We start from the raw sequence: 110,464 nt of genomic DNA on the forward strand, positions 1-110,464 counted from the left end.
GATACCCGGCTTATCACGGAGACAGTTGAGCAGGATGGCATGGTTGACCGTGTCAAAGGCAGAAGAGAAATCGAGTAGGATGAGGACCCAAAAGGGATGTTAGAGTCATGGTTGGACAGCAGGTCTTCACAGGTGTTCAGGAGAGCAGTTTCCATGCTTCTGACAGCTCTGAAGCCAGGCTGATGGTCATGGAGACAACCAACAGAGTCGATGTGAAGATTAAGCTGGGAGATGGTCAGCTTTTCCAAGAGTTTGCCCTGGAAAGGAGTGATAGAAACCTGCGAAGTTAGCCGGGCCGGAGGGGTCGGCTGTGGAATTTTTGAGAAGAGGGTGCACAAGAGAATGCTTCAGAGTGGAGGGGAAGATTCCACAGGTGATGGAATGGTTACAGAAGTCGGCCAGATTCAGAGCAAGGGTGTCAATGTGGTCCTTGATGGTTTTGGACGAACAGGGAAGAACCTGTTTTGACTGGAATCACACAATCTCCTGGGCTTGCGCCAATCTGGTTTCCAACCAAGCCACGGCACTGAATCGGCCTTACTGGACCTAAAGATTCAACAGGATGATATCAAAGATGCCAAGAAGCAAGCCCTCCTCTTGTTACTGGGCCTGTCTGCAGCCTTCGACCATGTATACATATTGAATAAATCAAAAAGGCAGCCTATGATCGAGCCAGCCAGGAGTCAACCTGGAATTAGTCAAATGTGTTATCCATTGCGCCACTGGACCGCTGCTACAGCGTGAGCAGGGGTCAGCACTTTTGTAACGAAACAGAAGTTTCCTGCTTGAGACACAGTGAGAAACGTACTTCTCATTTTTACAAGGAGAGGTAGAAAAAAACGCTAAAAGCCCACAATGAGCAGGTGAGCGAGCGTGTGCCATCATGAGAAACTTAGTTCTCATTTTTCCCAGAGGAGAGGTAGAAAAAACGCACTAACTACGAACAAACAATGTGCTTTTGTGTGCCATGCGTGACAAGGCTCCTTTTTAAATACTTTCTAGAACAAAAAGGCAGCATGCGAACGAGCCAGCCAGGAGTCGAACCTGGAATCTTCTGCTCCGTAGGCAGACGCGTTATCCATTGCGCCACTGGCCCTCTGCTGCACTTACTCTTGGAATCAGCACTTTTGTTACGACGCAGAGGCTCATCATGCGGATTGAGCCATCATGAGCAACTTAGTTCTCATTTTTATAAGGAGAGGTGGTTGAAAACACGCCTGCGAACTGACAATGAGCAGGCGTGTGCCATGTGTTAGAGACATCATGAGAAATAACGTAGTTCCCATTTTTTCTCCCGAGTAGAGGTAGAAACACGCTGCAACAGTGACTACAAACACACAATGAGCTTTCGAGTGCCTTGCGTGAGAAGGCTCATTTTTAAATACAGAACAAAAAGGCAGCATTTGAACGAGCCAGCCAGGAGTCGAACCTGGAATCTTCTGCTCCGTAGGCAGACGCGTTATCCATTGCGCCACTGGCCCGCTGCTGCACTGTGTGCTGCATTCAGCACTTTTGTTACGAACCAGAGGCTCAGGTCGGGCTGCCTGAGACATCACGAGAAACTTTGTTCTCATTTTTACAGCGAGAGGTAGGAAAAACGCTACCAACACACAATAAGCAGGCGTGTGACATGTGTTAAAGAAGGCTCATTTTTAAATACTTTATTGAAAACAATACATACAAACATCTGACAAAGAACGCATTTGGCATCAGATACTGCCCGGATTGCAACTCTCTGCACGTATTTTCTGGCGAGTTTTACGGACCAAGCATCTCATTTATTGTACGATAGCACTCACATTTTCATGCGCAAATAACAGATTTAGACTGTTTTCACTTTTTAGTATTGTACCATTTTATGTGCTCGGTGCTCTTCAGTGTTAAATCCGCGGGAGAGGATGATCTGTACCCAGATCAACCCCAAAAGTGCCATACAGATATGAAACAGATAAGGCCTGAGTGATAGGCGTGCCAAGGAGTACTCGACGTGCATGCCACAGAAACGCGAAACATGCAACAAGTGAGAGACATAAAATGGGGTTTTTCACTTTAAGAAAATAACATATAATATATTGAATACAATTTTTTGTTTACTTCTTAAAAGGTGTTTTATTGAGCTGTAGCCTTCCTCTTAGAGAGCAGGACTAAGAAGCCCAGCTGGAGCATTTCAGCACATTTTTATTTCCTTTTGGCGATCGCTGTGTCAGGGTGTTGGGTTGGGGCTCCAAGATTGCCGAACACCAGGCGAGCAGTCTATCATGGGGAACAGTTTAGTATACAACACCGGTGCGATGAAGGCACATGGCCTACTCTGCATTTTAAGCACCACCTATAAGCCGAAACCGTTGCATTGAAGTACAGGTAGGAGGGAGATGACATGTGAAGAGGGACACACGACTTGTTTTTTTTTGGGTTATTTATTTGTTAAATATTGTTGGTTGTTTATCGTCTAATTGACTGCCTTGGGCCATGCTTACCTCTTTGGCCATTCCCACCCACTCCTTGCCCCACCCACCCAAAACTCAACCCCTGGTATCTATGTTGTTTCTAAGCAGTCTGCTGTGAGTTAATGGCTTAATTGCCGCTGTAAATGGCTACCGGTATAATAACAAAAATCTTACCCAATTCTACCTGACCTTAACTCACTACCCCACCCCCTCTATTCCCACCTCTCCCCTCTCACCCAATCTACCCTTATCCCCACCCTACTCTACCACCACTGACTATACCCCAAACCACTCTACACCTACCCCACTCTTCGCTACCCACAATATCCCACCCCACTGTACACCTACCCTACCCACTGCCCCACCCCACTGTACCCCTATCCATCAAACCACTGTAGACTGGCAAGGTGACACGAGGTCCTTTGATCCCAATAGATTTCGCCCAGCCTTTCCATATCTTCAGATCACTACCGAGTTAAGGTACGTGTTTGTTGAGTCTTCAACTTACCCCAGACCTACGCTAGTTGTTCAAGATCAGACAGGCAGTCAAAGTGAACAGGCACGCCTTTGACAGTGTCTCTTCGGATGTAGGTAGATGCACAAAGTATTCTATTCTGAGGTCCATGCATTCTGCCATGTAAGCGCCAAACAGCCCTTTCACGGGAAGACCCTTCAAAAAGTAAAGACTCCGCTTTCTGTATGTTGGCATGTAGCACGTAGCCCATCTTGGCAGATAGCGTACATCACATTGCATCTAGTGGTGGCCCCATGTTGTGATTCTTCACTTGCCAAATCATAGCAGTGCTAAAAGGTCATGGCCAAGAGGCCTCAGCGGCAGGGGATCTGCGTCCAGTGCAAATTGGCACATGCCAAAACGTCCTGAACAATGGAGAAGGCAAAGAAGTTTCATTAGTGGTTTAATGGGAGGATAAATCGTGTTCCAGATGTTGGGGACATCCCTCAGACCTGTTAAGGGCCTCCATCACACCACTGAGGAATTATCCTTGTTTGTTACTGTTTGCAATGAATGATTGAAGGAGTTGCGTATCTTCAGATCTATAGATTCCTGCTATGATATGACATGATATTGTATTTGAATCGTACTCATACATGCGTGTTTCAGAGCGTGACGAGGCAAGGGAGGGGAAGAAGGAAGGCAAAACAGCGATCTTCCTAGGCCCAGTGACATTGAGAATGCTCAAGTGCAGGGGAGAGGGAGGGAGGAAAGTGCAAGGAGAGGGGCGAGGTGGAACGTGCCGAGGAAGGGATAAAAACAACAACAACTGGTAGCGCAGCCAGCAGGGTGGCAAGTGCGAGGTTTAAAGCGCAGACAAGGGGTGTCTGATAAGTGCAGGTAAGGGCACTGTAGGGTTACAGATACAGACCCAAGTGCAAGGATTGCGTGCAAGGGTTGCCAGGAGGCAGTGCAGGTGTGCGGCTGGGTGGGCAGGGACCTTGGCCCGAAATCAGAGGGTAGCCAGGTGCACGGAGCCGAAGCAGACAGATCAGCAGGGGAGCAGAAGAGCAAAGGCAGAAGCAAAGAGGAAGGTCTTGAGGTGCTTCCGGAACCAGAGATGGTTCTCCTCAAGTTTCAGTGTGGCAGGCAGGCTGTTCCAGAGGGAGGCCTCAGCTGAGGAAAGAGATCTACCCCCAACTCGTTGCTTGGAGAAGCGACCGGCCCTGAGGGAGTTGGAGGTGGAGGAGAAAAGAGCTCGAGTGGGAAGGTATTTACGGAGGGAGAGTTGAAGGTATTTTGGACCCAGGCCCCAGTAAGCCTTGTGGACAATGCAGAGGGACTTGAATTTAACCCTTGCAGCCACTGGGAGCAATGAAAAGATTTCAGGGCTGGAGAGATACGATCCCTGGGCTTCAGACCAAGGAAACGTCTTGCAGTCCTGTTCTGGATGAGTTGCAGAGGACAGAGAGAAGAAGCAGGCAGATTTAGAAAGAGGCTGTTGCAGTAGTCTAGCCTAGAGAGAATCAGAGCTCTAGATACAGTAAGCTTCTGGGGGAAGGAGAGGAAAGGAACAATACCTCTGCAAATGTACAGTTGGTAGTTTGACTTCTTAGAGATGTCAGAGATGTGAGAAGAAAAGGAGAGTGTGGAGTCGAAGATCACCCCAAGGTTCTTAGCCTCAAAGGTGGGAGCAGGAAGAGGGCCAAGGGAGGCCGGCCAGAGAGTGGCAGGAAAGGAGGGTGCAGGTGTGCCGATGAGGAGAATCTCTGCCTAAATGGGATTAAGGCAGAGATCATTGGCGGCAGACCAGTCCTGGATGGCAGACAGACGGTCAGAGATGAGGGAGGGAAGCCTGAAAACAAGCAGAGTGTCATCCGCATAGCACTGAAAGTTGAAGCAGAGAGCTGCAATGCGGTGGGAAATGGGTGCCAGGTATTGGTTGAACAGCCAGGGAGAGAGGTTAGACCCGTGGGGAACACCACAAGTAGAGAATGAGATGGCGAAAAGGAAGGACCCAAGTTGGACCTGGGAGGGCCGATCAGAGTGGAAAGAGGTCATCCAGGCCAGGGCCTGATCAGTGATACCCGGCTTATCACGGAGACAGTTGAGCAGGATGGCATGGTTGACCGTGTCAAAGGCAGAAGAGAAATCGAGTAGGATGAGGACCCAAAAGGGATGTTAGAGTCATGGTTGGACAGCAGGTCTTCACAGGTGTTCAGGAGAGCAGTTTCCATGCTTCTGACAGCTCTGAAGCCAGGCTGATGGTCATGGAGACAACCAACAGAGTCGGTGTGAAGATTAAGCTGGGAGATGGTCAGCTTTTCCAAGAGTTTGCCCTGGAAAGGAGTGATAGAAACCTGCGAAGTTAGCCGGGCCGGAGGGGTCGGCTGTGGAATTTTTGAGAAGAGGGTGCACAAGAGAATGCTTCAGAGTGGAGGGGAAGATTCCACAGGTGATGGAATGGTTACAGAAGTCGGCCAGATTCAGAGCAAGGGTGTCAATGTGGTCCTTGATGGTTTTGGACGAACAGGGAAGAACCTGTTTTGACTGGAATCACACAATCTCCTGGGCTTGCGCCAATCTGGTTTCCAACCAAGCCACGGCACTGAATCGGCCTTACTGGACCTAAAGATTCAACAGGATGATATCAAAGATGCCAAGAAGCAAGCCCTCCTCTTGTTACTGGGCCTGTCTGCAGCCTTCGACCATGTATACATATTGAATAAATCAAAAAGGCAGCCTATGATCGAGCCAGCCAGGAGTCAACCTGGAATTAGTCAAATGTGTTATCCATTGCGCCACTGGACCGCTGCTACAGCGTGAGCAGGAGTCAGCACTTTTGTAACGAAACAGAAGTTTCCTGCTTGAGACACAGTGAGAAACGTACTTCTCATTTTTACAAGGAGAGGTAGAAAAAAACGCTACAAGCCCACAATGAGCAGGTGAGCGAGCGTGTGCCATCATGAGAAACTTAGTTCTCATTTTTCCCAGAGGAGAGGTAGAAAAAACGCACTAACTACGAACAAACAATGTGCTTTTGTGTGCCATGCGTGACAAGGCTCATTTTTAAATACTTTCTAGAACAAAAAGGCAGCATGCGAACGAGCCAGCCAGGAGTCGAACCTGCAGACGCGTTATCCATTGCGCCACTGGCCCTCTGCTGCAGTGACTCTTGGAATCAGCACTTTTGTTACGACGCAGAGGCTCATCATGCGGATTGAGCCATCATGAGCAACTTAGTTCTCATTTTTATAAGGAGAGGTGGTTGAAAACACGCCTACGAACTGACAATGAGCAGGCGTGTGCCATGTGTTAGAGACATCATGAGAAATAACGCAGTTCCCATTTTTTCTCCCGAGTAGAGGTAGAAACACGCTGCAACAGTGACTACAAACACACAATGAGCTTTCGAGTGCCTTGCGTGAGAAGGCTCATTTTTAAATACAGAACAAAAAGGCAGCATTTGAACGAGCCAGCCAGGAGTCGAACCTGGAATCTTCTGCTCCGTAGGCAGACGCGTTATCCATTGCGCCACTGGCCCGCTGCTGCACTGTGAGCTGCATTCAGCACTTTTGTTACGAACCAGAGGCTCAGGTCGGGCTGCCTGCGACGTCACGAGAAACTTTGTTTTCATTTTTACAGGGAGAGGTAGGAAAACGCTACCAGCACACAATAAGCAGGCGTGTGACATGTGTTAAAGAAGGCTCATTTTTAAATACTTTATTGAAAACAATACATACAAACATCTGACAAAGAACGCATTTGGCATCAGATACTGCCCGTATTGCAACTCTCTGCACGTATTTTCTGGCGAGTTCTACGGACCAAGCATCTCATTTATTGTACGATAGCACTCACATTTTCATGCGCAAATAACAGATTTAGACTGTTTTCACTTTTTAGTATTGTACCATTTTATGTGCTCGGTGCTCTTCAGTGTTAAATCCGCAGAGAGGATGATCTGTACCCAGATCAACCCCAAAAGTGCCATACAGATATGAAACAGATAAGGCCTGAGTGATAGGCGTGCCAAGGAGTACTCGACGTGCATGCCACAGAAACGCGAAACATGCAACAAGTGAGAGACATAAAATGGGGTTTTTCACTTTAAGAAAATAACATATAATATATTGAATACAATTTTTTGTTTACTTCTTAAAAGGTGTTTTATTGAGCTGTAGCCTTCCTCTTAGAGAGCAGGACTAAGAAGCCCGGCTGGAGCATTTCAGCACATTTTTATTTCCTTTTGGCGATCGCTGTGTCAGGGTGTTGGGTTGGGGCTCCAAGATTGCCGAACACCAGGCAAGCAGTCTATCATGGGGAACAGTTTAGTATACAACACCGGTGCGATGAAGGCACATGGCCTACTCTGCATTTTAAGCACCACCTATAAGCCGAAACCGTTGCATTGAAGTACAGGTAGGAGGGAGATGACATGTGAAGAGGGACACACGACTTGTTTTTTTTTGGGTTATTTATTTGTTAAATATTGTTGGTTGTTTATCGTCTAATTGACTGCCTTGGGCCATGCTTACCTCTTTGGCCATTCCCACCCACTCCTTGCCCCACCCACCCAAAACTCAACCCCTGGTATCTATGTTGTTTCTAAGCAGTCTGCTGTGAGTTAATGGCTTAATTGCCGCTGTAAATGGCTACCGGTATAATAACAAAAATCTTACCCAATTCTACCTGTCCTTAACTCCCTACCCCACCCCCTCTATTCCCACCTCTCCCCTCTCACCCAATCTACCCTTATCCCCACCCTACTCTACCACCACTGACTATACCCCAAACCACTCTACACCTACCCCACTCTTCGCTACCCACAATATCCCACACCACTGTACACCTACCCTACCCACTGCCCCACCCCACTGTACCCCTATCCATCAAACCACTGTAGACTGGCAAGGTGACACGAGGTCCTTTGATCCCAATAGATTTCGCCCAGCCTTTCCATATCTTCAGATCACTACCGAGTTAAGGTACGTGTTTGTTGAGTCTTCAACTTACCCCAGACCTACGCTAGTTGTTCAAGATCAGACAGGCAGTCAAAGTGAACAGGCACGCCTTTGACAGTGTCTCTTCGGATGTAGGTAGATGCACAAAGTATTCTATTCTGAGGTCCATGCATTCTGCCATGTAAGCGCCAAACAGCCCTTTCACGGGAAGACCCTTCAAAAAGTAAAGACTCCGCTTTCTGTATGTTGGCATGTAGCACGTAGCCCATCTTGGCAGATAGCGTACATCACATTGCATCTAGTGGTGGCCCCATGTTGTGATTCTTCACTTGCCAAATCATAGCAGTGCTAAAAGGTCATGGCCAAGAGGCCTCAGCGGCAGGGGATCTGCGTCCAGTGCAAATTGGCACATGCCAAAACGTCCTGAACAATGGAGAAGGCAAAGAAGTTTCATTAGTGGTGTAATGGGAGGATAAATCGTGTTCCAGATGTTGGGGACATCCCTCAGACCTGTTAAGGGCCTCCATCACACCACTGAGGAATCATCCTTGTTTGTTACTGTTTGCAATGAATGATTGAAGGAGTTGCGTATCTTCAGATCTATAGATTCCTGCTATGATATGACATGATATTGTATTTGAATCGTACTCATACACGCGTGTTTCAGAGCGTGACGAGGCAAGGGAGGGGAAGAAGGGAGGACAAAACAGCGATCTTCCTAGGCCCAGTGACATTGAGAATGCTCAAGTGCAGGGGAGAGGGAGGGAGGAAAGTGCAAGGAGAGGGGCGAGGTGGAACGTGCCGAGGAAGGGATAAAAACAACAACAACTGGTAGCGCAGCCAGCAGGGTGGCAAGTGCGAGGTTTAAAGCGCAGACAAGGGGTGTCTGATAAGTGCAGGTAAGGGCACTGTAGGGTTACAGATATAGACCCAAGTGCAAGGATTGCGTGCAAGGGTTGCCAGGAGGCAGTGCAGGTGTGCGGCTGGGTGGGCAGGGACCTTGGCCCGAAATCAGAGGGTAGCCAGGTGCACGGAGCCGAAGCAGACAGATCAGCAGGGGAGCGGAAGAGCAAAGGCAGAAGCAAAGAGGAAGGTCTTGAGGTGCTTCCGGAACCAGAGATGGTTCTCCTCAAGTTTCAGTGTGGCAGGCAGGCTGTTCCAGAGGGAGGCCCCAGCTGAGGAAAGAGATCTACCCCCAACTCGTTGCTTGGAGAAGCGACCGGCCCTGAGGGAGTTGGAGGTGGAGGAGAAAAGAGCTCGAGTGGGAAGGTATTTACGGAGGGAGAGTTGAAGGTATTTTGGACCCAGGCCCCAGTAAGCCTTGTGGACAATGCAGAGGGACTTGAATTTAACCCTTGCAGCCACTGGGAGCAATGAAAAGATTTCAGGGCTGGAGAGATACGATCCCTGGGCTTCAGACCAAGGAAACGTCTTGCAGTCCTGTTCTGGATGAGTTGCAGAGGACAGAGAGAAGAAGCAGGCAGATTTAGAAAGAGGCTGTTGCAGTAGTCTAGCCTAGAGAGAATCAGAGCTCTAGATACAGTAAGCTTCTGGGGGAAGGAGAGGAAAGGAACAATACCTCTGCAAATGTACAGTTGGTAGTTTGACTTCTTAGAGATGTCAGAGATGTGAGAAGAAAAGGAGAGTGTGGAGTCGAAGATGACCCCAAGGTTCTTAGCCTCAAAGGTGGGAGCAGGAAGAGGGCCAAGGGAGGCCGGCCAGAGAGTGGCAGGAAAGGAGGGTGCAGGTGTGCCGATGAGGAGAATCTCTGCCTAAATGGGATTAAGGCAGAGATCATTGGCGGCAGACCAGTCCTGGATGGCAGACAGACGGTCAGAGATGAGGGAGGGAAGCCTGAAAACAAGCAGAGTGTCATCCGCATAGCACTGAAAGTTGAAGCAGAGAGCTGCAATGCGGTGGGCAATGGGTGCCAGGTATTGGTTGAACAGCCAGGGAGAGAGGTTAGACCCGTGGGGAACACCACAAGTAGAGAATGAGATGGCGAAAAGGAAGGACCCAAGTTGGACCTGGGAGGGCCGATCAGAGTGGAAAGAGGTCATCCAGGCCAGGGCCTGATCAGTGATACCCGGCTTATCACGGAGACAGTTGAGCAGGATGGCATGGTTGACCGTGTCAAAGGCAGAAGAGAAATCGAGTAGGATGAGGACCCAAAAGGGATGTTAGAGTCATGGTTGGACAGCAGGTCTTCACAGGTGTTCAGGAGAGCAGTTTCCATGCTTCTGACAGCTCTGAAGCCAGGCTGATGGTCATGGAGACAACCAACAGAGTCGGTGTGAAGATTAAGCTGGGAGATGGTCAGCTTTTCCAAGAGTTTGCCCTGGAAAGGAGTGATAGAAACCTGCGAAGTTAGCCGGGCCGGAGGGGTCGGCTGTGGAATTTTTGAGAAGAGGGTGCACAAGAGAATGCTTCAGAGTGGAGGGGAAGATTCCACAGGTGATGGAATGGTTACAGAAGTCGGCCAGATTCAGAGAAAGGGTGTCAATGTGGTCCTTGATGGTTTTGGACGAACAGGGAAGAACCTGTTTTGACTGGAATCACACAATCTCCTGGGCTTGCGCCAATCTGGTTTCCAACCAAGCCACGGCACTGAATCGGCCTTACTGGACCTAAAGATTCAACAGGATGATATCAAAGATGCCAAGAAGCAAGCCCTCCTCTTGTTACTGGGCCTGTCTGCAGCCTTCGACCATGTATACATATTGAATAAATCAAAAAGGCAGCCTATGATCGAGCCAGCCAGGAGTCAACCTGGAATTAGTCAAATGTGTTATCCATTGCGCCACTGGACCGCTGCTACAGCGTGAGCAGGAGTCAGCACTTTTGTAACGAAATAGAAGTTTCCTGCTTGAGACACAGTGAGAAACGTACTTCTCATTTTTACAAGGAGAGGTAGAAAAAAACGCTACAAGCCCACAATGAGCAGGTGAGCGAGCGTGTGCCATCATGAGAAACTTAGTTCTCATTTTTCCCAGAGGAGAGGTAGAAAAAACGCACTAACTACGAACAAACAATGTGCTTTTGTGTGCCATGCGTGACAAGGCTCATTTTTAAATACTTTCTAGAACAAAAAGGCAGCATGCGAACGAGCCAGCCAGGAGTCGAACCTGGAATCTTCTGCTCCGTAGGCAGACGCGTTATCCATTGCGCCACTGGCCCTCTGCTGCAGTGACTCTTGGAATCAGCACTTTTGTTACGACGCAGAGGCTCATCATGCGGATTGAGCCATCATGAGCAACTTAGTTCTCATTTTTATAAGGAGAGGTGGTTGAAAACACGCCTACGAACTGACAATGAGCAGGCGTGTGCCATGTGTTAGAGACATCATGAGAAATAACGTAGTTCCCATTTTTTCTCCCGAGTAGAGGTAGAAACACGCTGCAACAGTGACTAAAAACACACAATGAGCTTTCGAGTGCCTTGCGTGAGAAGGCTCATTTTTAAATACAGAACAAAAAGGCAGCATTTGAACGAGCCAGCCAGGAGTCGAACCTGGAATCTTCTGCTCCGTAGGCAGACGCGTTATCCATTGCGCCACTGGCCCGCTGCTGCACTGTGTGCTGCATTCAGCACTTTTGTTACGAACCAGAGGCTCAGGTCGGGCTGCCTGAGACATCACGAGAAACTTTGTTCTCATTTTTACAGCGAGAGGTAGGAAAAACGCTACCAACACACAATAAGCAGGCGTGTGACATGTGTTAAAGAAGGCTCATTTTTAAATACTTTATTGAAAACAATACATACAAACATCTGACAAAGAACGCATTTGGCATCAGATACTGCCCGGATTGCAACTGTCTGCACGTATTTTCTGGCGAGTTTTACGGACCAAGCATCTCATTTATTGTACTATAGCACTCACATTTTCATGCGCAAATAACAGATTTAGACTGTTTTCACTTTTTAGTATTGTACCATTTTATGTGCTCGGTGCTCTTCAGTGTTAAATCCGCGGGAGAGGATGATCTGTACCCAGATCAACCCCAAAAGTGCCATACAGATATGAAACAGATAAGGCCTGAGTGATAGGCGTGCCAAGGAGTACTCGACGTGCATGCCACAGAAACGCGAAACATGCAACAAGTGAGAGACATAAAATGGGGTTTTTCACTTTAAGAAAATAACATATAATATATTGAATACAATTTTTTGTTTACTTCTTAAAAGGTGTTTTATTGAGCTGCAGCCTTCCTCTTAGAGAGCAGGACTAAGAAGCCCGGCTGGAGCATTTCAGCACATTTTTATTTCCTTTTGGCGATCGCTGTGTCAGGGTGTTGGGTTGGGACTCCAAGATTGCCGAACACCAGGCGAGCAGTCTATCATGGGGAACAGTTTAGTATACAACACCGGTGCGATGAAGGCACATGGCCTACTGTGCATTTTAAGCACCACCTATAAGCCGAAACCGTTGCATTGAAGTACAGGTAGGAGGGAGATGACATGTGAAGAGGGACACATGACTTGTTTTTTTTTGGGTTATTTATTTGTTAAATATTGTTGGTTGTTTATCGTCTAATTGACTGCCTTGGGCCATGCTTACCTCTTTGGCCATTCCCACCCACTCCTTGCCCCTCCCACCCAAAACTCAACCCCTGGTATCTATGTTGTTTCTAAGCAGTCTGCTGTGAGTTAATGGCTTAATTGCCGCTGTAAATGGCTACCGGTATAATAACAAAAATCTTACCCAATTCTACCTGTCCTTAACTCACTACCCCACCCCCTCTATTCCCACCTCTCCCCTCTCACCCAATCTACCCTTATCCCCACCCTACTCTACCACCACTGACTATACCCCAAACCACTCTACACCTAGCCCACTCTTCGCTACCCACAATATCCCACACCACTGTACACCTACCCTACCCACTGCCCCACCCCACTGTACCCCTATCCATCAAACCACTGTAGACTGGCAAGGTGACACGAGGTCCTTTGATCCCAATAGATTTCGCCCAGCCTTTCCATATCTTCAGATCACTACCGAGTTAAGGTACGTGTTTGTTGAGTCTTCAACTTACCCCAGACCTACGCTAGTTGTTCAAGATCAGACAGGCAGTCAAAGTGAACAGGCACGCCTTTGACAGTGTCTCTTCGGATGTAGGTAGATGCACAAAGTATTCTATTCTGAGGTCCATGCATTCTGCCATGTAAGCGCCAAACAGCCCTTTCACGGGAAGACCCTTCAAAAAGTAAAGACTCCGCTTTCTGTATGTTGGCATGTAGCACGTAGCCCATCTTGGCAGATAGCGTACATCACATTGCATCTAGTGGTGGCCCCATGTTGTGATTCTTCACTTGCCAAATCATAGCAGTGCTAAAAGGTCATGGCCAAGAGGCCTCAGCGGCAGGGGATCTGCGTCCAGTGCAAATTGGCACATGCCAAAACGTCCTGAACAATGGAGAAGGCAAAGAAGTTTCATTAGTGGTGTAATGGGAGGATAAATCGTGTTCCAGATGTTGGGGACATCCCTCAGACCTGTTAAGGGCCTCCATCACACCACTGAGGAATCATCCTTGTTTGTTACTGTTTGCAATGAATGATTGAAGGAGTTGCGTATCTTCAGATCTATAGATTCCTGCTATGATATGACATGATATTGTATTTGAATCGTACTCATACACGCGTGTTTCAGAGCGTGACGAGGCAAGGGAGGGGAAGAAGGGAGGACAAAACAGCGATCTTCCTAGGCCCAGTGACATTGAGAATGCTCAAGTGCAGGGGAGAGGGAGGGAGGAAAGTGCAAGGAGAGGGGCGAGGTGGAACGTGCCGAGGAAGGGATAAAAACAACAACAACTGGTAGCGCAGCCAGCAGGGTGGCAAGTGCGAGGTTTAAAGCGCAGACAAGGGGTGTCTGATAAGTGCAGGTAAGGGCACTGTAGGGTTACAGATACAGACCCAAGTGCAAGGATTGCGTGCAAGGGTTGCCAGGAGGCAGTGCAGGTGTGCGGCTGGGTGGGCAGGGACCTTGGTTCGAAATCAGAGGGTAGCCAGGTGCACGGAGCCGAAGCAGACAGATCAGCAGGGGAGCGGAAGAGCAAAGGCAGAAGCAAAGAGGAAGGTCTTGAGGTGCTTCCGGAACCAGAGATGGTTCTCCTCAAGTTTCAGTGTGGCAGGCAGGCTGTTCCAGAGGGAGGCCCCAGCTGAGGAAAGAGATCTACCCCCAACTCGTTGCTTGGAGAAGCGACCGGCCCTGAGGGAGTTGGAGGTGGAGGAGAAAAGAGCTCGAGTGGGAAGGTATTTACGGAGGGAGAGTTGAAGGTATTTTGGACCCAGGCCCCAGTAAGCCTTGTGGACAATGCAGAGGGACTTGAATTTAACCCTTGCAGCCACTGGGAGCAATGAAAAGATTTCAGGGCTGGAGAGATACGATCCCTGGGCTTCAGACCAAGGAAACGTCTTGCAGTCCTGTTCTGGATGAGTTGCAGAGGACAGAGAGAAGAAGCAGGCAGATTTAGAAAGAGGCTGTTGCAGTAGTCTAGCCTAGAGAGAATCAGAGCTCTAGATACAGTAAGCTTCTGGGGGAAGGAGAGGAAAGGAACAATACCTCTGCAAATGTACAGTTGGTAGTTTGACTTCTTAGAGATGTCAGAGATGTGAGAAGAAAAGGAGAGTGTGGAGTCGAAGATGACCCCAAGGTTCTTAGCCTCAAAGGTGGGAGCAGGAAGAGGGCCAAGGGAGGCCGGCCAGAGAGTGGCAGGAAAGGAGGGTGCAGGTGTGCCGATGAGGAGAATCTCTGCCTAAATGGGATTAAGGCAGAGATCATTGGCGGCAGACCAGTCCTGGATGGCAGACAGACGGTCAGAGATGAGGGAGGGAAGCCTGAAAACAAGCAGAGTGTCATCCGCATAGCACTGAAAGTTGAAGCAGAGAGCTGCAATGCGGTGGGCAATGGGTGCCAGGTATTGGTTGAACAGCCAGGGAGAGAGGTTAGACCCGTGGGGAACACCACAAGTAGAGAATGAGATGGCGAAAAGGAAGGACCCAAGTTGGACCTGGGAGGGCCGATCAGAGTGGAAAGAGGTCATCCAGGCCAGGGCCTGATCAGTGATACCCGGCTTATCACGGAGACAGTTGAGCAGGATGGCATGGTTGACCGTGTCAAAGGCAGAAGAGAAATCGAGTAGGATGAGGACCCAAAAGGGATGTTAGAGTCATGGTTGGACAGCAGGTCTTCACAGGTGTTCAGGAGAGCAGTTTCCATGCTTCTGACAGCTCTGAAGCCAGGCTGATGGTCATGGAGACAACCAACAGAGTCGGTGTGAAGATTAAGCTGGGAGATGGTCAGCTTTTCCAAGAGTTTGCCCTGGAAAGGAGTGATAGAAACCTGCGAAGTTAGCCGGGCCGGAGGGGTCGGCTGTGGAATTTTTGAGAAGAGGGTGCACAAGAGAATGCTTCAGAGTGGAGGGGAAGATTCCACAGGTGATGGAATGGTTACAGAAGTCGGCCAGATTCAGAGCAAGGGTGTCAATGTGGTCCTTGATGGTTTTGGACGAACAGGGAAGAACCTGTTTTGACTGGAATCACACAATCTCCTGGGCTTGCGCCAATCTGGTTTCCAACCAAGCCACGGCACTGAATCGGCCTTACTGGACCTAAAGATTCAACAGGATGATATCAAAGATGCCAAGAAGCAAGCCCTCCTCTTGTTACTGGGCCTGTCTGCAGCCTTCGACCATGTATACATATTGAATAAATCAAAAAGGCAGCCTATGATCGAGCCAGCCAGGAGTCAACCTGGAATTAGTCAAATGTGTTATCCATTGCGCCACTGGACCGCTGCTACAGCGTGAGCAGGAGTCAGCACTTTTGTAACGAAATAGAAGTTTCCTGCTTGAGACACAGTGAGAAACGTACTTCTCATTTTTACAAGGAGAGGTAGAAAAAAACGCTACAAGCCCACAATGAGCAGGTGAGCGAGCGTGTGCCATCATGAGAAACTTAGTTCTCATTTTTCCCAGAGGAGAGGTAGAAAAAACGCACTAACTACGAACAAACAATGTGCTTTTGTGTGCCATGCGTGACAAGGCTCATTTTTAAATACTTTCTAGAACAAAAAGGCAGCATGCGAACGAGCCAGCCAGGAGTCGAACCTGGAATCTTCTGCTCCGTAGGCAGACGCGTTATCCATTGCGCCACTGGCCCTCTGCTGCAGTGACTCTTGGAATCAGCACTTTTGTTACGACGCAGAGGCTCATCATGCGGATTGAGCCATCATGAGCAACTTAGTTCTCATTTTTATAAGGAGAGGTGGTTGAAAACACGCCTACGAACTGACAATGAGCAGGCGTGTGCCATGTGTTAGAGACATCATGAGAAATAACGTAGTTCCCATTTTTTCTCCCGAGTAGAGGTAGAAACACGCTGCAACAGTGACTAAAAACACACAATGAGCTTTCGAGTGCCTTGCGTGAGAAGGCTCATTTTTAAATACAGAACAAAAAGGCAGCATTTGAACGAGCCAGCCAGGAGTCGAACCTGGAATCTTCTGCTCCGTAGGCAGACGCGTTATCCATTGCGCCACTGGCCCGCTGCTGCACTGTGTGCTGCATTCAGCACTTTTGTTACGAACCAGAGGCTCAGGTCGGGCTGCCTGAGACATCACGAGAAACTTTGTTCTCATTTTTACAGCGAGAGGTAGGAAAAACGCTACCAACACACAATAAGCAGGCGTGTGACATGTGTTAAAGAAGGCTCATTTTTAAATACTTTATTGAAAACAATACATACAAACATCTGACAAAGAACGCATTTGGCATCAGATACTGCCCGGATTGCAACTGTCTGCACGTATTTTCTGGCGAGTTTTACGGACCAAGCATCTCATTTATTGTACTATAGCACTCACATTTTCATGCGCAAATAACAGATTTAGACTGTTTTCACTTTTTAGTATTGTACCATTTTATGTGCTCGGTGCTCTTCAGTGTTAAATCCGCGGGAGAGGATGATCTGTACCCAGATCAACCCCAAAAGTGCCATACAGATATGAAACAGATAAGGCCTGAGTGATAGGCGTGCCAAGGAGTACTCGACGTGCATGCCACAGAAACGCGAAACATGCAACAAGTGAGAGACATAAAATGGGGTTTTTCACTTTAAGAAAATAACATATAATATATTGAATACAATTTTTTGTTTACTTCTTAAAAGGTGTTTTATTGAGCTGCAGCCTTCCTCTTAGAGAGCAGGACTAAGAAGCCCGGCTGGAGCATTTCAGCACATTTTTATTTCCTTTTGGCGATCGCTGTGTCAGGGTGTTGGGTTGGGACTCCAAGATTGCCGAACACCAGGCGAGCAGTCTATCATGGGGAACAGTTTAGTATACAACACCGGTGCGATGAAGGCACATGGCCTACTGTGCATTTTAAGCACCACCTATAAGCCGAAACCGTTGCATTGAAGTACAGGTAGGAGGGAGATGACATGTGAAGAGGGACACATGACTTGTTTTTTTTTGGGTTATTTATTTGTTAAATATTGTTGGTTGTTTATCGTCTAATTGACTGCCTTGGGCCATGCTTACCTCTTTGGCCATTCCCACCCACTCCTTGCCCCTCCCACCCAAAACTCAACCCCTGGTATCTATGTTGTTTCTAAGCAGTCTGCTGTGAGTTAATGGCTTAATTGCCGCTGTAAATGGCTACCGGTATAATAACAAAAATCTTACCCAATTCTACCTGTCCTTAACTCACTACCCCACCCCCTCTATTCCCACCTCTCCCCTCTCACCCAATCTACCCTTATCCCCACCCTACTCTACCACCACTGACTATACCCCAAACCACTCTACACCTAGCCCACTCTTCGCTACCCACAATATCCCACACCACTGTACACCTACCCTACCCACTGCCCCACCCCACTGTACCCCTATCCATCAAACCACTGTAGACTGGCAAGGTGACACGAGGTCCTTTGATCCCAATAGATTTCGCCCAGCCTTTCCATATCTTCAGATCACTACCGAGTTAAGGTACGTGTTTGTTGAGTCTTCAACTTACCCCAGACCTACGCTAGTTGTTCAAGATCAGACAGGCAGTCAAAGTGAACAGGCACGCCTTTGACAGTGTCTCTTCGGATGTAGGTAGATGCACAAAGTATTCTATTCTGAGGTCCATGCATTCTGCCATGTAAGCGCCAAACAGCCCTTTCACGGGAAGACCCTTCAAAAAGTAAAGACTCCGCTTTCTGTATGTTGGCATGTAGCACGTAGCCCATCTTGGCAGATAGCGTACATCACATTGCATCTAGTGGTGGCCCCATGTTGTGATTCTTCACTTGCCAAATCATAGCAGTGCTAAAAGGTCATGGCCAAGAGGCCTCAGCGGCAGGGGATCTGCGTCCAGTGCAAATTGGCACATGCCAAAACGTCCTGAACAATGGAGAAGGCAAAGAAGTTTCATTAGTGGTGTAATGGGAGGATAAATCGTGTTCCAGATGTTGGGGACATCCCTCAGACCTGTTAAGGGCCTCCATCACACCACTGAGGAATCATCCTTGTTTGTTACTGTTTGCAATGAATGATTGAAGGAGTTGCGTATCTTCAGATCTATAGATTCCTGCTATGATATGACATGATATTGTATTTGAATCGTACTCATACACGCGTGTTTCAGAGCGTGACGAGGCAAGGGAGGGGAAGAAGGGAGGACAAAACAGCGATCTTCCTAGGCCCAGTGACATTGAGAATGCTCAAGTGCAGGGGAGAGGGAGGGAGGAAAGTGCAAGGAGAGGGGCGAGGTGGAACGTGCCGAGGAAGGGATAAAAACAACAACAACTGGTAGCGCAGCCAGCAGGGTGGCAAGTGCGAGGTTTAAAGCGCAGACAAGGGGTGTCTGATAAGTGCAGGTAAGGGCACTGTAGGGTTACAGATACAGACCCAAGTGCAAGGATTGCGTGCAAGGGTTGCCAGGAGGCAGTGCAGGTGTGCGGCTGGGTGGGCAGGGACCTTGGCCCGAAATCAGAGGGTAGCCAGGTGCACGGAGCCGAAGCAGACAGATCAGCAGGGGAGCGGAAGAGCAAAGGCAGAAGCAAAGAGGAAGGTCTTGAGGTGCTTCCGGAACCAGAGATGGTTCTCCTCAAGTTTCAGTGTGGCAGGCAGGCTGTTCCAGAGGGAGGCCCCAGCTGAGGAAAGAGATCTACCCCCAACTCGTTGCTTGGAGAAGCGACCGGCCCTGAGGGAGTTGGAGGTGGAGGAGAAAAGAGCTCGAGTGGGAAGGTATTTACGGAGGGAGAGTTGAAGGTATTTTGGACCCAGGCCCCAGTAAGCCTTGTGGACAATGCAGAGGGACTTGAATTTAACCCTTGCAGCCACTGGGAGCAATGAAAAGATTTCAGGGCTGGAGAGATACGATCCCTGGGCTTCAGACCAAGGAAACGTCTTGCAGTCCTGTTCTGGATGAGTTGCAGAGGACAGAGAGAAGAAGCAGGCAGATTTAGAAAGAGGCTGTTGCAGTAGTCTAGCCTAGAGAGAATCAGAGCTCTAGATACAGTAAGCTTCTGGGGGAAGGAGAGGAAAGGAACAATACCTCTGCAAATGTACAGTTGGTAGTTTGACTTCTTAGAGATGTCAGAGATGTGAGAAGAAAAGGAGAGTGTGGAGTCGAAGATGACCCCAAGGTTCTTAGCCTCAAAGGTGGGAGCAGGAAGAGGGCCAAGGGAGGCCGGCCAGAGAGTGGCAGGAAAGGAGGGTGCAGGTGTGCCGATGAGGAGAATCTCTGCCTAAATGGGATTAAGGCAGAGATCATTGGCGGCAGACCAGTCCTGGATGGCAGACAGACGGTCAGAGATGAGGGAGGGAAGCCTGAAAACAAGCAGAGTGTCATCCGCATAGCACTGAAAGTTGAAGCAGAGAGCTGCAATGCGGTGGGCAATGGGTGCCAGGTATTGGTTGAACAGCCAGGGAGAGAGGTTAGACCCGTGGGGAACACCACAAGTAGAGAATGAGATGGCGAAAAGGAAGGACCCAAGTTGGACCTGGGAGGGCCGATCAGAGTGGAAAGAGGTCATCCAGGCCAGGGCCTGATCAGTGATACCCGGCTTATCACGGAGACAGTTGAGCAGGATGGCATGGTTGACCGTGTCAAAGGCAGAAGAGAAATCGAGTAGGATGAGGACCCAAAAGGGATGTTAGAGTCATGGTTGGACAGCAGGTCTTCACAGGTGTTCAGGAGAGCAGTTTCCATGCTTCTGACAGCTCTGAAGCCAGGCTGATGGTCATGGAGACAACCAACAGAGTCGGTGTGAAGATTAAGCTGGGAGATGGTCAGCTTTTCCAAGAGTTTGCCCTGGAAAGGAGTGATAGAAACCTGCGAAGTTAGCCGGGCCGGAGGGGTCGGCTGTGGAATTTTTGAGAAGAGGGTGCACAAGAGAATGCTTCAGAGTGGAGGGGAAGATTCCACAGGTGATGGAATGGTTACAGAAGTCGGCCAGATTCAGAGCAAGGGTGTCAATGTGGTCCTTGATGGTTTTGGACGAACAGGGAAGAACCTGTTTTGACTGGAATCACACAATCTCCTGGGCTTGCGCCAATCTGGTTTCCAACCAAGCCACGGCACTGAATCGGCCTTACTGGACCTAAAGATTCAACAGGATGATATCAAAGATGCCAAGAAGCAAGCCCTCCTCTTGTTACTGGGCCTGTCTGCAGCCTTCGACCATGTATACATATTGAATAAATCAAAAAGGCAGCCTATGATCGAGCCAGCCAGGAGTCAACCTGGAATTAGTCAAATGTGTTATCCATTGCGCCACTGGACCGCTGCTACAGCGTGAGCAGGAGTCAGCACTTTTGTAACGAAATAGAAGTTTCCTGCTTGAGACACAGTGAGAAACGTACTTCTCATTTTTACAAGGAGAGGTAGAAAAAAACGCTACAAGCCCACAATGAGCAGGTGAGCGAGCGTGTGCCATCATGAGAAACTTAGTTCTCATTTTTCCCAGAGGAGAGGTAGAAAAAACGCACTAACTACGAACAAACAATGTGCTTTTGTGTGCCATGCGTGACAAGGCTCATTTTTAAATACTTTCTAGAACAAAAAGGCAGCATGCGAACGAGCCAGCCAGGAGTCGAACCTGGAATCTTCTGCTCCGTAGGCAGACGCGTTATCCATTGCGCCACTGGCCCTCTGCTGCAGTGACTCTTGGAATCAGCACTTTTGTTACGACGCAGAGGCTCATCATGCGGATTGAGCCATCATGAGCAACTTAGTTCTCATTTTTATAAGGAGAGGTGGTTGAAAACACGCCTACGAACTGACAATGAGCAGGCGTGTGCCATGTGTTAGAGACATCATGAGAAATAACGTAGTTCCCATTTTTTCTCCCGAGTAGAGGTAGAAACACGCTGCAACAGTGACTAAAAACACACAATGAGCTTTCGAGTGCCTTGCGTGAGAAGGCTCATTTTTAAATACAGAACAAAAAGGCAGCATTTGAACGAGCCAGCCAGGAGTCGAACCTGGAATCTTCTGCTCCGTAGGCAGACGCGTTATCCATTGCGCCACTGGCCCGCTGCTGCACTGTGTGCTGCATTCAGCACTTTTGTTACGAACCAGAGGCTCAGGTCGGGCTGCCTGAGACATCACGAGAAACTTTGTTCTCATTTTTACAGCGAGAGGTAGGAAAAACGCTACCAACACACAATAAGCAGGCGTGTGACATGTGTTAAAGAAGGCTCATTTTTAAATACTTTATTGAAAACAATACATACAAACATCTGACAAAGAACGCATTTGGCATCAGATACTGCCCGGATTGCAACTGTCTGCACGTATTTTCTGGCGAGTTTTACGGACCAAGCATCTCATTTATTGTACTATAGCACTCACATTTTCATGCGCAAATAACAGATTTAGACTGTTTTCACTTTTTAGTATTGTACCATTTTATGTGCTCGGTGCTCTTCAGTGTTAAATCCGCGGGAGAGGATGATCTGTACCCAGATCAACCCCAAAAGTGCCATACAGATATGAAACAGATAAGGCCTGAGTGATAGGCGTGCCAAGGAGTACTCGACGTGCATGCCACAGAAACGCGAAACATGCAACAAGTGAGAGACATAAAATGGGGTTTTTCACTTTAAGAAAATAACATATAATATATTGAATACAATTTTTTGTTTACTTCTTAAAAGGTGTTTTATTGAGCTGCAGCCTTCCTCTTAGAGAGCAGGACTAAGAAGCCCGGCTGGAGCATTTCAGCACATTTTTATTTCCTTTTGGCGATCGCTGTGTCAGGGTGTTGGGTTGGGACTCCAAGATTGCCGAACACCAGGCGAGCAGTCTATCATGGGGAACAGTTTAGTATACAACACCGGTGCGATGAAGGCACATGGCCTACTGTGCATTTTAAGCACCACCTATAAGCCGAAACCGTTGCATTGAAGTACAGGTAGGAGGGAGATGACATGTGAAGAGGGACACATGACTTGTTTTTTTTTGGGTTATTTATTTGTTAAATATTGTTGGTTGTTTATCGTCTAATTGACTGCCTTGGGCCATGCTTACCTCTTTGGCCATTCCCACCCACTCCTTGCCCCTCCCACCCAAAACTCAACCCCTGGTATCTATGTTGTTTCTAAGCAGTCTGCTGTGAGTTAATGGCTTAATTGCCGCTGTAAATGGCTACCGGTATAATAACAAAAATCTTACCCAATTCTACCTGTCCTTAACTCACTACCCCACCCCCTCTATTCCCACCTCTCCCCTCTCACCCAATCTACCCTTATCCCCACCCTACTCTACCACCACTGACTATACCCCAAACCACTCTACACCTAGCCCACTCTTCGCTACCCACAATATCCCACACCACTGTACACCTACCCTACCCACTGCCCCACCCCACTGTACCCCTATCCATCAAACCACTGTAGACTGGCAAGGTGACACGAGGTCCTTTGATCCCAATAGATTTCGCCCAGCCTTTCCATATCTTCAGATCACTACCGAGTTAAGGTACGTGTTTGTTGAGTCTTCAACTTACCCCAGACCTACGCTAGTTGTTCAAGATCAGACAGGCAGTCAAAGTGAACAGGCACGCCTTTGACAGTGTCTCTTCGGATGTAGGTAGATGCACAAAGTATTCTATTCTGAGGTCCATGCATTCTGCCATGTAAGCGCCAAACAGCCCTTTCACGGGAAGACCCTTCAAAAAGTAAAGACTCCGCTTTCTGTATGTTGGCATGTAGCACGTAGCCCATCTTGGCAGATAGCGTACATCACATTGCATCTAGTGGTGGCCCCATGTTGTGATTCTTCACTTGCCAAATCATAGCAGTGCTAAAAGGTCATGGCCAAGAGGCCTCAGCGGCAGGGGATCTGCGTCCAGTGCAAATTGGCACATGCCAAAACGTCCTGAACAATGGAGAAGGCAAAGAAGTTTCATTAGTGGTGTAATGGGAGGATAAATCGTGTTCCAGATGTTGGGGACATCCCTCAGACCTGTTAAGGGCCTCCATCACACCACTGAGGAATCATCCTTGTTTGTTACTGTTTGCAATGAATGATTGAAGGAGTTGCGTATCTTCAGATCTATAGATTCCTGCTATGATATGACATGATATTGTATTTGAATCGTACTCATACACGCGTGTTTCAGAGCGTGACGAGGCAAGGGAGGGGAAGAAGGGAGGACAAAACAGCGATCTTCCTAGGCCCAGTGACATTGAGAATGCTCAAGTGCAGGGGAGAGGGAGGGAGGAAAGTGCAAGGAGAGGGGCGAGGTGGAACGTGCCGAGGAAGGGATAAAAACAACAACAACTGGTAGCGCAGCCAGCAGGGTGGCAAGTGCGAGGTTTAAAGCGCAGACAAGGGGTGTCTGATAAGTGCAGGTAAGGGCACTGTAGGGTTACAGATACAGACCCAAGTGCAAGGATTGCGTGCAAGGGTTGCCAGGAGGCAGTGCAGGTGTGCGGCTGGGTGGGCAGGGACCTTGGCCCGAAATCAGAGGGTAGCCAGGTGCACGGAGCCGAAGCAGACAGATCAGCAGGGGAGCGGAAGACCAAAGGCAGAAGCAAAGAGGAAGGTCTTGAGGTGCTTCCGGAACCAGAGATGGTTCTCCTCAAGTTTCAGTGTGGCAGGCAGGCTGTTCCAGAGGGAGGCCCCAGCTGAGGAAAGAGATCTACCCCCAACTCGTTGCTTGGAGAAGCGACCGGCCCTGAGGGAGTTGGAGCTGGAGGAGAAAAGAGCTCGAGTGGGAAGGTATTTACGGAGGGAGAGTTGAAGGTATTTTGGACCCAGGCCCCAGTAAGCCTTGTGGACAATGCAGAGGGACTTGAATTTAACCCTTGCAGCCACTGGGAGCAATGAAAAGATTTCAGGGCTGGAGAGATACGATCCCTGGGCTTCAGACCAAGGAAACGTCTTGCAGTCCTGTTCTGGATGAGTTGCAGAGGACAGAGAGAAGAAGCAGGCAGATTTAGAAAGAGGCTGTTGCAGTAGTCTAGCCTAGAGAGAATCAGAGCTCTAGATACAGTAAGCTTCTGGGGGAAGGAGAGGAAAGGAACAATACCTCTGCAAATGTACAGTTGGTAGTTTGACTTCTTAGAGATGTCAGAGATGTGAGAAGAAAAGGAGAGTGTGGAGTCGAAGATGACCCCAAGGTTCTTAGCCTCAAAGGTGGGAGCAGGAAGAGGGCCAAGGGAGGCCGGCCAGAGAGTGGCAGGAAAGGAGGGTGCAGGTGTGCCGATGAGGAGAATCTCTGCCTAAATGGGATTAAGGCAGAGATCATTGGCGGCAGACCAGTCCTGGATGGCAGACAGACGGTCAGAGATGAGGGAGGGAAGCCTGAAAACAAGCAGAGTGTCATCCGCATAGCACTGAAAGTTGAAGCAGAGAGCTGCAATGCGGTGGGCAATGGGTGCCAGGTATTGGTTGAACAGCCAGGGAGAGAGGTTAGACCCGTGGGGAACACCACAAGTAGAGAATGAGATGGCGAAAAGGAAGGACCCAAGTTGGACCTGGGAGGGCCGATCAGAGTGGAAAGAGGTCATCCAGGCCAGGGCCTGATCAGTGATACCCGGCTTATCACGGAGACAGTTGAGCAGGATGGCATGGTTGACCGTGTCAAAGGCAGAAGAGAAATCGAGTAGGATGAGGACCCAAAAGGGATGTTAGAGTCATGGTTGGACAGCAGGTCTTCACAGGTGTTCAGGAGAGCAGTTTCCATGCTTCTGACAGCTCTGAAGCCAGGCTGATGGTCATGGAGACAACCAACAGAGTCGGTGTGAAGATTAAGCTGGGAGATGGTCAGCTTTTCCAAGAGTTTGCCCTGGAAAGGAGTGATAGAAACCTGCGAAGTTAGCCGGGCCGGAGGGGTCGGCTGTGGAATTTTTGAGAAGAGGGTGCACAAGAGAATGCTTCAGAGTGGAGGGGAAGATTCCACAGGTGATGGAATGGTTACAGAAGTCGGCCAGATTCAGAGCAAGGGTGTCAATGTGGTCCTTGATGGTTTTGGACGAACAGGGAAGAACCTGTTTTGACTGGAATCACACAATCTCCTGGGCTTGCGCCAATCTGGTTTCCAACCAAGCCACGGCACTGAATCGGCCTTACTGGACCTAAAGATTCAACAGGATGATATCAAAGATGCCAAGAAGCAAGCCCTCCTCTTGTTACTGGGCCTGTCTGCAGCCTTCGACCATGTATACATATTGAATAAATCAAAAAGGCAGCCTATGATCGAGCCAGCCAGGAGTCAACCTGGAATTAGTCAAATGTGTTATCCATTGCGCCACTGGACCGCTGCTACAGCGTGAGCAGGAGTCAGCACTTTTGTAACGAAATAGAAGTTTCCTGCTTGAGACACAGTGAGAAACGTACTTCTCATTTTTACAAGGAGAGGTAGAAAAAAACGCTACAAGCCCACAATGAGCAGGTGAGCGAGCGTGTGCCATCATGAGAAACTTAGTTCTCATTTTTCCCAGAGGAGAGGTAGAAAAAACGCACTAACTACGAACAAACAATGTGCTTTTGTGTGCCATGCGTGACAAGGCTCATTTTTAAATACTTTCTAGAACAAAAAGGCAGCATGCGAACGAGCCAGCCAGGAGTCGAACCTGGAATCTTCTGCTCCGTAGGCAGACGCGTTATCCATTGCGCCACTGGCCCTCTGCTGCAGTGACTCTTGGAATCAGCACTTTTGTTACGACGCAGAGGCTCATCATGCGGATTGAGCCATCATGAGCAACTTAGTTCTCATTTTTATAAGGAGAGGTGGTTGAAAACACGCCTACGAACTGACAATGAGCAGGCGTGTGCCATGTGTTAGAGACATCATGAGAAATAACGTAGTTCCCATTTTTTCTCCCGAGTAGAGGTAGAAACACGCTGCAACAGTGACTAAAAACACACAATGAGCTTTCGAGTGCCTTGCGTGAGAAGGCTCATTTTTAAATACAGAACAAAAAGGCAGCATTTGAACGAGCCAGCCAGGAGTCGAACCTGGAATCTTCTGCTCCGTAGGCAGACGCGTTATCCATTGCGCCACTGGCCCGCTGCTGCACTGTGTGCTGCATTCAGCACTTTTGTTACGAACCAGAGGCTCAGGTCGGGCTGCCTGAGACATCACGAGAAACTTTGTTCTCATTTTTACAGCGAGAGGTAGGAAAAACGCTACCAACACACAATAAGCAGGCGTGTGACATGTGTTAAAGAAGGCTCATTTTTAAATACTTTATTGAAAACAATACATACAAACATCTGACAAAGAACGCATTTGGCATCAGATACTGCCCGGATTGCAACTGTCTGCACGTATTTTCTGGCGAGTTTTACGGACCAAGCATCTCATTTATTGTACTATAGCACTCACATTTTCATGCGCAAATAACAGATTTAGACTGTTTTCACTTTTTAGTATTGTACCATTTTATGTGCTCGGTGCTCTTCAGTGTTAAATCCGCGGGAGAGGATGATCTGTACCCAGATCAACCCCAAAAGTGCCATACAGATATGAAACAGATAAGGCCTGAGTGATAGGCGTGCCAAGGAGTACTCGACGTGCATGCCACAGAAACGCGAAACATGCAACAAGTGAGAGACATAAAATGGGGTTTTTCACTTTAAGAAAATAACATATAATATATTGAATACAATTTTTTGTTTACTTCTTAAAAGGTGTTTTATTGAGCTGCAGCCTTCCTCTTAGAGAGCAGGACTAAGAAGCCCGGCTGGAGCATTTCAGCACATTTTTATTTCCTTTTGGCGATCGCTGTGTCAGGGTGTTGGGTTCGGGCTCCAAGATTGCCGAACACCAGGCGAGCAGTCTATCATGGGGAACAGTTTAGTATACAACACCGGTGCGATGAAGGCACATGGCCTACTGTGCATTTTAAGCACCACCTATAAGCCGAAACCGTTGCATTGAAGTACAGGTAGGAGGGAGATGACATGTGAAGAGGGACACATGACTTGTTTTTTTTTGGGTTATTTATTTGTTAAATATTGTTGGTTGTTTATCGTCTAATTGACTGCCTTGGGCCATGCTTACCTCTTTGGCCATTCCCACCCACTCCTTGCCCCTCCCACCCAAAACTCAACCCCTGGTATCTATGTTGTTTCTAAGCAGTCTGCTGTGAGTTAATGGCTTAATTGCCGCTGTAAATGGCTACCGGTATAATAACAAAAATCTTACCCAATTCTACCTGTCCTTAACTCACTACCCCACCCCCTCTATTCCCACCTCTCCCCTCTCACCCAATCTACCCTTATCCCCACCCTACTCTACCACCACTGACTATACCCCAAACCACTCTACACCTACCCCACTCTTCGCTACCCACAATATCCCACACCACTGTACACCTACCCTACCCACTACCCCACCCCACTGTACCCCTATCCATCAAACCACTGTAGACTGGCAAGGTGACACGAGGTCCTTTGATCCCAATAGATTTCGCCCAGCCTTTCCATATCTTCAGATCACTACCGAGTTAAGGTACGTGTTTGTTGAGTCTTCAACTTACCCCAGACCTACGCTAGTTGTTCAAGATCAGACAGGCAGTCAAAGTGAACAGGCACGCCTTTGACAGTGTCTCTTCGGATGTAGGTAGATGCACAAAGTATTCTATTCTGAGGTCCATGCATTCTGCCATGTAAGCGCCAAACAGCCCTTTCACGGGAAGACCCTTCAAAAAGTAAAGACTCCGCTTTCTGTATGTTGGCATGTAGCACGTAGCCCATCTTGGCAGATAGCGTACATCACATTGCATCTAGTGGTGGCCCCATGTTGTGATTCTTCACTTGCCAAATCATAGCAGTGCTAAAAGGTCATGGCCAAGAGGCCTCAGCGGCAGGGGATCTGCGTCCAGTGCAAATTGGCACATGCCAAAACGTCCTGAACAATGGAGAAGGCAAAGAAGTTTCATTAGTGGTGTAATGGGAGGATAAATCGTGTTCCAGATGTTGGGGACATCCCTCAGACCTGTTAAGGGCCTCCATCACACCACTGAGGAATCATCCTTGTTTGTTACTGTTTGCAATGAATGATTGAAGGAGTTGCGTATCTTCAGATCTATAGATTCCTGCTATGATATGACATGATATTGTATTTGAATTGTACTCATACACGCGTGTTTCAGAGCGTGACGAGGCAAGGGAGGGGAAGAAGGGAGGACAAAACAGCGATCTTCCTAGGCCCAGTGACATTGAGAATGCTCAAGTGCAGGGGAGAGGGAGGGAGGAAAGTACAAGGAGAGGGGCGAGGTGGAACGTGCCGAGGAAGGGATAAAAACAACAACAACTGGTAGCGCAGCCAGCAGGGTGGCAAGTGCGAGGTTTAAAGCGCAGACAAGGGGTGTCTGATAAGTGCAGGTAAGGGCACTGTAGGGTTACAGATACAGACCCAAGTGCAAGGATTGCGTGCAAGGGTTGCCAGGAGGCAGTGCAGGTGTGCGGCTGGGTGGGCAGGGACCTTGGCCCGAAATCAGAGGGTAGCCAGGTGCACGGAGCCGAAGCAGACAGATCAGCAGGGGAGCGGAAGAGCAAAGGCAGAAGCAAAGAGGAAGGTCTTGAGGTGCTTCCGGAACCAGAGATGGTTCTCCTCAAGTTTCAGTGTGGCAGGCAGGCTGTTCCAGAGGGAGGCCCCAGCTGAGGAAAGAGATCTACCCCCAACTCGTTGCTTGGAGAAGCGACCGGCCCTGAGGGAGTTGGAGGTGGAGGAGAAAAGAGCTCGAGTGGGAAGGTATTTACGGAGGGAGAGTTGAAGGTATTTTGGACCCAGGCCCCAGTAAGCCTTGTGGACAATGCAGAGGGACTTGAATTTAACCCTTGCAGCCACTGGGAGCAATGAAAAGATTTCAGGGCTGGAGAGATACGATCCCTGGGCTTCAGACCAAGGAAACGTCTTGCAGTCCTGTTCTGGATGAGTTGCAGAGGACAGAGAGAAGAAGCAGGCAGATTTAGAAAGAGGCTGTTGCAGTAGTCTAGCCTAGAGAGAATCAGAGCTCTAGATACAGTAAGCTTCTGGGGGAAGGAGAGGAAAGGAACAATACCTCTGCAAATGTACAGTTGGTAGTTTGACTTCTTAGAGATGTCAGAGATGTGAGAAGAAAAGGAGAGTGTGGAGTCGAAGATGACCCCAAGGTTCTTAGCCTCAAAGGTGGGAGCAGGAAGAGGGCCAAGGGAGGCCGGCCAGAGAGTGGCAGGAAAGGAGGGTGCAGGTGTGCCGATGAGGAGAATCTCTGCCTAAATGGGATTAAGGCAGAGATCATTGGCGGCAGACCAGTCCTGGATGGCAGACAGACGGTCAGAGATGAGGGAGGGAAGCCTGAAAACAAGCAGAGTGTCATCCGCATAGCACTGAAAGTTGAAGCAGAGAGCTGCAATGCGGTGGGAAATGGGTGCCAGGTATTGGTTGAACAGCCAGGGAGAGAGGTTAGACCCGTGGGGAACACCACAAGTAGAGAATGAGATGGCGAAAAGGAAGGACCCAAGTTGGACCTGGGAGGGCCGATCAGAGTGGAAAGAGGTCATCCAGGCCAGGGCCTGATCAGTGATACCCGGCTTATCACGGAGACAGTTGAGCAGGATGGCATGGTTGACCGTGTCAAAGGCAGAAGAGAAATCGAGTAGGATGAGGACCCAAAAGGGATGTTAGAGTCATGGTTGGACAGCAGGTCTTCACAGGTGTTCAGGAGAGCAGTTTCCATGCTTCTGACAGCTCTGAAGCCAGGCTGATGGTCATGGAGACAACCAACAGAGTCGGTGTGAAGATTAAGCTGGGAGATGGTCAGCTTTTCCAAGAGTTTGCCCTGGAAAGGAGTGATAGAAACCTGCGAAGTTAGCCGGGCCGGAGGGGTCGGCTGTGGAATTTTTGAGAAGAGGGTGCACAAGAGAATGCTTCAGAGTGGAGGGGAAGATTCCACAGGTGATGGAATGGTTACAGAAGTCGGCCAGATTCAGAGCAAGGGTGTCAATGTGGTCCTTGATGGTTTTGGACGAACAGGGAAGAACCTGTTTTGACTGGAATCACACAATCTCCTGGGCTTGCGCCAATCTGGTTTCCAACCAAGCCACGGCACTGAATCGGCCTTACTGGACCTAAAGATTCAACAGGATGATATCAAAGATGCCAAGAAGCAAGCCCTCCTCTTGTTACTGGGCCTGTCTGCAGCCTTCGACCATGTATACATATTGAATAAATCAAAAAGGCAGCCTATGATCGAGCCAGCCAGGAGTCAACCTGGAATTAGTCAAATGTGTTATCCATTGCGCCACTGGACCGCTGCTACAGCGTGAGCAGGAGTCAGCACTTTTGTAACGAAACAGAAGTTTCCTGCTTGAGACACAGTGAGAAACGTACTTCTCATTTTTACAAGGAGAGGTAGAAAAAAACGCTACAAGCCCACAATGAGCAGGTGAGCGAGCGTGTGCCATCATGAGAAACTTAGTTCTCATTTTTCCCAGAGGAGAGGTAGAAAAAACGCACTAACTACGAACAAACAATGTGCTTTTGTGTGCCATGCGTGACAAGGCTCATTTTTAAATACTTTCTAGAACAAAAAGGCAGCATGCGAACGAGCCAGCCAGGAGTCGAACCTGGAATCTTCTGCTCCGTAGGCAGACGCGTTATCCATTGCGCCACTGGCCCTCTGCTGCAGTGACTCTTGGAATCGGCACTTTTGTTACGACGCAGAGGCTCATCATGCGGATTGAGCCATCATGAGCAACTTAGTTCTCATTTTTATAAGGAGAGGTGGTTGAAAACACGCCTACGAACTGACAATGAGCAGGCGTGTGCCATGTGTTAGAGACATCATGAGAAATAACGTAGTTCCCATTTTTTCTCCCGAGTAGAGGTAGAAACACGCTGCAACAGTGACTACAAACACACAATGAGCTTTCGAGTGCCTTGCGTGAGAAGGCTCATTTTTAAATACAGAACAAAAAGGCAGCATTTGAACGAGCCAGCCAGGAGTCGAACCTGGAATCTTCTGCTACTTTTGTTACGAACCAGAGGCTCAGGTCGGGCTGCCTGAGACATCACGAGAAACTTTGTTCTCATTTTTACAGCGAGAGGTAGGAAAAACGCTACCAACACACAATAAGCAGGCGTGTGACATGTGTTAAAGAAGGCTCATTTTTAAATACTTTATTGAAAACAATACATACACACATCTGACAAAGAACACATTTGGCATCAGATACTGCCCGGATTGCAACTGTCTGCACGTATTTTCTGGCGAGTTTTACGGACCAAGCATCTCATTTATTGTACGATAGCACTCACATTTTCATGCGCAAATAACAGATTTAGACTGTTTTCACTTTTTAGTATTGTACCATTTTATGTGCTCGGTGCTCTTCAGTGTTAAATCCGCGGGAGAGGATGATCTGTACCCAGATCAACCCCAAAAGTGCCATACAGATATGAAACAGATAAGGCCTGAGAGATAGGCGTGCCAAGGAGTACTCGACGTGCATGCTACAGAAACGCGAAACATGCAACAAGTGAGAGACATAAAATGGGGTTTTTCACTTTAAGAAATAACATATAATATATTGAATACAATTTTTTGTTTACTTCTTAAAAGGTGTTTTATTGAGCTGCAGCCTTCCTCTTAGAGAGCAGGACTAAGAAGCCCGGCTGGAGCATTTCAGCACATTTTTATTTCCTTTTGGCGATCGCTGTGTCAGGGTGTTGGGTTGGGGCTCCAAGATTGCCGAACACCAGGCGAGCAGTCTATCATGGGGAACAGTTTAGTATACAACACCGGTGCGATGAAGGTACATGGCCTACTGTGCATTTTAAGCACCACCTATAAGCCGAAACCGTTGCATTGAAGTACAGGTAGGAGGGAGATGACATGTGAAGAGGGACACACGACTTGTTTTTTTTTGGGTTATTTATTTGTTAAATATTGTTGGTTGTTTATCGTCTAATTGACTGCCTTGGGCCATGCTTACCTCTTTGGCCATTCCCACCCACTCCTTGCCCCTCCCACCCAAAACTCAACCCCTGGTATCTATGTTGTTTCTAAGCAGTCTGCTGTGAGTTAATGGCTTAATTGCCGCTGTAAATGGCTACCGGTATAATAACAAAAATCTTACCCAATTCTACCTGACCTTAACTCACTACCCCACCCCCTCTATTCCCACCTCTCCCCTCTCACCCAATCTACCCTTATCCCCACCCTACTCTACCACCACTGACTATACCCCAAACCACTCTACACCTACCCCACTCTTCGCTACCCACAATATCCCACACCACTGTACACCTACCCTACCCACTGCCCCACCCCACTGTACCCCTATCCATCAAACCACTGTAGACTGGCAAGGTGACACGAGGTCCTTTGATCCCAATAGATTTCGCCCAGCCTTTCCATATCTTCATATCACTACCGAGTTAAGGTACGTGTTTGTTGAGTCTTCAACTTACCCCAGACCTACGCTAGTTGTTCAAGATCAGACAGGCAGTCAAAGTGAACAGGCACGCCTTTGACAGTGTCTCTTCGGATGTAGGTAGATGCACAAAGTATTCTATTCTGAGGTCCATGCATTCTGCCATGTAAGCGCCAAACAGCCCTTTCACAGGAAGACCCTTCAAAAAGTAAAGACTCCGCTTTCTGTATGTTGGCATGTAGCACGTAGCCCATCTTGGCAGATAGCGTACATCACATTGCATCTAGTGGTGGCCCTATGTTGTGATTCTTCACTTGCCAAATCATAGCAGTGCTAAAAGGTCATGGCCAAGAGGCCTCAGCGGCAGGGGATCTGCGTCCAGTGCAAATTGGCACATGCCAAAACGTCCTGAACAATGGAGAAGGCAAAGAAGTTTCATTAGTGGTGTAATGGGAGGATAAATCGTGTTCCAGATGTTGGGGACATCCCTCAGACCTGTTAAGGGCCTCCATCACACCACTGAGGAATTATCCTTGTTTGTTACTGTTTGCAATGAATGATTGAAGGAGTTGCGTATCTTCAGATCTATAGATTCCTGCTATGATATGACATGATATTGTATTTGAATCGTACTCATACACGCGTGTTTCAGAGCGTGACGAGGCAAGGGAGGGGAAGAAGGGAGGACAAAACAGCGATCTTCCTAGGCCCAGTGACATTGAGAATGCTCAAGTGCAGGGGAGAGGGAGGGAGGAAAGTGCAAGGAGAGGGGCGAGGTGGAACGTGCCTAGGAAGGGATAAAAACAACAACAACTGGTAGCGCAGCCAGCAGGGTGGCAAGTGCGAGGTTTAAAGCGCAGACAAGGGGTGTCTGATAAGTGCAGGTAAGGGCACTGTAGGGTTACAGATACAGACCCAAGTGCAAGGATTGCGTGCAAGGGTTGCCAGGAGGCAGTGCAGGTGTGCGGCTGGGTGGGCAGGGACCTTGGCCCGAAATCAGAGGGTAGCCAGGTGCACGGAGCCGAAGCAGACAGATCAGCAGGGGAGCGGAAGAGCAAAGGCAGAAGCAAAGAGGAAGGTCTTGAGGTGCTTCCGGAACCAGAGATGGTTCTCCTCAAGTTTCAGTGTGGCAGGCAGGCTGTTCCAGAGGGAGGCCCCAGCTGAGGAAAGAGATCTACCCCCAACTCGTTGCTTGGAGAAGCGACCGGCCCTGAGGGAGTTGGAGGTGGATGAGAAAAGAGCTCGAGTGGGAAGGTATTTACGGAGGGAGAGTTGAAGGTATTTTGGACCCAGGCCCCAGTAAGCCTTGTGGACAATGCAGAGGGACTTGAATTTAACCCTTGCAGCCACTGGGAGCAATGAAAAGATTTCAGGGCTGGAGAGATACGATCCCTGGGCTTCAGACCAAGGAAACGTCTTGCAGTCCTGTTCTGGATGAGTTGCAGAGGACAGAGAGAAGAAGCAGGCAGATTTAGAAAGAGGCTGTTGCAGTAGTCTAGCCTAGAGAGAATCAGAGCTCTAGATACAGTAAGCTTCTGGGGGAAGGAGAGGAAAGGAACAATACCTCTGCAAATGTACAGTTGGTAGTTTGACTTCTTAGAGATGTCAGAGATGTGAGAAGAAAAGGAGAGTGTGGAGTCGAAGATGACCCCAAGGTTCTTAGCCTCAAAGGTGGGAGCAGGAAGAGGGCCAAGGGAGGCCGGCCAGAGAGTGGCAGGAAAGGAGGGTGCAGGTGTGCCGATGAGGAGAATCTCTGCCTAAATGGGATTAAGGCAGAGATCATTGGCGGCAGACCAGTCCTGGATGGCAGACAGACGGTCAGAGATGAGGGAGGGAAGCCTGAAAACAAGCAGAGTGTCATCCGCATAGCACTGAAAGTTGAAGCAGAGAGCTGCAATGCGGTGGGAAATGGGTGCCAGGTATTGGTTGAACAGCCAGGGAGAGAGGTTAGACCCGTGGGGAACACCACAAGTAGAGAATGAGATGGCGAAAAGGAAGGACCCAAGTTGGACCTGGGAGGGCCGATCAGAGTGGAAAGAGGTCATCCAGGCCAGGGCCTGATCAGTGATACCCGGCTTATCACGGAGACAGTTGAGCAGGATGGCATGGTTGACCGTGTCAAAGGCAGAAGAGAAATCGAGTAGGATGAGGACCCAAAAGGGATGTTAGAGTCATGGTTGGACAGCAGGTCTTCACAGGTGTTCAGGAGAGCAGTTTCCATGCTTCTGACAGCTCTGAAGCCAGGCTGATGGTCATGGAGACAACCAACAGAGTCGGTGTGAAGATTAAGCTGGGAGATGGTCAGCTTTTCCAAGAGTTTGCCCTGGAAAGGAGTGATAGAAACCTGCGAAGTTAGCCGGGCCGGAGGGGTCGGCTGTGGAATTTTTGAGAAGAGGGTGCACAAGAGAATGCTTCAGAGTGGAGGGGAAGATTCCACAGGTGATGGAATGGTTACAGAAGTCGGCCAGATTCAGAGCAAGGGTGTCAATGTGGTCCTTGATGGTTTTGGACGAACAGGGAAGAACCTGTTTTGACTGGAATCACACAATCTCCTGGGCTTGCGCCAATCTGGTTTCCAACCAAGCCACGGCACTGAATCGGCCTTACTGGACCTAAAGATTCAACAGGATGATATCAAAGATGCCAAGAAGCAAGCCCTCCTCTTGTTACTGGGCCTGTCTGCAGCCTTCGACCATGTATACATATTGAATAAATCAAAAAGGCAGCCTATGATCGAGCCAGCCAGGAGTCAACCTGGAATTAGTCAAATGTGTTATCCATTGCGCCACTGGACCGCTGCTACAGCGTGAGCAGGAGTCAGCACTTTTGTAACGAAACAGAAGTTTCCTGCTTGAGACACAGTGAGAAACGTACTTCTCATTTTTACAAGGAGAGGTAGAAAAAAACGCTACAAGCCCACAATGAGCAGGTGAGCGAGCGTGTGCCATCATGAGAAACTTAGTTCTCATTTTTCCCAGAGGAGAGGTAGAAAAAACGCACTAACTACGAACAAACAATGTGCTTTTGTGTGCCATGCGTGACAAGGCTCATTTTTAAATACTTTCTAGAACAAAAAGGCAGCATGCGAACGAGCCAGCCAGGAGTCGAACCTGGAATCTTCTGCTCCGTAGGCAGACGCGTTATCCATTGCGCCACTGGCCCTCTGCTGCAGTGACTCTTGGAATCAGCACTTTTGTTACGACGCAGAGGCTCATCATGCGGATTGAGCCATCATGAGCAACTTAGTTCTCATTTTTATAAGGAGAGGTGGTTGAAAACACGCCTACGAACTGACAATGAGCAGGCGTGTGCCATGTGTTAGAGACATCATGAGAAATAAGGTAGTTCCCATTTTTTCTCCCGAGTAGAGGTAGAAACACGCTGCAACAGTGACTACAAACACACAATGAGCTTTCGAGTGCCTTGCGTGAGAAGGCTCATTTTTAAATACAGAACAAAAAGGCAGCATTTGAACGAGCCAGCCAGGAGTCGAACCTGGAATCTTCTGCTCCGTAGGCAGACGCGTTATCCATTGCGCCACTGGCCCGCTGCTGCACTGTGTGCTGCATTCAGCACTTTTGTTACGAACCAGAGGCTCAGGTCGGGCTGCCTGAGACATCACGAGAAACTTTGTTCTCATTTTTACAGCGAGAGGTAGGAAAAACGCTACCAACACACAATAAGCAGGCGTGTGACATGTGTTAAAGAAGGCTCATTTTTAAATACTTTATTGAAAACAATACATACACACATCTGACAAAGAACACATTTGGCATCAGATACTGCCCGGATTGCAACTGTCTGCACGTATTTTCTGGCGAGTTTTACGGACCAAGCATCTCATTTATTGTACGATAGCACTCACATTTTCATGCGCAAATAACAGATTTAGACTGTTTTCACTTTTTAGTATTGTACCATTTTATGTGCTCGGTGCTCTTCAGTGTTAAATCCGCGGGAGAGGATGATCTGTACCCAGATCAACCCCAAAAGTGCCATACAGATATGAAACAGGTAAGGCCTGAGTGATAGGCAGGCCAAGGAGTACTCGACGTGCATGCCACAGAAACGCGAAACATGCAACAAGTGAGAGACATAAAATGGGGTTTTTCACTTTAAGAAAATAACATATAATATATTGAATACAATTTTTTGTTTACTTCTTAAAAGGTGTTTTATTGAGCTGTAGCCTTCCTCTTAGAGAGCAGGACTAAGAAGCCCGGCTGGAGCATTTCAGCACATTTTTATTTCCTTTTGGCGATCGCTGTGTCAGGGTGTTGGGTTGGGGCTCCAAGATTGCCGAACACCAGGCGAGCAGTCTATCATGGGGAACAGTTTAGTATACAACACCGGTGCGATGAAGGCACATGGCCTACTGTGCATTTTAAGCACCACCTATAAGCCGAAACCGTTGCATTGAAGTACAGGTAGGAGGGAGATGACATGTGAAGAGGGACACACGACTTGTTTTTTTTTGGGTTATTTATTTGTTAAATATTGTTGGTTGTTTATCGTCTAATTGACTGCCTTGGGCCATGCTTACCTCTTTGGCCATTCCCACCCACTCCTTGCCCCTCCCACCCAAAACTCAACCCCTGGTATCTATGTTGTTTCTAAGCAGTCTGCTGTGAGTTAATGGCTTAATTGCCGCTGTAAATGGCTACCGGTATAATAACAAAAATCTTACCCAATTCTACCTGTCCTTAACTCACTACCCCACCCCCTCTATTCCCACCTCTCCCCTCTCACCCAATCTACCCTTATCCCCACCCTACTCTACCACCACTGACTATACCCCAAACCACTCTACACCTACCCCACTCTTCGCTACCCACAATATCCCACACCACTGTAGACCTACCCTACCCACTTCCCCACCCCACTGTACCCCTATCCATCAAACCACTGTAGACTGGCAAGGTGACACGAGGTCCTTTGATCCCAATAGATTTCGCCCAGCCTTTCCATATCTTCAGATCACTACCGAGTTAAGGTACGTGTTTGTTGAGTCTTCAACTTACCCCAGACCTACGCTAGTTGTTCAAGGTCAGACAGGCAGTCAAAGTGAACAGGCACGCCTTTGACAGTGTCTCTTCGGATGTAGGTAGATGCACAAAGTATTCTATTCTGAGGTCCATGCATTCTGCCATGTAAGCGCCAAACAGCCCTTTCACGGGAAGACCCTTCAAAAAGTAAAGACTCCGCTTTCTGTATGTTGGCATGTAGCACGTAGCCCATCTTGGCAGATAGCGTACATCACATTGCATCTAGTGGTGGCCCTATGTTGTGATTCTTCACTTGCCAAATCATAGCAGTGCTAAAAGGTCATGGCCAAGAGGCCTCAGCGGCAGGGGATCTGCGTCCAGTGCAAATTGGCACATGCCAAAACGTCCTGAACAATGGAGAAGGCAAAGAAGTTTCATTAGTGGTGTAATGGGAGGATAAATCGTGTTCCAGATGTTGGGGACATCCCTCAGACCTGTTAAGGGCCTCCATCACACCACTGAGGAATTATCCTTGTTTGTTACTGTTTGCAATGAATGATTGAAGGAGTTGCGTATCTTCAGATCTATAGATTCCTGCTATGATATGACATGATATTGTATTTGAATCGTACTCATACACGCGTGTTTCAGAGCGTGACGAGGCAAGGGAGGGTAAGAAGGGAGGACAAAACAGCGATCTTCCTAGGCCCAGTGACATTGAGAATGCTCAAGTGCAGGGGAGAGGGAGGGAGGAAAGTGCAAGGAGAGGGGCGAGGTGGAACGTGCCTAGGAAGGGATAAAAACAACAACAACTGGTAGCGCAGCCAGCAGGGTGGCAAGTGCGAGGTTTAAAGCGCAGACAAGGGGTGTCTGATAAGTGCAGGTAAGGGCACTGTAGGGTTACAGATACAGACCCAAGTGCAAGGATTGCGTGCAAGGGTTGCCAGGAGGCAGTGCAGGTGTGCGGCTGGGTGGGCAGGGACCTTGGCCCGAAATCAGAGGGTAGCCAGGTGCACGGAGCCGAAGCAGACAGATCAGCAGGGGAGCGGAAGAGCAAAGGCAGAAGCAAAGAGGAAGGTCTTGAGGTGCTTCCGGAACCAGAGATGGTTCTCCTCAAGTTTCAGTGTGGCAGGCAGGCTGTTCCAGAGGGAGGCCCCAGCTGAGGAAAGAGATCTACCCCCAACTCGTTGCTTGGAGAAGCGACCGGCCCTGAGGGAGTTGGAGGTGGAGGAGAAAAGAGCTTGAGTGGGAAGGTATTTACGGAGGGAGAGTTGAAGGTATTTTGGACCCAGGCCCCAGTAAGCCTTGTGGACAATGCAGAGGGACTTGAATTTAACCCTTGCAGCCACTGGGAGCAATGAAAAGATTTCAGGGCTGGAGAGATACGATCCCTGGGCTTCAGACCAAGGAAACGTCTTGCAGTCCTGTTCTGGATGAGTTGCAGAGGACAGAGAGAAGAAGCAGGCAGATTTAGAAAGAGGCTGTTGCAGTAGTCTAGCCTAGAGAGAATCAGAGCTCTAGATACAGTAAGCTTCTGGGGGAAGGAGAGGAAAGGAACAATACCTCTGCAAATGTACAGTTGGTAGTTTGACTTCTTAGAGATGTCAGAGATGTGAGAAGAAAAGGAGAGTGTGGAGTCGAAGATGACCCCAAGGTTCTTAGCCTCAAAGGTGGGAGCAGGAAGAGGGCCAAGGGAGGCCGGCCAGAGAGTGGCAGGAAAGGAGGGTGCAGGTGTGCCGATGAGGAGAATCTCTGCCTAAATGGGATTAAGGCAGAGATCATTGGCGGCAGACCAGTCCTGGATGGCAGACAGACGGTCAGAGATGAGGGAGGGAAGCCTGAAAACAAGCAGAGTGTCATCCGCATAGCACTGAAAGTTGAAGCAGAGAGCTGCAATGCGGTGGGAAATGGGTGCCAGGTATTGGTTGAACAGCCAGGGAGAGAGGTTAGACCCGTGGGGAACACCACAAGTAGAGAATGAGATGGCGAAAAGGAAGGACCCAAGTTGGACCTGGGAGGGCCGATCAGAGTGGAAAGAGGTCATCCAGGCCAGGGCCTGATCAGTGATACCCGGCTTATCACGGAGACAGTTGAGCAGGATGGCATGGTTGACCGTGTCAAAGGCAGAAGAGAAATCGAGTAGGATGAGGACCCAAAAGGGATGTTAGAGTCATGGTTGGACAGCAGGTCTTCACAGGTGTTCAGGAGAGCAGTTTCCATGCTTCTGACAGCTCTGAAGCCAGGCTGATGGTCATGGAGACAACCAACAGAGTCGGTGTGAAGATTAAGCTGGGAGATGGTCAGCTTTTCCAAGAGTTTGCCCTGGAAAGGAGTGATAGAAACCTGCGAAGTTAGCCGGGCCGGAGGGGTCGGCTGTGGAATTTTTGAGAAGAGGGTGCACAAGAGAATGCTTCAGAGTGGAGGGGAAGATTCCACAGGTGATGGAATGGTTACAGAAGTCGGCCAGATTCAGAGCAAGGGTGTCAATGTGGTCCTTGATGGTTTTGGACGAACAGGGAAGAACCTGTTTTGACTGGAATCACACAATCTCCTGGGCTTGCGCCAATCTGGTTTCCAACCAAGCCACGGCACTGAATCGGCCTTACTGGACCTAAAGATTCAACAGGATGATATCAAAGATGCCAAGAAGCAAGCCCTCCTCTTGTTACTGGGCCTGTCTGCAGCCTTCGACCATGTATACATATTGAATAAATCAAAAAGGCAGCCTATGATCGAGCCAGCCAGGAGTCAACCTGGAATTAGTCAAATGTGTTATCCATTGCGCCACTGGACCGCTGCTACAGCGTGAGCAGGAGTCAGCACTTTTGTAACGAAATAGAAGTTTCCTGCTTGAGACACAGTGAGAAACGTACTTCTCATTTTTACAAGGAGAGGTAGAAAAAAACGCTACAAGCCCACAATGAGCAGGTGAGCGAGCGTGTGCCATCATGAGAAACTTAGTTCTCATTTTTCCCAGAGGAGAGGTAGAAAAAACGCACTAACTACGAACAAACAATGTGCTTTTGTGTGCCATGCGTGACAAGGCTCATTTTTAAATACTTTCTAGAACAAAAAGGCAGCATGCGAACGAGCCAGCCAGGAGTCGAACCTGGAATCTTCTGCTCCGTAGGCAGACGCGTTATCCATTGCGCCACTGGCCCTCTGCTGCAGTGACTCTTGGAATCAGCACTTTTGTTACGACGCAGATGCTCATCATGCGGATTGAGCCATCATGAGCAACTTAGTTCTCATTTTTATAAGGAGAGGTGGTTGAAAACACGCCTACGAACTGAAAATGAGCAGGCGTGTGCCATGTGTTAGAGACATCATGAGAAATAACGTAGTTCCCATTTTTTCTCCCGAGTAGAGGTAGAAACACGCTGCAACAGTGACTACAAACACACAATGAGCTTTCGAGTGCCTTGCGTGAGAAGGCTCATTTTTAAATACAGAACAAAAAGGCAGCATTTGAACGAGCCAGCCAGGGAATCTTCTGCTCCGTAGGCAGACGCGTTATCCATTGCGCCACTGGCCCGCTGCTGCACTGTGTGCTGCATTCAGCACTTTTGTTACGAACCAGAGGCTCAGGTCGGGCTGCCTGAGACATCACGAGAAACTTTGTTCTCATTTTTACAGCGAGAGGTAGGAAAAACGCTACCAACACACAATAAGCAGGCGTGTGACATGTGTTAAAGAAGGCTCATTTTTAAATACTTTATTGAAAACAATACATACAAACATCTGACAAAGAACGCATTTGGCATCAGATACTGCCCGGATTGCAACTCTCTGCACGTATTTTCTGGCGAGTTTTACGGATCAAGCATCTCATTTATTGTACGATAGCACTCACATTTTCATGCGCAAATAACAGATTTAGAATGTTTTCACTTTTTAGTATTGTACCATTTTATGTGCTCGGTGCTCTTCAGTGTTAAATCCGCGGGAGAGGATGATCTGTACCTAGATCAACCCCAAAAGTGCCATACAGATATGAAACAGATAAGGCCTGAGTGATAGGCGTGCCAAGGAGTACTCGACGTGCATGCTACAGAAACGCGAAACATGCAACAAGTGAGAGACATAAAATGGGGTTTTTCACTTTAAGAAATAACATATAATATATTGAATACAATTTTTTGTTTACTTCTTAAAAGGTGTTTTATTGAGCTGTAGCCTTCCTCTTAGAGAGCAGGACTAAGAAGCCCGGCTGGAGCATTTCAGCACATTTTTATTTCCTTTTGGCGATCGCTGTGTCAGGGTGTTGGGTTGGGGCTCCAAGATTGCCGAACACCAGGCGAGCAGTCTATCATGGGGAACAGTTTAGTATACAACACCGGTGCGATGAAGGCACATGGCCTACTGTGCATTTTAAGCACCACCTATAAGCCGAAACCGTTGCATTGAAGTACAGGTAGGAGGGAGATGACATGTGAAGAGGGACACACGACTTGTTTTTTTTTGGGTTATTTATTTGTTAAATATTGTTGGTTGTTTATCGTCTAATTGACTGCCTTGGGCCAGGCTTACCTCTTTGGCCATTCCCACCCACTCCTTGCCCCTCCCACCCAAAACTCAACCCCTGGTATCTATGTTGTTTCTAAGCAGTCTGCTGTGAGTTAATGGCTTAATTGCCGCTGTAAATGGCTACCGGTATAATAACAAAAATCTTACCCAATTCTACCTGTCCTTAACTCACTACCCCACCCCCTCTATTCCCACCTCTCCCCTCTCACCCAATCTACCCTTATCCCCACCCTACTCTACCACCACTGACTATACCCCAAACCACTCTACACCTACCCCACTCTTCGCTACCCACAATATCCCACACCACTGTACACCTACCCTACCCACTGCCCCACCCCACTGTACCCCTATCCATCAAACCACTGTAGACTGGCAAGGTGACACGAGGTCCTTTGATCCCAATAGATTTCGCCCAGCCTTTCCATATCTTCAGATCACTACCGAGTTAAGGTACGTGTTTGTTGAGTCTTCAACTTACCCCAGACCTACGCTAGTTGTTCAAGATCAGACAGGCAGTCAAAGTGAACAGGCACGCCTTTGACAGTGTCTCTTCGGATGTAGGTAGATGCACAAAGTATTCTATTCTGAGGTCCATGCATTCTGCCATGTAAGCGCCAAACAGCCCTTTCACGGGAAGACCCTTCAAAAAGTAAAGACTCCGCTTTCTGTATGTTGGCATGTAGCACGTAGCCCATCTTGGCAGATAGCGTACATCACATTGCATCTAGTGGTGGCCCCATGTTGTGATTCTTCACTTGCCAAATCATAGCAGTGCTAAAAGGTCATGGCCAAGAGGCCTCAGCGGCAGGGGATCTGCGTCCAGTGCAAATTGGCACATGCCAAAACGTCCTGAACAATGGAGAAGGCAAAGAAGTTTCATTAGTGGTGTAATGGGAGGATAAATCGTGTTCCAGATGTTGGGGACATCCCTCAGACCTGTTAAGGGCCTCCATCACACCACTGAGGAATCATCCTTGTTTGTTACTGTTTGCAATGAATGATTGAAGGAGTTGCGTATCTTCAGATCTATAGATTCCTGCTATGATATGACATGATATTGTATTTGAATCGTACTCATACACGCGTGTTTCAGAGCGTGACGAGGCAAGGGAGGGGAAGAAGGGAGGACAAAACAGCGATCTTCCTAGGCCCAGTGACATTGAGAATGCTCAAGTGCAGGGGAGAGGGAGGGAGGAAAGTGCAAGGAGAGGGGCGAGGTGGAACGTGCCGAGGAAGGGATAAAAACAACAACAACTGGTAGCGCAGCCAGCAGGGTGGCAAGTGCGAGGTTTAAAGCGCAGACAAGGGGTGTCTGATAAGTGCAGGTAAGGGCACTGTAGGGTTACAGATACAGACCCAAGTGCAAGGATTGCGTGCAAGGGTTGCCAGGAGGCAGTGCAGGTGTGCGGCTGGGTGGGCAGGGACCTTGGCCCGAAATCAGAGGGTAGCCAGGTGCACGGAGCCGAAGCAGACAGATCAGCAGGGGAGCGGAAGAGCAAAGGCAGAAGCAAAGAGGAAGGTCTTGAGGTGCTTCCGGAACCAGAGATGGTTCTCCTCAAGTTTCAGTGTGGCAGGCAGGCTGTTCCAGAGGGAGGCCCCAGCTGAGGAAAGAGATCTACCCCCAACTCGTTGCTTGGAGAAGCGACCGGCCCTGAGGGAGTTGGAGGTGGAGGAGAAAAGAGCTCGAGTGGGAAGGTATTTACGGAGGGAGAGTTGAAGGTATTTTGGACCCAGGCCCCAGTAAGCCTTGTGGACAATGCAGAGGGACTTGAATTTAACCCTTGCAGCCACTGGGAGCAATGAAAAGATTTCAGGGCTGGAGAGATACGATCCCTGGGCTTCAGACCAAGGAAACGTCTTGCAGTCCTGTTCTGGATGAGTTGCAGAGGACAGAGAGAAGAAGCAGGCAGATTTAGAAAGAGGCTGTTGCAGTAGTCTAGCCTAGAGAGAATCAGAGCTCTAGATACAGTAAGCTTCTGGGGGAAGGAGAGGAAAGGAACAATACCTCTGCAAATGTACAGTTGGTAGTTTGACTTCTTAGAGATGTCAGAGATGTGAGAAGAAAAGGAGAGTGTGGAGTCGAAGATGACCCCAAGGTTCTTAGCCTCAAAGGTGGGAGCAGGAAGAGGGCCAAGGGAGGCCGGCCAGAGAGTGGCAGGAAAGGAGGGTGCAGGTGTGCCGATGAGGAGAATCTCTGCCTAAATGGGATTAAGGCAGAGATCATTGGCGGCAGACCAGTCCTGGATGGCAGACAGACGGTCAGAGATGAGGGAGGGAAGCCTGAAAACAAGCAGAGTGTCATCCGCATAGCACTGAAAGTTGAAGCAGAGAGCTGCAATGCGGTGGGAAATGGGTGCCAGGTATTGGTTGAACAGCCAGGGAGAGAGGTTAGACCCGTGGGGAACACCACAAGTAGAGAATGAGATGGCGAAAAGGAAGGACCCAAGTTGGACCTGGGAGGGCCGATCAGAGTGGAAAGAGGTCATCCAGGCCAGGGCCTGATCAGTGATACCCGGCTTATCACGGAGACAGTTGAGCAGGATGGCATGGTTGACCGTGTCAAAGGCAGAAGAGAAATCGAGTAGGATGAGGACCCAAAAGGGATGTTAGAGTCATGGTTGGACAGCAGGTCTTCACAGGTGTTCAGGAGAGCAGTTTCCATGCTTCTGACAGCTCTGAAGCCAGGCTGATGGTCATGGAGACAACCAACAGAGTCGGTGTGAAGATTAAGCTGGGAGATGGTCAGCTTTTCCAAGAGTTTGCCCTGGAAAGGAGTGATAGAAACCTGCGAAGTTAGCCGGGCCGGAGGGGTCGGCTGTGGAATTTTTGAGAAGAGGGTGCACAAGAGAATGCTTCAGAGTGGAGGGGAAGATTCCACAGGTGATGGAATGGTTACAGAAGTCGGCCAGATTCAGAGCAAGGGTGTCAATGTGGTCCTTGATGGTTTTGGACGAACAGGGAAGAACCTGTTTTGACTGGAATCACACAATCTCCTGGGCTTGCGCCAATCTGGTTTCCAACCAAGCCACGGCACTGAATCGGCCTTACTGGACCTAAAGATTCAACAGGATGATATCAAAGATGCCAAGAAGCAAGCCCTCCTCTTGTTACTGGGCCTGTCTGCAGCCTTCGACCATGTATACATATTGAATAAATCAAAAAGGCAGCCTATGATCGAGCCAGCCAGGAGTCAACCTGGAATTAGTCAAATGTGTTATCCATTGCGCCACTGGACCGCTGCTACAGCGTGAGCAGGAGTCAGCACTTTTGTAACGAAACAGAAGTTTCCTGCTTGAGACACAGTGAGAAACGTACTTCTCATTTTTACAAGGAGAGGTAGAAAAAAACGCTACAAGCCCACAATGAGCAGGTGAGCGAGCGTGTGCCATCATGAGAAACTTAGTTCTCATTTTTCCCAGAGGAGAGGTAGAAAAAACGCACTAACTACGAACAAACAATGTGCTTTTGTGTGCCATGCGTGACAAGGCTCATTTTTAAATACTTTCTAGAACAAAAAGGCAGCATGCGAACGAGCCAGCCAGGAGTCGAACCTGGAATCTTCTGCTCCGTAGGCAGACGCGTTATCCATTGCGCCACTGGCCCTCTGCTGCAGTGACTCTTGGAATCAGCACTTTTGTTACGACGCAGAGGCTCATCATGCGGATTGAGCCATCATGAGCAACTTAGTTCTCATTTTTATAAGGAGAGGTGGTTGAAAACACGCCTACGAACTGACAATGAGCAGGCGTGTGCCATGTGTTAGAGACATCATGAGAAATAAGGTAGTTCCCATTTTTTCTCCCGAGTAGAGGTAGAAACACGCTGCAACAGTGACTACAAACACACAATGAGCTTTCGAGTGCCTTGCGTGAGAAGGCTCATTTTTAAATACAGAACAAAAAGGCAGCATTTGAACGAGCCAGCCAGGAGTCGAACCTGGAATCTTCTGCTCCGTAGGCAGACGCGTTATCCATTGCGCCACTGGCCCGCTGCTGCACTGTGAGCTGCATTCAGCACTTTTGTTACGAACCAGAGGCTCAGGTCGGGCTGCCTGAGACATCACGAGAAACTTTGTTCTCATTTTTACAGCGAGAGGTAGGAAAAACGCTACCAACACACAATAAGCAGGCGTGTGACATGTGTTAAAGAAGGCTCATTTTTAAATACTTTATTGAAAACAATACATACACACATCTGACAAAGAACACATTTGGCATCAGATACTGCCCGGATTGCAACTCTCTGCACGTATTTTCTGGCGAGTTTTACGGACCAAGCATCTAATTTATTGTACGATAGCACTCACATTTTCATGCGCAAATAACAGATTTAGACTGTTTTCACTTTTTAGTATTGTACCATTTTATGTGCTCGGTGCTCTTCAGTGTTAAATCCGCGGGAGAGGATGATCTGTACCCAGATCAACCCCAAAAGTGCCATACAGATATGAAACAGGTAAGGCCTGAGTGATAGGCGTGCCAAGGAGTACTCGACGTGCATGCTACAGAAACGCGAAACATGCAATAAGTGAGAGACATAAAATGGGGTTTTTCACTTTAAGAAAATAACATATAATATATTGAATACAATTTTTTGTTTACTTCTTAAAAGGTGTTTTATTGAGCTGTAGCCTTCCTCTTAGAGAGCAGGACTAAGAAGCCCGGCTGGAGCATTTCAGCACATTTTTATTTCCTTTTGGCGATCGCTGTGTCAGGGTGTTGGGTTGGGGCTCCAAGATTGCCGAACACCAGGCGAGCAGTCTATCATGGGGAACAGTTTAGTATACAACACCGGTGCGATGAAGGCACATGGCCTACTCTGCATTTTAAGCACCACCTATAAGCCGAAACCGTTGCATTGAAGTACAGGTAGGAGGGAGATGACATGTGAAGAGGGACACACGACTTGTTTTTTTTTGGGTTATTTATTTGTTAAATATTGTTGGTTGTTTATCGTCTAATTGACTGCCTTGGGCCATGCTTACCTCTTTGGCCATTCCCACCCACTCCTTGCCCCACCCACCCAAAACTCAACCCCTGGTATCTATGTTGTTTCTAAGCAGTCTGCTGTGAGTTAATGGCTTAATTGCCGCTGTAAATGGCTACCGGTATAATAACAAAAATCTTACCCAATTCTACCTGACCTTAACTCACTACCCCACCCCCTCTATTCCCACCTCTCCCCTCTCACCCAATCTACCCTTATCCCCACCCTACTCTACCACCACTGACTATACCCCAAACCACTCTACACCTACCCCACTCTTCGCTACCCACAATATCCCACACCACTGTACACCTACCCTACCCACTGCCCCACCCCACTGTACCCCTATCCATCAAACCACTGTAGACTGGCAAGGTGACACGAGGTCCTTTGATCCCAATAGATTTCGCCCAGCCTTTCCATATCTTCAGATCACTACCGAGTTAAGGTACGTGTTTGTTGAGTCTTCAACTTACCCCAGACCTACGCTAGTTGTTCAAGATCAGACAGGCAGTCAAAGTGAACAGGCACGCCTTTGACAGTGTCTCTTCGGATGTAGGTAGATGCACAAAGTATTCTATTCTGAGGTCCATGCATTCTGCTATGTAAGCGCCAAACAGCCCTTTCACGTGAAGACCCTTCAAAAAGTAAAGACTCCGCTTTCTGTATGTTGGCATGTAGCACGTAGCCCATCTTGGCAGATAGCGTACATCACATTGCATCTAGTGGTGGCCCCATGTTGTGATTCTTCACTTGCCAAATCATAGCAGTGCTAAAAGGTCATGGCCAAGAGGCCTCAGCGGCAGGGGATCTGCGTCCAGTGCAAATTGGCACATGCCAAAACGTCCTGAACAATGGAGAAGGCAAAGAAGTTTCATTAGTGGTGTAATGGGAGGATAAATCGTGTTCCAGATGTTGGGGACATCCCTCAGACCTGTTAAGGGCCTCCATCACACCACTGAGGAATTATCCTTGTTTGTTACTGTTTGCAATGAATGATTGAAGGAGTTGCGTATCTTCAGATCTATAGATTCCTGCTATGATATGACATGATATTGTATTTGAATCGTACTCATACACGCGTGTTTCAGAGCGTGACGAGGCAAGGGAGGGGAAGAAGGGAGGACAAAACAGCGATCTTCCTAGGCCCAGTGACATTGAGAATGCTCAAGTGCAGGGGAGAGGGAGGGAGGAAAGTGCAAGGAGAGGGGCGAGGTGGAACGTGCCGAGGAAGGGATAAAAACAACAAGAACTGGTAGCGCAGCCAGCAGGGTGGCAAGTGCGAGGTTTAAAGCGCAGACAAGGGGTGTCTGATAAGTGCAGGTAAGGGCACTGTAGGGTTACAGATACAGACCCAAGTGCAAGGATTGCGTGCAAGGGTTGCCAGGAGGCAGTGCAGGTGTGCGGCTGGGTGGGCAGGGACCTTGGCCCGAAATCAGAGGGTAGCCAGGTGCACGGAGCCGAAGCAGACAGATCAGCAGGGGAGCGGAAGAGCAAAGGCAGAAGCAAAGAGGAAGGTCTTGAGGTGCTTCCGGAACCAGAGATGGTTCTCCTCAAGTTTCAGTGTGGCAGGCAGGCTGTTCCAGAGGGAGGCCCCAGCTGAGGAAAGAGATCTACCCCCAACTCGTTGCTTGGAGAAGCGACCGGCCCTGAGGGAGTTGGAGGTGGAGGAGAAAAGAGCTCGAGTGGGAAGGTATTTACGGAGGGAGAGTTGAAGGTATTTTGGACCCAGGCCCCAGTAAGCCTTGTGGACAATGCAGAGGGACTTGAATTTAACCCTTGCAGCCACTGGGAGCAATGAAAAGATTTCAGGGCTGGAGAGATACGATCCCTGGGCTTCAGACCAAGGAAACGTCTTGCAGTCCTGTTCTGGATGAGTTGCAGAGGACAGAGAGAAGAAGCAGGCAGATTTAGAAAGAGGCTGTTGCAGTAGTCTAGCCTAGAGAGAATCAGAGCTCTAGATACAGTAAGCTTCTGGGGGAAGGAGAGGAAAGGAACAATGCCTCTGCAAATGTACAGTTGGTAGTTTGACTTCTTAGAGATGTCAGAGATGTGAGAAGAAAAGGAGAGTGTGGAGTCGAAGATGACCCCAAGGTTCTTAGCCTCAAAGGTGGGAGCAGGAAGAGGGCCAAGGGAGGCCGGCCAGAGAGTGGCAGGAAAGGAGGGTGCAGGTGTGCCGATGAGGAGAATCTCTGCCTAAATGGGATTAAGGCAGAGATCATTGGCGGCAGACCAGTCCTGGATGGCAGACAGACGGTCAGAGATGAGGGAGGGAAGCCTGAAAACAAGCAGAGTGTCATCCGCATAGCACTGAAAGTTGAAGCAGAGAGCTGCAATGCGGTGGGAAATAGGTGCCAGGTATTGGTTGAACCGCCAGGGAGAGAGGTTAGACCCGTGGGGAACACCACAAGTAGAGAATGAGATGGCGAAAAGGAAGGACCCAAGTTGGACCTGGGAGGGCCGATCAGAGTGGAAAGAGGTCATCCAGGCCAGGGCCTGATCAGTGATACCCGGCTTATCACGGAGACAGTTGAGCAGGATGGCATGGTTGACCGTGTCAAAGGCAGAAGAGAAATCGAGTAGGATGAGGACCCAAAAGGGATGTTAGAGTCATGGTTGGACAGCAGGTCTTCACAGGTGTTCAGGAGAGCAGTTTCCATGCTTCTGACAGCTCTGAATCCAGGCTGATGGTCATGGAGACAACCAACAGAGTCGGTGTGAAGATTAAGCTGGGAGATGGTCAGCTTTTCCAAGAGTTTGCCCTGGAAAGGAGTGATAGAAACCTGCGAAGTTAGCCGGGCCGGAGGGGTCGGCTGTGGAATTTTTGAGAAGAGGGTGCACAAGAGAATGCTTCAGAGTGGAGGGGAAGATTCCACAGGTGATGGAATGGTTACAGAAGTCGGCCAGATTCAGAGCAAGGGTGTCAATGTGGTCCTTGATGGTTTTGGACGAACAGGGAAGAACCTGTTTTGACTGGAATCACACAATCTCCTGGGCTTGCGCCAATCTGGTTTCCAACCAAGCCACGGCACTGAATCGGCCTTACTGGACCTAAAGATTCAACAGGATGATATCAAAGATGCCAAGAAGCAAGCCCTCCTCTTGTTACTGGGCCTGTCTGCAGCCTTCGACCATGTATACATATTGAATAAATCAAAAAGGCAGCCTATGATCGAGCCAGCCAGGAGTCAACCTGGAATTAGTCAAATGTGTTATCCATTGCGCCACTGGACCGCTGCTACAGCGTGAGCAGGAGTCAGCACTTTTGTAACGAAACAGAAGTTTCCTGCTTGAGACACAGTGAGAAACGTACTTCTCATTTTTACAAGGAGAGGTAGAAAAAAACGCTACAAGCCCACAATGAGCAGGTGAGCGAGCGTGTGCCATCATGAGAAACTTAGTTCTCATTTTTCCCAGAGGAGAGGTAGAAAAAACGCACTAACTACGAACAAACAATGTGCTTTTGTGTGCCATGCGTGACAAGGCTAATTTTTAAATACTTTCTAGAACAAAAAGGCAGCATGCGAACGAGCCAGCCAGGAGTCGAACCTGGAATCTTCTGCTCCGTAGGCAGACGCGTTATCCATTGCGCCACTGGCCCTCTGCTGCAGTGACTCTTAGAATCAGCACTTTTGTTACGACGCAGAGGCTCATCATGCGGATTGAGCCATCATGAGCAACTTAGTTCTCATTTTTATAAGGAGAGGTGGTTGAAAACACGCCTACGAACTGACAATGAGCAGGCGTGTGCCATGTGTTAGAGACATCATGAGAAATAAGGTAGTTCCCATTTTTTCTCCCGAGTAGAGGTAGAAACACGCTGCAACAGTGACTACAAACACACAATGAGCTTTCGAGTGCCTTGCGTGAGAAGGCTCATTTTTAAATACAGAACAAAAAGGCAGCATTTGAACGAGCCAGCCAGGAGTCGAACCTGGAATCTTCTGCTCCGTAGGCAGACGCGTTATCCATTGCGCCACTTGTCCTCTGCTGCAGTGACTCTTGGAATCAGCACTTTTGTTACGACGCAGAGGCTCATCATGCGGATTGAGCCATCGTGAGCAACTTAGTTATCATTTTTATAAGGAGAGGTGGTTGAAAACACGCCTACGAACTGACAATGAGCAGGCGTGTGCCATGTGTTAGAGACATCATGAGAAATAAGGTAGTTCCCATTTTTTCTCCCGAGTAGAGGTAGAAACACGCTGCAACAGTGACTACAAACACACAATGAGCTTTCGAGTGCCTTGCGTGAGAAGGCTCATTTTTAAATACAGAACAAAAAGGCAGCATTTGAACGAGCCAGCCAGGAGTCGAACCTGGAATCTTCTGCTCCGTAGGCAGACGCGTTATCCATTGCGCCACTGGCCCACTGCTGCCCTGTGACCTGCATTCAGCACTTTTGTTACGAACCAGAGGCTCAGGTCGGGCTGCCTGAGACATCACGAGAAACTTTGTTCTCATTTTTACAGCGAGAGGTAGGAAAAACGCTACCAACACACAATAAGCAGGCGTGTGACATGTGTTAAAGAAGGCTCATTTTTAAATACTTTATTGAAAACAATACATACAAACATCTGACAAAGAACGCATTTGGCATCAGATACTGCCCGGATTGCAACTCTCTGCACGTATTTTCTGGCGAGTTCTACGGACCAAGCATCTCATTTATTGTACGATAGCACTCACATTTTCATGCGCAAATAACAGATTTAGACTGTTTTCACTTTTTAGTATTGTACCATTTTATGTGCTCGGTGCTCTTCAGTGTTAAATCCGCGGGAGAGGATGATCTGTACCCAGATCAACCCCAAAAGTGCCATACAGATATGAAACAGGTAAGGCCTGAGTGATAGGCGTGCCAAGGAGTACTCGACGTGCATGCTACAGAAACGCGAAACATGCAACAAGTGAGAGACATAAAATGGGGTTTTTCACTTTAAGAAATAACATATAATATATTGAATACAATTTTTTGTTTACTTCTTAAAAGGTGTTTTATTGAGCTGTAGCCTTCCTCTTAGAGAGCAGGACTAAGAAGCCCGGCTGGAGCATTTCAGCACATTTTTATTTCCTTTTGGCGATCGCTGTGTCAGGGTGTTGGGTTGGGGCTCCAAGATTGCCGAACACCAGGCGAGCAGTCTATCATGGGGAACAGTTTAGTATACAACACCGGTGCGATGAAGGCACATGGCCTACTCTGCATTTTAAGCACCACCTATAAGCCGAAACCGTTGCATTGAAGTACAGGTAGGAGGGAGATGACATGTGAAGAGGGACACACGACTTGTTTTTTTTTGGGTTATTTATTTGTTAAATATTGTTGGTTGTTTATCGTCTAATTGACTGCCTTGGGCCATGCTTACCTCTTTGGCCATTCCCACCCACTCCTTGCCCCTCCCACCCAAAACTCAACCCCTGGTATCTATGTTGTTTATAAGCAGTCTGCTGTGAGTTAATGGCTTAATTGCCGCTGTAAATGGCTACCGGTATAATAACAAAAATCTTACCCAATTCTACCTGACCTTAACTCACTACCCCACCCCCTCTATTCCCACCTCTCCCCTCTCACCCAATCTACCCTTATCCCCACCCTACTCTACCACCACTGACTATACCCCAAACCACTCTACACCTACCCCACTCTTCGCTAGCCACAATATCCCACACCACTGTACACCTACCCTACCCACTGCCCCACCCCACTGTACCCCTATCCATCAAACCACTGTAGACTGGCAAGGTGACACGAGGTCCTTTGATCCCAATAGATTTCGCCCAGCCTTTCCATATCTTCAGATGACTACCGAGTTAAGGTACGTGTTTGTTGAGTCTTCAACTTACCCCAGACCTACGCTAGTTGTTCAAGATCAGACAGGCAGTCAAAGTGAACAGGCACGCCTTTGACAGTGTCTCTTCGAATGTAGGTAGATGCACAAAGTATTCTATTCTGAGGTCCATGCATTCTGCCATGTAAGCGCCAAACAGCCCTTTCACGGGAAGACCCTTCAAAAAGTAAAGACTCCGCTTTCTGTATGTTGGCATGTAGCACGTAGCCCATCTTGGCAGATAGCGTACATCACATTGCATCTAGTGGTGGCCCTATGTTGTGATTCTTCACTTGCCAAATCATAGCAGTGCTAAAAGGTCATGGCCAAGAGGCCTCAGCGGCAGGGGATCTGCGTCCAGTGCAAATTGGCACATGCCAAAACGTCCTGAACAATGGAGAAGGCAAAGAAGTTTCATTAGTGGTGTAATGGGAGGATAAATCGTGTTCCAGATGTTGGGGACATCCCTCAGACCTGTTAAGGGCCTCCATCACACCACTGAGGAATCATCCTTGTTTGTTACTGTTTGCAATGAATGATTGAAGGAGTTGCGTATCTTCAGATCTATAGATTCCTGCTATGATATGACATGATATTGTATTTGAATCGTACTCATACATGCGTGTTTCAGAGCGTGACGAGGCAAGGGAGGGGAAGAAGGGAGGACAAAACAGCGATCTTCCTAGGCCCAGTGACATTGAGAATGCTCAAGTGCAGGGGAGAGGGAGGGAGGAAAGTGCAAGGAGAGGGGCGAGGTGGAACGTGCCGAGGAAGGGATAAAACCAACAACAACTGGTAGCGCAGCCAGCAGGGTGGCAAGTGCGAGGTTTAAAGCGCAGACAAGGGGTGTCTGATAAGTGCAGGTAAGGGCACTGTAGGGTTACAGATACAGACCCAAGTGCAAGGATTGCGTGCAAGGGTTGCCAGGAGGCAGTGCAGGTGTGCGGCTGGGTGGGCAGGGACCTTGGCCCGAAATCAGAGGGTAGCCAGGTGCACGGAGCCGAAGCAGACAGATCAGCAGGGGAGCGGAAGAGCAAAGGCAGAAGCAAAGAGGAAGGTCTTGAGGTGCTTCCGGAACCAGAGATGGTTCTCCTCAAGTTTCAGTGTGGCAGGCAGGCTGTTCCAGAGGGAGGCCCCAGCTGAGGAAAGAGATCTACCCCCAACTCGTTGCTTGGAGAAGCGACCGGCCCTGAGGGAGTTGGAGGTGGAGGAGAAAAGAGCTCGAGTGGGAAGGTATTTACGGAGGGAGAGTTGAAGGTATTTTGGACCCAGGCCCCAGTAAGCCTTGTGGACAATGCAGAGGGACTTGAATTTAACCCTTGCAGCCACTGGGAGCAATGAAAAGATTTCAGGGCTGGAGAGATACGATCCCTGGGCTTCAGACCAAGGAAACGTCTTGCAGTCCTGTTCTGGATGAGTTGCAGAGGACAGAGAGAAGAAGCAGGCAGATTTAGAAAGAGGCTGGTGCAGTAGTCTAGCCTAGAGAGAATCAGAGCTCTAGATACAGTAAGCTTCTGGGGGAAGGAGAGGAAAGGAACAATACCTCTGCAAATGTACAGTTGGTAGTTTGACTTCTTAGAGATGTCAGAGATGTGAGAAGAAAAGGAGAGTGTGGAGTCGAAGATGACCCCAAGGTTCTTAGCCTCAAAGGTGGGAGCAGGAAGAGGGCCAAGGGAGGCCGGCCAGAGAGTGGCAGGAAAGGAGGGTGCAGGTGTGCCGATGAGGAGAATCTCTGCCTAAATGGGATTAAGGCAGAGATCATTGGCGGCAGACCAGTCCTGGATGGCAGACAGACGGTCAGAGATGAGGGAGGGAAGCCTGAAAACAAGCAGAGTGTCATCCGCATAGCACTGAAAGTTGAAGCAGAGAGCTGCAATGCGGTGGGCAATGGGTGCCAGGTATTGGTTGAACAGCCAGGGAGAGAGGTTAGACCCGTGGGGAACACCACAAGTAGAGATTGAGATGGCGAAAAGGAAGGACCCAAGTTGGACCTGGGGGGGCCGATCAGAGTGGAAAGAGGTCATCCAGGCCAGGGCCTGATCAGTGATACCCGGCTTATCACGGAGACAGTTGAGCAGGATGGCATGGTTGACCGTGTCAAAGGCAGAAGAGAAATCGAGTAGGATGAGGACCCAAAAGGGATGTTAGAGTCATGGTTGGACAGCAGGTCTTCACAGGTGTTCAGGAGAGCAGTTTCCATGCTTCTGACAGCTCTGAAGCCAGGCTGATGGTCATGGAGACAACCAACAGAGTCGGTGTGAAGATTAAGCTGGGAGATGGTCAGCTTTTCCAAGAGTTTGCCCTGGAAAGGAGTGATAGAAACCTGCGAAGTTAGCCGGGCCGGAGGGGTCGGCTGTGGAATTTTTGAGAAGAGGGTGCACAAGAGAATGCTTCAGAGTGGAGGGGAAGATTCCACAGGTGATGGAATGGTTACAGAAGTCGGCCAGATTCAGAGCAAGGGTGTCAATGTGGTCCTTGATGGTTTTGGACGAACAGGGAAGAACCTGTTTTGACTGGAATCACACAATCTCCTGGGCTTGCGCCAATCTGGTTTCCAACCAAGCCACGGCACTGAATCGGCCTTACTGGACCTAAAGATTCAACAGGATGATATCAAAGATGCCAAGAAGCAAGCCCTCCTCTTGTTACTGGGCCTGTCTGCAGCCTTCGACCATGTATACATATTGAATAAATCAAAAAGGCAGCCTATGATCGAGCCAGCCAGGAGTCAACCTGGAATTAGTCAAATGTGTTATCCATTGCGCCACTGGACCGCTGCTACAGCGTGAGCAGGAGTCAGCACTTTTGTAACGAAACAGAAGTTTCCTGCTTGAGACACAGTGAGAAACGTACTTCTCATTTTTACAAGGAGAGGTAGAAAAAAACGCTACAAGCCCACAATGAGCAGGTGAGCGAGCGTGTGCCATCATGAGAAACTTAGTTCTCATTTTTCCCAGAGGAGAGGTAGAAAAAACGCACTAACTACGAACAAACAATGTGCTTTTGTGTGCCATGCGTGACAAGGCTCATTTTTAAATACTTTCTAGAACAAAAAGGCAGCATGCGAACGAGCCAGCCAGGAGTCGAACCTGGAATCTTCTGCTCCGTAGGCAGACGCGTTATCCATTGCGCCACTGGCCCTCTGCTGCAGTGACTCTTGGAATCAGCACTTTTGTTACGACGCAGAGGCTCATCATGCGGATTGAGCCATCATGAGCAACTTAGTTCTCATTTTTATAAGGAGAGGTGGTTGAAAACACGCCTACGAACTGACAATGAGCAGGCGTGTGCCATGTGTTAGAGACATCATGAGAAATAAGGTAGTTCCCATTTTTTCTCCCGAGTAGAGGTAGAAACACGCTGCAACAGTGACTACAAACACACAATGAGCTTTCGAGTGCCTTGCGTGAGAAGGCTCATTTTTAAATACAGAACAAAAAGGCAGCATTTGAACGAGCCAGCCAGGAGTCGAACCTGGAATCTTCTGCTCCGTAGGCAGACGCGTTATCCATTGCGCCACTGGCCCGCTGCTGCACTGTGTGCTGCATTCAGCACTTTTGTTACGAACCAGAGGCTCAGGTCGGGCTGCCTGAGACATCACGAGAAACTTTGTTCTCATTTTTACAGCGAGAGGTAGGAAAAACGCTACCAACACACAATAAGCAGGCGTGTGACATGTGTTAAAGAAGGCTCATTTTTAAATACTTTATTGAAAACAATACATACAAACATCTGACAAAGAACGCATTTGGCATCAGATACTGCCCGGATTGCAACTCTCTGCACGTATTTTCTGGCGAGTTTTACGGACCAAGCATCTCATTTATTGTACTATAGCACTCACATTTTCATGCGCAAATAACAGATTTAGACTGTTTTCACTTTTTAGTATTGTACCATTTTATGTGCTCGGTGCTCTTCAGTGTTAAATCCGCGGGAGAGGATGATCTGTACCCAGATCAACCCCAAAAGTGCCATACAGATATGAAACAGGTAAGGCCTGAGTGATAGGCGTGCCAAGGAGTACTCGACGTGCATGCCACAGAAACGCGAAACATGCAACAAGTGAGAGACATAAAATGGGGTTTTTCACTTTAAGAAATAACATATAATATATTGAATACAATTTTTTGTTTACTTCTTAAAAGGTGTTTTATTGAGCTGCAGCCTTCCTCTTAGAGAGCAGGACTAAGAAGCCCGGCTGGAGCATTTCAGCACATTTTTATTTCCTTTTGGCGATCGCTGTGTCAGGGTGTTGGGTTGGGGCTCCAAGATTGCCGAACACCAGGCGAGCAGTCTATCATGGGGAACAGTTTAGTATACAACACCGGTGCGATGAAGGCACATGGCCTACTGTGCATTTTAAGCACCACCTATAAGCCGAAACCGTTGCATTGAAGTACAGGTAGGAGGGAGATGACATGTGAAGAGGGACACATGACTTGTTTTTTTTTGGGTTATTTATTTGTTAAATATTGTTGGTTGTTTATCGTCTAATTGACTGCCTTGGGCCATGCTTACCTCTTTGGCCATTCCCACCCACTCCTTGCCCCTCCCACCCAAAACTCAACCCCTGGTATCTATGTTGTTTCTAAGCAGTCTGCTGTGAGTTAATAGCTTAATTGCCGCTGTAAATGGCTACCGGTATAATAACAAAAATCTTACCCAATTCTACCTGTCCTTAACTCACTACCCCACCCCCTCTATTCCCACCTCTCCCCTCTCACCCAATCTACCCTTATCCCCACCCTACTCTACCACCACTGACTATACCCCAAACCACTCTACACCTACCCCACTCTTCGCTACCCACAATATCCCACACCACTGTACACCTACCCTACCCACTGCCCCACCCCACTGTACCCCTATCCATCAAACCACTGTAGACTGGCAAGGTGACACGAGGTCCTTTGATCCCAATAGATTTCGCCCAGCCTTTCCATATCTTCAGATCACTACCGAGTTAAGGTACGTGTTTGTTGAGTCTTCAACTTACCCCAGACCTACGCTAGTTGTTCAAGATCAGACAGGCAGTCAAAGTGAATAGGCACGCCTTTGACAGTGTCTCTTCGGATGTAGGTAGATGCACAAAGTATTCTATTCTGAGGTCCATGCATTCTGCCATGTAAGCGCCAAACAGCCCTTTCACGGGAAGACCCTTCAAAAAGTAAAGACTCCGCTTTCTGTATGTTGGCATGTAGCACGTAGCCCATCTTGGCAGATAGCGTACATCACATTGCATCTAGTGGTGGCCCCATGTTGTGATTCTTCACTTGCCAAATCATAGCAGTGCTAAAAGGTCATGGCCAAGAGGCCTCAGCGGCAGGGGATCTGCGTCCAGTGCAAATTGGCACATGCCAAAACGTCCTGAACAATGGAGAAGGCAAAGAAGTTTCATTAGTGGTGTAATGGGAGGATAAATCGTGTTCCAGATGTTGGGGACATCCCTCAGACCTGTTAAGGGCCTCCATCACACCACTGAGGAATCATCCTTGTTTGTTACTGTTTGCAATGAATGATTGAAGGAGTTGCGTATCTTCAGATCTATAGATTCCTGCTATGATATGACATGATATTGTATTTGAATCGTACTCATACACGCGTGTTTCAGAGCGTGACGAGGCAAGGGAGGGGAAGAAGGGAGGACAAAACAGCGATCTTCCTAGGCCCAGTGACATTGAGAATGCTCAAGTGCAGGGGAGAGGGAGGGAGGAAAGTGCAAGGAGAGGGGCGAGGTGGAACGTGCCGAGGAAGGGATAAAAACAACAACAACTGGTAGCGCAGCCAGCAGGGTGGCAAGTGCGAGGTTTAAAGCGCAGACAAGGGGTGTCTGATAAGTGCAGGTAAGGGCACTGTAGGGTTACAGATACAGACCCAAGTGCAAGGATTGCGTGCAAGGGTTGCCAGGAGGCAGTGCAGGTGTGCGGCTGGGTGGGCAGGGACCTTGGCCCGAAATCAGAGGGTAGCCAGGTGCACGGAGCCGAAGCAGACAGATCAGCAGGGGAGCGGAAGAGCAAAGGCAGAAGCAAAGAGGAAGGTCTTGAGGTGCTTCCGGAACCAGAGATGGTTCTCCTCAAGTTTCAGTGTGGCAGGCAGGCTGTTCCAGAGGGAGGCCCCAGCTGAGGAAAGAGATCTACCCCCAACTCGTTGCTTGGAGAAGCGACCGGCCCTGAGGGAGTTGGAGGTGGAGGAGAAAAGAGCTCGAGTGGGAAGGTATTTACGGAGGGAGAGTTGAAGGTATTTTGGACCCAGGCCCCAGTAAGCCTTGTGGACAATGCAGAGGGACTTGAATTTAACCCTTGCAGCCACTGGGAGCAATGAAAAGATTTCAGGGCTGGAGAGATACGATCCCTGGGCTTCAGACCAAGGAAACGTCTTGCAGTCCTTTTCTAGATGAGTTGCAGAGGACAGAGAGAAGAAGCAGGCAGATTTAGAAAGAGGCTGTTGCAGTAGTCTAGCCTAGAGAGAATCAGAGCTCTAGATACAGTAAGCTTCTGGGGGAAGGAGAGGAAAGGAACAATACCTCTGCAAAGGTACAGTTGGTAGTTTGACTTCTTAGAGATGTCAGAGATGTGAGAAGAAAAGGAGAGTGTGGAGTCGAAGATGACCCCAAGGTTCTTAGCCTCAAAGGTGGGAGCAGGAAGAGGGCCAAGGGAGGCCGGCCAGAGAGTGGCAGGAAAGGAGGGTGCAGGTGTGCCGATGAGGAGAATCTCTGCCTAAATGGGATTAAGGCAGAGATCATTGGCGGCAGACCAGTCCTGGATGGCAGACAGACGGTCAGAGATGAGGGAGGGAAGCCTGAAAACAAGCAGAGTGTCATCCGCATAGCACTGAAAGTTGAAGCAGAGAGCTGCAATGCGGTGGGCAATGGGTGCCAGGTATTGGTTGAACAGCCAGGGAGAGAGGTTAGACCCGTGGGGAACACCACAAGTAGAGAATGAGATGGCGAAAAGGAAGGACCCAAGTTGGACCTGGGAGGGCCGATCAGAGTGGAAAGAGGTCATCCAGGCCAGGGCCTGATCAGTGATACCCGGCTTATCACGGAGACAGTTGAGCAGGATGGCATGGTTGACCGTGTCAAAGGCAGAAAGGAAATCGAGTAGGATGAGGACCCAAAAGGGATGTTAGAGTCATGGTTGGACAGCAGGTCTTCACAGGTGTTCAGGAGAGCAGTTTCCATGCTTCTGACAGCTCTGAAGCCAGGCTGATGGTCATGGAGACAACCAACAGAGTCGGTGTGAAGATTAAGCTGGGAGATGGTCAGCTTTTCCAAGAGTTTGCCCTGGAAAGGAGTGATAGAAACCTGCGAAGTTAGCCGGGCCGGAGGGGTCGGCTGTGGAATTTTTGAGAAGAGGGTGCACAAGAGAATGCTTCAGAGTGGAGGGGAAGATTCCACAGGTGATGGAATGGTTACAGAAGTCGGCCAGATTCAGAGCAAGGGTGTCAATGTGGTCCTTGATGGTTTTGGACGAACAGGGAAGAACCTGTTTTGACTGGAATCACACAATCTCCTGGGCTTGCGCCAATCTGGTTTCCAACCAAGCCACGGCACTGAATCGGCCTTACTGGACCTAAAGATTCAACAGGATGATATCAAAGATGCCAAGAAGCAAGCCCTCCTCTTGTTACTGGGCCTGTCTGCAGCCTTCGACCATGTATACATATTGAATAAATCAAAAAGGCAGCCTATGATCGAGCCAGCCAGGAGTCAACCTGGAATTAGTCAAATGTGTTATCCATTGCGCCACTGGACCGCTGCTACAGCGTGAGCAGGAGTCAGCACTTTTGTAACGAAATAGAAGTTTCCTGCTTGAGACACAGTGAGAAACGTACTTCTCATTTTTACAAGGAGAGGTAGAAAAAAACGCTACAAGCCCACAATGAGCAGGTGAGCGAGCGTGTGCCATCATGAGAAACTTAGTTCTCATTTTTCCCAGAGGAGAGGTAGAAAAAACGCACTAACTACGAACAAACAATGTGCTTTTGTGTGCCATGCGTGACAAGGCTCATTTTTAAATACTTTCTAGAACAAAAAGGCAGCATGCAAACGAGCCAGCCAGGAGTCGAACCTGGAATCTTCTGCTCCGTAGGCAGACGCGTTATCCATTGCGCCACTGGCCCTCTGCTGCAGTGACTCTTGGAATCAGCACTTTTGTTACGACGCAGATGCTCATCATGCGGATTGAGCCATCATGAGCAACTTAGTTCTCATTTTTATAAGGAGAGGTGGTTGAAAACACGCCTACGAACTGACAATGAGCAGGCGTGTGCCATGTGTTAGAGACATCATGAGAAATAAGGTAGTTCCCATTTTTTCTCCCGAGTAGAGGTAGAAACACGCTGCAACAGTGACTACAAACACACAATGAGCTTTCGAGTGCCTTGCGTGAGAAGGCTCATTTTTAAATACAGAACAAAAAGGCAGCATTTGAACGAGCCAGCCAGGAGTCGAACCTGGAATCTTCTGCTCCGTAGGCAGACGCGTTATCCATTGCGCCACTGGCCCGCTGCTGCACTGTGTGCTGCATTCAGCACTTTTGTTACGAACCAGAGGCTCAGGTCGGGCTGCCTGAGACATCACGAGAAACTTTGTTCTCATTTTTACAGCGAGAGGTAGGAAAAACGCTACCAACACACAATAAGCAGGCGTGTGACATGTGTTAAAGAAGGCTCATTTTTAAATACTTTATTGAAAACAATACATACAAACATCTGACAAAGAACGCATTTGGCATCAGATACTGCCCGGATTGCAACTCTCTGCACGTATTTTCTGGCGAGTTCTACGGACCAAGCATCTCATTTATTGTACGATAGCACTCACATTTTCATGCGCAAATAACAGATTTAGACTGTTTTCACTTTTTAGTATTGTACCATTTTATGTGCTCGGTGCTCTTCAGTGTTAAATCCGCGGGAGAGGATGATCTGTACCCAGATCAACCCCAAAAGTGCCATACAGATATGAAACAGGTAAGGCCTGAGTGATAGGCGTGCCAAGGAGTACTCGACGTGCAAGCTACAGAAACGCGAAACATGCAACAAGTGAGAGACATAAAATGGGGTTTTTCACTTTAAGAAATAACATATAATATATTGAATACAATTTTTTGTTTACTTCTTAAAAGGTGTTTTATTGAGCTGTAGCCTTCCTCTTAGAGAGCAGGACTAAGAAGCCCGGCTGGAGCATTTCAGCACATTTTTATTTCCTTTTGGCGATCGCTGTGTCAGGGTGTTGGGTTGGGGCTCCAAGATTGCCGAACACCAGGCGAGCAGTCTATCATGGGGAACAGTTTAGTATACAACACCGGTGCGATGAAGGCACATGGCCTACTCTGCATTTTAAGCACCACCTATAAGCCGAAACCGTTGCATTGAAGTACAGGTAGGAGGGAGATGACATGTGAAGAGGGACACACGACTTGTTTTTTTTTTGGGTTATTTATTTGTTAAATATTGTTGGTTGTTTATCGTCTAATTGACTGCCTTGGGCCATGCTTACCTCTTTGGCCATTCCCACCCACTCCTTGCCCCTCCCACCCAAAACTCAACCCCTGGTATCTATGTTGTTTCTAAGCAGTCTGCTGTGAGTTAATGGCTTAATTGCCGCTGTAAATGGCTACCGGTATAATAACAAAAATCTTACCCAATTCTACCTGTCCTTAACTCACTACCCCACCCCCTCTATTCCCACTTCTCCCCTCTCACCCAATCTACCCTTATCCCCACCCTACTCTACCACCACTGACTATACCCCAAACCACTCTACACCTACCCCACTCTTCGCTACCCACAATATCCCACACCACTGTACACCTACCCTACCCACTGCCCCACCCCACTGTACCCCTATCCATCAAACCACTGTAGACTGGCAAGGTGACACGAGGTCCTTTGATCCCAATAGATTTCGCCCAGCCTTTCCATATCTTCAGATCACTACCGAGTTAAGGTACGTGTTTGTTGAGTCTTCAACTTACCCCAGACCTACGCTAGTTGTTCAAGATCAGACAGGCAGTCAAAGTGAACAGGCACGCCTTTGACAGTGTCTCTTCGGATGTAGGTAGATGCACAAAGTATTCTATTCTGAGGTCCATGCATTCTGCCATGTAAGCGCCAAACAGCCCTTTCACGGGAAGACCCTTCAAAAAGTAAAGACTCCGCTTTCTGTATGTTGGCATGTAGCACGTAGCCCATCTTGGCAGATAGCGTACATCACATTGCATCTAGTGGTGGCCCCATGTTGTGATTCTTCACTTGCCAAATCATAGCAGTGCTAAAAGGTCATGGCCAAGAGGCCTCAGCGGCAGGGGATCTGCGTCCAGTGCAAATTGGCACATGCCAAAACGTCCTGAACAATGGAGAAGGCAAAGAAGTTTCATTAGTGGTGTAATGGGAGGATAAATCGTGTTCCAGATGTTGGGGACATCCCTCAGACCTGTTAAGGGCCTCCATCACACCACTGAGGAATCATCCTTGTTTGTTACTGTTTGCAATGAATGATTGAAGGAGTTGCGTATCTTCAGATCTATAGATTCCTGCTATGATATGACATGATATTGTATTTGAATCGTACTCATACACGCGTGTTTCAGAGCGTGACGAGGCAAGGGAGGGGAAGAAGGGAGGACAAAACAGCGATCTTCCTAGGCCCAGTGACATTGAGAATGCTCAAGTGCAGGGGAGAGGGAGGGAGGAAAGTGCAAGGAGAGGGGCGAGGTGGAACGTGCCGAGGAAGGGATAAAAACAACAACAACTGGTAGCGCAGCCAGCAGGGTGGCAAGTGCGAGGTTTAAAGCGCAGACAAGGGGTGTCTGATAAGTGCAGGTAAGGGCACTGTAGGGTTACAGATACAGACCCAAGTGCAAGGATTGCGTGCAAGGGTTGCCAGGAGGCAGTGCAGGTGTGCGGCTGGGTGGGCAGGGACCTTGGCCCGAAATCAGAGGGTAGCCAGGTGCACGGAGCCGAAGCAGACAGATCAGCAGGGGAGCGGAAGAGCAAAGGCAGAAGCAAAGAGGAAGGTCTTGAGGTGCTTCCGGAACCAGAGATGGTTCTCCTCAAGTTTCAGTGTGGCAGGCAGGCTGTTCCAGAGGGAGGCCCCAGCTGAGGAAAGAGATCTACCCCCAACTCGTTGCTTGGAGAAGCGACCGGCCCTGAGGGAGTTGGAGGTGGAGGAGAAAAGAGCTCGAGTGGGAAGGTATTTACGGAGGGAGAGTTGAAGGTATTTTGGACCCAGGCCCCAGTAAGCCTTGTGGACAATGCAGAGGGACTTGAATTTAACCCTTGCAGCCACTGGGAGCAATGAAAAGATTTCAGGGCTGGAGAGATACGATCCCTGGGCTTCAGACCAAGGAAACGTCTTGCAGTCCTGTTCTGGATGAGTTGCAGAGGACAGAGAGAAGAAGCAGGCAGATTTAGAAAGAGGCTGTTGCAGTAGTCTAGCCTAGAGAGAATCAGAGCTCTAGATACAGTAAGCTTCTGGGGGAAGGAGAGGAAAGGAACAATACCTCTGCAAATGTACAGTTGGTAGTTTGACTTCTTAGAGATGTCAGAGATGTGAGAAGAAAAGGAGAGTGTGGAGTCGAAGATGACCCCAAGGTTCTTAGCCTCAAAGGTTGGAGCAGGAAGAGGGCCAAGGGAGGCCGGCCAGAGAGTGGCAGGAAAGGAGGGTGCAGGTGTGCCGATGAGGAGAATCTCTGCCTAAATGGGATTAAGGCAGAGATCATTGGCGGCAGACCAGTCCTGGATGGCAGACAGACGGTCAGAGATGAGGGAGGGAAGCCTGAAAACAAGCAGAGTGTCATCCGCATAGCACTGAAAGTTGAAGCAGAGAGCTGCAATGCAGTGGGAAATGGGTGCCAGGTATTGGTTGAACAGCCAGGGAGAGAGGTTAGACCCGTGGGGAACACCACAAGTAGAGAATGAGATGGCGAAAAGGAAGGACCCAAGTTGGACCTGGGAGGGCCGATCAGAGTGGAAAGAGGTCATCCAGGCCAGGGCCTGATCAGTGATACCCGGCTTATCACGGAGACAGTTGAGCAGGATGGCATGGTTGACCGTGTCAAAGGCAGAAGAGAAATCGAGTAGGATGAGGACCCAAAAGGGATGTTAGAGTCATGGTTGGACAGCAGGTCTTCACAGGTGTTCAGGAGAGCAGTTTCCATGCTTCTGACAGCTCTGAAGCCAGGCTGATGGTCATGGAGACAACCAACAGAGTCGGTGTGAAGATTAAGCTGGGAGATGGTCAGCTTTTCCAAGAGTTTGCCCTGGAAAGGAGTGATAGAAACCTGCGAAGTTAGCCGGGCCGGAGGGGTCGGCTGTGGAATTTTTGAGAAGAGGGTGCACAAGAGAATGCTTCAGAGTGGAGGGGAAGATTCCACAGGTGATGGAATGGTTACAGAAGTCGGCCAGATTCAGAGCAAGGGTGTCAATGTGGTCCTTGATGGTTTTGGACGAACAGGGAAGAACCTGTTTTGACTGGAATCACACAATCTCCTGGGCTTGCGCCAATCTGGTTTCCAACCAAGCCACGGCACTGAATCGGCCTTACTGGACCTAAAGATTCAACAGGATGATATCAAAGATGCCAAGAAGCAAGCCCTCCTCTTGTTACTGGGCCTGTCTGCAGCCTTCGACCATGTATACATATTGAATAAATCAAAAAGGCAGCCTATGATCGAGCCAGCCAGGAGTCAACCTGGAATTAGTCAAATGTGTTATCCATTGCGCCACTGGACCGCTGCTACAGCGTGAGCAGGAGTCAGCACTTTTGTAACGAAACAGAAGTTTCCTGCTTGAGACACAGTGAGAAACGTACTTCTCATTTTTACAAGGAGAGGTAGAAAAAAACGCTACAAGCCCACAATGAGCAGGTGAGCGAGCGTGTGCCATCATGAGAAACTTAGTTCTCATTTTTCCCAGAGGAGAGGTAGAAAAAACGCACTAACTACGAACAAACAATGTGCTTTTGTGTGCCATGCGTGACAAGGCTCATTTTTAAATACTTTCTAGAACAAAAAGGCAGCATGCGAACGAGCCAGCCAGGAGTCGAACCTGGAATCTTCTGCTCCATAGGCAGACGCGTTATCCATTGCGCCACTGGCCCTCTGCTGCAGTGACTCTTGGAATCAGCACTTTTGTTACGACGCAGAGGCTCATCATGCGGATTGAGCCATCATGAGCAACTTAGTTCTCATTTTTATAAGGAGAGGTGGTTGAAAACACGCCTACGAACTGACAATGAGCAGGCGTGTGCCATGTGTTAGAGACATCATGAGAAATAACGTAGTTCCCATTTTTTCTCCCGAGTAGAGGTAGAAACACGCTGCAACAGTGACTACAAACACACAATGAGCTTTCGAGTGCCTTGCGTGAGAAGGCTCATTTTAAAATACAGAACAAAAAGGCAGCATTTGAACGAGCCAGCCAGGAGTCGAACCTGGAATCTTCTGCTCCGTAGGCAGACGCGTTATCCATTGCGCCACTGGCCCGCTGCTGCACTGTGAGCTGCATTCAGCACTTTTGTTACGAACCAGAGGCTCAGGTCGGGCTGCCTGAGACATCACGAGAAACTTTGTTCTCATTTTTACAGCGAGAGGTAGGAAAAACGCTACCAACACACAATAAGCAGGCGTGTGACATGTGTTAAAGAAGGCTCATTTTTAAATACTTTATTGAAAACAATACATACAAACATCTGACAAAGAACGCATTTGGCATCAGATACTGCCCGGATTGCAACTCTCTGCACGTATTTTCTGGCGAGTTTTACGGACCAAGCATCTCATTTATTGTACTATAGCACTCACATTTTCATGCGCAAATAACAGATTTAGACTGTTTTCACTTTTTAGTATTGTACCATTTTATGTGCTCGGTGCTCTTCAGTGTTAAATCCGCGGGAGAGGATGATCTGTACCCAGATCAACCCCAAAAGTGCCATACAGATATGAAACAGGTAAGGCCTGAGTGATAGGCGTGCCAAGGAGTACTCGACGTGCATGCCACAGAAACGCGAAACATGCAACAAGTGAGAGACATAAAATGGGGTTTTTCACTTTAAGAAATAACATATAATATATTGAATACAATTTTTTGTTTACTTCTTAAAAGGTGTTTTATTGAGCTGTAGCCTTCCTCTTAGAGAGCAGGACTAAGAAGCCCGGCTGGAGCATTTCAGCACATTTTTATTTCCTTTTGGCGATCGCTGTGTCAGGGTGTTGGGTTGGGGCTCCAAGATTGCCGAACACCAGGCGAGCAGTCTATCATGGGGAACAGTTTAGTATACAACACCGGTGCGATGAAGGCACATGGCCTACTGTGCATTTTAAGCACCACCTATAAGCCGAAACCGTTGCATTGAAGTACAGGTAGGAGGGAGATGACATGTGAAGAGGGACACATGACTTGTTTTTTTTTGGGTTATTTATTTGTTAAATATTGTTGGTTGTTTATCGTCTAATTGACTGCCTTGGGCCATGCTTACCTCTTTGGCCATTCCCACCCACTCCTTGCCCCTCCCACCCAAAACTCAACCCCTGGTATCTATGTTGTTTCTAAGCAGTCTGCTGTGAGTTAATGGCTTAATTGCCGCTGTAAATGGCTACCGGTATAATAACAAAAATCTTACCCAATTCTACCTGTCCTTAACTCACTACCCCACCCCCTCTATTCCCACCTCTCCCCTCTCACCCAATCTACCCTTATCCCCACCCTACTCTACCACCACTGACTATACCCCAAACCACTCTACACCTACCCCACTCTTCGCTACCCACAATATCCCACACCACTGTACACCTACCCTACCCACTGCCCCACCCCACTGTACCCCTATCCATCAAACCACTGTAGACTGGCAAGGTGACACGAGGTCCTTTGATCCCAATAGATTTCGCCCAGCCTTTCCATATCTTCAGATCACTACCGAGTTAAGGTACGTGTTTGTTGAGTCTTCAACTTACCCCAGACCTACGCTAGTTGTTCAAGATCAGACAGGCAGTCAAAGTGAACAGGCACGCCTTTGACAGTGTCTCTTCGGATGTAGGTAGATGCACAAAGTATTCTATTCTGAGGTCCATGCATTCTGCCATGTAAGCGCCAAACAGCCCTTTCACGGGAAGACCCTTCAAAAAGTAAAGACTCCGCTTTCTGTATGTTGGCATGTAGCACGTAGCCCATCTTGGCAGATAGCGTACATCACATTGCATCTAGTGGTGGCCCCATGTTGTGATTCTTCACTTGCCAAATCATAGCAGTGCTAAAAGGTCATGGCCAAGAGGCCTCAGCGGCAGGGGATCTGCGTCCAGTGCAAATTGGAACATGCCAAAACGTCCTGAACAATGGAGAAGGCAAAGAAGTTTCATTAGTGGTGTAATGGGAGGATAAATCGTGTTCCAGATGTTGGGGACATCCCTCAGACCTGTTAAGGGCCTCCATCACACCACTGAGGAATCATCCTTGTTTGTTACTGTTTGCAATGAATGATTGAAGGAGTTGCGTATCTTCAGATCTATAGATTCCTGCTATGATATGACATGATATTGTATTTGAATCGTACTCATACACGCGTGTTTCAGAGCGTGACGAGGCAAGGGAGGGGAAGAAGGGAGGACAAAACAGCGATCTTCCTAGGCCCAGTGACATTGAGAATGCTCAAGTGCAGGGGAGAGGGAGGGAGGAAAGTGCAAGGAGAGGGGCGAGGTGGAACGTGCCGAGGAAGGGATAAAAACAACAACAACTGGTAGCGCAGCCAGCAGGGTGGCAAGTGCGAGGTTTAAAGCGCAGACAAGGGGTGTCTGATAAGTGCAGGTAAGGGCACTGTAGGGTTACAGATACAGACCCAAGTGCAAGGATTGCGTGCAAGGGTTGCCAGGAGGCAGTGCAGGTGTGCGGCTGGGTGGGCAGGGACCTTGGCCCGAAATCAGAGGGTAGCCAGGTGCACGGAGCCGAAGCAGACAGATCAGCAGGGGAGCGGAAGAGCAAAGGCAGAAGCAAAGAGGAAGGTCTTGAGGTGCTTCCGGAACCAGAGATGGTTCTCCTCAAGTTTCAGTGTGGCAGGCAGGCTGTTCCAGAGGGAGGCCCCAGCTGAGGAAAGAGATCTACCCCCAACTCGTTGCTTGGAGAAGCGACCGGCCCTGAGGGAGTTGGAGGTGGAGGAGAAAAGAGCTCGAGTGGGAAGGTATTTACGGAGGGAGAGTTGAAGGTATTTTGGACCCAGGCCCCAGTAAGCCTTGTGGACAATGCAGAGGGACTTGAATTTAACCCTTGCAGCCACTGGGAGCAATGAAAAGATTTCAGGGCTGGAGAGATACGATCCCTGGGCTTCAGACCAAGGAAACGTCTTGCAGTCCTGTTCTGGATGAGTTGCAGAGGACAGAGAGAAGAAGCAGGCAGATTTAGAAAGAGGCTGTTGCAGTAGTCTAGCCTAGAGAGAATCAGAGCTCTAGATACAGTAAGCTTCTGGGGGAAGGAGAGGAAAGGAACAATACCTCTGCAAATGTACAGTTGGTAGTTTGACTTCTTAGAGATGTCAGAGATGTGAGAAGAAAAGGAGAGTGTGGAGTCGAAGATGACCCCAAGGTTCTTAGCCTCAAAGGTGGGAGCAGGAAGAGGGCCAAGGGAGGCCGGCCAGAGAGTGGCAGGAAAGGAGGGTGCAGGTGTGCCGATGAGGAGAATCTCTGCCTAAATGGGATTAAGGCAGAGATCATTGGCGGCAGACCAGTCCTGGATGGCAGACAGACGGTCAGAGATGAGGGAGGGAAGCCTGAAAACAAGCAGAGTGTCATCCGCATAGCACTGAAAGTTGAAGCAGAGAGCTGCAATGCAGTGGGAAATGGGTGCCAGGTATTGGTTGAACAGCCAGGGAGAGAGGTTAGACCCGTGGGGAACACCACAAGTAGAGAATGAGATGGCGAAAAGGAAGGACCCAAGTTGGACCTGGGAGGGCCGATCAGAGTGGAAAGAGGTCATCCAGGCCAGGGCCTGATCAGTGATACCCGGCTTATCACGGAGACAGTTGAGCAGGATGGCATGGTTGACCGTGTCAAAGGCAGAAGAGAAATCGAGTAGGATGAGGACCCAAAAGGGATGTTAGAGTCATGGTTGGACAGCAGGTCTTCACAGGTGTTCAGGAGAGCAGTTTCCATGCTTCTGACAGCTCTGAAGCCAGGCTGATGGTCATGGAGACAACCAACAGAGTCGGTGTGAAGATTAAGCTGGGAGATGGTCAGCTTTTCCAAGAGTTTGCCCTGGAAAGGAGTGATAGAAACCTGCGAAGTTAGCCGGGCCGGAGGGGTCGGCTGTGGAATTTTTGAGAAGAGGGTGCACAAGAGAATGCTTCAGAGTGGAGGGGAAGATTCCACAGGTGATGGAATGGTTACAGAAGTCGGCCAGATTCAGAGCAAGGGTGTCAATGTGGTCCTTGATGGTTTTGGACGAACAGGGAAGAACCTGTTTTGACTGGAATCACACAATCTCCTGGGCTTGCGCCAATCTGGTTTCCAACCAAGCCACGGCACTGAATCGGCCTTACTGGACCTAAAGATTCAACAGGATGATATCAAAGATGCCAAGAAGCAAGCCCTCCTCTTGTTACTGGGCCTGTCTGCAGCCTTCGACCATGTATACATATTGAATAAATCAAAAAGGCAGCCTATGATCGAGCCAGCCAGGAGTCAACCTGGAATTAGTCAAATGTGTTATCCATTGCGCCACTGGACCGCTGCTACAGCGTGAGCAGGAGTCAGCACTTTTGTAACGAAACAGAAGTTTCCTGCTTGAGACACAGTGAGAAACGTACTTCTCATTTTTACAAGGAGAGGTAGAAAAAAACGCTACAAGCCCACAATGAGCAGGTGAGCGAGCGTGTGCCATCATGAGAAACTTAGTTCTCATTTTTCCCAGAGGAGAGGTAGAAAAAACGCACTAACTACGAACAAACAATGTGCTTTTGTGTGCCATGCGTGACAAGGCTCATTTTTAAATACTTTCTAGAACAAAAAGGCAGCATGCGAACGAGCCAGCCAGGAGTCGAACCTGGAATCTTCTGCTCCATAGGCAGACGCGTTATCCATTGCGCCACTGGCCCTCTGCTGCAGTGACTCTTGGAATCAGCACTTTTGTTACGACGCAGAGGCTCATCATGCGGATTGAGCCATCATGAGCAACTTAGTTCTCATTTTTATAAGGAGAGGTGGTTGAAAACACGCCTACGAACTGACAATGAGCAGGCGTGTGCCATGTGTTAGAGACATCATGAGAAATAACGTAGTTCCCATTTTTTCTCCCGAGTAGAGGTAGAAACACGCTGCAACAGTGACTACAAACACACAATGAGCTTTCGAGTGCCTTGCGTGAGAAGGCTCATTTTTAAATACAGAACAAAAAGGCAGCATTTGAACGAGCCAGCCAGGAGTCGAACCTGGAATCTTCTGCTCATCCATTGCGCCACTGGCCCGCTGCTGCACTGTGAGCTGCATTCAGCACTTTTGTTACGAACCAGAGGCTCAGGTCGGGCTGCCTGAGACATCACGAGAAACTTTGTTCTCATTTTTACAGCGAGAGGTAGGAAAAACGCTACCAACACACAATAAGCAGGCGTGTGACATGTGTTAAAGAAGGCTCATTTTTAAATACTTTATTGAAAACAATACATACAAACATCTGACAAAGAACGCATTTGGCATCAGATACTGCCCGGATTGCAACTCTCTGCACGTATTTTCTGGCGAGTTTTACGGACCAAGCATCTCATTTATTGTACTATAGCACTCACATTTTCATGCGCAAATAACAGATTTAGACTGTTTTCACTTTTTAGTATTGTACCATTTTATGTGCTCGGTGCTCTTCAGTGTTAAATCCGCGGGAGAGGATGATCTGTACCCAGATCAACCCCAAAAGTGCCATACAGATATGAAACAGGTAAGGCCTGAGTGATAGGCGTGCCAAGGAGTACTCGACGTGCATGCCACAGAAACGCGAAACATGCAACAAGTGAGAGACATAAAATGGGGTTTTTCACTTTAAGAAATAACATATAATATATTGAATACAATTTTTTGTTTACTTCTTAAAAGGTGTTTTATTGAGCTGTAGCCTTCCTCTTAGAGAGCAGGACTAAGAAGCCCGGCTGGAGCATTTCAGCACATTTTTATTTCCTTTTGGCGATCGCTGTGTCAGGGTGTTGGGTTGGGGCTCCAAGATTGCCGAACACCAGGCGAGCAGTCTATCATGGGGAACAGTTTAGTATACAACACCGGTGCGATGAAGGCACATGGCCTACTGTGCATTTTAAGCACCACCTATAAGCCGAAACCGTTGCATTGAAGTACAGGTAGGAGGGAGATGACATGTGAAGAGGGACACATGACTTGTTTTTTTTTGGGTTATTTATTTGTTAAATATTGTTGGTTGTTTATCGTCTAATTGACTGCCTTGGGCCATGCTTACCTCTTTGGCCATTCCCACCCACTCCTTGCCCCTCCCACCCAAAACTCAACCCCTGGTATCTATGTTGTTTCTAAGCAGTCTGCTGTGAGTTAATGGCTTAATTGCCGCTGTAAATGGCTACCGGTATAATAACAAAAATCTTACCCAATTCTACCTGTCCTTAACTCACTACCCCACCCCCTCTATTCCCACCTCTCCCCTCTCACCCAATCTACCCTTATCCCCACCCTACTCTACCACCACTGACTATACCCCAAACCACTCTACACCTACCCCACTCTTCGCTACCCACAATATCCCACACCACTGTACACCTACCCTACCCACTGCCCCACCCCACTGTACCCCTATCCATCAAACCACTGTAGACTGGCAAGGTGACACGAGGTCCTTTGATCCCAATAGATTTCGCCCAGCCTTTCCATATCTTCAGATCACTACCGAGTTAAGGTACGTGTTTGTTGAGTCTTCAACTTACCCCAGACCTACGCTAGTTGTTCAAGATCAGACAGGCAGTCAAAGTGAACAGGCACGCCTTTGACAGTGTCTCTTCGGATGTAGGTAGATGCACAAAGTATTCTATTCTGAGGTCCATGCATTCTGCCATGTAAGCGCCAAACAGCCCTTTCACGGGAAGACCCTTCAAAAAGTAAAGACTCCGCTTTCTGTATGTTGGCATGTAGCACGTAGCCCATCTTGGCAGATAGCGTACATCACATTGCATCTAGTGGTGGCCCCATGTTGTGATTCTTCACTTGCCAAATCATAGCAGTGCTAAAAGGTCATGGCCAAGAGGCCTCAGCGGCAGGGGATCTGCGTCCAGTGCAAATTGGCACATGCCAAAACGTCCTGAACAATGGAGAAGGCAAAGAAGTTTCATTAGTGGTGTAATGGGAGGATAAATCGTGTTCCAGATGTTGGGGACATCCCTCAGACCTGTTAAGGGCCTCCATCACACCACTGAGGAATCATCCTTGTTTGTTACTGTTTGCAATGAATGATTGAAGGAGTTGCGTATCTTCAGATCTATAGATTCCTGCTATGATATGACATGATATTGTATTTGAATCGTACTCATACACGCGTGTTTCAGAGCGTGACGAGGCAAGGGAGGGGAAGAAGGGAGGACAAAACAGCGATCTTCCTAGGCCCAGTGACATTGAGAATGCTCAAGTGCAGGGGAGAGGGAGGGAGGAAAGTGCAAGGAGAGGGGCGAGGTGGAACGTGCCGAGGAAGGGATAAAAACAACAACAACTGGTAGCGCAGCCAGCAGGGTGGCAAGTGCGAGGTTTAAAGCGCAGACAAGGGGTGTCTGATAAGTGCAGGTAAGGGCACTGTAGGGTTACAGATACAGACCCAAGTGCAAGGATTGCGTGCAAGGGTTGCCAGGAGGCAGTGCAGGTGTGCGGCTGGGTGGGCAGGGACCTTGGCCCGAAATCAGAGGGTAGCCAGGTGCACGGAGCCGAAGCAGACAGATCAGCAGGGGAGCGGAAGAGCAAAGGCAGAAGCAAAGAGGAAGGTCTTGAGGTGCTTCCGGAACCAGAGATGGTTCTCCTCAAGTTTCAGTGTGGCAGGCAGGCTGTTCCAGAGGGAGGCCCCAGCTGAGGAAAGAGATCTACCCCCAACTCGTTGCTTGGAGAAGCGACCGGCCCTGAGGGAGTTGGAGGTGGAGGAGAAAAGAGCTCGAGTGGGAAGGTATTTACGGAGGGAGAGTTGAAGGTATTTTGGACCCAGGCCCCAGTAAGCCTTGTGGACAATGCAGAGGGACTTGAATTTAACCCTTGCAGCCACTGGGAGCAATGAAAAGATTTCAGGGCTGGAGAGATACGATCCCTGGGCTTCAGACCAAGGAAACATCTTGCAGTCCTGTTCTGGATGAGTTGCAGAGGACAGAGAGAAGAAGCAGGCAGATTTAGAAAGAGGCTGTTGCAGTAGTCTAGCCTAGAGAGAATCAGAGCTCTAGATACAGTAAGCTTCTGGGGGAAGGAGAGGAAAGGAACAATACCTCTGCAAATGTACAGTTGGTAGTTTGACTTCTTAGAGATGTCAGAGATGTGAGAAGAAAAGGAGAGTGTGGAGTCGAAGATGACCCCAAGGTTCTTAGCCTCAAAGGTGGGAGCAGGAAGAGGGCCAAGGGAGGCCGGCCAGAGAGTGGCAGGAAAGGAGGGTGCAGGTGTGCCGATGAGGAGAATCTCTGCCTAAATGGGATTAAGGCAGAGATCATTGGCGGCAGACCAGTCCTGGATGGCAGACAGACGGTCAGAGATGAGGGAGGGAAGCCTGAAAACAAGCAGAGTGTCATCCGCATAGCACTGAAAGTTGAAGCAGAGAGCTGCAATGCGGTGGGAAATGGGTGCCAGGTATTGGTTGAACAGCCAGGGAGAGAGGTTAGACCCGTGGGGAACACCACAAGTAGAGAATGAGATGGCGAAAAGGAAGGACCCAAGTTGGACCTGGGAGGGCCGATCAGAGTGGAAAGAGGTCATCCAGGCCAGGGCCTGATCAGTGATACCCGGCTTATCACGGAGACAGTTGAGCAGGATGGCATGGTTGACCGTGTCAAAGGCAGAAGAGAAATCGAGTAGGATGAGGACCCAAAAGGGATGTTAGAGTCATGGTTGGACAGCAGGTCTTCACAGGTGTTCAGGAGAGCAGTTTCCATGCTTCTGACAGCTCTGAAGCCAGGCTGATGGTCATGGAGACAACCAACAGAGTCGGTGTGAAGATTAAGCTGGGAGATGGTCAGCTTTTCCAAGAGTTTGCCCTGGAAAGGAGTGATAGAAACCTGCGAAGTTAGCCGGGCCGGAGGGGTCGGCTGTGGAATTTTTGAGAAGAGGGTGCACAAGAGAATGCTTCAGAGTGGAGGGGAAGATTCCACAGGTGATGGAATGGTTACAGAAGTCGGCCAGATTCAGAGCAAGGGTGTCAATGTGGTCCTTGATGGTTTTGGACGAACAGGGAAGAACCTGTTTTGACTGGAATCACACAATCTCCTGGGCTTGCGCCAATCTGGTTTCCAACCAAGCCACGGCACTGAATCGGCCTTACTGGACCTAAAGATTCAACAGGATGATATCAAAGATGCCAAGAAGCAAGCCCTCCTCTTGTTACTGGGCCTGTCTGCAGCCTTCGACCATGTATACATATTGAATAAATCAAAAAGGCAGCCTATGATCGAGCCAGCCAGGAGTCAACCTGGAATTAGTCAAATGTGTTATCCATTGCGCCACTGGACCGCTGCTACAGCGTGAGCAGGAGTCAGCACTTTTGTAACGAAATAGAAGTTTCCTGCTTGAGACACAGTGAGAAACGTACTTCTCATTTTTACAAGGAGAGGTAGAAAAAAACGCTACAAGCCCACAATGAGCAGGTGAGCGAGCGTGTGCCATCATGAGAAACTTAGTTCTCATTTTTCCCAGAGGAGAGGTAGAAAAAACGCACTAACTACGAACAAACAATGTGCTTTTGTGTGCCATGCGTGACAAGGCTCATTTTTAAATACTTTCTAGAACAAAAAGGCAGCATGCAAACGAGCCAGCCAGGAGTCGAACCTGGAATCTTCTGCTCCGTAGGCAGACACGTTATCCATTGCGCCACTGGCCCTCTGCTGCAGTGACTCTTGGAATCAGCACTTTTGTTACGACGCAGATGCTCATCATGCGGATTGAGCCATCATGAGCAACTTAGTTCTCATTTTTATAAGGAGAGGTGGTTGAAAACACGCCTACGAACTGACAATGAGCAGGCGTGTGCCATGTGTTAGAGACATCATGAGAAATAAGGTAGTTCCCATTTTTTCTCCCGAGTAGAGGTAGAAACACGCTGCAACAGTGACTACAAACACACAATGAGCTTTCGAGTGCCTTGCGTGAGAAGGCTCATTTTTAAATACAGAACAAAAAGGCAGCATTTGAACGAGCCAGCCAGGAGTCGAACCTGGAATCTTCTGCTCCGTAGGCAGACGCGTTATCCATTGCGCCACTGGCCCGCTGCTGCACTGTGTGCTGCATTCAGCACTTTTGTTACGAACCAGAGGCTCAGGTCGGGCTGCCTGAGACATCACGAGAAACTTTGTTCTCATTTTTACAGCGAGAGGTAGGAAAAACGCTACCAACACACAATAAGCAGGCGTGTGACATGTGTTAAAGAAGGCTCATTTTTAAATACTTTATTGAAAACAATACATACAAACATCTGACAAAGAACGCATTTGGCATCAGATACTGCCCGGATTGCAACTCTCTGCACGTATTTTCTGGCGAGTTCTACGGACCAAGCATCTCATTTATTGTACGATAGCACTCACATTTTCATGCGCAAATAACAGATTTAGACTGTTTTCACTTTTTAGTATTGTACCATTTTATGTGCTCGGTGCTCTTCAGTGTTAAATCCGCGGGAGAGGATGATCTGTACCCAGATCAACCCCAAAAGTGCCATACAGATATGAAACAGGTAAGGCCTGAGTGATAGGCGTGCCAAGGAGTACTCGACGTGCATGCTACAGAAACGCGAAACATGCAACAAGTGAGAGACATAAAATGGGGTTTTTCACTTTAAGAAATAACATATAATATATTGAATACAATTTTTTGTTTACTTCTTAAAAGGTGTTTTATTGAGCTGTAGCCTTCCTCTTAGAGAGCAGGACTAAGAAGCCCGGCTGGAGCATTTCAGCACATTTTTATTTCCTTTTGGCGATCGCTGTGTCAGGGTGTTGGGTTGGGGCTCCAAGATTGCCGAACACCAGGCGAGCAGTCTATCATGGGGAACAGTTTAGTATACAACACCGGTGCGATGAAGGCACATGGCCTACTCTGCATTTTAAGCACCACCTATAAGCCGAAACCGTTGCATTGAAGTACAGGTAGGAGGGAGATGACATGTGAAGAGGGACACACGACTTGTTTTTTTTTTGGGTTATTTATTTGTTAAATATTGTTGGTTGTTTATCGTCTAATTGACTGCCTTGGGCCATGCTTACCTCTTTGGCCATTCCCACCCACTCCTTGCCCCTCCCACCCAAAACTCAACCCCTGGTATCTATGTTGTTTCTAAGCAGTCTGCTGTGAGTTAATGGCTTAATTGCCGCTGTAAATGGCTACCGGTATAATAACAAAAATCTTACCCAATTCTACCTGTCCTTAACTCACTACCCCACCCCCTCTATTCCCACCTCTCCCCTCTCACCCAATCTACCCTTATCCCCACCCTACTCTACCACCACTGACTATACCCCAAACCACTCTACACCTACCCCACTCTTCGCTACCCACAATATCCCACACCACTGTACACCTACCCTACCCACTGCCCCACCCCACTGTACCCCTATCCATCAAACCACTGTAGACTGGCAAGGTGACACGAGGTCCTTTGATCCCAATAGATTTCGCCCAGCCTTTCCATATCTTCAGATCACTACCGAGTTAAGGTACGTGTTTGTTGAGTCTTCAACTTACCCCAGACCTACGCTAGTTGTTCAAGATCAGACAGGCAGTCAAAGTGAACAGGCACGCCTTTGACAGTGTCTCTTCGGATGTAGGTAGATGCACAAAGTATTCTATTCTGAGGTCCATGCATTCTGCCATGTAAGCGCCAAACAGCCCTTTCACGGGAAGACCCTTCAAAAAGTAAAGACTCCGCTTTCTGTATGTTGGCATGTAGCACGTAGCCCATCTTGGCAGATAGCGTACATCACATTGCATCTAGTGGTGGCCCCATGTTGTGATTCTTCACTTGCCAAATCATAGCAGTGCTAAAAGGTCATGGCCAAGAGGCCTCAGCGGCAGGGGATCTGCGTCCAGTGCAAATTGGCACATGCCAAAACGTCCTGAACAATGGAGAAGGCAAAGAAGTTTCATTAGTGGTGTAATGGGAGGATAAATCGTGTTCCAGATGTTGGGGACATCCCTCAGACCTGTTAAGGGCCTCCATCACACCACTGAGGAATCATCCTTGTTTGTTACTGTTTGCAATGAATGATTGAAGGAGTTGCGTATCTTCAGATCTATAGATTCCTGCTATGATATGACATGATATTGTATTTGAATTGTACTCATACACGCGTGTTTCAGAGCGTGACGAGGCAAGGGAGGGGAAGAAGGGAGGACAAAACAGCGATCTTCCTAGGCCCAGTGACATTGAGAATGCTCAAGTGCAGGGGAGAGGGAGGGAGGAAAGTACAAGGAGAGGGGCGAGGTGGAACGTGCCGAGGAAGGGATAAAAACAACAACAACTGGTAGCGCAGCCAGCAGGGTGGCAAGTGCGAGGTTTAAAGCGCAGACAAGGGGTGTCTGATAAGTGCAGGTAAGGGCACTGTAGGGTTACAGATACAGACCCAAGTGCAAGGATTGCGTGCAAGGGTTGCCAGGAGGCAGTGCAGGTGTGCGGCTGGGTGGGCAGGGACCTTGGCCCGAAATCAGAGGGTAGCCAGGTGCACGTAGCCGAAGCAGACAGATCAGCAGGGGAGCGGAAGAGCAAAGGCAGAAGCAAAGAGGAAGGTCTTGAGGTGCTTCCGGAACCAGAGATGGTTCTCCTCAAGTTTCAGTGTGGCAGGCAGGCTGTTCCAGAGGGAGGCCCCAGCTGAGGAAAGAGATCTACCCCCAACTCGTTGCTTGGAGAAGCGACCGGCCCTGAGGGAGTTGGAGGTGGATGAGAAAAGAGCTCGAGTGGGAAGGTATTTACGGAGGGAGAGTTGAAGGTATTTTGGACCCAGGCCCCAGTAAGCCTTGTGGACAATGCAGAGGGACTTGAATTTAACCCTTGCAGCCACTGGGAGCAATGAAAAGATTTCAGGGCTGGAGAGATACGATCCCTGGGCTTCAGACCAAGGAAACGTCTTGCAGTCCTGTTCTGGATGAGTTGCAGAGGACAGAGAGAAGAAGCAGGCAGATTTAGAAAGAGGCTGTTGCAGTAGTCTAGCCTAGAGAGAATCAGAGCTCTAGATACAGTAAGCTTCTGGGGGAAGGAGAGGAAAGGAACAATACCTCTGCAAATGTACAGTTGGTAGTTTGACTTCTTAGAGATGTCAGAGATGTGAGAAGAAAAGGAGAGTGTGGAGTCGAAGATGACCCCAAGGTTCTTAGCCTCAAAGGTGGGAGCAGGAAGAGGGCCAAGGGAGGCCGGCCAGAGAGTGGCAGGAAAGGAGGGTGCAGGTGTGCCGATGAGGAGAATCTCTGCCTAAATGGGATTAAGGCAGAGATCATTGGCGGCAGACCAGTCCTGGATGGCAGACAGACGGTCAGAGATGAGGGAGGGAAGCCTGAAAACAAGCAGAGTGTCATCCGCATAGCACTGAAAGTTGAAGCAGAGAGCTGCAATGCAGTGGGAAATGGGTGCCAGGTATTGGTTGAACAGCCAGGGAGAGAGGTTAGACCCGTGGGGAACACCACAAGTAGAGAATGAGATGGCGAAAAGGAAGGACCCAAGTTGGACCTGGGAGGGCCGATCAGAGTGGAAAGAGGTCATCCAGGACAGGGCCTGATCAGTGATACCCGGCTTATCACGGAGACAGTTGAGCAGGATGGCATGGTTGACCGTGTCAAAGGCAGAAGAGAAATCGAGTAGGATGAGGACCCAAAAGGGATGTTAGAGTCATGGTTGGACAGCAGGTCTTCACAGGTGTTCAGGAGAGCAGTTTCCATGCTTCTGACAGCTCTGAAGCCAGGCTGATGGTCATGGAGACAACCAACAGAGTCGGTGTGAAGATTAAGCTGGGAGATGGTCAGCTTTTCCAAGAGTTTGCCCTGGAAAGGAGTGATAGAAACCTGCGAAGTTAGCCGGGCCGGAGGGGTCGGCTGTGGAATTTTTGAGAAGAGGGTGCACAAGAGAATGCTTCAGAGTGGAGGGGAAGATTCCACAGGTGATGGAATGGTTACAGAAGTCGGCCAGATTCAGAGCAAGGGTGTCAATGTGGTCCTTGATGGTTTTGGACGAACAGGGAAGAACCTGTTTTGACTGGAATCACACAATCTCCTGGGCTTGCGCCAATCTGGTTTCCAACCAAGCCACGGCACTGAATCGGCCTTACTGGACCTAAAGATTCAACAGGATGATATCAAAGATGCCAAGAAGCAAGCCCTCCTCTTGTTACTGGGCCTGTCTGCAGCCTTCGACCATGTATACATATTGAATAAATCAAAAAGGCAGCCTATGATCGAGCCAGCCAGGAGTCAACCTGGAATTAGTCAAATGTGTTATCCATTGCGCCACTGGACCGCTGCTACAGCGTGAGCAGGAGTCAGCACTTTTGTAACGAAACAGAAGTTTCCTGCTTGAGACACAGTGAGAAACGTACTTCTCATTTTTACAAGGAGAGGTAGAAAAAAACGCTACAAGCCCACAATGAGCAGGTGAGCGAGCGTGTGCCATCATGAGAAACTTAGTTCTCATTTTTCCCAGAGGAGAGGTAGAAAAAACGCACTAACTACGAACAAACAATGTGCTTTTGTGTGCCATGCGTGACAAGGCTCATTTTTAAATACTTTCTAGAACAAAAAGGCAGCATGCGAACGAGCCAGCCAGGAGTCGAACCTGGAATCTTCTGCTCCATAGGCAGACGCGTTATCCATTGCGCCACTGGCCCTCTGCTGCAGTGACTCTTGGAATCAGCACTTTTGTTACGACGCAGAGGCTCATCATGCGGATTGAGCCATCATGAGCAACTTAGTTCTCATTTTTATAAGGAGAGGTGGTTGAAAACACGCCTACGAACTGACAATGAGCAGGCGTGTGCCATGTGTTAGAGACATCATGAGAAATAACGTAGTTCCCATTTTTTCTCCCGAGTAGAGGTAGAAACACGCTGCAACAGTGACTACAAACACACAATGAGCTTTCGAGTGCCTTGCGTGAGAAGGCTCATTTTTAAATACAGAACAAAAAGGCAGCATTTGAACGAGCCAGCCAGGAGTCGAACCTGGAATCTTCTGCTCCGTAGGCCGACGCGTTATCCATTGCGCCACTGGCCCGCTGCTGCACTGTGAGCTGCATTCAGCACTTTTGTTACGAACCAGAGGCTCAGGTCGGGCTGCCTGAGACATCACGAGAAACTTTGTTCTCATTTTTACAGCGAGAGGTAGGAAAAACGCTACCAACACACAATAAGCAGGCGTGTGACATGTGTTAAAGAAGGCTCATTTTTAAATACTTTATTGAAAACAATACATACAAACATCTGACAAAGAACGCATTTGGCATCAGATACTGCCCGGATTGCAACTCTCTGCACGTATTTTCTGGCGAGTTTTACGGACCAAGCATCTCATTTATTGTACTATAGCACTCACATTTTCATGCGCAAATAACAGATTTAGACTGTTTTCACTTTTTAGTATTGTACCATTTTATGTGCTCGGTGCTCTTCAGTGTTAAATCCGCGGGAGAGGATGATCTGTACCCAGATCAACCCCAAAAGTGCCATACAGATATGAAACAGGTAAGGCCTGAGTGATAGGCGTGCCAAGGAGTACTCGACGTGCATGCCACAGAAACGCGAAACATGCAACAAGTGAGAGACATAAAATGGGGTTTTTCACTTTAAGAAATAACATATAATATATTGAATACAATTTTTTGTTTACTTCTTAAAAGGTGTTTTATTGAGCTGTAGCCTTCCTCTTAGAGAGCAGGACTAAGAAGCCCGGCTGGAGCATTTCAGCACATTTTTATTTCCTTTTGGCGATCGCTGTGTCAGGGTGTTGGGTTGGGGCTCCAAGATTGCCGAACACCAGGCGAGCAGTCTATCATGGGGAACAGTTTAGTATACAACACCGGTGCGATGAAGGCACATGGCCTACTGTGCATTTTAAGCACCACCTATAAGCCGAAACCGTTGCATTGAAGTACAGGTAGGAGGGAGATGACATGTGAAGAGGGACACATGACTTGTTTTTTTTGGGTTATTTATTTGTTAAATATTGTTGGTTGTTTATCGTCTAATTGACTGCCTTGGGCCATGCTTACCTCTTTGGCCATTCCCACCCACTCCTTGCCCCTCCCACCCAAAACTCAACCCCTGGTATCTATGTTGTTTCTAAGCAGTCTGCTGTGAGTTAATGGCTTAATTGCCGCTGTAAATGGCTACCGGTATAATAACAAAAATCTTACCCAATTCTACCTGTCCTTAACTCACTACCCCACCCCCTCTATTCCCACCTCTCCCCTCTCACCCAATCTACCCTTATCCCCACCCTACTCTACCACCACTGACTATACCCCAAACCACTCTACACCTACCCCACTCTTCGCTACCCACAATATCCCACACCACTGTACACCTACCCTACCCACTGCCCCACCCCACTGTACCCCTATCCATCAAACCACTGTAGACTGGCAAGGTGACACGAGGTCCTTTGATCCCAATAGATTTCGCCCAGCCTTTCCATATCTTCAGATCACTACCGAGTTAAGGTACGTGTTTGTTGAGTCTTCAACTTACCCCAGACCTACGCTAGTTGTTCAAGATCAGACAGGCAGTCAAAGTGAACAGGCACGCCTTTGACAGTGTCTCTTCGGATGTAGGTAGATGCACAAAGTATTCTATTCTGAGGTCCATGCATTCTGCCATGTAAGCGCCAAACAGCCCTTTCACGGGAAGACCCTTCAAAAAGTAAAGACTCCGCTTTCTGTATGTTGGCATGTAGCACGTAGCCCATCTTGGCAGATAGCGTACATCACATTGCATCTAGTGGTGGCCCCATGTTGTGATTCTTCACTTGCCAAATCATAGCAGTGCTAAAAGGTCATGGCCAAGAGGCCTCAGCGGCAGGGGATCTGCGTCCAGTGCAAATTGGCACATGCCAAAACGTCCTGAACAATGGAGAAGGCAAAGAAGTTTCATTAGTGGTGTAATGGGAGGATAAATCGTGTTCCAGATGTTGGGGACATCCCTCAGACCTGTTAAGGGCCTCCATCACACCACTGAGGAATCATCCTTGTTTGTTACTGTTTGCAATGAATGATTGAAGGAGTTGCGTATCTTCAGATCTATAGATTCCTGCTATGATATGACATGATATTGTATTTGAATCGTACTCATACACGCGTGTTTCAGAGTGTGACGAGGCAAGGGAGGGGAAGAAGGGAGGACAAAACAGCGATCTTCCTAGGCCCAGTGACATTGAGAATGCTCAAGTGCAGGGGAGAGGGAGGGAGGAAAGTGCAAGGAGAGGGGCGAGGTGGAACGTGCCGAGGAAGGGATAAAAACAACAACAACTGGTAGCGCAGCCAGCAGGGTGGCAAGTGCGAGGTTTAAAGCGCAGACAAGGGGTGTCTGATAAGTGCAGGTAAGGGCACTGTAGGGTTACAGATACAGACCCAAGTGCAAGGATTGCGTGCAAGGGTTGCCAGGAGGCAGTGCAGGTGTGCGGCTGGGTGGGCAGGGACCTTGGCCCGAAATCAGAGGGTAGCCAGGTGCACGGAGCCGAAGCAGACAGATCAGCAGGGGAGCGGAAGAGCAAAGGCAGAAGCAAAGAGGAAGGTCTTGAGGTGCTTCCGGAACCAGAGATGGTTCTCCTCAAGTTTCAGTGTGGCAGGCAGGCTGTTCCAGAGGGAGGCCCCAGCTGAGGAAAGAGATCTACCCCCAACTCGTTGCTTGGAGAAGCGACCGGCCCTGAGGGAGTTGGAGGTGGAGGAGAAAAGAGCTCGAGTGGGAAGGTATTTACGGAGGGAGAGTTGAAGGTATTTTGGACCCAGGCCCCAGTAAGCCTTGTGGACAATGCAGAGGGACTTGAATTTAACCCTTGCAGCCACTGGGAGCAATGAAAAGATTTCAGGGCTGGAGAGATACGATCCCTGGGCTTCAGACCAAGGAAACGTCTTGCAGTCCTTTTCTAGATGAGTTTCAGAGGACAGAGAGAAGAAGCAGGCAGATTTAGAAAGAGGCTGTTGCAGTAGTCTAGCCTAGAGAGAATCAGAGCTCTAGATACAGTAAGCTTCTGGGGGAAGGAGAGGAAAGGAACAATACCTCTGCAAATGTACAGTTGGTAGTTTGACTTCTTAGAGATGTCAGAGATGTGAGAAGAAAAGGAGAGTGTGGAGTCGAAGATGACCCCAAGGTTCTTAGCCTCAAAGGTGGGAGCAGGAAGAGGGCCAAGGGAGGCCGGCCAGAGAGTGGCAGGAAAGGAGGGTGCAGGTGTGCCGATGAGGAGAATCTCTGCCTAAATGGGATTAAGGCAGAGATCATTGGCGGCAGACCAGTCCTGGATGGCAGACAGACGGTCAGAGATGAGGGAGGGAAGCCTGAAAACAAGCAGAGTGTCATCCGCATAGCACTGAAAGTTGAAGCAGAGAGCTGCAATGCGGTGGGCAATGGGTGCCAGGTATTGGTTGAACAGCCAGGGAGAGAGGTTAGACCCGTGGGGAACACCACAAGTAGAGAATGAGATGGCGAAAAGGAAGGACCCAAGTTGGACCTGGGAGGGCCGATCAGAGTGGAAAGAGGTCATCCAGGCCAGGGCCTGATCAGTGATACCCGGCTTATCACGGAGACAGTTGAGCAGGATGGCATGGTTGACCGTGTCAAAGGCAGAAGAGAAATCGAGTAGGATGAGGACCCAAAAGGGATGTTAGAGTCATGGTTGGACAGCAGGTCTTCACAGGTGTTCAGGAGAGCAGTTTCCATGCTTCTGACAGCTCTGAAGCCAGGCTGATGGTCATGGAGACAACCAACAGAGTCGGTGTGAAGATTAAGCTGGGAGATGGTCAGCTTTTCCAAGAGTTTGCCCTGGAAAGGAGTGATAGAAACCTGCGAAGTTAGCCGGGCCGGAGGGGTCGGCTGTGGAATTTTTGAGAAGAGGGTGCACAAGAGAATGCTTCAGAGTGGAGGGGAAGATTCCACAGGTGATGGAATGGTTACAGAAGTCGGCCAGATTCAGAGCAAGGGTGTCAATGTGGTCCTTGATGGTTTTGGACGAACAGGGAAGAACCTGTTTTGACTGGAATCACACAATCTCCTGGGCTTGCGCCAATCTGGTTTCCAACCAAGCCACGGCACTGAATCGGCCTTACTGGACCTAAAGATTCAACAGGATGATATCAAAGATGCCAAGAAGCAAGCCCTCCTCTTGTTACTGGGCCTGTCTGCAGCCTTCGACCATGTATACATATTGAATAAATCAAAAAGGCAGCCTATGATCGAGCCAGCCAGGAGTCAACCTGGAATTAGTCAAATGTGTTATCCATTGCGCCACTGGACCGCTGCTACAGCGTTAGCAGGAGTCAGCACTTTTGTAACGAAACAGAAGTTTCCTGCTTGAGACACAGTGAGAAACGTACTTCTCATTTTTACAAGGAGAGGTAGAAAAAAACGCTACAAGCCCACAATGAGCAGGTGAGCGAGCGTGTGCCATCATGAGAAACTTAGTTCTCATTTTTCCCAGATGAGAGGTAGAAAAAACGCACTAACTACGAACAAACAATGTGCTTTTGTGTGCCATGCGTGACAAGGCTCATTTTTAAATACTTTCTAGAACAAAAAGGCAGCATGCGAACGAGCCAGCCAGGAGTCGAACCTGGAATCTTCTGCTCCGTAGGCAGACGCGTTATCCATTGCGCCACTGGCCCTCTGCTGCAGTGACTCTTGGAATCAGCACTTTTGTTACGACGCAGAGGCTCATCATGCGGATTGAGCCATCATGAGCAACTTAGTTCTCATTTTTATAAGGAGAGGTGGTTAAAAACACGCCTACGAACTGACAATGAGCAGGCGTGTGCCATGTGTTAGAGACATCATGAGAAATAAGGTAGTTCCCATTTTTTCTCCCGAGTAGAGGTAGAAACACGCTGCAACAGTGACTACAAACACACAATGAGCTTTCGAGTGCCTTGCGTGAGAAGGCTCATTTTTAAATACAGAACAAAAAGGCAGCATTTGAACGAGCCAGCCAGGAGTCGAACCTGGAATCTTCTGCTCCGTAGGCAGACGCGTTATCCATTGCGCCACTGGCCCGCTGCTGCACTGTGAGCTGCATTCAGCACTTTTGTTACGAACCAGAGGCTCAGGTCGGGCTGCCTGAGACATCACGAGAAACTTTGTTCTCATTTTTACAGCGAGAGGTAGGAAAAACGCTACCAACACACAATAAGCAGGCGTGTGACATGTGTTAAAGAAGGCTCATTTTTAAATACTTTATTGAAAACAATACATACAAACATCTGACAAAGAACGCATTTGGCATCAGATACTGCCCGGATTGCAACTCTCTGCACGTATTTTCTGGCGAGTTTTACGGACCAAGCATCTCATTTATTGTACTATAGCACTCACATTTTCATGCGCAAATAACAGATTTAGACTGTTTTCACTTTTTAGTATTGTACCATTTTATGTGCTCGGTGCTCTTCAGTGTTAAATCCGCGGGAGAGGATGATCTGTACCCAGATCAACCCCAAAAGTGCCATACAGATATGAAACAGATAAGGCCTGAGTGATAGGCGTGCCAAGGAGTACTCAACGTGCATGCCACAGAAACGCGAAACATGCAACAAGTGAGAGACATAAAATGGGGTTTTTCACTTTAAGAAAATAACATATAATATATTGAATACAATTTTTTGTTTACTTCTTAAAAGGTGTTTTATTGAGCTGTAGCCTTCCTCTTAGAGAGCAGGACTAAGAAGCCCGGCTGGAGCATTTCAGCACATTTTTATTTCCTTTTGGCGATCGCTGTGTCAGGGTGTTGGGTTGGGGCTCCAAGATTGCCGAACACCAGGCGAGCAGTCTATCATGGGGAACAGTTTAGTATACAACACCGGTGCGATGAAGGCACATGGCCTACTGTGCATTTTAAGCACCACCTATAAGCCGAAACCGTTGCATTGAAGTACAGGTAGGAGGGAGATGACATGTGAAGAGGGACACACGACTTGTTTTTTTTTGGGTTATTTATTTGTTAAATATTGTTGGTTGTTTATCGTCTAATTGACTGCCTTGGGCCATGCTTACCTCTTTGGCCATTCCCACCCACTCCTTGCCCCTCCCACCCAAAACTCAACCCCTGGTATCTATGTTGTTTCTAAGCAGTCTGCTGTGAGTTAATGGCTTAATTGCCGCTGTAAATGGCTACCGGTATAATAACAAAAATCTTACCCAATTCTACCTGTCCTTAACTCACTACCCCACCCCCTCTATTCCCACCTCTCCCCTCTCACCCAATCTACCCTTATCCCCACCCTACTCTACCACCACTGACTATACCCCAAACCACTCTACACCTACCCCACTCTTCGCTACCCACAATATCCCACACCACTGTACACCTACCCTACCCACTGCCCCACCCCACTGTACCCCTATCCATCAAACCACTGTAGACTGGCAAGGTGACACGAGGTCCTTTGATCCCAATAGATTTCGCCCCAGCCTTTCCATATCTTCAGATCACTACCGAGTTAAGGTACGTGTTTGTTGAGTCTTAAACTTACCCCAGACCTACGCTAGTTGTTCAAGATCAGACAGGCAGTCAAAGTGAACAGGCACGCCTTTGACAGTGTCTCTTCGGATGTAGGTAGATGCACAAAGTATTCTATTCTGAGGTCCATGCATTCTGCCATGTAAGCGCCAAACAGCCCTTTCACGGGAAGACCCTTCAAAAAGTAAAGACTCCGCTTTCTGTATGTTGGCATGTAGCACGTAGCCCATCTTGGCAGATAGCGTACATCACATTGCATCTAGTGGTGGCCCCATGTTGTGATTCTTCACTTGCCAAATCATAGCAGTGCTAAAAGGTCATGGCCAAGAGGCCTCAGCGGCAGGGGATCTGCGTCCAGTGCAAATTGGCACATGCCAAAACGTCCTGAACAATGGAGAAGGCAAAGAAGTTTCATTAGTGGTGTAATGGGAGGATAAATCGTGTTCCAGATGTTGGGGACATCCCTCAGACCTGTTAAGGGCCTCCATCACACCACTGAGGAATCATCCTTGTTTGTTACTGTTTGCAATGAATGATTGAAGGAGTTGCGTATCTTCAGATCTATAGATTCCTGCTATGATATGACATGATATTGTATTTGAATCGTACTCATACACGCGTGTTTCAGAGCGTGACGAGGCAAGGGAGGGGAAGAAGGGAGGACAAAACAGCGATCTTCCTAGGCCCAGTGACATTGAGAATGCTCAAGTGCAGGGGAGAGGGAGGGAGGAAAGTGCAAGGAGAGGGGCGAGGTGGAACGTGCCGAGGAAGGGATAAAAACAACAACAACTGGTAGCGCAGCCAGCAGGGTGGCAAGTGCGAGGTTTAAAGCGCAGACAAGGGGTGTCTGATAAGTGCAGGTAAGGGCACTGTAGGGTTACAGATACAGACCCAAGTGCAAGGATTGCGTGCAAGGGTTGCCAGGAGGCAGTGCAGGTGTGCGGCTGGGTGGGCAGGGACCTTGGCCCGAAATCAGAGGGTAGCCAGGTGCACGGAGCCGAAGCAGACAGATCAGCAGGGGAGCGGAAGAGCAAAGGCAGAAGCAAAGAGGAAGGTCTTGAGGTGCTTCCGGAACCAGAGATGGTTCTCCTCAAGTTTCAGTGTGGCAGGCAGGCTGTTCCAGAGGGAGGCCCCAGCTGAGGAAAGAGATCTACCCCCAACTCGTTGCTTGGAGAAGCGACCGGCCCTGAGGGAGTTGGAGGTGGAGGAGAAAAGAGCTCGAGTGGGAAGGTATTTACGGAGGGAGAGTTGAAGGTATTTTGGACCCAGGCCCCAGTAAGCCTTGTGGACAATGCAGAGGGACTTGAATTTAACCCTTGCAGCCACTGGGAGCAATGAAAAGATTTCAGGGCTGGAGAGATACGATCCCTGGGCTTCAGACCAAGGAAACATCTTGCAGTCCTGTTCTGGATGAGTTGCAGAGGACAGAGAGAAGAAGCAGGCAGATTTAGAAAGAGGCTGTTGCAGTAGTCTAGCCTAGAGAGAATCAGAGCTCTAGATACAGTAAGCTTCTGGGGGAAGGAGAGGAAAGGAACAATACCTCTGCAAATGTACAGTTGGTAGTTTGACTTCTTAGAGATGTCAGAGATGTGAGAAGAAAAGGAGAGTGTGGAGTCAAAGATGACCCCAAGGTTCTTAGCCTCAAAGGTGGGAGCAGGAAGAGGGCCAAGGGAGGCCGGCCAGAGAGTGGCAGGAAAGGAGGGTGCAGGTGTGCCGATGAGGAGAATCTCTGCCTAAATGGGATTAAGGCAGAGATCATTGGCGGCAGACCAGTCCTGGATGGCAGACAGACGGTCAGAGATGAGGGAGGGAAGCCTGAAAACAAGCAGAGTGTCATCCGCATAGCACTGAAAGTTGAAGCAGAGAGCTGCAATGCGGTGGGAAATGGGTGCCAGGTATTGGTTGAACAGCCAGGGAGAGAGGTTAGACCCGTGGGGAACACCACAAGTAGAGAATGAGATGGCGAAAAGGAAGGACCCAAGTTGGACCTGGGAGGGCCGATCAGAGTGGAAAGAGGTCATCCAGGCCAGGGCCTGATCAGTGATACCCGGCTTATCACGGAGACAGTTGAGCAGGATGGCATGGTTGACCGTGTCAAAGGCAGAAGAGAAATCGAGTAGGATGAGGACCCAAAAGGGATGTTAGAGTCATGGTTGGACAGCAGGTCTTCACAGGTGTTCAGGAGAGCAGTTTCCATGCTTCTGACAGCTCTGAAGCCAGGCTGATGGTCATGGAGACAACCAACAGAGTCGGTGTGAAGATTAAGCTGGGAGATGGTCAGCTTTTCCAAGAGTTTGCCCTGGAAAGGAGTGATAGAAACCTGCGAAGTTAGCCGGGCCGGAGGGGTCGGCTGTGGAATTTTTGAGAAGAGGGTGCACCCCTTCAGAGTGGAGGGGAAGATTCCACAGGTGATGGAATGGTTACAGAAGTCGGCCAGATTCAGAGCAAGGGTGTCAATGTGGTCCTTGATGGTTTTGGACGAACAGGGAAGAACCTGTTTTGACTGGAATCACACAATCTCCTGGGCTTGCGCCAATCTGGTTTCCAACCAAGCCACGGCACTGAATCGGCCTTACTGGACCTAAAGATTCAACAGGATGATATCAAAGATGCCAAGAAGCAAGCCCTCCTCTTGTTACTGGGCCTGTCTGCAGCCTTCGACCATGTATACATATTGAATAAATCAAAAAGGCAGCCTATGATCGAGCCAGCCAGGAGTCAACCTGGAATTAGTCAAATGTGTTATCCATTGCGCCACTGGACCGCTGCTACAGCGTGAGCAGGAGTCAGCACTTTTGTAACGAAATAGAAGTTTCCTGCTTGAGACACAGTGAGAAACGTACTTCTCATTTTTACAAGGAGAGGTAGAAAAAAACGCTACAAGCCCACAATGAGCAGGTGAGCGAGCGTGTGCCATCATGAGAAACTTAGTTCTCATTTTTCCCAGAGGAGAGGTAGAAAAAACGCACTAACTACGAACAAACAATGTGCTTTTGTGTGCCATGCGTGACAAGGCTCATTTTTAAATACTTTCTAGAACAAAAAGGCAGCATGGGAACGAGCCAGCCAGGAGTCGAACCTGGAATCTTCTGCTCCGTAGGCAGACGCGTTATCCATTGCGCCACTGGCCCTCTGCTGCAGTGACTCTTGGAATCAGCACTTTTGTTACGACGCAGATGCTCATCATGCGGATTGAGCCATCATGAGCAACTTAGTTCTCATTTTTATAAGGAGAGGTGGTTGAAAACACGCCTACGAACTGACAATGAGCAGGCGTGTGCCATGTGTTAGAGACATCATGAGAAATAAGGTAGTTCCCATTTTTTCTCCCGAGTAGAGGTAGAAACACGCTGCAACAGTGACTACAAACACACAATGAGCTTTCGAGTGCCTTGCGTGAGAAGGCTCATTTTTAAATACAGAACAAAAAGGCAGCATTTGAACGAGCCAGCCAGGAGTCGAACCTGGAATCTTCTGCTCCGTAGGCAGACGCGTTATCCATTGCGCCACTGGCCCGCTGCTGCACTGTGTGCTGCATTCAGCACTTTTGTTACGAACCAGAGGCTCAGGTCGGGCTGCCTGAGACATCACGAGAAACTTTGTTCTCATTTTAACAGCGAGAGGTAGGAAAAACGCTACCAACACACAATAAGCAGGCGTGTGACATGTGTTAAAGAAGGCTCATTTTTAAATACTTTATTGAAAACAATACATACAAACATCTGACAAAGAACGCATTTGGCATCAGATACTGCCCGGATTGCAACTCTCTGCACGTATTTTCTGGCGAGTTCTACGGACCAAGCATCTCATTTATTGTACGATAGCACTCACATTTTCATGCGCAAATAACAGATTTAGACTGTTTTCACTTTTTAGTATTGTACCATTTTATGTGCTCGGTGCTCTTCAGTGTTAAATCCGCGGGAGAGGATGATCTGTACCCAGATCAACCCCAAAAGTGCCATACAGATATGAAACAGGTAAGGCCTGAGTGATAGGCGTGCCAAGGAGTACTCGACGTGCATGCCACAGAAACGCGAAACATGCAACAAGTGAGAGACATAAAATGGGGTTTTTCACTTTAAGAAATAACATATAATATATTGAATACAATTTTTTGTTTACTTCTTAAAAGGTGTTTTATTGAGCTGTAGCCTTCCTCTTAGAGAGCAGGACTAAGAAGCCCGGCTGGAGCATTTCAGCACATTTTTATTTCCTTTTGGCGATCGCTGTGTCAGGGTGTTGGGTTGGGGCTCCAAGATTGCCGAACACCAGGCGAGCAGTCTATCATGGGGAACAGTTTAGTATACAACACCGGTGCGATGAAGGCACATGGCCTACTCTGCATTTTAAGCACCACCTATAAGCCGAAACCGTTGCATTGAAGTACAGGTAGGAGGGAGATGACATGTGAAGAGGGACACACGACTTGTTTTTTTTTTGGGTTATTTATTTGTTAAATATTGTTGGTTGTTTATCGTCTAATTGACTGCCTTGGGCCATGCTTACCTCTTTGGCCATTCCCACCCACTCCTTGCCCCTCCCACCCAAAACTCAACCCCTGGTATCTATGTTGTTTCTAAGCAGTCTGCTGTGAGTTAATGGCTTAATTGCCGCTGTAAATGGCTACCGGTATAATAACAAAAATCTTACCCAATTCTACCTGTCCTTAACTCACTACCCCACCCCCTCTATTCCCACCTCTCCCCTCTCACCCAATCTACCCTTATCCCCACCCTACTCTACCACCACTGACTATACCCCAAACCACTCTACACCTACCCCACTCTTCGCTACCCACAATATCCCACACCACTGTACACCTACCCTACCCACTGCCCCACCCCACTGTACCCCTATCCATCAAACCACTGTAGACTGGCAAGGTGACACGAGGTCCTTTGATCCCAATAGATTTCGCCCAGCCTTTCCATATCTTCAGATCACTACCGAGTTAAGGTACGTGTTTGTTGAGTCTTCAACTTACCCCAGACCTACGCTAGTTGTTCAAGATCAGACAGGCAGTCAAAGTGAACAGGCACGCCTTTGACAGTGTCTCTTCGGATGTAGGTAGATGCACAAAGTATTCTATTCTGAGGTCCATGCATTCTGCCATGTAAGCGCCAAACAGCCCTTTCACGGGAAGACCCTTCAAAAAGTAAAGACTCCGCTTTCTGTATGTTGGCATGTAGCACGTAGCCCATCTTGGCAGATAGCGTACATCACATTGCATCTAGTGGTGGCCCCATGTTGTGATTCTTCACTTGCCAAATCATAGCAGTGCTAAAAGGTCATGGCCAAGAGGCCTCAGCGGCAGGGGATCTGCGTCCAGTGCAAATTGGCACATGCCAAAACGTCCTGAACAATGGAGAAGGCAAAGAAGTTTCATTAGTGGTGTAATGGGAGGATAAATCGTGTTCCAGATGTTGGGGACATCCCTCAGACCTGTTAAGGGCCTCCATCACACCACTGAGGAATCATCCTTGTTTGTTACTGTTTGCAATGAATGATTGAAGGAGTTGCGTATCTTCAGATCTATAGATTCCTGCTATGATATGACATGATATTGTATTTGAATCGTACTCATACACGCGTGTTTCAGAGCGTGACGAGGCAAGGGAGGGGAAGAAGGGAGGACAAAACAGCGATCTTCCTAGGCCCAGTGACATTGAGAATGCTCAAGTGCAGGGGAGAGGGAGGGAGGAAAGTGCAAGGAGAGGGGCGAGGTGGAACGTGCCGAGGAAGGGATAAAAACAACAACAACTGGTAGCGCAGCCAGCAGGGTGGCAAGTGCGAGGTTTAAAGCGCAGACAAGGGGTGTCTGATAAGTGCAGGTAAGGGCACTGTAGGGTTACAGATACAGACCCAAGTGCAAGGATTGCGTGCAAGGGTTGCCAGGAGGCAGTGCAGGTGTGCGGCTGGGTGGGCAGGGACCTTGGCCCGAAATCAGAGGGTAGCCAGGTGCACGGAGCCGAAGCAGACAGATCAGCAGGGGAGCGGAAGAGCAAAGGCAGAAGCAAAGAGGAAGGTCTTGAGGTGCTTCCGGAACCAGAGATGGTTCTCCTCAAGTTTCAGTGTGGCAGGCAGGCTGTTCCAGAGGGAGGCCCCAGCTGAGGAAAGAGATCTACCCCCAACTCGTTGCTTGGAGAAGCGACCGGCCCTGAGGGAGTTGGAGGTGGAGGAGAAAAGAGCTCGAGTGGGAAGGTATTTACGGAGGGAGAGTTGAAGGTATTTTGGACCCAGGCCCCAGTAAGCCTTGTGGACAATGCAGAGGGACTTGAATTTAACCCTTGCAGCCACTGGGAGCAATGAAAAGATTTCAGGGCTGGAGAGATACGATCCCTGGGCTTCAGACCAAGGAAACGTCTTGCAGTCCTGTTCTGGATGAGTTGCAGAGGACAGAGAGAAGAAGCAGGCAGATTTAGAAAGAGGCTGTTGCAGTAGTCTAGCCTAGAGAGAATCAGAGCTCTAGATACAGTAAGCTTCTGGGGGAAGGAGAGGAAAGGAACAATACCTCTGCAAATGTACAGTTGGTAGTTTGACTTCTTAGAGATGTCAGAGATGTGAGAAGAAAAGGAGAGTGTGGAGTCGAAGATGACCCCAAGGTTCTTAGCCTCAAAGGTGGGAGCAGGAAGAGGGCCAAGGGAGGCCGGCCAGAGAGTGGCAGGAAAGGAGGGTGCAGGTGTGCCGATGAGGAGAATCTCTGCCTAAATGGGATTAAGGCAGAGATCATTGGCGGCAGACCAGTCCTGGATGGCAGACAGACGGTCAGAGATGAGGGAGGGAAGCCTGAAAACAAGCAGAGTGTCATCCGCATAGCACTGAAAGTTGAAGCAGAGAGCTGCAATGCAGTGGGAAATGGGTGCCAGGTATTGGTTGAACAGCCAGGGAGAGAGGTTAGACCCGTGGGGAACACCACAAGTAGAGAATGAGATGGCGAAAAGGAAGGACCCAAGTTGGACCTGGGAGGGCCGATCAGAGTGGAAAGAGGTCATCCAGGCCAGGGCCTGATCAGTGATACCCGGCTTATCACGGAGACAGTTGAGCAGGATGGCATGGTTGACCGTGTCAAAGGCAGAAGAGAAATCGAGTAGGATGAGGACCCAAAAGGGATGTTAGAGTCATGGTTGGACAGCAGGTCTTCACAGGTGTTCAGGAGAGCAGTTTCCATGCTTCTGACAGCTCTGAAGCCAGGCTGATGGTCATGGAGACAACCAACAGAGTCGGTGTGAAGATTAAGCTGGGAGATGGTCAGCTTTTCCAAGAGTTTGCCCTGGAAAGGAGTGATAGAAACCTGCGAAGTTAGCCGGGCCGGAGGGGTCGGCTGTGGAATTTTTGAGAAGAGGGTGCACAAGAGAATGCTTCAGAGTGGAGGGGAAGATTCCACAGGTGATGGAATGGTTACAGAAGTCGGCCAGATTCAGAGCAAGGGTGTCAATGTGGTCCTTGATGGTTTTGGACGAACAGGGAAGAACCTGTTTTGACTGGAATCACACAATCTCCTGGGCTTGCGCCAATCTGGTTTCCAACCAAGCCACGGCACTGAATCGGCCTTACTGGACCTAAAGATTCAACAGGATGATATCAAAGATGCCAAGAAGCAAGCCCTCCTCTTGTTACTGGGCCTGTCTGCAGCCTTCGACCATGTATACATATTGAATAAATCAAAAAGGCAGCCTATGATCGAGCCAGCCAGGAGTCAACCTGGAATTAGTCAAATGTGTTATCCATTGCGCCACTGGACCGCTGCTACAGCGTGAGCAGGAGTCAGCACTTTTGTAACGAAACAGAAGTTTCCTGCTTGAGACACAGTGAGAAACGTACTTCTCATTTTTACAAGGAGAGGTAGAAAAAAACGCTACAAGCCCACAATGAGCAGGTGAGCGAGCGTGTGCCATCATGAGAAACTTAGTTCTCATTTTTCCCAGAGGAGAGGTAGAAAAAACGCACTAACTACGAACAAACAATGTGCTTTTGTGTGCCATGCGTGACAAGGCTCATTTTTAAATACTTTCTAGAACAAAAAGGCAGCATGGGAACGAGCCAGCCAGGAGTCGAACCTGGAATCTTCTGCTCCGTAGGCAGACGCGTTATCCATTGCGCCACTGGCCCTCTGCTGCAGTGACTCTTGGAATCAGCACTTTTGTTACGACGCAGATGCTCATCATGCGGATTGAGCCATCATGAGCAACTTAGTTCTCATTTTTATAAGGAGAGGTGGTTGAAAACACGCCTACGAACTGACAATGAGCAGGCGTGTGCCATGTGTTAGAGACATCATGAGAAATAACGTAGTTCCCATTTTTTCTCCCGAGTAGAGGTAGAAACACGCTGCAACAGTGACTACAAACACACAATGAGCTTTCGAGTGCCTTGCGTGAGAAGGCTCATTTTTAAATACAGAACAAAAAGGCAGCATTTGAACGAGCCAGCCAGGAGTCGAACCTGGAATCTTCTGCTCCGTAGGCAGACGCGTTATCCATTGCGCCACTGGCCCGCTGCTGCACTGTGTGCTGCATTCAGCACTTTTGTTACGAACCAGAGGCTCAGGTCGGGCTGCCTGAGACATCACGAGAAACTTTGTTCTCATTTTTACAGCGAGAGGTAGGAAAAACGCTACCAACACACAATAAGCAGGCGTGTGACATGTGTTAAAGAAGGCTCATTTTTAAATACTTTATTGAAAACAATACATACAAACATCTGACAAAGAACGCATTTGGCATCAGATACTGCCCGGATTGCAACTCTCTGCACGTATTTTCTGGCGAGTTCTACGGACCAAGCATCTCATTTATTGTACGATAGCACTCACATTTTCATGCGCAAATAACAGATTTAGACTGTTTTCACTTTTTAGTATTGTACCATTTTATGTGCTCGGTGCTCTTCAGTGTTAAATCCGCGGGAGAGGATGATCTGTACCCAGATCAACCCCAAAAGTGCCATACAGATATGAAACAGGTAAGGCCTGAGTGATAGGCGTGCCAAGGAGTACTCGACGTGCATGCCACAGAAACGCGAAACATGCAACAAGTGAGAGACATAAAATGGGGTTTTTCACTTTAAGAAATAACATATAATATATTGAATACAATTTTTTGTTTACTTCTTAAAAGGTGTTTTATTGAGCTGTAGCCTTCCTCTTAGAGAGCAGGACTAAGAAGCCCGGCTGGAGCATTTCAGCACATTTTTATTTCCTTTTGGCGATCGCTGTGTCAGGGTGTTGGGTTGGGGCTCCAAGATTGCCGAACACCAGGCGAGCAGTCTATCATGGGGAACAGTTTAGTATACAACACCGGTGCGATGAAGGCACATGGCCTACTGTGCATTTTAAGCACCACCTATAAGCCGAAACCGTTGCATTGAAGTACAGGTAGGAGGGAGATGACATGTGAAGAGGGACACATGACTTGTTTTTTTTTGGGTTATTTATTTGTTAAATATTGTTGGTTGTTTATCGTCTAATTGACTGCCTTGGGCCATGCTTACCTCTTTGGCCATTCCCACCCACTCCTTGCCCCTCCCACCCAAAACTCAACCCCTGGTATCTATGTTGTTTCTAAGCAGTCTGCTGTGAGTTAATGGCTTAATTGCCGCTGTAAATGGCTACCGGTATAATAACAAAAATCTTACCCAATTCTACCTGTCCTTAACTCACTACCCCACCCCCTCTATTCCCACCTCTCCCCTCTCACCCAATCTACCCTTATCCCCACCCTACTCTACCACCACTGACTATACCCCAAACCACTCTACACCTACCCCACTCTTCGCTACCCACAATATCCCACACCACTGTACACCTACCCTACCCACTGCCCCACCCCACTGTACCCCTATCCATCAAACCACTGTAGACTGGCAAGGTGACACGAGGTCCTTTGATCCCAATAGATTTCGCCCAGCCTTTCCATATCTTCAGATCACTACCGAGTTAAGGTACGTGTTTGTTGAGTCTTCAACTTACCCCAGACCTACGCTAGTTGTTCAAGATCAGACAGGCAGTCAAAGTGAACAGGCACGCCTTTGACAGTGTCTCTTCGGATGTAGGTAGATGCACAAAGTATTCTATTCTGAGGTCCATGCATTCTGCCATGTAAGCGCCAAACAGCCCTTTCACGGGAAGACCCTTCAAAAAGTAAAGACTCCGCTTTCTGTATGTTGGCATGTAGCACGTAGCCCATCTTGGCAGATAGCGTACATCACATTGCATCTAGTGGTGGCCCCATGTTGTGATTCTTCACTTGCCAAATCATAGCAGTGCTAAAAGGTCATGGCCAAGAGGCCTCAGCGGCAGGGGATCTGCGTCCAGTGCAAATTGGCACATGCCAAAACGTCCTGAACAATGGAGAAGGCAAAGAAGTTTCATTAGTGGTTTAATGGGAGGATAAATCGTGTTCCAGATGTTGGGGACATCCCTCAGACCTGTTAAGGGCCTCCATCACACCACTGAGGAATCATCCTTGTTTGTTACTGTTTGCAATGAATGATTGAAGGAGTTGCGTATCTTCAGATCTATAGATTCCTGCTATGATATGACATGATATTGTATTTGAATCGTACTCATACACGCGTGTTTCAGAGCGTGACGAGGCAAGGGAGGGGAAGAAGGGAGGACAAAACAGCGATCTTCCTAGGCCCAGTGACATTGAGAATGCTCAAGTGCAGGGGAGAGGGAGGGAGGAAAGTGCAAGGAGAGGGGCGAGGTGGAACGTGCCGAGGAAGGGATAAAAACAACAACAACTGGTAGCGCAGCCAGCAGGGTGGCAAGTGCGAGGTTTAAAGCGCAGACAAGGGGTGTCTGATAAGTGCAGGTAAGGGCACTGTAGGGTTACAGATACAGACCCAAGTGCAAGGATTGCGTGCAAGGGTTGCCAGGAGGCAGTGCAGGTGTGCGGCTGGGTGGGCAGGGACCTTGGCCCGAAATCAGAGGGTAGCCAGGTGCACGGAGCCGAAGCAGACAGATCAGCAGGGGAGCGGAAGAGCAAAGGCAGAAGCAAAGAGGAAGGTCTTGAGGTGCTTCCGGAACCAGAGATGGTTCTCCTCAAGTTTCAGTGTGGCAGGCAGGCTGTTCCAGAGGGAGGCCCCAGCTGAGGAAAGAGATCTACCCCCAACTCGTTGCTTGGAGAAGCGACCGGCCCTGAGGGAGTTGGAGGTGGAGGAGAAAAGAGCTCGAGTGGGAAGGTATTTACGGAGGGAGAGTTGAAGGTATTTTGGACCCAGGCCCCAGTAAGCCTTGTGGACAATGCAGAGGGACTTGAATTTAACCCTTGCAGCCACTGGGAGCAATGAAAAGATTTCAGGGCTGGAGAGATACGATCCCTGGGCTTCAGACCAAGGAAACGTCTTGCAGTCCTGTTCTGGATGAGTTTCAGAGGACAGAGAGAAGAAGCAGGCAGATTTAGAAAGAGGCTGTTGCAGTAGTCTAGCCTAGAGAGAATCAGAGCTCTAGATACAGTAAGCTTCTGGGGGAAGGAGAGGAAAGGAACAATACCTCTGCAAATGTACAGTTGGTAGTTTGATTTCTTAGAGATGTCAGAGATGTGAGAAGAAAAGGAGAGTGTGGAGTCGAAGATGACCCCAAGGTTCTTAGCCTCAAAGGTGGGAGCAGGAAGAGGGCCAAGGGAGGCCGGCCAGAGAGTGGCAGGAAAGGAGGGTGCAGGTGTGCCGATGAGGAGAATCTCTGCCTAAATGGGATTAAGGCAGAGATCATTGGCGGCAGACCAGTCCTGGATGGCAGACAGACGGTCAGAGATGAGGGAGGGAAGCCTGAAAACAAGCAGAGTGTCATCCGCATAGCACTGAAAGTTGAAGCAGAGAGCTGCAATGCGGTGGGCAATGGGTGCCAGGTATTGGTTGAACAGCCAGGGAGAGAGGTTAGACCCGTGGGGAACACCACAAGTAGAGAATGAGATGGCGAAAAGGAAGGACCCAAGTTGGACCTGGGAGGGCCGATCAGAGTGGAAAGAGGTCATCCAGGCCAGGGCCTGATCAGTGATACCCGGCTTATCACGGAGACAGTTGAGCAGGATGGCATGGTTGACCGTGTCAAAGGCAGAAGAGAAATCGAGTAGGATGAGGACCCAAAAGGGATGTTAGAGTCATGGTTGGACAGCAGGTCTTCACAGGTGTTCAGGAGAGCAGTTTCCATGCTTCTGACAGCTCTGAAGCCAGGCTGATGGTCATGGAGACAACCAACAGAGTCGGTGTGAAGATTAAGCTGGGAGATGGTCAGCTTTTCCAAGAGTTTGCCCTGGAAAGGAGTGATAGAAACCTGCGAAGTTAGCCGGGCCGGAGGGGTCGGCTGTGGAATTTTTGAGAAGAGGGTGCACAAGAGAATGCTTCAGAGTGGAGGGGAAGATTCCACAGGTGATGGAATGGTTACAGAAGTCGGCCAGATTCAGAGCAAGGGTGTCAATGTGGTCCTTGATGGTTTTGGACGAACAGGGAAGAACCTGTTTTGACTGGAATCACACAATCTCCTGGGCTTGCGCCAATCTGGTTTCCAACCAAGCCACGGCACTGAATCGGCCTTACTGGACCTAAAGATTCAACAGGATGATATCAAAGATGCCAAGAAGCAAGCCCTCCTCTTGTTACTGGGCCTGTCTGCAGCCTTCGACCATGTATACATATTGAATAAATCAAAAAGGCAGCCTATGATCGAGCCAGCCAGGAGTCAACCTGGAATTAGTCAAATGTGTTATCCATTGCGCCACTGGACCGCTGCTACAGCGTTAGCAGGAGTCAGCACTTTTGTAACGAAACAGAAGTTTCCTGCTTGAGACACAGTGAGAAACGTACTTCTCATTTTTACAAGGAGAGGTAGAAAAAAACGCTACAAGCCCACAATGAGCAGGTGAGCGAGCGTGTGCCATCATGAGAAACTTAGTTCTCATTTTTCCCAGATGAGAGGTAGAAAAAACGCACTAACTACGAACAAACAATGTGCTTTTGTGTGCCATGCGTGACAAGGCTCATTTTTAAATACTTTCTAGAACAAAAAGGCAGCATGCGAACGAGCCAGCCAGGAGTCGAACCTGGAATCTTCTGCTCCGTAGGCAGACGCGTTATCCATTGCGCCACTGGCCCTCTGCTGCAGTGACTCTTGGAATCAGCACTTTTGTTACGACGCAGAGGCTCATCATGCGGATTGAGCCATCATGAGCAACTTAGTTCTCATTTTTATAAGGAGAGGTGGTTGAAAACACGCCTACGAACTGACAATGAGCAGGCGTGTGCCATGTGTTAGAGACATCATGAGAAATAACGTAGTTCCCATTTTTTCTCCCGAGTAGAGGTAGAAACACGCTGCAACACTGACTACAAACACACAATGAGCTTCGAGTGCCTTGCGTGAGAAGGCTCATTTTTAAATACAGAACAAAAAGGCAGCATTTGAACGAGCCAGCCAGGAGTCGAACCTGGAATCTTCTGCTCCGTAGGCAGACGCGTTATCCATTGCGCCACTGGCCCGCTGCTGCACTGTGAGCTGCATTCAGCACTTTTGTTACGAACCAGAGGCTCAGGTCGGGCTGCCTGAGACATCACGAGAAACTTTGTTCTCATTTTTACAGCGAGAGGTAGGAAAAACGCTACCAACACACAATAAGCAGGCGTGTGACATGTGTTAAAGAAGGCTCATTTTTAAATACTTTATTGAAAACAATACATACAAACATCTGACAAAGAACGCATTTGGCATCAGATACTGCCCGGATTGCAACTCTCTGCACGTATTTTCTGGCGAGTTTTACGGACCAAGCATCTCATTTATTGTACTATAGCACTCACATTTTCATGCGCAAATAACAGATTTAGACTGTTTTCACTTTTTAGTATTGTACCATTTTATGTGCTCGGTGCTCTTCAGTGTTAAATCCGCGGGAGAGGATGATCTGTACCCAGATCAACCCCAAAAGTGCCATACAGATATGAAACAGATAAGGCCTGAGTGATAGGCGTGCCAAGGAGTACTCAACGTGCATGCCACAGAAACGCGAAACATGCAACAAGTGAGAGACATAAAATGGGGTTTTTCACTTTAAGAAAATAACATATAATATATTGAATACAATTTTTTGTTTACTTCTTAAAAGGTGTTTTATTGAGCTGTAGCCTTCCTCTTAGAGAGCAGGACTAAGAAGCCCGGCTGGAGCATTTCAGCACATTTTTATTTCCTTTTGGCGATCGCTGTGTCAGGGTGTTGGGTTGGGGCTCCAAGATTGCCGAACACCAGGCGAGCAGTCTATCATGGGGAACAGTTTAGTATACAACACCGGTGCGATGAAGGCACATGGCCTACTCTGCATTTTAAGCACCACCTATAAGCCGAAACCGTTGCATTGAAGTACAGGTAGGAGGGAGATGACATGTGAAGAGGGACACACGACTTGTTTTTTTTTGGGTTATTTATTTGTTAAATATTGTTGGTTGTTTATCGTCTAATTGACTGCCTTGGGCCATGCTTACCTCTTTGGCCATTCCCACCCACTCCTTGCCCCTCCCACCCAAAACTCAACCCCTGGTATCTATGTTGTTTCTAAGCAGTCTGCTGTGAGTTAATGGCTTAATTGCCGCTGTAAATGGCTACCGGTATAATAACAAAAATCTTACCCAATTCTACCTGTCCTTAACTCACTACCCCACCCCCTCTATTCCCACCTCTCCCCTCTCACCCAATCTACCCTTATCCCCACCCTACTCTACCACCACTGACTATACCCCAAACCACTCTACACCTACCCCACTCTTCGCTACCCACAATATCCCACACCACTGTACACCTACCCTACCCACTGCCCCACCCCACTGTACCCCTATCCATCAAACCACTGTAGACTGGCAAGGTGACACGAGGTCCTTTGATCCCAATAGATTTCGCCCAGCCTTTCCATATCTTCAGATCACTACCGAGTTAAGGTACGTGTTTGTTGAGTCTTAAACTTACCCCAGACCTACGCTAGTTGTTCAAGATCAGACAGGCAGTCAAAGTGAACAGGCACGCCTTTGACAGTGTCTCTTCGGATGTAGGTAGATGCACAAAGTATTCTATTCTGAGGTCCATGCATTCTGCCATGTAAGCGCCAAACAGCCCTTTCACGGGAAGACCCTTCAAAAAGTAAAGACTCCGCTTTCTGTATGTTGGCATGTAGCACGTAGCCCATCTTGGCAGATAGCGTACATCACATTGCATCTAGTGGTGGCCCCATGTTGTGATTCTTCACTTGCCAAATCATAGCAGTGCTAAAAGGTCATGGCCAAGAGGCCTCAGCGGCAGGGGATCTGCGTCCAGTGCAAATTGGCACATGCCAAAACGTCCTGAACAATGGAGAAGGCAAAGAAGTTTCATTAGTGGTGTAATGGGAGGATAAATCGTGTTCCAGATGTTGGGGACATCCCTCAGACCTGTTAAGGGCCTCCATCACACCACTGAGGAATCATCCTTGTTTGTTACTGTTTGCAATGAATGATTGAAGGAGTTGCGTATCTTCAGATCTATAGATTCCTGCTATGATATGACATGATATTGTATTTGAATCGTACTCATACACGCGTGTTTCAGAGCGTGACGAGGCAAGGGAGGGGAAGAAGGGAGGACAAAACAGCGATCTTCCTAGGCCCAGTGACATTGAGAATGCTCAAGTGCAGGGGAGAGGGAGGGAGGAAAGTGCAAGGAGAGGGGCGAGGTGGAACGTGCCGAGGAAGGGATAAAAACAACAACAACTGGTAGCGCAGCCAGCAGGGTGGCAAGTGCGAGGTTTAAAGCGCAGACAAGGGGTGTCTGATAAGTGCAGGTAAGGGCACTGTAGGGTTACAGATACAGACCCAAGTGCAAGGATTGCGTGCAAGGGTTGCCAGGAGGCAGTGCAGGTGTGCGGCTGGGTGGGCAGGGACCTTGGCCCGAAATCAGAGGGTAGCCAGGTGCACGGAGCCGAAGCAGACAGATCAGCAGGGGAGCGGAAGAGTAAAGGCAGAAGCAAAGAGGAAGGTCTTGAGGTGCTTCCGGAACCAGAGATGGTTCTCCTCAAGTTTCAGTGTGGCAGGCAGGCTGTTCCAGAGGGAGGCCCCAGCTGAGGAAAGAGATCTACCCCCAACTCGTTGCTTGGAGAAGCGACCGGCCCTGAGGGAGTTGGAGGTGGAGGAGAAAAGAGCTCGAGTGGGAAGGTATTTACGGAGGGAGAGTTGAAGGTATTTTGGACCCAGGCCCCAGTAAGCCTTGTGGACAATGCAGAGGGACTTGAATTTAACCCTTGCAGCCACTGGGAGCAATGAAAAGATTTCAGGGCTGGAGAGATACGATCCCTGGGCTTCAGACCAAGGAAACGTCTTGCAGTCCTGTTCTGGATGAGTTGCAGAGGACAGAGAGAAGAAGCAGGCAGATTTAGAAAGAGGCTGTTGCAGTAGTCTAGCCTAGAGAGAATCAGAGCTCTAGATACAGTAAGCTTCTGGGGGAAGGAGAGGAAAGGAACAATACCTCTGCAAATGTACAGTTGGTAGTTTGACTTCTTAGAGATGTCAGAGATGTGAGAAGAAAAGGAGAGTGTGGAGTCGAAGATGACCCCAAGGTTCTTAGCCTCAAAGGTGGGAGCAGGAAGAGGGCCAAGGGAGGCCGGCCAGAGAGTGGCAGGAAAGGAGGGTGCAGGTGTGCCGATGAGGAGAATCTCTGCCTAAATGGGATTAAGGCAGAGATCATTGGTGGCAGACCAGTCCTGGATGGCAGACAGACGGTCAGAGATGAGGGAGGGAAGCCTGAAAACAAGCAGAGTGTCATCCGCATAGCACTGAAAGTTGAAGCAGAGAGCTGCAATGCGGTGGGAAATGGGTGCCAGGTATTGGTTGAACAGCCAGGGAGAGAGGTTAGACCCGTGGGGAACACCACAAGTAGAGAATGAGATGGCGAAAAGGAAGGACCCAAGTTGGACCTGGGAGGGCCGATCAGAGTGGAAAGAGGTCATCCAGGCCAGGGCCTGATCAGTGATACCCGGCTTATCACGGAGACAGTTGAGCAGGATGGCATGGTTGACCGTGTCAAAGGCAGAAGAGAAATCGAGTAGGATGAGGACCCAAAAGGGATGTTAGAGTCATGGTTGGACAGCAGGTCTTCACAGGTGTTCAGGAGAGCAGTTTCCATGCTTCTGACAGCTCTGAAGCCAGGCTGATGGTCATGGAGACAACCAACAGAGTCGGTGTGAAGATTAAGCTGGGAGATGGTCAGCTTTTCCAAGAGTTTGCCCTGGAAAGGAGTGATAGAAACCTGCGAAGTTAGCCGGGCCGGAGGGGTCGGCTGTGGAATTTTTGAGAAGAGGGTGCACAAGAGAATGCTTCAGAGTGGAGGGGAAGATTCCACAGGTGATGGAATGGTTACAGAAGTCGGCCAGATTCAGAGCAAGGGTGTCAATGTGGTCCTTGATGGTTTTGGACGAACAGGGAAGAACCTGTTTTGACTGGAATCACACAATCTCCTGGGCTTGCGCCAATCTGGTTTCCAACCAAGCCACGGCACTGAATCGGCCTTACTGGACCTAAAGATTCAACAGGATGATATCAAAGATGCCAAGAAGCAAGCCCTCCTCTTGTTACTGGGCCTGTCTGCAGCCTTCGACCATGTATACATATTGAATAAATCAAAAAGGCAGCCTATGATCGAGCCAGCCAGGAGTCAACCTGGAATTAGTCAAATGTGTTATCCATTGCGCCACTGGACCGCTGCTACAGCGTGAGCAGGAGTCAGCACTTTTGTAACGAAACAGAAGTTTCCTGCTTGAGACACAGTGAGAAACGTACTTCTCATTTTTACAAGGAGAGGTAGAAAAAAACGCTACAAGCCCACAATGAGCAGGTGAGCGAGCGTGTGCCATCATGAGAAACTTAGTTCTCATTTTTCCCAGAGGAGAGGTAGAAAAAACGCACTAACTACGAACAAACAATGTGCTTTTGTGTGCCATGCGTGACAAGGCTCATTTTTAAATACTTTCTAGAACAAAAAGGCAGCATGCAAACGAGCCAGCCAGGAGTCGAACCTGGAATCTTCTGCTCCGTAGGCAGACGCGTTTTCCATTGCGCCACTGGCCCTCTGCTGCAGTGACTCTTGGAATCAGCACTTTTGTTACGACGCAGAGGCTCATCATGCGGATTGAGCCATCATGAGCAACTTAGTTCTCATTTTTATAAGGAGAGGTGGTTGAAAACACGCCTACGAACTGACAATGAGCAGGCGTGTGCCATGTGTTAGAGACATCATGAGAAATAACGTAGTTCCCATTTTTTCTCCCGAGTAGAGGTAGAAACACGCTGCAACAGTGACTACAAACACACAATGAGCTTTCGAGTGCCTTGCGTGAGAAGGCTCATTTTTAAATACAGAACAAAAAGGCAGCATTTGAACGAGCCAGCCAGGAGTCCAACCTGGAATCTTCTGCTCCGTAGGCAGACGCGTTATCCATTGCGCCACTGGCCCGCTGCTGCACTGTGAGCTGCATTCAGCACTTTTGTTACGAACCAGAGGCTCAGGTCGGGCTGCCTGAGACATCACGAGAAACTTTGTTCTCATTTTTACAGCGAGAGGTAGGAAAAACGCTACCAACACACAATAAGCAGGCGTGTGACATGTGTTAAAGAAGGCTCATTTTTAAATACTTTATTGAAAACAATACATACAAACATCTGACAAAGAACGCATTTGGCATCAGATACTGCCCGGATTGCAACTCTCTGCACGTATTTTCTGGCGAGTTTTACGGACCAAGCATCTCATTTATTGTACTATAGCACTCACATTTTCATGCGCAAATAACAGATTTAGACTGTTTTCACTTTTTAGTATTGTACCATTTTATGTGCTCGGTGCTCTTCAGTGTTAAATCCGCGGGAGAGGATGATCTGTACCCAGATCAACCCCAAAAGTGCCATACAGATATGAAACAGGTAAGGCCTGAGTGATAGGCGTGCCAAGGAGTACTCGACGTGCATGCCACAGAAACGCGAAACATGCAACAAGTGAGAGACATAAAATGGGGTTTTTCACTTTAAGAAATAACATATAATATATTGAATACAATTTTTTGTTTACTTCTTAAAAGGTGTTTTATTGAGCTGTAGCCTTCCTCTTAGAGAGCAGGACTAAGAAGCCCGGCTGGAGCATTTCAGCACATTTTTATTTCCTTTTGGCGATCGCTGTGTCAGGGTGTTGGGTTGGGGCTCCAAGATTGCCGAACACCAGGCGAGCAGTCTATCATGGGGAACAGTTTAGTATACAACACCGGTGCGATGAAGGCACATGGCCTACTGTGCATTTTAAGCACCACCTATAAGCCGAAACCGTTGCATTGAAGTACAGGTAGGAGGGAGATGACATGTGAAGAGGGACACATGACTTGTTTTTTTTTGGGTTATTTATTTGTTAAATATTGTTGGTTGTTTATCGTCTAATTGACTGCCTTGGGCCATGCTTACCTCTTTGGCCATTCCCACCCACTCCTTGCCCCTCCCACCCAAAACTCAACCCCTGGTATCTATGTTGTTTCTAAGCAGTCTGCTGTGAGTTAATGGCTTAATTGCCGCTGTAAATGGCTACCGGTATAATAACAAAAATCTTACCCAATTCTACCTGTCCTTAACTCACTACCCCACCCCCTCTATTCCCACCTCTCCCCTCTCACCCAATCTACCCTTATCCCCACCCTACTCTACCACCACTGACTATACCCCAAACCACTCTACACCTACCCCACTCTTCGCTACCCACAATATCCCACACCACTGTACACCTACCCTACCCACTGCCCCACCCCACTGTACCCCTATCCATCAAACCACTGTAGACTGGCAAGGTGACACGAGGTCCTTTGATCCCAATAGATTTCGCCCAGCCTTTCCATATCTTCAGATCACTACCGAGTTAAGGTACGTGTTTGTTGAGTCTTCAACTTACCCCAGACCTACGCTAGTTGTTCAAGATCAGACAGGCAGTCAAAGTGAACAGGCACGCCTTTGACAGTGTCTCTTCGGATGTAGGTAGATGCACAAAGTATTCTATTCTGAGGTCCATGCATTCTGCCATGTAAGCGCCAAACAGCCCTTTCACGGGAAGACCCTTCAAAAAGTAAAGACTCCGCTTTCTGTATGTTGGCATGTAGCACGTAGCCCATCTTGGCAGATAGCGTACATCACATTGCATCTAGTGGTGGCCCCATGTTGTGATTCTTCACTTGCCAAATCATAGCAGTGCTAAAAGGTCATGGCCAAGAGGCCTCAGCGGCAGGGGATCTGCGTCCAGTGCAAATTGGCACATGCCAAAACGTCCTGAACAATGGAGAAGGCAAAGAAGTTTCATTAGTGGTGTAATGGGAGGATAAATCGTGTTCCAGATGTTGGGGACATCCCTCAGACCTGTTAAGGGCCTCCATCACACCACTGAGGAATCATCCTTGTTTGTTACTGTTTGCAATGAATGATTGAAGGAGTTGCGTATCTTCAGATCTATAGATTCCTGCTATGATATGACATGATATTGTATTTGAATCGTACTCATACACGCGTGTTTCAGAGCGTGACGAGGCAAGGGAGGGGAAGAAGGGAGGACAAAACAGCGATCTTCCTAGGCCCAGTGACATTGAGAATGCTCAAGTGCAGGGGAGAGGGAGGGAGGAAAGTGCAAGGAGAGGGGCGAGGTGGAACGTGCCGAGGAAGGGATAAAAACAACAACAACTGGTAGCGCAGCCAGCAGGGTGGCAAGTGCGAGGTTTAAAGCGCAGACAAGGGGTGTCTGATAAGTGCAGGTAAGGGCACTGTAGGGTTACAGATACAGACCCAAGTGCAAGGATTGCGTGCAAGGGTTGCCAGGAGGCAGTGCAGGTGTGCGGCTGGGTGGGCAGGGACCTTGGCCCGAAATCAGAGGGTAGCCAGGTGCACGGAGCCGAAGCAGACAGATCAGCAGGGGAGCGGAAGAGCAAAGGCAGAAGCAAAGAGGAAGGTCTTGAGGTGCTTCCGGAACCAGAGATGGTTCTCCTCAAGTTTCAGTGTGGCAGGCAGGCTGTTCCAGAGGGAGGCCCCAGCTGAGGAAAGAGATCTACCCCCAACTCGTTGCTTGGAGAAGCGACCGGCCCTGAGGGAGTTGGAGGTGGAGGAGAAAAGAGCTCGAGTGGGAAGGTATTTACGGAGGGAGAGTTGAAGGTATTTTGGACCCAGGCCCCAGTAAGCCTTGTGGACAATGCAGAGGGACTTGAATTTAACCCTTGCAGCCACTGGGAGCAATGAAAAGATTTCAGGGCTGGAGAGATACGATCCCTGGGCTTCAGACCAAGGAAACGTCTTGCAGTCCTTTTCTAGATGAGTTTCAGAGGACAGAGAGAAGAAGCAGGCAGATTTAGAAAGAGGCTGTTGCAGTAGTCTAGCCTAGAGAGAATCAGAGCTCTAGATACAGTAAGCTTCTGGGGGAAGGAGAGGAAAGGAACAATACCTCTGCAAATGTACAGTTGGTAGTTTGACTTCTTAGAGATGTCAGAGATGTGAGAAGAAAAGGAGAGTGTGGAGTCGAAGATGACCCCAAGGTTCTTAGCCTCAAAGGTGGGAGCAGGAAGAGGGCCAAGGGAGGCCGGCCAGAGAGTGGCAGGAAAGGAGGGTGCAGGTGTGCCGATGAGGAGAATCTCTGCCTAAATGGGATTAAGGCAGAGATCATTGGCGGCAGACCAGTCCTGGATGGCAGACAGACGGTCAGAGATGAGGGAGGGAAGCCTGAAAACAAGCAGAGTGTCATCCGCATAGCACTGAAAGTTGAAGCAGAGAGCTGCAATGCGGTGGGCAATGGGTGCCAGGTATTGGTTGAACAGCCAGGGAGAGAGGTTAGACCCGTGGGGAACACCACAAGTAGAGAATGAGATGGCGAAAAGGAAGGACCCAAGTTGGACCTGGGAGGGCCGATCAGAGTGGAAAGAGGTCATCCAGGCCAGGGCCTGATCAGTGATACCCGGCTTATCACGGAGACAGTTGAGCAGGATGGCATGGTTGACCGTGTCAAAGGCAGAAGAGAAATCGAGTAGGATGAGGACCCAAAAGGGATGTTAGAGTCATGGTTGGACAGCAGGTCTTCACAGGTGTTCAGGAGAGCAGTTTCCATGCTTCTGACAGCTCTGAAGCCAGGCTGATGGTCATGGAGACAACCAACAGAGTCGGTGTGAAGATTAAGCTGGGAGATGGTCAGCTTTTCCAAGAGTTTGCCCTGGAAAGGAGTGATAGAAACCTGCGAAGTTAGCCGGGCCGGAGGGGTCGGCTGTGGAATTTTTGAGAAGAGGGTGCACAAGAGAATGCTTCAGAGTGGAGGGGAAGATTCCACAGGTGATGGAATGGTTACAGAAGTCGGCCAGATTCAGAGCAAGGGTGTCAATGTGGTCCTTGATGGTTTTGGACGAACAGGGAAGAACCTGTTTTGACTGGAATCACACAATCTCCTGGGCTTGCGCCAATCTGGTTTCCAACCAAGCCACGGCACTGAATCGGCCTTACTGGACCTAAAGATTCAACAG

The 110,464-nt window shown here is 48.7% G+C and overlaps 40 non-coding genes across 40 annotated transcripts; all 40 read right to left on the bottom strand.

The window, feature by feature from the left end:
* Positions 1 to 1,023: 1,023 nt before the first annotated feature.
* On the bottom strand, positions 1,024 to 1,096 carry TRNAR-ACG (transfer RNA arginine (anticodon ACG)). The gene has a single exon. It is a non-coding gene; the product is annotated as a tRNA-Arg (tRNA).
* A 312-nt stretch (positions 1,097 to 1,408) lies between these two features.
* On the bottom strand, positions 1,409 to 1,481 carry TRNAR-ACG (transfer RNA arginine (anticodon ACG)). The gene has a single exon. It is a non-coding gene; the product is annotated as a tRNA-Arg (tRNA).
* A 4,891-nt stretch (positions 1,482 to 6,372) lies between these two features.
* TRNAR-ACG (transfer RNA arginine (anticodon ACG)) lies at positions 6,373 to 6,445 on the bottom strand. Its single transcript has one exon. It is a non-coding gene; the product is annotated as a tRNA-Arg (tRNA).
* Positions 6,446 to 10,969: 4,524 nt separating this feature from the next.
* On the bottom strand, positions 10,970 to 11,042 carry TRNAR-ACG (transfer RNA arginine (anticodon ACG)). Its single transcript has one exon. It is a non-coding gene; the product is annotated as a tRNA-Arg (tRNA).
* Positions 11,043 to 11,354: 312 nt separating this feature from the next.
* On the bottom strand, positions 11,355 to 11,427 carry TRNAR-ACG (transfer RNA arginine (anticodon ACG)). Its single transcript has one exon. It is a non-coding gene; the product is annotated as a tRNA-Arg (tRNA).
* Positions 11,428 to 15,953: 4,526 nt separating this feature from the next.
* TRNAR-ACG (transfer RNA arginine (anticodon ACG)) lies at positions 15,954 to 16,026 on the bottom strand. The gene has a single exon. It is a non-coding gene; the product is annotated as a tRNA-Arg (tRNA).
* A 312-nt stretch (positions 16,027 to 16,338) lies between these two features.
* TRNAR-ACG (transfer RNA arginine (anticodon ACG)) lies at positions 16,339 to 16,411 on the bottom strand. The gene has a single exon. It is a non-coding gene; the product is annotated as a tRNA-Arg (tRNA).
* Positions 16,412 to 20,937: 4,526 nt separating this feature from the next.
* On the bottom strand, positions 20,938 to 21,010 carry TRNAR-ACG (transfer RNA arginine (anticodon ACG)). Its single transcript has one exon. It is a non-coding gene; the product is annotated as a tRNA-Arg (tRNA).
* A 312-nt stretch (positions 21,011 to 21,322) lies between these two features.
* TRNAR-ACG (transfer RNA arginine (anticodon ACG)) lies at positions 21,323 to 21,395 on the bottom strand. Its single transcript has one exon. It is a non-coding gene; the product is annotated as a tRNA-Arg (tRNA).
* A 4,526-nt stretch (positions 21,396 to 25,921) lies between these two features.
* On the bottom strand, positions 25,922 to 25,994 carry TRNAR-ACG (transfer RNA arginine (anticodon ACG)). Its single transcript has one exon. It is a non-coding gene; the product is annotated as a tRNA-Arg (tRNA).
* A 312-nt stretch (positions 25,995 to 26,306) lies between these two features.
* On the bottom strand, positions 26,307 to 26,379 carry TRNAR-ACG (transfer RNA arginine (anticodon ACG)). The gene has a single exon. It is a non-coding gene; the product is annotated as a tRNA-Arg (tRNA).
* Positions 26,380 to 30,905: 4,526 nt separating this feature from the next.
* TRNAR-ACG (transfer RNA arginine (anticodon ACG)) lies at positions 30,906 to 30,978 on the bottom strand. The gene has a single exon. It is a non-coding gene; the product is annotated as a tRNA-Arg (tRNA).
* Positions 30,979 to 35,824: 4,846 nt separating this feature from the next.
* On the bottom strand, positions 35,825 to 35,897 carry TRNAR-ACG (transfer RNA arginine (anticodon ACG)). Its single transcript has one exon. It is a non-coding gene; the product is annotated as a tRNA-Arg (tRNA).
* Positions 35,898 to 36,209: 312 nt separating this feature from the next.
* On the bottom strand, positions 36,210 to 36,282 carry TRNAR-ACG (transfer RNA arginine (anticodon ACG)). Its single transcript has one exon. It is a non-coding gene; the product is annotated as a tRNA-Arg (tRNA).
* Positions 36,283 to 40,808: 4,526 nt separating this feature from the next.
* Positions 40,809 to 40,881, bottom strand: TRNAR-ACG (transfer RNA arginine (anticodon ACG)). The gene has a single exon. It is a non-coding gene; the product is annotated as a tRNA-Arg (tRNA).
* A 4,899-nt stretch (positions 40,882 to 45,780) lies between these two features.
* Positions 45,781 to 45,853, bottom strand: TRNAR-ACG (transfer RNA arginine (anticodon ACG)). The gene has a single exon. It is a non-coding gene; the product is annotated as a tRNA-Arg (tRNA).
* Positions 45,854 to 46,165: 312 nt separating this feature from the next.
* Positions 46,166 to 46,238, bottom strand: TRNAR-ACG (transfer RNA arginine (anticodon ACG)). Its single transcript has one exon. It is a non-coding gene; the product is annotated as a tRNA-Arg (tRNA).
* Positions 46,239 to 50,764: 4,526 nt separating this feature from the next.
* On the bottom strand, positions 50,765 to 50,837 carry TRNAR-ACG (transfer RNA arginine (anticodon ACG)). Its single transcript has one exon. It is a non-coding gene; the product is annotated as a tRNA-Arg (tRNA).
* Positions 50,838 to 51,534: 697 nt separating this feature from the next.
* TRNAR-ACG (transfer RNA arginine (anticodon ACG)) lies at positions 51,535 to 51,607 on the bottom strand. Its single transcript has one exon. It is a non-coding gene; the product is annotated as a tRNA-Arg (tRNA).
* Positions 51,608 to 56,132: 4,525 nt separating this feature from the next.
* TRNAR-ACG (transfer RNA arginine (anticodon ACG)) lies at positions 56,133 to 56,205 on the bottom strand. Its single transcript has one exon. It is a non-coding gene; the product is annotated as a tRNA-Arg (tRNA).
* A 312-nt stretch (positions 56,206 to 56,517) lies between these two features.
* TRNAR-ACG (transfer RNA arginine (anticodon ACG)) lies at positions 56,518 to 56,590 on the bottom strand. The gene has a single exon. It is a non-coding gene; the product is annotated as a tRNA-Arg (tRNA).
* A 4,525-nt stretch (positions 56,591 to 61,115) lies between these two features.
* Positions 61,116 to 61,188, bottom strand: TRNAR-ACG (transfer RNA arginine (anticodon ACG)). The gene has a single exon. It is a non-coding gene; the product is annotated as a tRNA-Arg (tRNA).
* Positions 61,189 to 61,500: 312 nt separating this feature from the next.
* Positions 61,501 to 61,573, bottom strand: TRNAR-ACG (transfer RNA arginine (anticodon ACG)). Its single transcript has one exon. It is a non-coding gene; the product is annotated as a tRNA-Arg (tRNA).
* Positions 61,574 to 66,099: 4,526 nt separating this feature from the next.
* On the bottom strand, positions 66,100 to 66,172 carry TRNAH-AUG (transfer RNA histidin (anticodon AUG)). The gene has a single exon. It is a non-coding gene; the product is annotated as a tRNA-His (tRNA).
* A 312-nt stretch (positions 66,173 to 66,484) lies between these two features.
* Positions 66,485 to 66,557, bottom strand: TRNAR-ACG (transfer RNA arginine (anticodon ACG)). Its single transcript has one exon. It is a non-coding gene; the product is annotated as a tRNA-Arg (tRNA).
* A 4,525-nt stretch (positions 66,558 to 71,082) lies between these two features.
* Positions 71,083 to 71,155, bottom strand: TRNAH-AUG (transfer RNA histidin (anticodon AUG)). The gene has a single exon. It is a non-coding gene; the product is annotated as a tRNA-His (tRNA).
* A 4,894-nt stretch (positions 71,156 to 76,049) lies between these two features.
* Positions 76,050 to 76,122, bottom strand: TRNAR-ACG (transfer RNA arginine (anticodon ACG)). Its single transcript has one exon. It is a non-coding gene; the product is annotated as a tRNA-Arg (tRNA).
* Positions 76,123 to 76,434: 312 nt separating this feature from the next.
* Positions 76,435 to 76,507, bottom strand: TRNAR-ACG (transfer RNA arginine (anticodon ACG)). Its single transcript has one exon. It is a non-coding gene; the product is annotated as a tRNA-Arg (tRNA).
* Positions 76,508 to 81,033: 4,526 nt separating this feature from the next.
* Positions 81,034 to 81,106, bottom strand: TRNAH-AUG (transfer RNA histidin (anticodon AUG)). Its single transcript has one exon. It is a non-coding gene; the product is annotated as a tRNA-His (tRNA).
* A 312-nt stretch (positions 81,107 to 81,418) lies between these two features.
* On the bottom strand, positions 81,419 to 81,491 carry TRNAR-ACG (transfer RNA arginine (anticodon ACG)). Its single transcript has one exon. It is a non-coding gene; the product is annotated as a tRNA-Arg (tRNA).
* A 4,524-nt stretch (positions 81,492 to 86,015) lies between these two features.
* TRNAR-ACG (transfer RNA arginine (anticodon ACG)) lies at positions 86,016 to 86,088 on the bottom strand. Its single transcript has one exon. It is a non-coding gene; the product is annotated as a tRNA-Arg (tRNA).
* Positions 86,089 to 86,400: 312 nt separating this feature from the next.
* TRNAR-ACG (transfer RNA arginine (anticodon ACG)) lies at positions 86,401 to 86,473 on the bottom strand. The gene has a single exon. It is a non-coding gene; the product is annotated as a tRNA-Arg (tRNA).
* A 4,520-nt stretch (positions 86,474 to 90,993) lies between these two features.
* TRNAR-ACG (transfer RNA arginine (anticodon ACG)) lies at positions 90,994 to 91,066 on the bottom strand. Its single transcript has one exon. It is a non-coding gene; the product is annotated as a tRNA-Arg (tRNA).
* A 312-nt stretch (positions 91,067 to 91,378) lies between these two features.
* TRNAR-ACG (transfer RNA arginine (anticodon ACG)) lies at positions 91,379 to 91,451 on the bottom strand. The gene has a single exon. It is a non-coding gene; the product is annotated as a tRNA-Arg (tRNA).
* A 4,526-nt stretch (positions 91,452 to 95,977) lies between these two features.
* TRNAR-ACG (transfer RNA arginine (anticodon ACG)) lies at positions 95,978 to 96,050 on the bottom strand. The gene has a single exon. It is a non-coding gene; the product is annotated as a tRNA-Arg (tRNA).
* A 312-nt stretch (positions 96,051 to 96,362) lies between these two features.
* On the bottom strand, positions 96,363 to 96,435 carry TRNAR-ACG (transfer RNA arginine (anticodon ACG)). The gene has a single exon. It is a non-coding gene; the product is annotated as a tRNA-Arg (tRNA).
* Positions 96,436 to 100,960: 4,525 nt separating this feature from the next.
* On the bottom strand, positions 100,961 to 101,033 carry TRNAR-ACG (transfer RNA arginine (anticodon ACG)). Its single transcript has one exon. It is a non-coding gene; the product is annotated as a tRNA-Arg (tRNA).
* A 311-nt stretch (positions 101,034 to 101,344) lies between these two features.
* Positions 101,345 to 101,417, bottom strand: TRNAR-ACG (transfer RNA arginine (anticodon ACG)). Its single transcript has one exon. It is a non-coding gene; the product is annotated as a tRNA-Arg (tRNA).
* Positions 101,418 to 105,943: 4,526 nt separating this feature from the next.
* On the bottom strand, positions 105,944 to 106,016 carry TRNAR-ACG (transfer RNA arginine (anticodon ACG)). The gene has a single exon. It is a non-coding gene; the product is annotated as a tRNA-Arg (tRNA).
* A 312-nt stretch (positions 106,017 to 106,328) lies between these two features.
* TRNAR-ACG (transfer RNA arginine (anticodon ACG)) lies at positions 106,329 to 106,401 on the bottom strand. Its single transcript has one exon. It is a non-coding gene; the product is annotated as a tRNA-Arg (tRNA).
* Between the last annotated feature and the right edge of the window lie 4,063 nt (positions 106,402 to 110,464).

Source organism: Ambystoma mexicanum, chromosome 13, assembly GCF_040938575.1.
Source record: "Ambystoma mexicanum isolate Mex_15411 chromosome 13, UKY_AmexF1_1, whole genome shotgun sequence".
Lineage (NCBI taxonomy): Eukaryota > Metazoa > Chordata > Amphibia > Caudata > Ambystomatidae > Ambystoma > Ambystoma mexicanum.